The sequence below is a fragment of the Chrysemys picta genome, chromosome 18, assembly GCF_011386835.1.
Source record: "Chrysemys picta bellii isolate R12L10 chromosome 18, ASM1138683v2, whole genome shotgun sequence".
Taxonomy (NCBI): domain Eukaryota; kingdom Metazoa; phylum Chordata; order Testudines; family Emydidae; genus Chrysemys; species Chrysemys picta.
Window position 1 is genome coordinate 5,855,312 of NC_088808.1, and position 142,865 is coordinate 5,998,176.

The 142,865-nt window shown below is 51.2% G+C and overlaps 1 protein-coding gene and 4 long non-coding RNA genes across 6 annotated transcripts; 3 read left to right on the forward strand and 2 right to left on the reverse strand.

The window, feature by feature from the left end:
- Nucleotides 1-14,181: 14,181 nt before the first annotated feature.
- On the reverse strand, nucleotides 14,182-77,250 carry LOC135976453 (uncharacterized). Of its 2 annotated transcripts, none has more exons than XR_010593564.1 (3): nucleotides 76,906-77,250; nucleotides 26,012-26,099; nucleotides 14,182-16,628 (listed from the first exon to the last, which is right to left on the reverse strand). It is a non-coding gene; the product is annotated as an uncharacterized LOC135976453 (long non-coding RNA). The 2 variants fall into 2 exon arrangements; XR_010593565.1 differs by lacking the exon at nucleotides 76,906-77,250 and adding an exon at nucleotides 33,748-37,060.
- Nucleotides 31,135-47,399, forward strand: LOC135976451 (uncharacterized). The gene is made up of 2 exons (XR_010593562.1): nucleotides 31,135-33,500; nucleotides 46,455-47,399. It is a non-coding gene; the product is annotated as an uncharacterized LOC135976451 (long non-coding RNA).
- Nucleotides 39,489-40,277, forward strand: LOC135976452 (uncharacterized). Its single transcript, XR_010593563.1, has 2 exons — nucleotides 39,489-39,626; nucleotides 39,783-40,277. It is a non-coding gene; the product is annotated as an uncharacterized LOC135976452 (long non-coding RNA).
- LOC135976523 (mediator of RNA polymerase II transcription subunit 15-like) lies at nucleotides 50,652-52,684 on the forward strand. Its single transcript, XM_065572631.1, has 2 exons — nucleotides 50,652-51,446; nucleotides 52,039-52,684. Exons 1-2 carry the CDS (start codon nucleotides 50,906-50,908, stop codon nucleotides 52,539-52,541), a joined length of 1,044 nt encoding a protein of 347 aa, XP_065428703.1. The 5' UTR covers nucleotides 50,652-50,905; the 3' UTR covers nucleotides 52,542-52,684.
- Nucleotides 77,251-85,876: 8,626 nt separating the features above from the next.
- Nucleotides 85,877-90,171, reverse strand: LOC135976482 (uncharacterized). Its single transcript, XR_010593610.1, has 4 exons — nucleotides 90,032-90,171; nucleotides 88,590-88,651; nucleotides 86,813-86,886; nucleotides 85,877-86,288 (listed from the first exon to the last, which is right to left on the reverse strand). It is a non-coding gene; the product is annotated as an uncharacterized LOC135976482 (long non-coding RNA).
- Between the last annotated feature and the right edge of the window lie 52,694 nt (nucleotides 90,172-142,865).

Below are 142,865 nucleotides of genomic sequence, written 5' to 3' on the forward strand. Positions count from 1 at the left end.
CTGTCATGACAACTGTCCCCCCTGCATATCAGAGACTAAAGACAGGGAGGCGGGAGGAAATAGGGATTTAGTGATCCCTAGAAATCAAGTCGGAGAGGGAGAGGAGCCCTGCGAAAGGCCCCAATCCTGGTCAACTGAAGATTGGCCGTTGCCTTGACTGGGCCCAAAGAAGGGAGATTACTCGCTGAGCCAGGGAGTGGGTGTTTCCGTTTCCTGTTTAAACAAGGGGCCCAGTTCACCCCAAACAGGAGATCAGTTGCTGCCAGTGAAATCGAGGGGTTTACTCATTTCCTCTGGCAGACGGGAGAATCTGGGTTCTGCAAGGCTGTGACCTAGCGATCTGACTGTGGCGCTGCGGGCCGGTCCCTCTAAAACTAAGTAACGCAAAGGATGAAAACAAAGCGAGTCTGAAGGGAAAGGGGCTGCTGTGTTTACAGAGATGGAAATTTCATGACTGAGGAAGCTCAAAGCATCAAAAGCAACCTCAAAGCATGAACTCTTTCAATGGGAGAATTGAACAGAGAGAGCGAGAGCAAAGGGTCCGTCTGAATGGATGAGTCAGGCTTTCTTTGCAAAGGAGAATAGAGCGGAGCGGATGGGTTCTTAGCTGACGTGGAAAACACAGAGCAGAGTTCTGCTTGCCAAATGAGAACAGGAAAGAAATGGAGTTTGACCCAGCAGTGTAGGGCTGCGTTTGCTGACACAGATTTAGCCCCTGCAGTGAAATCATTTCTTGTAAAACAGAAGTGACTTGTGATATACAAACAGCAGAACAGGAGGGCAGACTGGCAAAGGCAGCCGATCAGCCATTCTCCACTTTGCAGCCATAGAGCTGAAAGCACGTCACAGAGGGCAGCAAATACCATTATCCCCATAACGTGCAGAGAGGGAGCAGCAGAGATGAGACCAGCCCCCTACCCACTGGACCACTCTGACAGTAAAAGCTTTTCAATGGTGCTTATCTCCCAAGAGCCCTTGCGGGCTCCCTACACTCCTGCACCCTGCTGCTGGGTGGTCATATAGGGGCCATATAGTGAATGTCAAAGATTTTCGGAACGATTGGAGCAAGAGCTCCCGGTCTCCTGTGACCATCCCGCTCTTCTCAGCAACCATCTCAGCGTGCTGCAGAAAAGAAACCTCTGACCCTAGAAACACTCCACATTCCCAGCCCCAGGCCCTGACGGGGCAGCGGAAATGCCCCCACTGGCAGGAGCTGGAAGGGGGATACCAAAGCACGAAGGAGAGGAGGAGCAGGGGAGCTGAACCCCACACAGCACGGCACAGTGTCCCGACAGCTGACGAAGGAGAAAAGCTAATCCCCTGCCCCCCCGCACTCAGCCAGGCCTGGGAAACGGGCCCTAGGTGGGAAACACCTGGGTTCCAAGCTGAATTTCCACTCAAATAACAAGAGCTCTCCTGCCACACTGAGCCTGACCCGGGAGTTAGCACGGCCCTCCCATGGGTCCGTCTCCCCAGCAGCTTGCACAGCTGTACCTTCGCTGCAGTGAACCTCACGCGGGACCTGAGTCTGCTCCACCTACACTACCGTCACTCCATCACCTTCCCGGGAGGTCAGCGGTAGCCCCTCACTTATCACAGAGCGGTGGCTTATTTAGTAACGTAAAGGGCCTGACACGAGCGCAGCTGAGAGCAAAATCAAGCCCGGGGCGTTTTATTTGGCTAATACCAAACCATCTAGCGGGATGAATTCTGTGCTTCTGTAATTAACCCCGTGTTTGCTGAGGCTGCCATTCCCTTCCCGGGGCTGATACAATCCATGAAATGCTATTTCGAGAGATGATTTCTTGCAACGCAATTGTAACGCCGACAGACCCCGGTGGTCGGCGGGCGGGATCGAACCGGGGACCTTGGGAGCTTAGTGCATGGAGCCTCTACTGCATGAGCCAAAAGCCACCTGGCTGCTAGCTAAAGCTGTAGATTCATCTCTCTGAGTGGTCTGGGTGCCACTAGGTGGGACAGACACCACACCCAGGAGGTGTGTGGGTTACACAGTGCCTGGAGGTGGGCGTGACATCGCTGGTTTACTCTTGATTTCCTGGGGCCTTACAGGGCACCCGTGCAAGTAGACTCTAGTTATGATTATTATTAGCTGTGTTGCAGTAACAGCTAGAGGCCAGGGCCCCCGTGGCGGGTGCTGTACAAGCATAGAATGAAGAGACAGGCCCTTCCCCAAAGGGCTTGCAAGGCAAGTGTCACCAGGCAGCAGCCTCCCGAGCGCCCCTTGTGACCTGAGGTGGCTGTGTACTGAGTGCCAATGCTCTGCCTCAGTTTCTCCACACCAGCATTTTCCGTCTCGCTCAGGGATTCCCATGGCTCGGCCCTCTGGCTGGGTCACTTTCAGAGCTCAGTCCCCTTTCTGGGTAATAAAAGTCCACACAAACAAGAGTTCTGCTCTACTGGGGCTATTCTTCAACCCACTCCTAGGCCTGGAGGCTTTCCTGTTTTGGCAGGCCACTCCCACCCCACCTGGCTGGAGCCTTTTCCTCCCCCACGTCTAAGGGTCTCCTGCAGGAGTCTCCTGCTACAGGCCACAAAAGCCTGCAACTCTCTGCAGCCTCCTCACGCTTTCGGTCAAGCAGCAACTCCCAGGGCCTCCCACCTGGAGTCATAAATAAGAACGGCCATACTGGCTCAGACCAGTATCCTGTCTACCGACAGTGGCCAATGCCAGGTGCCCCAGAGGGAATGAACAGAACAGGGAATCATCAAGTGATCCGTCTCCTGTCACCCATTCCCAGCTTCTGGCAAACAGAGGCTAGGGACACCATCCCTGCCCATCCTGGCTAATAGCGAAGGCAACGATTTTGTCATGGTTATTTTTAGTAAAAATCACAGACAGGTCACGGGCAATAAACAAAAATTCAGGGCGCCCTTGACCTATCCATGACTTTACTAAAAATAACCCGGGGGCAGGGCTAAATAGGGGGGAGGAATGGAGTCCCATGGAGGGGGGGGAATAGGCCAAGACCCCCGCCATGGCAAGGGACACAACCCCGGCTCCAGCGGCCACAGTGGAGGATGCAGCCATGGGGGGCGCACAGCCCCCACCTCCGAAGATGGCTGTAGCTGTGGGACAGGATGTGAGGCCCCAGCTGCAGCCCCCACCTCACCACCCCAAGCCTCAGCCAGGAGGGGGTGCCCGCCTTGGGACGCCGCGGGGCGCACAGTCCCCGCTGCAGCTCCCACCACGGGGCTGGGGCATGCAACCCCAACTGTAGCCCCTGGCAGAAGCCGCGGGCTGGGGCGCAGCGGGGGTGTGCAGCCCAGCTCTGGAGCTGGCCACAGCTGGGTAGGGGCACACGGTCCTGGGACCCCACAGGGTAGAGGTGTGCGGGGTTGGGGCGCGTGGCCCTGGTTGCAGCCCCCGACGGAATCCACAGGGCTGGGGCGCAGCAGGGGGCGCAGCCATGGGGGTGCACAGCCCCCGCTCCGGAGCTGGCCACAGCTGAGGGACAGGGGCACATAGGGTCCTGATTCCAGCCATCCAGCCCCAGTTGCAGGAGGCCGGGGGCGCACAGTGCTGCCTCTAGCCCCACTTCAGCTGCTGACAGTCACGGAGGTCCAGTAAAGTCACGGGATCCGTGACTGCCTTGACCTCCGTGACTAAATTGTAGCTTTACTGATAGCATTGATGAACCTATCCTCCATTATCTTATCTAGCTCTTTTTTGAACCCTGTTATAGTTTTGGTCTTCACAACATCCTCTGGCAAAGAGTTCCATAGACTGACTGTGTGTTGTGTGAAGAAACACTTCCTTTTGTTTGTTTTAAACGGGCTGCCCATTCATTTCCTTTGGTGATCCCTAGTTCTTGTGTTATGAGAAGGAGTAAATAACATTTCCTTATTTACTTTCTCCACACCAGTCATGATTTTATAGACCTCTATCATATCCCCCCTTAGTCGTCTCTTTACCAAGCTGAAAAGTCCCAGTCTTATTAATCTCTCTTCATATGGCAGCTGTTCCAGACCCCTAATCATGTTTGTTGCCCGTTTCTGAACCTTTTCCAATTCCAATAGATCTTTTTTGAGACTGACTCTATCCCTGCCCCCTCTGCTCTCCCAAAAGGGCTCCGGCAGACACAATATCTGCTCCCGGCTCAGCCCTCACTCCCATCCAGGGGAAACTGAAGGGCTCCAGAGGGCAGCCAAGGGCCAAGACACCCGGCAGGTCTCCCCTCGGGCACCCTTCCAAGGGAGATCAAAGTCCAGGCTCAAACAAAGTCTAACCACAAGCAGAGCCCAAAAAGTCTGAATAGCGTTTGGCTTTGCCCCCCCCGGCCGGTTGACAATCCAGGGGAGCCTCAGGCAGCCCACAAGGGATAACGGTCGCCCCAAATCCAAGCAGCATGACTGTGGGGGGTTGTCAGCAGCTGACTGGGCGGCCTGACAATAAAGCCCAGGTCCTCTCCAGTTCTTTCACACAAACAGTTCCAGCCCAGCCCCTCGGCTCAGAATTCCCACCAGCTCCACCACAGTGAGCCGGCTGCCCTCCGAGGAGGACGTGTAAGGCCCATCCAGCATCGGCCCCTAGAGCTGGAGTGGTGGAGTCCGTCCCCCTAAATGGGAGAAAGCGTTTTGTGTTGAAATGCCAGGGGGGCTGGGAGAAAGTGGATCTTGGAGATGGGGCAAAATTTGGCAGGTGCCACACCCCCAGTAGCCTTAATCGGCTCCTGTCAGCTGGGCCCCATTGAACTCGGGGGCCAGAGTCATTCCATAGCTGATGTCCTTCGGGTGGGGCCTGGGGTAGCTGAAACACACACACACACACACACACACACACACACACACACACACACACACACACACACACACACACACACACACACACACACACACACACACACACTTTCTGCCTTGGCATCAGCTAAAGAAACGGCTAATTATGGCAATTCCCTTCATTTCTCATTTTGATTCAATGAGCTCTGACCCCCTCCCCCTCCCCCCGCCATGGACCCAGCCCAGATTCCCCGAATGCTGCGTAAACAGAAAGAATTCACATCCAAGCCCAGTGCTGTTCTGTGCAGGGTCTCTCTGGGCTGGCTCTTTAATTGCATTGGCTTCATGAAAGCGATCGGGCTGCTTCAGATGCCCATTGTTCAGGGAGACAATGGCTCTCAATGTTTAGTGCTCGGAACAACCGCACACTCGCACAGAGACACGCCCAGGCAAACCCAGACCCGCTGGCTGTCTAGGACAGCTTGGCCTCCAGCCCGATGGCGGCGTGCCCCATGGAGACTGAGTGTGACTTGTCCAGAGAGCCCGTTGTATTTGGAACGTCGATGACAGAGGGACATTCATGTAAATCTCAGCTGTTCCCCCACCCCAGGCCACCCTGCACCGCTGGGGTTAAATTCAGACCCCTGGTCAGGGAATGTGGCCCCACGGGAGACAGGGGAGGTGCAGCAACTTACAACAACTCTGAATTGGGCCCTTCCCGTTTACAGGTTTGTTCGGACCCCGGTGAAGAGCAGGAGTCATTCCACTCACTATATTGACGTGACTCTGGGTTTCCACCGGTGTCGCTGAGATTAGAATCTGAGCCTGGCAAAGAAGGGCTGGGATTTGAACCCAGGACCGCTCACTGCCTGAGCGAAAATTATACCCCTTCAACCAGCACATTTCTCTGCCTGCTTGATACTGGATCGTTTCTATATTGTATCCCCTAGGACTGTGTTTTTCCCTGTTCAGACATTATATGGTCCCACATACGGTGCAAGGTGACTACGGAAGAACCTTGGCGGGGTCACTAACATTTTTCTGTACCTTGCAGCGGAAGGGTTTCTCTTGCTGCAGGCCGGGGAGAGAAACGGAGCTAACTCCAGACCGAGCGGGAGAAGACGGACACTTTACAGCGTGTTCTGCAGAATCAAAACGGCTCTGGGGAAAGCCATTCTACTGCCATTTGGGCAGGGGGACAACGCAGGCAGGTTTGGAGGCAGGGAATGACCTGACCCTGCAGGCTCTCTCACACACGGATACTCATGCAGACATACGCCTACATGCACACAGGAATGAGCAGATGCGCAAAGAAGCAAGTCGAACCCACCGGCCTTAGCTCAAGCTGCAGATCTGGAGTGGCTGATCCAAAACCCAGCTGTCAGTTATCACACATGGCATGGGGGGGTCAGCTGAGTCAGGGAGAGGAAGGCTAGTCCAGCCTGAGCATTGGGAAACCAGAGTTCAAGTCAATGTTCTGCCAGAAACAAGAAGTAGTGGGCTGGATCTGCAGCCAGGATGGTTTAGGTTGGATATTAGCCGAGAAACTTTCTAACTCCAAGGATCGTTAAGCTCTGGACTAGGCTTCCAAGGGAGGTTGTGGAACCCCCATCATGGGAGGTGTTAAAGAGCAGGTTGGACAAACACCTGTCAGGGATGGTCTAGCTTTACTTGGCCCTGCCTCAGCGCAGGGGGCTGGACTCAATGATCTCTCAAGGTCCCTTCCAGCCTGACATTTCTCTAAAACTTTCCCGTACCTTTGGGCATGTCACTTAGCCTCTCTGTGCCTGTTCTCCATCTGTGCAATGGGGATAGCACCGCCCTACCTCATGGGAGTGGAGTGGGGGCAAATACATGAGGACTGTGAAGTGCTTTGAGATCTACTGATGAGAAAGTACAGGAATCTATAAGAGACAGATGTGGGCCTCGGGGGTGAGGTATGTAACCCAGTCAGGGTGTGGCCCAGGGTCTCTTCTGTGCCCGAGCTCTGTTACACTTCCCAGTGAGCGCCCGAGCTGAGACTCAACCCCCCATGTTGGCTAAGATGCCTGAGGTCACACAGGCGCTGAGCTTAGCACACAAACACACTGTATTGCTCTTGTGGGCTGTGAATTCCACTGGCCAACACAGCGCACTAATCCCGCTCCATTCCTCACTGTGGGCCACATTTTACCCTCACTTACGCTGGAGTCAATCAGGAGTAACTGAAGTCACTGCATTTACACCACTGTAACTGAGGGCAGAACTCGGGTGGCTGCTGTTGCTTGATCCTGGAGTGGGGAGGAGGGTTGCTAAATAAATCACAGCTGTCCTCCCGTGCACGCACACACCCAAACACACACACCCCGTACATGCTACAGAGTCACATGTGCCAGGAGAGGCGGCCGAGGGAGCCCTGGTATTCAGCAGCCAGGGCAGTGACGCAAGGCAAGTACCAGATGCCCTGACAGGGGTGAGGCAAGCATGGAACGTGCACCCCCAGCCCTGCCCAAGAAACACCAGTCTCTGAAAAGAACACTCCCGGGCAGCGCTTGGGGGACAAGTACGGGGGGGAGGGGGGGCTAGGAAATATCTCAGAGCAGGAGCCAGCAATCTACAGTGGCTCAGACATGTGTGAATGAAAACTAAAGTGAGTTTAGGTTCCTGTTGAAGGCACCCCTTGATCTGGCCATTGGGCGCATTCAGCTCATATTTTTTGTCTTGGCATTTTTTGTTTTCTCTTAACAGTGCCAGGTCTCAGTTTAAAGGGGCGGGTGTGCTGTTGTTCAAATTAATCTAGTCTGAATTTCTGTAATATTCATGTTCTTGCCGGCATGCCTGTGTACATTTCCATCCCTTCAACAGTAAAATCAAATCGACTGGTTTGAATTGCAGAGGGAGGAGGAGTCAGAGACCAGCTCCTGTTACTCTCTGCATTTATCAAACCTGACTCGTAAGTAATTGCTAACTTTCTTCTATGTCATCTCTCTGCTTTTCTAAACGGGTCTAACTCCTTTTCCCCCAATCCAGCAGACCCTGCTTTGTTCCATTCTACAGTTTTCCAAACGTTTAAGGTCACAATCCAAACTGTTATGAGTTTCCAGTGCTGATGGACATCCTGGGCCAGATTTTCAAAGGAGCTCAGAACCAGCAGGTCTCAGTGGAGCGCTGGCCACGTCATGTAGGAGTTTATCATTTTGAAAATCTGACCCACTGTGATCTAAATTCTGCCCTCATTCACACCCCCGTGACCCCTGAATAATGAGTTCCATGTTACGGTTCCCGAGCCCACGTCTGAACACTCTTACCCGCGTATTCCCACTGGCTTCAGTGGTGAGACGTGGGCAAGCAAGGACGACTTACATCAGGATCAGGCCTCTCTGAGCCACTGATTTAACTCCAACCCTAACCTCCCATTCTTGCACTGACGCCCTAACTCCATAAGAGCAAAATGGCTGGCTGGATGTACTGAGGGGGCTCTCTGGGATTGGAGTCACGGCTGCCCTGTTCCAGACACTAGGGTTGCCAACTTTCTACTCACACAAAACCGAACACCCTTGCCCCACCCCCTTCCCAGCCCCTCCTCCAAGGCCCTGCCCATTCTCTGAGGCCCCGCCCCCACTCACTCCATCCCCCCTCCCTCTATCACTTGGTCTCCACACCCTCACTCACTTGGTCATTTTCACTGGGCGGGCTCAGGGGGTTGGGGTGCAGGAGGGGGTGTGGGCTCCGGCTGGGGATGCGGGCTCGGGGTGGTGCCAGAAATGAAGGGTTCAGGGTTCGGGAGGGGGCTCTGGGCTGAGCAGTGGGTTGGGATGCAGGAGGGGATGAGGGCTTTGGCTGGGGATGCAGGCGGGGGCTCCAGGCTGGGGCTGAGGGTTCATAGTGCAGAAGGGGACTGGTGCAGGGGGTTGGGGTGTGGAGAGGTGTGAGGGCTCCGGCTTGGGATGTGGGCTCTGGGGTGGGGCTGGGGATGAGGGGTTTGGGGTGCAGGAGGGTGCTCTGGGATGAGACTAAGGCGTTTGGAAGGCGGGAGGGGGCTCAGGGCTGTGGCAGGGGTTTGGGGTGGGGGTCGGGGTGCAGGCTCTGGGAGGCGCTTACCTCAGGCCACTCCTGGAAGCAGCAGCATGTCCCTCCTCCAGCTCCTACGCAGAGGCACTGCCAGGTGGCTCTGCACTTTGCCCTGTCCACAGGCGCCATCACCGCAGCTCCCATTGGCCGCAATTCCCAGCCAATGGGAGCTGCGGAGCCGGCGCTTGGGGCGGGGGCAGTGTGCAGAGTACCCGGCTGTGCCTACACATAGGAGCCAGACAGGGGACATGCCACTGCTTCCGGGAGCCCCACGGTACCATGGCAGGCAGGGAGCCTGCCTTAGCCCCGCTCCGCCGCTGACCAGACTTTTTATGGCCCAGTCAGCGGTGCTGACTGGAGCCGCCAGGGTCCCTACTCCCCAGATAGGCCAAGCCTAGGAGGAATGAGCCCATAGATGGGGTTGGACCCCCACAGGATGACAGGGCTGCATCCAAGGGGGCCAAATGCTTCCACCACTGGGAAGTCAGGTGTCAGGGATGTGCGAGGGTAAGTGAAAGCCAGCCCCACCTGAGTCTCTGGCCAAGCCCTGGAGTGCCCACCCTGGGACTGGAGGAAGCCGTGAGCGGAACCGTGTGTGATGTGCACAGTAACCGGAAGATTGTCGTGTGGCCACATGTGTTATAGGGAATGTCGGTGAGATGTAAGGGGCCAAAACGCAGCCCTCCCGGCACCTCCGAACAAGCCAAAAGCGAGGAAGCCGAGGCAGACGCATGCTCTGGGACACCTGTGCAGACAGTCAAGGCTGCAGCATCCCTGGCTGCAATTGGACTTTCCTGGCCTAGCCCCTCTCAGGAGTCTGGTCAGCCCCCACCTTCGCCCCCCATACAAGAGTAGCTATAATCCAGTACTGGGTTCCCTGGGCCCCCAGTGAGCTGACCCCTCCAGAGGAAATGCTGCCTCCCCCACCCCCACGCCCCTGGGGCCCAGGTCACTGGGGGTACACTCTGCCGGCTGGAGCCTTCACAGGGGCTTTTGTTTTTCCTCAGTGCATTCCTTTGTCCTTTGCAGAAGCAGCCAAGGGCTTGCATCCCATTGTGTCTGTCTTTGGAGCCTCATGCCTGCTGGCTCTGCACAGAGGCCCTGTTCCAAGTGGCTCTGGCCCAGTTTAGTTTTCGGGGGTTATTCTCTTTTAGGACTTTCTCCCTCAAAATCCTTTTCCTGTCACTAATTGAAATCGGCTTGTTGTGGGTGGGAAGAAAATCAGCTCTTTTCCCCCAAACCCGTTACCAGGTTCTGCAGCTTTGACCACACGGCTCCCATTCTGCCCTGCACTGCAGTGCGGGTGGGGGGAGGACCCCAGGAATTGTGTGTAGGGAGCGTAGGGCCCTGGGGAAGAGGCTGTCTATCTGGCTGGGAGAACAGCAGAAAGTAACCATAGTTGCAGGACTTCTTGGCTGTTTCAGCTGACTGGATCCAAGTAAATCCAATTAATCGCCTGGGGTCAGAGCACTGACCCACTGCCAGACTGCAATAATTCCCTTGGCTGCCTCTTGTAAACTGGTCTCACATGGTGTGTCCAGAGAGGAGGGGAGGATCCAATCGGAACAAACCGAATCCAAGGACTGAAAGCACCTCAGGCCAGCCCCTCAGCTGGTGTCTGGAGCGCTATTGACTTCACTGGCGGAGGAGCTGTCCCAGTCCACCAGCTGCATCGTCAGAGCCCAGCCCGTTGTCATCAATTAACAAATCATCACTTACGAACCATCGGAACACACACAAGCTGGTGGGCCAGCGGCTGCGATGTGCAGCGCTCCTCCTTGGGGCAGAAGTGTCCTGGAGCTGGAGGCCTTGTTTGGCTTGGGAGAAGAAAAAGGCAATTGTTGATCGTTTTCCTTAAAACTGGCCCAAGTCCCACGCAGGATCCCCAGTCATTTGTCTCCCTGATCAGGTTTCCTCTTACAAGATACATCCAGGATGACCCCCAGTGACAGTCCAAACCCCAGGATACACTTTTTCGCCAACATCAATATTGTTCATAGGAGTGTTCTGTAGGATGCAGAAGACAAGCAATATACCAGATTCTTGGCGGTATTGAGCTGCTTGGCGCAGTGTGCCAGTCATTTCACAACCTTCATGCCAGTGTGCCCAACTCCTCGCACATCCATGCCACTCGGGAAAAGTCTGGTTCCGAGCGCTCATAGGTTTTGCACAGCTGTTTTTCTGTTTATTCCTTACAAATGATATCATCTGCATTTGGCAACATAAACCTTCCACATCCGAATCACAGCTGAGATGCATTATTGTCTCTTGTCCTTCCATAAGTTTCAGAGCATTCCTTGTTCATTACGGCTTCTCCTTAGCTCCATTTCCATATGGCCAAATCCTCAATCCTGGCTCTGGTTTTACTTCGGCGAATCTCCCATGAGCTTTCACTCCTGAGTCAGGATATCCTGATCCGACCCACTGGTGTAAGTGGGATTTGCAGGTGCTCAGTACCTTACAGGGTCTGGGCCCTTATATTTTAGTACTGCCTATAAGACACTTTGGCTGAGTTCTTGGGTCCATCTGAGCTGTGCCTTGGAGGGGGAGGGAGAATGGTGGCTTGAAGCCGTCTTAGTGTCTGTCTAGCCCTAGGGCTGGTTCTAAGTTACACCCAAGAGGCCATTCCAGCAGCCAGGGAAAGCTGGAGGGCATAAACTCTCTGCCTGCAGCCCCTTTCCCCCAGCCCTCCCCCCCACCCCATGCTTGGGAATTCCTGGGTAGCTGATTAAGCCACATTTCCCACCTCTTTGTACTACCACTGTGGAGCAAAGGGGCAATCTCATAACAGAGAATTAGGCCATTGAGATAGTCCCCTGTTGTCATGATGAGAACTGGCAACGAATTCTTACTCTTTGTTTACGTGCCTCCAGTTTTCATCCAGACCACATCACACGATCCACTGTCTACAGCCAAGCTCTAAGATACAACCACATTTGCTCCAACCCGTCAGACAGAGACAAACACCTACAAGATCTCTATCAAGCGTTCTTAAAACTACAATACCCACTGCTGAAGTGAAGAAACAGACTGACAGAGCCAGAAGAATACCCAGAAGTCACCTACTCCTGGACAGGCCCAACAAAGAAAGTAACAGAATGCGACTAGCCGTCACCTTCCGCCCCCAACTAAAATCTCTCCAGTGCTTCATCAAGGATCTACAACCTATCCTGAAGGACAATCCCTCTCTCACAGATCTTGGGAGACAGGCCAGTCCTCACTTACAAACAGCCCCCCAACCTGAAGCAAATACTCACCAGCAACCACAGCCCGTTGCCAACTCTGTCCACATATTTATTCAAGGGACACCATCATAGGACCTAATCACATCAGCTACACCTTCAGGGGCTTGTTCACCTGCACATCTACCAATGTGATATATGCCACCATGAGCCAGCAATGCCCCTCTGCCATGTACATTGGCCAAACCAGACAGTCTCTATGCAAAAGAATAAATGGACACAGATCAGACGTCAAGAATTATAACATTCAAAAAACCAGTCGGAGAACACTTCAATCTCCCTGGACACTCAATTACAGACCTAAAAGTCGCAATTCTTCAACAAAAAAACTTCAAAAAACAGACTCCAACGAGAAACTGCTGAATTGGAATTAATTTGCAAACTGGACGCCATTAAATTAGGCTTGAATAAAGACACGGAGTGGATGGGTCATTACACAAACTAAAAACTATTTCCCCATGCTAATTTTTTCCCCCTACTGTTACTCACCCCTTCTTGTCAACTGTTGGAAATGGGCCATCCTGATTATCACTACAAAAGTTTTTTTTCTCCTGCTGATAATAGCCGACCTTAATTGATTACTCTCGTTATAGCTGGTATGACAACACCCATTTTTTCATGTTCTCTGTGTATATCTATCTTCCTACTGTATTTTCCACTGCATGCATCTGATGAAGTGGGTTTTAGCCCACGAAAGCTTATGCCCAAATAAATTTGTTAGTCTCTAAGGTGCCACAAGTACTCCTTGTTCTTTTTGCTGATACAGACTAACATGACTACCACTCTGAAATCTTTGTTTTCTAATACTTTTAACCAGTTTCTGACCCCTGACAGTGTTTTCTTTCTCACCCCATGGCTACGGCAAGTGCTGCTCCACCGGAGCTGAAGGTATAACTTCTGGCTTGGGTAGACATACCTGCGCTAGCTCTGATAGAGCTGGTGTGCTAAAAATAGGAGTGTAGCCACAGCGCCATGAGTGGCTGGAGGTGCAAGTCACCCTACAATCCCATCTGAAACCCTAGGTACGTACTCGCCTTCCTGCTGCTCGCCCCACCGTGGCTACGCTCCTGTTTTTAGAAGAGCTAGTAAAGGTATGTCTACCCGAGCTGGGAATTATACCTCCAGCTCTGTGTCGACATACCCTTAGTTTCCTTAACAGCATCCTGTGAGGGATTTCTATTAGTTGCTTCTCCTTTATTGTTGTTTTCTTGACCTGCCCAGAGCATTCTAGCGGATGGAAAGGCACAATGTTCCTTTGTGGAAGCCCTGCTGGTTTGTCCCCATCCTATCTTCACCTCGGAGATTTACAAATTCTCTCTTTAGTTATTGCCACCTGTACCGTGGCAACGCTCGCTGCTCTGTGATTTCCAGGATCGTCTTTAAAAAAAGCTACTGAGGAGAAGTGCAACATTTGCTGCTGTCCAGGTCTCTGCCGCAGCCACCGATTTCAATGAGATGGAAGGAGACGGTAGCAACTCAGCCACTTCATTCAGTTCTTTCTTGGATCCTGCCAGCTGGGCCTGGGGACTCTCTGCTGTTTAATGTATCAGTTTGTTCCAGCCCCTCCTCTTGTAACACCTCAGCCCATGGCAGGACCTCAGCTTTATTACCTAAAAAAACAGACCTGGGGAAGTACTTCCTCAAAACCTCTGGGGGGAAGACTGATGCCCGGGAATCATTTAGATTCCCTGCAATGCCCTTATCCCCTGGGACTGCTTCCTTTACTTCCTGTTCGCTCAGCAGACCCTCAGATTGTCTCCCAGTCTTCCTGCTTCTGATACACCGTAAAATGCCCCTCAAGTCTAGTGTCCAGTCCTGGGGACAGGGCCGGCTCTAGGATTTTTGCCGCCCAAAGCAAAAACAATTTTGGCCGCCCCCATGTTCTTTAATTACCCCACCCCCCGGCCCCGCCTCAACTCCGCTCATTCCCCAAATCCCCAGCCCTGCCTCCTCCCCCCAGGCTCTCAAGCCTAGGAGGGAGGGAGGGAGGGAGGGGGAGAAGCGGCGCCCGCGCCGTGGCCACTCAGAGTCTCCCCCCTCCCAGGTTTGAGAGCCTGGGAGGGGGGAGACTCCGAGTGGCCACAGCGCGGGCGCCGCTTCTCCCCCTCCCTCCCTGGCTCCCAAGCCTGGGAGGGAGGGGGAGCAGCGGCGCGCGAATCAGCTGTTTCGCGCGCCGTGGCAGCAGCAGCGGAGGTGAGCTAGGGCGGCCGGGGCACATTTTCAGGGGCAGCATTCTGGCGCCGGCCATGCCGCCCCTAAAAATGTGCCGCCCCAAGCACCAGCTTGTTTTGCTGGTGCCTAGAGCCGGCCCTGCCTGGGGAACAGTAATGTAGCCTAACTGGTCACTCGAAGTGCATTCCTTTGGCCTCCCAAGGGGACCTTGGTGCTGTCACCCGGTCTCCCATCACTAGATTCAGGAGACGGGCAGGCTCGTCTCATTGCCCAGGGAATGCTAGGTGGGCTGTGTTAGCCAGCAAAGCCTGCACAAGCGACACAGGGAGAGAATTGCTTTGATTTGTTAATTCACGTGGAAGAATTCCCAGGTAAACACTTAACGCCCGAAGGGATCCCAGCTAGAATACAGACTATAAAGCTCCCTGGTACTGAACTTTCATACAAGTGGGAGAAATAACCCCTGAAAACCCTCACGGGGCCACACCGGCTAGTCCAGTGCAGCCCGGTGTGATGGAGCTGTTCTGCCCCGGTCACAGCCAATGCTGGTAGGCGTGGCAGAGGGTTCTGCAGGTAGGGTGACCACATGTCCTGATATTATTGGGACCGTCCTGATATTAGGGGCTTTGTCTTATATAGGCAACTACACCCCCCCGCAACCCACCCCGAAAAAAACGGTGTCCCGATTTTTCGCACTTGCTATCTGGTCACCCTATCTGCAGGGAACATCTGTGCTGCAGCCTCCATAGGGTGGATCTGTATATAGACAGGCCGACCCTTCCTGTCAGCTGCAATGGCGTTCAGAAGTGTGGACAGATTTAAGTACATGAGCTGAAGATCCTGCCTAACGTAATCTTTCCAAGCTCTCACCACAGCCTTGTGGTTTCTCACCCTGACTCTGGAGTTTCCGCTCATTGCATTTGTTTGTTATCTCTGTGTAAAGGGCCAGTGGAGAAACGCGATCTGCTAAGAGCACATATTTCAATCAACGCCGTCCCTCACCCCCCAAAACTCTGGAGCTCCCGCTCTTGTGATGCCACCCTGGCTGAGAATGCCATTCTTGTGCCCTGTGGTGTTGGTGACAGAGACAAGCTTTCGAGCTGCACAGGAACTCTTCCTCCGGTCACAGAGCTCAGTGTAACTCCAACACTGGCCTCTCACCAGCAGAAGTTGGCCCAATAAAAGCTATATCACCTCACCCACCTTGTCTCGCTAATATCCTGGGAACGACACGGCTACTTCAACACTGCAGACAGGTATTGTGCTGGCCGGTTAGAATTCCCAGGATGTCTGATCATTGGTCAAGGTGTCAGATTTGACGTTGGTGCCCCCAAAGTTACACTCCACCCGCCCCGTCCCATGGATGAACTGTGCTGTGAGTAGCCAAATTCCTGACCTGCCCTCCAGCTTCGGAATCCATCGCCCTCCGATTATCCAGTTTGGCTGATTTGAGCTTGGCCCAAGTACAGGGGGCAAAGAGGGCTTTAAGCCACCCTCCCCAGTCCTGAGGCACTGGTCTAGCTGACGGCACAAGACAGAGCAAAGCCCATGAGGACATATTCTAAGAGCTGCTGTAAGGGAAATGGCGAGTGTAATCTGTGTTTGTAGTGCATGGGTTGAGAACGCCTCTTTCGAGCCAGACATATCCCACGTTGGAGATCAGATGGGGGCAACTGGGTACAGACAGAAGCTATCCGGAGGAGCTGCCTTCCTAGGAGAAGCTTAGGTTCTGCTGTTTATCTCTTGGGGGAAACCATGCCTGTTTTAAATCATGACGTTCTCTATTCCTTCAAGCCGGAACTCGGATCCTTCGCCTGCTGCTGCCTTTTGCTACTGCTGCCTTTGGCCCCCAGGCTGAGCTCAGCAAGTTCATTCCTGACTCTGGATGTACTGGGATTCCATCCAAAAGAACAAAGGCAACAAACAACTGGTGGGCGTAGCATTTTCCAACAAGCCCCCAGGGGAGGCAGCTTCAGCATTGCGCACGGGAAATCCTACTCTGCTTCACTCTGTTGACTGACTGGCATTGTGCGGTGTTGCTTTCATGTATTTAAACAGGGACTCTGAAAGACGCCAAAGAGCAATCGCACCCTCAGATGATGCCTTTGGAGCTGGAGGCTTCTCTGAGCTCCATTGTGTCTGTGCATTAACTGGCGGAGTCTTGTCCCCATTGGTGTAAAATCCCACTGCTGACACCAATGCACTTTTGCTACTAACCCAACCACAATAAAGAGCCCCATGAGTCACCTGCAGCTCTTTAGTGGGATCAATGGAACAAAATAATGTCTCTTTCAATCCCCAGCAAACAAAAGTAGTGTTAGAGGGTGAACTCTGTGCTTTGTAAATGCATAGGTAAATCAACGGCACAGTACAAATGGTCATTGATAATGTATTTCCTTCTGCTATCTTGCTTCCCACAGGTGGACCCTGCCAAGGGATAAAGGAGAAATGAGGTTATTGAGTGAATGCCTAGTTAATCCTTCATTCCAACTTTTGCTTTGGACTAACCGAGCCTTTTAAGATGTATTTCTACTTTGTAACTGAGACAGCAGAAACAAAGAGGCCAAGTTCATTCGTGGGAGAATGGAGAGGGATTGTTCCCTGGTAAGAATGTTCACAAGGTGTCACTCCTAGTAACTGGCACAGAGTTACTGCAGGTGTAAACAGGTACAATTCTACTGCCCCTGATTGCACCTCCAAGGAACTCGACCTATTGTGCATATTGCAGGTTGGGGTGAATGGTTCTGATAGCTACTGAATCTTCATTCAGTTTTGCAATTCTGTGGTGATGGAGACTTTCCTTATTTCCTTCCTTGGGGAATCTACTGTTCATTAATCACAGCTCCCCGTGTGCTACGGGTGTTCAGTCACAGCGCTTACCCCACGCCCCACTGCAAACTTTCTGTGCACCCCCTGTAGCTGCCAGGGCAGCGCGGCAAGCAGTGCCCATAGGGGAACTGGAAGTGCTGAGAAGAAAGGCTCCCAGAGCTCAGATCAAAATAGAGACAGGAAGATCAAGGAAAGGGAAGTGGGACCTGAGTAAATTCGCTGTTGTCCATCGTGGGAGAGCCTGCAAAATGCTCTTTCGTTTTGCATCTAAATGTCAAGCCGGGTGCAGAGAGACAGGGAGTGGGGGAGTTATACTGCACGGGCGTCTCTGCTCCCCCTCCAGCTGTGCTTTCCCCTCCCTCCCTAGCCTGGCGGGCACTGTGCCCAACTCGAAAGCATTTTCTTTCTCCCTATGTTTATCCCCTTCTAAAATAATACCGTAGCGCAGCCCTTCAAGCTGCTGCCTGGTCCGGCTGTACGTCCAAAAGCTGAGCATTTCTCTACCGTGTAGCGCTGGCTCAGGAACGCTGCTTTCTGCCAGGGCGGGGACGGCTAGCGGGTCTCAGGGATTTGTTCTGAGCAGGGCTCTGCAGGGGGAGGAGATCAGGATTGAGGGGGGAAGGAAGTTCCTTCCTGAATTGGCCATCAGGAGAATCTCATGTCCTGACGTAACCCCTGCTGACCTCACTGACACCAATGGAGACGGCCTGGATGGAACTGGGGGCAGGATTTGACCCACAATGCATTGCAAATTTCTTCAGCTATTGTTCCCGGGCAGAAAGGAATAGGAGGAGCCTCAGGGTTCGCAGAAATCTATTTGAACCAATTTTGCCTGACCCTTGCTCTGTACCTGCCCCCCGTGGCTGCCTGCCCAGCATAAGGCTTTACCTAGGAGATGGACCGGAGCAGCAAAGGTCATGTCCGGATTTGGATTTGAATCTTCCTGATGCGCAGGAGGGCTGGGGGTGGTTCTGCCTCTTACAGGGAGAGGCTTGAAGTGGGATCCCATCCTCTTTGCAGCAGCTAAGGTCTCGGCCCCGGAGCTCTGATTCTGGGTCCCTAGGGACCAGGAGGGATCTGAGCCACTGTTCTGTTCCACACCCATCTTGTTTGCAGTGTTGTTGTAGCCGTGCTGGGCCCAGGATATAGGGAGACAAGCTGGGTGAGGTCCTATCTTTGGTTGGACCAACTTCTATTGGGGAGAGAGACACGCGTTCGAGCAGCACAGAGCTGTTCCTCAGGCCAGAAGAAGAAAAGCTCCACAAGTTCAAAAGCTCGTCTCTCTCCCCAACAGAAGTTGGTCCAACAAAAGATCTGACCTCTGTCTCTCTGCACCAGGGCCGGCTCTAGGCACCAGCAAAACAAGCTGGTGCTTGGGGCGGCACATTTTTAGGGGCGGCATTCTGGCGCGGGCCATGCCACCCCTAAAAATGTGCCCTGGCCACCCTAACTCACCTCCGCTGCTGCCGCTCGCGCGCCCTGCTCGCCCTCCCTCCCAGGCTCTCAAACCCGGAAGGAGGGGGAGATTCCGAGCGGCCGCGGCGCGCGAAACAGCTGATTCGCTCGCCGCGGCTGCTTGGGATCTCCCCCTCCCTCCCGGGTTTGAGAGCCTGGGAGGGAGGGCGAGCAGCGGCGCGCGAATCAGCTGTTTTGCGCGCCGCGGCCGCTCGGGATCTCCCCCTCCCTCCCGGGTTTGAGAGCCTGGGAGGGAGGGGGAGACCCTGAGTGGCCGCAGCACACACGCTGCTTCTCCCTCTCCCTTCCTCCCTCCTAGGCTTGAGAGCCTGGGGGGAGGAGGCAGGGCTGGGGATCTGGGGAAGGGGCGGAATTGAGGCGGGGCCGGGGGGGGTAAGAAAAAAACGGGGGGGGGGGGGCAGCCAAAATTGTTTTCGCTTGGGGCGGCAAAAATCCTAGAGCCGGCTCTGCTCTGCACCCATCTTGCCATTTAGACGCAAAAAGAAAGAGCATTTTGCAAGCCCTCGCCCTACCGACAGCATCTCTTATTTATTCACACCCCAGTTCCCTTTCCTTGATCTTCCACCTCTATTTCAATCTGACCTCTGGAAGCCTTTCTACTCGGCACTTCCAGTTCCCCTATGGGCACTGCTTGCCTCGCTGCCCTGGCAGCTCCAGAGGGTGCACAGAAAGTTTAACACAAACACCCAGGGAGCACTGTGCTGCGCCAAACAAAGACAGGTTCAGTTTGAGATGGAGACCTCAGCAGCCCATCCCATCAGCAGCTTTCTGTGCCTAGCGGGCATCCCTATAAAATCATGTTCCAGCTAGAACGCTGGGTACATTCTTGGGGCAGGGGGAAGGAAATTAGTCACCTTACTGCTGGTTACTGCACCAGAAACGGTGCAAAACCTACCTGCAGCGCTGTCCTGCGTTAGCTACGTCACACCGTCCTATGGTCATTTCGGGAGGAATGTCAGAAAATCACGGCAACACAGGCTGGACTGGCAGTGAGGGGGTTAATGATAAAGGCAACATCCTCAGTCTTGGGTCTTTAAAGTTAGTCACCCAAATAAGTAGCTAATTTTCAAATGGGCCATGCAACCAGAGTTGCTATTGAAGTATATGGGAGCTCTACGCAAATCTCACCTCTGAAAATTCAGTCACTGATCTAGATGCCTAAATATTGTTCAAACACCCAAGTGTGAGCTTCTTCCAAAGCTTTGTTTGTTCAATTTCTTTAAAAATTCAACATTATCCAGGACTGGATGGCTCCATGGAGTCTGAATGGGGGAGGGGAGCTGTCACCAGTTCTGATCGAGCCCAGCTTTGCAGTGACTGACGAACGAGATGGCTACCATCTCCCTAGGCATTTCTACGATGCCCACCACGGTGGCACCTTGTAGCCTGACCCAGTTAGTAAAGTGGACACGCAAAGCTAATGGCAGGTTAGTGACCAACATGGAATGAGCTGGTGGCTCCACTCCACTTCCTCCTGGGCCCACACAAGTGGCCCCTTCAGTGGCAGCCCCCACACAGAAGCCACGGACTGAAGGAGAGTGAGTCTGAACCACCCTCTTAGCCTGGAATGGCGCCCCAAGGCCAGGTTGAGGCTCCTTGGTAGGAAAAGCATATGTGACCGCCGCCATTTTGGCCAACGCACTGGGCATTGAACCAGGACCGCCGGAGCTAAAAGCACGAGCAGCTCACTTGAGCTAAAAAGCAGCTGGAATTATAACAGATTTATACCACCAGGGCTTGAGTGCCGAGCACCCGGCCTCGATCCAGCGAAGCACTTCAGCGCGTGCTGCCCTGTAAACACGCGAGTGGAGCCATTGCCGGCGACAGCCCTGCGTTTGGCGTGAAGCCCATCCCCAAGTACACTTAGTCCAGGACCGGAGCGCTCAGCACGCTGCAGGATTGAGCCCTTCGATAGACATTTACCGAATGGGCTCCAGGAATGGGCTCATTTCCCATACGGGAAGCACCTCCCCAACGCATTCTCTGTCTCTCGTTATCACTCACACACTCCAGCACAGAACCGTACCCCAGTGCAGGACTGGAGATGGCGCCCAGGGGCCTGTGTTGGTTTTCTAATGCGCGACATTGCAGGATCCTGCCGGTGCTACGAATCGGGAGCTGTTCCTGCAAATGCTCACTGCTAAGCACAGCACCTACGAGCTCAAGTGATTTCATTTCTGTCGACGGGGCTACTCACAGAACGCACTACAGGTGAAATCCTGCCCCTATTGAAGCCAAGGGGAGTTTTGCTACCAGGGCCAAGATTTCACCCTATGGCTCAGTAATAAGATCAGAGCTTCAAAAGGTATTTAGGCACCTAACTCCTATTGACTTCAATGGGATTAAGGAACCTAAATATAGGATCTGGGCCTAAATGTTCACAGGATCGTGCCCCCAAGTTAACACCGCCTGGATTCTCTCCCCAGCGGTGTTTTACCCAGTATATTTAAAAATAAAATTTAGCCTTGATGGGATCAAGGTAATTTTATAACATGGATCATCTTCCCAGACTCCTGTGTTTCTTTCCCTCTCATTGGAGATGACGGACATGTCTGCATGGCTCCACTCCTCTTTCCTTTCTAATCCGGATTCATTCCAGGATCTCACAGCTCAGCCTGTGTGAGCGTTTTCCAGGGGAAGGGGACGGGGGCAGTGTGGTGATGTTACATGCGTTGGACTGGACAGTTGTAGAAAGCGGATTATATGGATACTGCAAGTGTGTAGAGGTGTGCAGGGTGCCGCACAGACGTGTGACAGAAAAGCTAATAAAAAACAATTCTAATAAAACTTGGCGGGACTCAGGCCGAGGAAGGTTATGGGACCAAGAGGGATCATGCCATAAAAGGGCAAAGCGTTTCAGAGTTTGCTTAAAAGTGGGGAAGGAACAGCTGTCAAGGGGGAACGAGTCCTCACCACAGAGTCATCACAGCAAAGACCTGTTACCTGCTGACCTGGGGATCCCTGAGAGGCAGGTGGGTGGTGCACACAAATACCACTTAGCACATGGCTCGAGCAGCAGAGCTCCAATGAACCCCCCTAGGGTTGCCAACCCTCCAGGATTGGCCTGAAGTCTCCAGGAATTAAAGATTAATCTTCAATTAAAGATTATGTTGTGATGAAACCTCCAGGAATACGTCCAACCAAAATTGTCACCCTACATACACCACGCCCCCGGCAGAGCTGCTCAGGGCTTTAAAAAGCAGCGGAGCAGTTAGGGTGACCAGACAGCAAGTGTGAAAAATCGGGATGGGGTGGGGGATAATAGGATCCTATATAAGAAAAAGACCCCAAAATTGGGACTGTCCCTATAAAATCGGGACATCTGGTGACCCTAAGAGCAGTGTCACAATTCTACTTCCTGACAGCTGCCCCTGCTGCCTGGGCACTGCCCAACCTGTAGGGTTGAAACAGGCATCGCTGAGCCCAACAGTCGGATGGTGTTTGAAGTGGGTGGGGCTCCTGGATCCCACGCCCCCAGTCCTTTCCGTAGATTTCCCTGACTCCCTAATCCCGGGAGGGGTTGGGGATTGCAGGGCCAACCTCCCATCTCTCCTTCCCCCCTTTCACCCTGCTGTGTGCAGCTGTGAAGCATAAATAAAGACGTGCTCCTTAGCTTCAAGCAGCTCTTGGAACGGCCAGGGTCACTCCCAAGTGATGAGGGAGCACGTGAACCGAGGCTGGGGACTGCTCTCAGAAATACATCGGTGTCCTTACTGACCTTTCCAACCAGCTATTCTGCAGCTGCAGAGTTCTTTAATCGGGGAGGGGGGGGGTACACGCATGCATGTATGACTGTGCCCAGGCACTTGCATGTGTGTCTGTGCATGCCTTTGCCTAGGTACCCGCATGTGTCTGTATGTTCCTGTGTACGCGCCCGTGTTGATGTGCATGTGTGCCCATGCTGGGAGTGCTTGCATTCACATGTGCATGTGTTCAGGTGTTTGTGTGCTTGTGGGCACTCATGTACCGATGTTTGTGCGTAGGTGTTCCTGTGTTCACATATATGTACAGATGAGTGCGCACGTACAGTCTTGCATGTCTATGCGCTTGTGTATCCATGTGTGAACATGTGTTCCTCACTGTGTTTGTGCTGGTGTGTATGCCTGCACAACTGGTTGAGTGGGTGTCCTGTGTGCGCGCACAACTGTTTGTGTATGTGTGGCTGGACTCGTGTGAGCATGTTTCCGTGTGTGCCCCTGCGTTCGCGCAGGTCTGTTCACTGATTGCACGTGTGCATGTGTCTATCCGTGTCTGTTTGTGCACATGCCCACAATTCCCGCTTTCCAGAGCCTTCGAGAAAATGGCCAACTGGACAGAATGCCTCCTCACCGAGCAGGCCCGCGGCGTTGTCCTAGTAACTAACTGCAGGGTCAGTGTTGCCTTGGAGAGTAGAGGGAACAACACAAAGCAAACCCAGGCATCGGAGCTTCTGGGCTGTAGCCAGGGCCGTTGGATTCCTGCAGTACAGCACTCCGAGCTCGTCCTCTGCAATGTGCCTTGTCTGAGAGCAGGCAAATGCCCCCTGAAAGCAGGAGGAGGCGGGGGATGAGCTCACTGCTTGGGAAGAGAATCTGCCTGAAAAAAGACGGCTCTCTGAGGCACATGCCCAGTCCCCAGGCCTATAGTATCTGAACCCCTCACAATATTTGTAATGCATTTACCCTCACACCCCCCTGTGTGGCAGGGCAATACAGCTGAGAAACTGAGGCACAGAGAGGCTAACTGACCTGTCCAAAGCCACGCAGGGCAGCTGTGGTGGGAGCAGGGAATTAAACCCAGGCCTGCCAACTCCCAGGTGCTCTAACCACTGGGCCATTCTTCCAGCCAGAGCAACCAGCTGTGTCTGAAGGTGTGAAAACCCCACCCCCATCTAAACTGGGATAATTTTATGTCTCCCAAATATTGTCTCTTCCACTCCCTTTAGGTTCTGCCCCGGCAGAGGTGCAGGGGAGCAAGGTAGGAGGTCCCAGATCCACCCATTCCACCAGCTCCCAACCCAGGGCCCTAGAGGGCCATTAGCCAGACCACTCGCTGATCCACCCCAAATTATACTGCCCCGGGTCACTTCCTACCATGCTGTGGCTCCTCTGTAATTAGAAAGTTGGCAACCCTACAATCGCAAAACATCAAACACCCCTGCCCCACCCCCATCCCTTCTCCAATGCCCCACCCCCGCTTGCTCCATCCCCCCTCCCTCCGTCGCTCGCTCTCCCCCACCCTCACTCACTTTCACTGGGCTGGGGCAGGGCGTTGGGGTGTGGGAGGGTGCAGGGTGCAGGCTCCAGGAGGGAGTTTGGATGTGGGAGGGGACTTCGGGCTGGGGGTGTGGGCTCTGAGGTGGGGCCAGAAATGAGGGGTTCAGGGTGTGGGAGGTGGCTCTGAGCTGCGGTAGGAGGTTGGGGTGCGGGAGGTGGGTGAGGTCCAAATCCAATCCAGTCCAAACTCTAAGAAAATATACTCAGTGATACCATACAGAGAGCAGAGTCTTTAATGTTGCTTGCAGTCACTTAGTTTGTTACAACTCAGACCCACCAAAACGACCCTGACTCTGCCCCTGCAGTGGTGCCAGCCTGCAGCCTCCACCCTTTGATCCTGTCTAGCCTATAGCCTTGTTTTAAACACCTTTATGTACACAATTAATTTTTCACTCATGGAAAAATGAAAAAAGAAAAAAAAAGGCTGAAGGGTTTTTGATCAAATTTTACTAACAGGTAAAACAAGACAATCCCCAATAACTGAGGATGGGAATGGAAAATGTCAACCCCAGAAGAGCCTATCATGTGCCTTGGGCAAATCATAAATATTGACATAATCTAATTAATGCAAAGTTACCTAAAATACATGAATAGCTACTCCTGCAGGAGGGCATTAAGCCCAGTGGAATTATGGAGGTATTTAAATGACTTAAAAATGGTAAATCCCCAGACCTGGCTGGGTTTCTACCAAGTTGTCAGAGCCCAGCTGGTACAGCCACTGTCAGGTCTTTAATGATCTTTGGAAGAGAAAGAGGCCCCTGATGCCTAGAGAGAAGCACAGACTGCTTCCCCAAACCTGCTAAAGACGTATCCAACTTCACATCATACAGGCCCATCTCTTTGCTAAATCTAGGGTTACCATACGTCCTCTTTTTCCCGGACATGTCCGGCTTTTCGGCAGTCAAACCCCCGTCCGGAGGGAATTGCCAAAAAGCCGAACATGTCCGGGAAAATGGCGGCTCTGCTCCTCCCCGACTCTTCGGCTCTGTTTAAGAGCCGGGCTGCCCGAGCGCTACCGGCTTCGGGCAGCCCCCGTGCCTCCGGACCCTGCGCCGCCGGAGCCCGGGAGGGGAAGTGCCCGGCCGGGGGCGCAGGGTCCGGAGGAATAGGGGCTGCCAAAAGCCCGAGCGCTACCGGCTTCACGGTTTGCCGGGCAGCCTCCAGACCCTGCACCCCCGGCTGGGCGCTTCCCCTCCCGGGCTCCAGCTGCGCTGGGGAAGCGCCGGTTGGGGGTGCAGGGTCTGGGGGCTGCCCGGCAAACCCTGAAGCCGGTAGCACTGGGGCAGCCCTTTCCCCCAGGCTGGGAGTGGGAGGGAGGAGGGGGCGGAGTTAGGGTGGGAAGGGGCGGAGTTGGGGCGGGGCCAGGGGTGGGGAAATGGGCGGGGCCAGGGCCCGTGGAGGGTCCTCTTTTTTTATTTATGAGATATGGTAACCCTAGCTAAATCAAAATGCTAAAATCTGTGCTTCAGTAAATACACTGAGGGGAAAAACACTGCCAAGACACATTGACAGAGATCAGACGGGTGTGTGTCAGAAAGGGTGTTCACAGACAGTGTTCCCAGAGTTCGTGATTGGATTGATTTTTAGCTAAAAACGAACAAACCCCCACCCATTGTTATCATTAGACATTTCTTAGCATGAACTGGCAGTTTTTAAAGGGCACCCCTAGACGCATTTGGCTTAGGCCCCCCATTTCAAAATTGGATATTCATTCTACACTCAAATCTAAATGCCACAAGAATTGGCACCTAGCTGAATGATTCCCCTTTTTTAGGAATACATCTCAAGCAGGCCTCCTATTACCACATCTCCTTGCTAGAGTAATGGAGCAGTTTGCACAGATGATCAGAAATAACCCAAATATACATGGAATAAAAGTCAGAAACAAGGCTCACAAACTAACTTTATAAGCCGATGATATCATGGTGTTTGTCCCAAAGCCGCCAGGCACTACTACGGAAATCTTGCAATTTGGTAAAGTTTCAAGTTTTAAAATAAACTATGATAAATCTGAACATCTGGGTGTTGGCATGGAATCTGACCCTCAAACAAACAAAAAGCCCAAGCCAGATCAAAATGGGGGCCCATAGTACTAAAATCTCTGGAAGTACATCTATTTAAAATGACAGAATCTTTATCATAGTAATTCCATTCCTCTGGTCAAGAAAATTAAAACAGATTTAGAAAGTTGGCCAAACTATGAAATATCACGGCTTGGTCAAATTGTGTTAGTCAAAACTAATATCTTACCTCAGATCAATTTTCCCTTTCAAATGCTACTGATCATCATCCCCTGGAAAATTCCGGAACGTTGGCAACCCATGATAAACCAATTAATCTGGGGACATAAGAAGTCAAGAGTCAAACTGACCACTTTGGAAAAGGGAGGGACGGGCTTTACCAAACAATAAAAATGTATTACCAGGCAAGCCAAATCAGAAATGTGCTACACTAGATCACTACAAGCCATAATAAGCACTGAATAGAGCCAGAACAGGCACATTGTGTAACAATCAAATTCCACAGGATTCCCTGGATAAAGGAAACTTCTAGGCCAAGAACAATATATCACCCCACACACACACACACCCCACCTCTAACGCCCACGATTGAGAACACCAAATTCAACCCTAATAAAACTCTGGGAAGGTTTAAGGCCTGGGAGTACATTAGTATCATGAGATTTAGTCAATTATTCAGAGAAGCCACGTTTGGATGTTTGACATGGTTCAATAGCTTGCAAAAGTTCCACTGTACCAGAACCTGCAACTGAGAAATGTTTCAACCCACCCTCTTAGAAAGACAAACCTCACCAGAACATTGACAGACTTTGAAAAAACTACGCATCACACTGCTGTGAAACACAAGGGTCAGCTTGCCACCTTCGATCAAGTTACTTTAAGTTATTACTCAGAGGAATTGAGCATGTTCATGATAAGGTGGAGGAATGCAGACCTGGGTATGGAAATTAAGTATCTGGAGCATTGCTCCCTGTCCCTCAATATGCATAGTCAGAAAATAAAACTATGTCACAATGGGAATTCGCTACCAATGGTATCTAATCCCCTTACAATTAAACACATCTATTGTGCTGGGCAAATATATGTTGCAGGGAGTGTGAGGAAATGGGCAGATCTCTTCACTTATGGTGAGCTGCCCAAAAGTTAGGGATATTTTGCTGGAAGGTTGGGGACTCCATTAAAGAGGAGATGGGTTGCAAGCTGTCAGATAACCCATTGGGGGGAGGGAGTTATTGAATTTTCCTCCAAAATTCTGTACTGTATAAAAGCCACAAAGAACTAATTACCACCCAGTAGCTGCATTAAGATTCACAGTCGCAAGATGGTGGAAAAGAGGTCACTCCCCTAAATTAATTCTCTGGTTCCAAAAAGTATGGAAAATATTAGAAAACCTGACCCATCCAGTCTGAGTGCTGCAGGGAAGTATTAATCAGGATGGGCAGGAATGGTGTCCCTAGCCTGTTTGCCAGAAGCTGGGAATGGGTGACAGGGGATAGATCACTTGATAATTACCTGTTCTGTTCATTCGCTCTGGGGCATCTGGCATTGGCCGCTGCCAGAAGACAGGATACTGGGCTAGATGGACCTTTGGTCTGACCCAGTATGGCTGTTCTTATGTTCATAAGTAGGAAAACAAGATGCTTACCTAGAAAACTGGTGGGCTTTCCTTGAAAGGAATCATATCCTAGCATGAAACCTGACAGACTGGGGGATTTCTTTGAATATGAAGGATGGGAGAAAGGGTTAAACTGCTAGCTTACTAGTTGGCCACCATCCTAGCATTACAGATTTCTGAAAGCCAGTTTATGTATCAGAACATGTATGTACATGTGACCAAAGGCACCCCTGTATTCACACCCTACACTCTATTGTAATAATCTTTGTACAAAATATGGCTTGTGAGGAATCATTTGAAAACTAATAACTCACTAGTCAATAATATCATGGTGAAATGTACGTAGCAATATTATATGTATAGTTATGAAATCCCCCCTGTATAATGTTCTTAGCACATGTTCAAAACCTCACAGCCCTGGGTATCCGGAAGAAAGAAATTTGTGTTTACCTCAATTTACATATAAGTAGTAAAAGGGGTCCTCACTAAAGTAGGAGAAGAGACAGCAGGAGACAAAGCAAATTTGCATGCAGCAAACATGGGTGAGAAGGAAGAACATGGAGCCTCCTTCACCACCAGACTCCATGTCACCTTGTTTACTGTTTGAAAAAACTTGCTTTGAGGGGTTCCTCAGAGGAATCCACTTCAAAGGTCAACTGGACTATAAAAAAAGAGGAGCAGAAAACCCCAAAGAATCTCTCTCTCTCTCTCTCTTTCTCTCTCATTCACCTAAGAAGACAAAGGAACTTTGTGGGAGAACCTGACCTGAGAATTTGGTCAGCCAAGTTGCTGGGAACCTGCGGTAAGGATTTTACCTAGAACCAAATCTAGCTTGTTGAGTTTTAGCTACTAGGAAGTGTTTTATCTTTATTTCTCTTGTAACCATTTCTGACTTTAATACTTTATCATAGAATCATAGAATCATAGAATATCAGAGTTGGAAGGGACCTCAAGAGGTCATCTAGTCCAACCCCCTGCTCAAAGCAGGACCAATTCCCAGCTAAATCATCCCAGCCAGGGCTTTGTCAAGCCGGGCCTTAAAAACCTCCAAGGAAGGAGACTCCACCACCTCCCTAGGTAACGCATTCCAGTGTTTCACCACCCTCCTAGTGAAATAGTTTTTCCTGATATCCAACCTGGACCTCCCCCACTGCAACTTGAGACCATTGCTCCTTGTTCTGTCATCTGCCACCACTGAGAACAGCCGAGCTCCATCCTCTTTGGAACCCCCCTTCAGGTAGTTGAAGGCTGCTATCAAATCCCCCCTCATTCTTCTCTTCTGGAGACTAAACAATCCCAGTTCCCTCAGCCTCTCCTCATAAGTCATGTGCTCCAGACCCCTAATCATTTTTGTTGCCCTCCGCTGGACTCTTTCCAATTTTTCCACATCCTTCTTGTAGTGTGGGGCCCAAAACTGGACACAGTATTCCAGATGAGGCCTCACCAATATCGAATAAAGGGGAACGATCACGTCCCTCGATCTGCTGGCAATGCCCCTACTTATACAGCCCAAAATGCCGTTAGCCTTCTTGGCAACAAGAGCACACTGTTGACTCATATCCAGCTTCTCGTCCACTGTGACCCCTAGGTCCTTTTCTGCAGAACTGCTACCTAGCCATTCGGTCCCTAGTCTGTAGCAGTGCATGGGATTCTTCCGTCCTAAGTGCAGGACTCTGCACTTGTCCTTGTTGAACCTCATCAGGTTTTTTTCGGCCCAATCTTCTAATTTGTCTTCTAATTTTTATACTCACTTAAAACCTCTCTCTTTGTAGTTAAATAAACTTTTTTTAATCTAAACTATTTCAGTGCAGTGTTTAAAATGAATGGTTTGGTAACTCCAGTTAAAGTAGCCAACTGTTCAATATTGACTCTTTACAAAGGCAAGAGACATTTAATATCTGAACTGTCCAAGAGAGGGCTGGCCAGTGCAGAACACACATTTTGGGGAAATTTGGGAGGGTGTTGGGGTGACCCTTCCAGGGGTGCTAGAACTAAGGGTGGTGGGGTGCTGCAGCACCCCGTGGTTTCCATCATATACAGGGTTTACAGTTTGGTTCAATGGTTTCAGTGGTTTCAGCACGCCAACTATACACATTGTTCCAACACCCCTGCACCCTGCAAGTAATAACCCAAACTGGTGGAAGCCAGAGTGTGGCCCGTGTGTTGCTGACGGGCTGCTGGGGACAGAGTTGCTGGACCAGGACTGCAGCCACACACAGACCCTCAGGGTATGACTGTTTGTGAGCTATGCGCGGCACCCAAGGTTACAGGGCACTGGTGACAACCCCTCACTGCTCTGGATTGCGCCCCGGAATGTGACAGTACATCACACCTCTTCACTGTGGAATTGTAAAGTTCATATTAGAACCAGGTTCCTGGGGAATCTCAATTTTGTACAAAGCCATAATTTACAGAAGGGTTTTACACTAAAAAAAAATGTTAAAAGCTACATCATAGCTTCCTGGAGTGTTAAAGGACAGAGACAAAAATAAGGGCCTGTCAATTGATGAAACCTCATTTAGAAACAGTATATCAATATTTGATTGACAATAAAAAATAAAAGCTATACAACCTGTGGTTTTTAATTGCTTAAAAGGACAAAGATTAAATAAGGGATCGTCAATATATAAACTACTCACCCACGGAGAAGTTTTGCAATAAAAAATAAAAGTTTAAAAAGACAAACTATACTTTTTGACTGCATGAAAGTGAGAGATAACGGCTTGCAGCCGCTGACGCTATTATCTGAAGAAACAAGCCCCTTAGCCTCCTTTTTTCCTAAGACCGCCATCTCTTGCAGAATCTTCAGTGAAAGAATTTTTAATTGTAGGATTAAAATTAAATAAAGTGAGAATTGTAACTAACTGTATAAAAACTTTACTATTCCAGGCTCTTAAAAACAACAGAAGCATCATTTTACATTGGATCTATACATTACCCTACAGACACCAGGGCCGCCCAGGGGGAGAGGTGGGCAAGTGGGGCAATTTGCCCCAGGCCCCAGGCCCAGCAGGGGCCCCCACGAGAATGTTGGAGGCTCCCCCCACCCGCCTCCGCCTTTCCCCATCACCCGGCGCCTCAGCACGCCACGCCCAGGAGTGGCCCCAGACAGTGCTGCAGCCGCGTGGTCTGAGCTCCTCCCGCTCAGAGCCGCGTGGTAAGGGGGCAGGGCTCCGAGCTCTGGGCCGAGCAGCGGGAGCTCAGGTCCCGTGGAGCCACGCCGCTGCAGCGCTGTCCAGGGCCGCTCCTGGACGCGGCGCGCTGAGGCTCCGGAAGAGGGGGGAGGCGAGAGTAAGCAGCATGGTAAGCCCCTCTGAGCTGGAAACCCCCCTGACTCCCCCCACAGCCCTGACCCCCAGCTCCGAGTCCAGACCCTCTGAGCCGGACACCCCCCTGATCCCCCCCACAGCCCTGACCCCCAGCTCTGAGCCCAGCCCCTTTGAGCCGGGCACCCTCCTGACCCCCCCCCCCACAGCCCTGAATCCCAGCTCTGAGCCCAGCCCCTTTGAGCCGGACCCCCACCCCTGACCCCCCCACAGCCCTGACCCCCAGCTCTGCGCCCAGCCCCTCTGAGCCGACACCCCCCAACCCCATCCCCCCACAGCCCATCCCCCCAGCTCTGAGCCCAGCCCCTCTGATCCAGACACCCCCCTGACACCATCCCCCCACAGCCCTGACCCCCAGCTCTGCGCCCAGCTCCTCTGAGCCAACACCCCCCAACCCCATCCCCCCACAGCCCATCCCCCCAGCTCTGAGCCCAGCCCCTCTGATCCAGACACCCCCCTGACCCCATCCCCCCACAGCTCTGACCCCGAGCTCCGAGCCCAGCCTCTGTGAGCCGGGCACCCCCCAACCCAGAGCCCAGCTCCCCACCTGGGCAACAGCAGCGACAGCCCATTGGCACCAACCATCACCCAGCAACAGCCCATTATGTAATTGCAAATGTAGACATACCATTAAAGCATTTAATGTTTTCAAATGCTGGATTTAGTGTATTTTCAAATGATTAAAAATTAATTTTTGAATGTATCTCACTGGTTATTTTTTACATTTCCAAATACATGTTACTATAGTATTGCAATTTTTTTTTTATGGAAGTGTTGGTGTCATTAGGCCTAACCCTAGGTAACTCGGGAGAGTGGAAGGCCACTAAGTGTCAATGAAGCCTTCCTGCACTAGGCCTAAGTGAACCAAACTTCTTCCATGTTTAAACTCTAACCAGCCTCAAAAGCCAGGTGCAATTGGAATATGTAAGCAACCAGTTATCTGTGTGCAACCCCCTGCTCAAGCAGTAATAATGAGGCCTGCATGTTTCTGGCTGAAGGGAAAAAGGACAAGAGAACAGTTTAAAGAAGTTACTAACAAGCTAGGCTTATAGCTGACAAGAATGACTTAACTGCTTAAATGTAATCGTTATTTGCTTAGTAACTGTTACCAGGGAAGGGAGGGGTAGAAGGGGAGGAAGGGAGGGGAAGGGGGGGGGTGAGGCTTAACTGCAAAATGTATAAAAGCAGAAAAACTGTTCCTGTTAGTGTGCTTGATTTGAGACTTGCCAGTCTCCTTGCACCGCTTTGGGATCCCAAATAAACTTTGTTTGCTTCTTCACCCCTGGTGTGTTTATGGTGCGAAGCACACCGGCAACGAACCCCGCTGTTGCTGTCCTCGGGCCCTCTGTGCCAGCAACAGAAGGGGCCCCCGAAATTGCTTTGCCCCAGGCCTCCTGAATCCTCCGGGTGGCCCTGACAGAGACTAAGCACAGGCAATTGCTAAGTTGACATCTTTTCCATAATTAAATAATTATCATTTTGCAGTGAGACAGGTGCTTGTTACACTTCCAGTTTAGCAAAGGTTTGCCTAAATGAATTGCCTAGCATGCAAAAACACCCCAAGCAAACAAAAACACTGGAAATAGAGTTCACATGTATATCATTTGTGAAGTGTGGACAAAATTTTAGATTCCTGGTGACAGTATACAATCCCTACCATTTACAGAGGGGCTTTACAATAATAAAATATTAAGATTTTTTGGCTGTTTAAAGGACAGAGAAGAGAATGCTTGCATATTCCTCCCACCCTCCTAGACTTTTCCCCCCTGGTGTTTTAGCTTTTATCTGAAGAAGCAGGACCCACCCTTCAAAAGGAGCATGTATGTAGCTTTCCTCATTTACCAAACCTAGTTACTCAAAGGGCAGGTCTTCACTACGGGGGGGGGGAGGGGGGTCGATTTAAGATACGCAAATTCAGCTACGTGAATAGCGTATGTAGGGATATAAAAGAAGGTACTAACAGTGATTCCCCCAAGTGACAGTGACCCCCTCATAATTTGTCCCCCACACTTTAAAATCCAACAGTTTCACCAAGTACAAAAATCTCTTGGGTCTTCTGTTAAAACTTGTAAGCTACTGTCTGTAGAAACCATTGATTATATCTGTCCTGTGAAAGATACTTTACTACTATGTAAAACTTACAAACAAGTTCACTGACTTTGTTCTTGAAGTAATTGATACAAGGTAAACAAACACTATAAGCCGTTAAGTAACTTTCACTTCATTCAAAGGCTCCTAGGACAGACCCCCACCCTCTGTAATTAAAGGGCCGGGAGTCTCAAATGAATTAGCACACACTCTGAAAGTGGTGGAGACAGTAAATTAAAATATGGTTAAGGTATGGAATGTATGCTGATGAATGCTTGATATACATGGATGGTTAGGGAGGTGCCAGCCTAGAAAGGGAGTATCCATCGGCCGAAGAATGTGTCAAGTGGATAACCAGAAAACCCCCCGGAGGGTAAACTGGGATCCACCCCATCACCTGGAAGGATGAGAAACACAAACTTTGGACCGTGTGGAGCCACCAGGAATGTGCCACTTTGGACAGGAATGTGCCATCTGCTGATTGAGTCAGCAACAGCAGGATGAAACAGCTCCCATAGACTAACATAGGAACTAATCCCTATAAGAATGGACTCTAAAGACTGATGACTTTGAGTCTCTGGTTCTGCTGCCAACCTCCAGGAGCATCAGGTGCACCTGACACGGACTCGGCTCCATCCTCATGACCAAGATACCTGGCCAGTAACTTGGCATGAGCAACTTCTAAGCTGGTAACTATAACACCTATACAGAACTTGAATGAATAATTGTGTGAATGAATATCTCTCTCTCTCTCTCTCTCTGTGTGTGTATAAGAAATAAGTAGTCAAACAACGTTGTTTACTTTTATCTTTTGCTTTATCAATATATTTACAATAAATGTGGCATCTTTGCCTTATCCCTCTTAATAAGATCCTGCTGGTTTTTATTCTATTGGTATAACACGTAGCTGAATTCGACCTATCGGAGCCGACTTACCCCGCTGTGAGGACGGTGGCAAAATCGACCTCCGTGGCTCCCCGTCGACAGCGCTTACTCCCACCTCCGCTGGTGGAGTAAGAGCGTCGATTCGGGGATCGATTGTCGCGTCCCGACGAGACGCGATAATTCGATCCCCAAGAGATCGATTTCTACCCGCCGATTCAGGCGGGTAGTGTAGACCTAGCCAAAGACATGTATTTCTTCACAGCCTTTTCTGTTTATTGCTAATTATCACCGATTATCTTAAGTTGCTCTTACATTTTGTAAAGTTTTTGAAGGACAAATACATTTTAAAAAATGTAAAGCACAGGATGCACAGAGACGCAGCACCACTCACCCCTATCCTTGACCCTACTTCCCAAAACAATTACACATATATTGAAGCCAACTTGTACGCACGTTTATAGATAAACCACTGTAGGCGTACATTTAAATTAGTTTTATATTATTTTGTAGATAAGTCACCTGCTCTCACACTCACACATCCATACTTGTTTATTCAGCATTAATCTACACAAACTACACACACCCTAACTTAAAGGAAATCTAATGGTGTAACTTTGTTTAATACGCCCACGTATGAGACAAAATGCAGGACTAGTTTAAACTATTCTACGTACAAACAGTGGATAACACTTTCTACTACTACTTTTTCCACAAACTATCCCCTTTTCGTGAAGGTAAAGCTGTATCTTTCAGTGCTTAAGGTATGCGATGTAGCATAATTACATTGATTAAACAAGGATTTAATAAATAAAATAAAAGCAGGAATGGAGTGTTAGGGAAAACTATATTTTAGTATTTGAGAGGCAGTAGATGCAAATAAAATGGTCTTAAAATACAAAGTACTGTATTTTCTGGCGTATAAGACTACTTTTTAACCCAGGAAAATCTTCTCAAAAGTCGGGGGTCGTCTTATACGCCGGGTGTCGTCTTATAGGGCGGGTGCTGAAACTTCCGAGCCGGACTGGAGAATCTGCGGTCGCCGCATATGGTGGGGGGAGCTCAAAAACGGCCGCGGCCACATCCCCGCCCGATGACGAGGTGAGGGGGCGCCTCACCGGGAAGGTGTAAGTGAAGGGCGGAGCAAGCTGCAGGCGTCCGGGACGCCCGGGGTATGGAAAAAAGAGAGAGAGCGGCGCTGTGCCCAGAAAAACACGCCTCTTTCACCCGGCTGGCCCGCCCTTGTATCCTATTACCGTACCTCCTTCTCTGCCTCTCAGATCTCGCTCCTGAGGACTGCAGTGAAGCGGCGCAGGCGCGCATGTGCGAGATCTGAGAGGCAGAGAAGGAGGTAATAGGATACAAGGGCGGGCCAGACGGGTGAAAGAGGCGTGTTTGCGCTACCGCTCTGATAGTCTTGGAGACAGGGAGGGCTGGGCAGACAGGGAGAGCTGACCAATCCAAGCAGGCTTTGTATACAACAACCAGCCAATCGCCGGTAAGGTACATCGCTTGCCGTGATTGGCTGGTTGTTGTATACTGGGTACCACATACAGTACAGCACCAGTATCTGTACCTGTTCATACAGTATAGCACCAGTACATACAGTACAGTATACAAATGTCCAACAGTCAAAACCCCATCATGGCTCCACCAGCAAGAAGAAAGAAATATGAAGCCAGTTTCAAACTTAAAGTTGTAAACTTTGCCATGGAACATAATAACTGCGCTGCTGCAAGACAATATGGAGTAACAGAAAAGATGGTTCAGGACTGGAAAGCAAATGAAAAAGCATTAAAGAGTATGCCAAGGGGTAAGTGTGCATTAAGAAGAGGCACTCCACATTGGCCAGAACTCGAAAAACATGTAGCAGACATGGTGAATGAGCATCGCCAAAACGGTTATGTAGTGACACGAAATAAAATACATTTGTTTGCACTTCAGTGGGCCAAATCTAACCCAGATCACAGCAACAGATTTAAGGCCACTGTATCCTGGTGTACTAGATTCATGGGAAGGCATAATATGGTACTGAGGCAAAAGATGAAAATTGCTCCAAAATTACCTGCAGATCTTGATAGCAAAGTAAATAGTTTCCATCGATACGTAATACAACAGCGCACTAAACATGGCTATGCGTTAAGTAGTATTGGAAATATGGATGAAACTCCAATGAATTTTGATATGGTTGGAAATAAAACTGTCCATCAAAAAGGTGAAAAAACAATTTTAATTAAAACAACAGGACATGAGAAGTCCAGTTTTACAGTGGTACTAGGATGCACAGCTGATGGCGCCAAACTGAGACCAATGATTATTTTTAAAAGAAAAACAATGCCGAAATTCAAGTTCCCTGTTGGTTGTTTTGTACATGTGAATGAAAAAGGCTGGAGGGATGAAGAAGGGGTAAAGCTATGGCTTGATAATGTATGGAGCAGGCGACCAGGTGGACTTATTCAAAAATGTAGTCTACTGGTGTGGGATATGTTCAGGGCTCATTTAACTCCCAGCACCAAGCAAATGCTTGCAAGACTAAACACAGATGCGGCAGTTATTCCTGCAGGATTGACATCGTTGGTACAGCCACTGGATGTGTGCCTAAACAAGCCATTTAAAGATCGCATTCAAGAACAGTGGAATGAATGGATGGTTAGCGGTGAAAAGTCATTCACAAAAGGAGGAAACATGCGTGCTCCACAGTTGGATGTTTTGTGCAAGTTTGTCATAAAAGCCTGGAATGATATTGATGCAGAAACAGTAATCAAGTCTTTCAAGAAGTGTGGCATATCAAATTCATTAGATGGTATGGAGGACGACTACTTGTGGCAAGATGAAGAGGAAGCCGAAGCTGAGACCACACCATCTGATATGGAATTCGATCCATACGATGACTGCCTTACAAATGTATCACAAGATGTCATTGATGTACTTATGATATCAGATGACGAACAGGAGGATTTTGAAGGCTTTTAAAGGGAAACTGTCACGCCAGCAAAACCTGTAAAAATACCGTAGCTTGCAGTTATGATGGGCGTTGCTAACTCGCCAGGGACTTGCCCGGCACTTGCTCTCTCTCTCTTGTTTGTTATCTTCCTCCTATCATCATCAGTTCCAGTTTGGTTGACAGCTTAGAAAACAAACAGCATGGCAGCTCCCATGGGTTTATTGTCTTATCCTTCCTTTAGCTTTAGAGTGAATTAGGAAAAGTTTAATCCACTTGCACTGTTTTATGTTTACATGTTTGATGACAAACAGCCTTATGTTTATAAGTGACAGTTTTCCTGCTAAGTACCTGCATGTCATAAGCATTTGAATTAAAATTACCATATTGAAATCAAATCTGATGTTTTTTTTTTATTTTTTTTTTTGGTGTGCGTTGGAAGAGGGGTAGTCTTATACGGCGAGTATATCCCAAACTCTATATTTTAACTGGAAAAGTTGGGGGTCGTCTTATACGCCCAGTCGTCTTATACGCCGGAAAATACGGTATCTTAAATGCTTTAGCAATAAATATTTTGTATTATTAACATATTTGGCATATTTAGCAAAATAAAATAAAGAAGTTAAAAATCATGAAACACTTTCATTCATTCACACACACAGAATGACCCACACTTGTAAAGGTAACATGACAAAACAGAGCATGAGAATACGAGTTGGTCTGGATTTTTAGGGACATTTTAACAAATGTTTCAAATCTTTTTTAGCGAAACAGTTTTGTATTTGTTCTTTGTTAGCTGTCATGCATGGGCAGGAGTAAATGTGTGTCCTACAGAAAATCTCCCCAAACTCCTGAAGCACTAGGTTACTCCTTTTTCCAATTTTTCTAATCACTCTTTACAGGGAGGTCAGAAATAGCATATAAGATTGGCAAAGGGGTTAGGAGGAGAAGTAGTATATGTACAGGGAAAAGCCACAAGACAGTTCATTTCTGACTGAGATGACAAGCACTGTAACAATCAAAATCCTTGTTTTTACAGCCTTTAGTGAGATATTGTAGAATTGCCGCAAAAGCAACGAGAACTTTTCTTTGTTAGACTACCCAAGACATCCACTGGACCTTAAATTAAGAGCTGAGACTAAACATGAAATTTAAAAAGAATGATGGGGGGAGGGGGCAGGGAGAATGCAAGTCACGGGCTATCCTGCACAGCCACACTGGTGCAAAAGTTCAAGCCCAAACTTTTTTTTTTTAAAACAATAAAAATCCCTGTGATATAATCAAAATGCTTCACCATTTTGTAGCAATATTTTATAGAGCTACCTGCAAAACATTTTCCCCGTTTTATTTACCATCACATTGACGAGGCCCGAATGAATTAATTTTCCTGCCCTTATACAAATCTCTGCTTTGTAGAGTGCCTTTAAAACTGTAAACTTTGTCTCCACTTCTCACACACATTTTGGTTTTGTCTTAACCAAAGAGGAAGAGGTCTAGTGAAATAACACTTACAATACAACATTTAAAAGGTTACAAAGATGGCACACAGGTCTCTTCAGAGGTTCAGCATTTGTAAATTGTGCAGAAAGTGCTCTCAGTTGAGGATTTTACAATAATAAATAAATACAATGTAAAAGGCAAACGTCATAGCTTGGTGACTGCGTGAAGTCAGAAATAAGGTTGTAGCCTCTGATACTGTTATCAGAAGAAACAACCCCAAGCCTACGTGCTCCTCCCTTGACTTGTTTTTAAGTCTAAAACTGCCATATTCTTCTCCTAAACAGGCTGGTTTTCAATCACATTAAATAAACTCTCCACGTTTTTAGAGGAGCGTTCATAACTGACTGAAATCTTTTTTTAGTGAAACAGTTTTTTATCTAGTCTTGGTTCATTGTTACTGGTGAGCATGGACAAGTGTTTGTCATACTGAAACTCTCCCCAGCTTCAGGAGACATTGTCTCGCTTATCACGTTTTGAATGGGTTATCGGAACTAGTAAATAAATGACAGTAACAAAACCAGTGGGTAGATTGCGTGCATGGTGATATCTTGGAACAGCAATTGCAAATTTTTGTTGTTGATCATCACATTCCAGGGGCCCTAAAGAATTATTTGTTCTGTTCTTATGACATTTTACTTTTACACAAGCAGTAACCCCAGATACTTTACAGTGTTAAATAATACAAGAGGGTAGAGGAGAGACCTGAGAAATGACTGAAAACAGAGGCATTATGATGACTAAATGCCTTAATGCAGAGGGACCAGGGGGAAATTAAAAGGCACAGCTGAAGCGGAAGAGGGTATGATTTAAGAGGAGATTTGAAGAAAAGAGAGTTAAATGGTTCAGGGGAACTTTGCAATGGCCCAAATACTCTACCACCATATCAATACCACACACACAAGCACATGGGGCCCTTGTCAAAGGAACAGGCCCTATGCCATTTGTTTTTGACAAACTGTAACATACCAACATAAAAATAATACAAATCTAAGTGTGCAGTCCTACCTCCTTCCCTTTTGATAACTGTCCCAAGTCTACTATGACCCAGAAAGGGGTTCTTCTTTATGTAAGGAGGGAAACCAATGCACTTTTGAAGCATTGTCCTGAAACTATTGGCAGAAACAGTAATGCACAATTGTTGAATAATAGAGGATGCATCATTTGAACAGGCTTATTGGTTAAAGATGCGAGCACCTAAAAGTCCCTTGAACCAGACCTCAGCACCACCCACTATCAAGATGCTCATGAAGAGATGTTATATGGGCAATGTGGGAATGGAAGAAACAACTCAGCCACTGACACAGCATTTGAGATAGAGGAACCGTGTCATGGGACAACAGGGATAACAGCTGATGAATGTGATCACAAGGATCACAGTGCGGAGGGCGAGAACAAGGCCAAACCGCTGACCCGAGTTTTGTTTGAAACTCCAGCCCCTGACGAGGACACCCCAAGAGGTTCACATGGAAGGTTGTACAGAAACAAATCACAGGTACGTTGTATGTAAGAATGTAGGCTTAAAAAAACCAAAACAAACAAACCATGAGCTGAAGAGACTTCTTGACACACATAGTAAAAAGGTTTTAAAAGCACATTATAAAAAAGTATGATGATGTCTTATGTATATTTCTTATTTTAAATTATTCAGTAACTGAGTGATGGCTCTTCAGATATCTAGGAGAACCTGGACACCAACAGCCTAAAGGAAAAAATGAAGTGGGCCCAATTTGCTTTTCCCAGACCCAAAACCAGATGCCCAACAGGCTGCTGGAAGAGAAAGGAACATGTACCATCTAACCTGGAGCAAGCAATTTGGTATTGAGCTGGTGCTAGTCCATAACCCCAAATCCGGTGTGCACTCAACTGTACAAGCTGCCATGCACGGAATCACCAACTGCTGTGTGAGAGAGAAGCAATCGCCCAGGTTATGTCATGGATGCCCTTGGCCAGAGCAGCCATGGGTGTGTGAACTGGACTGTAGAAGCTGCAAACTCATAAAATCAAACAGATCTGTATTAATTTATGCACAGAGAGTGTTTTAAATGTTATCACACTGCAGTGCCTGTTTCTCCCAGGAACATTTAGCTTAGGAGAAAGATGTGGAGAAGGTGGCAGCTTTAGATTAAAAAAAAAAAACACATCAGGAAAGGAGGAGGAGGTGGTGTGGGCTGGGGGCTGTTTCTTCCAATAAGCGTCAGAGGCCACAGCCTTATCTCTGACCTTCACGCAGTCACAAAGCTATGGTTTGTGTCTTAAAATTTTCTTTATTTTTTGTTTAAAACTCTCAATTGAAGGGCTTTATACTGTATCCTGGAATCGAAAGGTTTCTGTACAATTTACAAGTGATGAACCTATTAAGAGGTCTATGTCCCATCTTGGTAAACTTTAGAGAAGTTTTTGTATGTGGCAGTCTAAAAAGTGAACAGACGGTTGGGAATCATTAGGAAAAGGATAGATAATAAGACAGAAAATATATTGCCTCTATATGAATTCATGGTACGCCCACATCTTGAATACTATGTGCAGACCTGGTTGCTTCATCTCAAAAAAAGATATATTGGAAAAGGTACAGAAAAGGGCAACAAAAAATGATGAAGGGTGTGGAACAGCTTCTGTGTGAGGAGAGATTAATGAGACTGGGACTTTAAGGCTTGGAAAAGAGACAACTAAGAGGGGATAGAATAGAAGTCTATAAAATCATGACTGGTGTGGAGAAAGTGAATCATTATCATCATCATGATGTTCCCGTTACGCCTCTGGCGTTTAGGGGCGTGACGAAGCTCCTCCACTCCTGTGTGTTTCTGGCAAGTTTTTAAATGGTTCCCCAGCTGTGCCCCAGGTTTTTCAGCTCGGGTTCCACAGCTCTTCGCCATGTTGCTTTCGGGCAGCCTTGTTTTCACTTGCCTTCAGGTGTCCATCTTAGTGCTACTCTGGTGATTGAATCAGTTTCCATCCGAAGCACATGACTGATCCATCTCCAACGCCTCCTGGCAACAATGGCTCTCAGATCCTCTTGGCTGCACCGTGTCAACAGATCTTGGTTTGAGATTGTTCTGGGCCAAAAAGATACGGAGTATTTTTCTGAGACAGGTTGTATGGAATGAAGACAGTTTGGACATGTCAGTCTTTCTCATTCCCCAGCATTCTGCGCTATAAAGTAGTGTTGAAAGTACGCAGCTCTGATAAATCTAGAGTTTGGTTTTGGTGTTGTGAAAGCGAATAAAGAAGTGTTATTTAAACTCCTTCGCAAGACACAAGAATTAGGGGTCACCAAATGAAATTAATAGGCAGCAGGTTTAAAACAAACAAAAGGAAGTATTTCTTCAAACTCAACCTGTGGAACTCCTTGCCAGAGGATGTTGAGAAGACCAAGACAATAACATGGTTAAAAAAAGAACTAGATAAGTTAATGGAGGATAGGTCTATCAATGGTTATTAGCCAGGATGGGCAGGGATGCAAAACCAAAACCATTTCGGCAAAACTTTAAAAACAAGCTAACATTTTTTAAAAAAAAGATTGGGCTAGCAGATCTTGTAAGCATCTCAATGTAATTTTTTATTTCATTAGCCCTCTTCTCTTTGGTAAAGACAAAACAAAAATGTTTGTGAGAGGTGAAGACAGAGGTTACAGTTTTGAAGGCACTCAACAATGTTGAGTTTTAAATAAGGGCAGAAAAAATAGTTTATTGGGGCTTCGTCGACGTGATGATAAATAGAATGGGGAAAGGTATTTGTTTTGCAGATAGCAATACTTTATAGAGCTACAGAAGTAAAGCTGGTGATGCATTTTGATTATATCACAGGGATTGTAATCATAGAACAAAAATTGGGCTTGAAGTTTTGCACCAGTGTGGCTGCACAGGATAGCCAGTGGCTTTGCACCCCTCCCCCCTTATTCTTTTTAAGTGTCATGTTTAGTCTCTGCTATTCTCTTAAGGGCCAATGGGTGTGTGGGGGGGCGGGTCCTAACAAACACGAGTTAGTGTTGCTTTTGAGGTAATTCTGCAAAATCCCACTAAGGCTGCAAAAACTAGGATTTTGGTTACATTACAGTGCTTGTCATCTCCATCAGATGTGACCCGCCTTGTTGTTTTTTTCCTGTATGTATACTCCTTCCGCCTAACCCCTTTGTCAGTGTTATGTGCTGTTTCTGAACCCTGGTGAAAAGCGTTTAAAAAATTTGGGAAAAGAGGTAACAATGGCTCAGGAGTTCGGGGAGAGTTTCTGCAGGACACACATTTAACTCCTGCTCAACCATGACAATTAACAAAGCACGGATACAAAACTGTTCCAATACAAAAAGATTTCAAACATTTGTTAAAATGTCCCTAAAAATCCAGACCAACTTTTATTCCCATGCTCTGTTTTGTCATGTTACCTTTAAAAGTCTGGGTTATTCTGTGTCTGCGTCTCTTAAGTGTTTCATGATTTTTAATTTTGGTATTTTGATAGACTGAGCAAAATTAAGTTAGTAGGGCAAAATATTTACTGCCAAAGCATTTAAGATACAAACAAAATGTTCTTAAAATACAATGTATCGCCTGCCTCTCAAATACTAAAATAAAGTTTCCCTAATACTCCATTCCTGCGTTCATATTATTTATTAAATCCATGTTCAATCAATTTAATCACTTTACATTCCAGACCTTAAACACTGAAAGAATTACAGCTTTTCCTTAGCAAAAAGAGGGACAAGTAGTAAAAACTGTTATCCACTCTTCATACAAAAAATAGTTTAAACTGTTCCTGCAGTTTGTCTCATACATGGGCATATTAGTCAATGTTACATCATTAGATTTCTTTTAAATTAGGCTGTGTGTATTTTGTATACATTTATGCTGAAAAAACATGTGTGAATGTGTGTGTGAGTGGGTGGTGTGTGAGAGAGAGTGATTGGTCTATAAAATTTGAATGTATGCTTAAGGTAGTTTATAAAAATAGAAAACAATTGGGTTTGAATGCGTGCTCAATTGTTATGGGAAAGAGGAAGGAGGAGGTGATTGATGGTGCTGTATGTTTGGTGTGGGGGAGAAATATCATTCTTATCTCTGGTAAAAAGCAAAAATCAACTCTTACATAAAATAGTTTAAACTTGGCTTACATTTTGTCTACATGGGGTGTATTAGCCAATTTTACACCATTAGCTTTTTTTTGTTAGGCTATGTATTTTATATAAAACAATGGTAAAAATATAAAATATGAATGTGCATGTGATTGAGCAAGTAGGTTATCTATAAAATAACATAAGACTAGTTTGAATGTCTGTGTACAGTGGTTTTTCTATAAGCTATATACAAGTTGGCTTCAATGTATGCTTAATTGTTTTGGAAAGGAGGGCCAGGAAGGGGGTGAGTGGTGCTGTGTCTGTTTGTTTTGTGGTTTTCCTTGTTTTTAAAATGTATCCGTCCTTCAAAAACTTTACAAAATGTAAGAGGCCCCAATACAACTTAAGGCAATTTGGAATAAATAGTAAAGGCTATGAAGAAATACACGTCTTTGAGTAAATAGGTTTTGTAAATAAAGAAATCTACATGCATGCTCCTTTGGAAAGGTGGGTCCTGCTTCTTCAGATAAGAACTAAAAAAGGAGAAAAAAGGATGTGGGGGGTGACTATGCAAGCATTCTTCTCTGTCAGACAACCTTAGCTTGTCCTTTAACATTTTATTTTTTATTGCAAAGCCTCTCTGTAAATGCTGGAGGTTTTATACTGTCACCAGGAATCTTAAACTTTGTTCAAACTTTACATGGACTATAGTTCCAGTTTTTTGTTTGCTTGGTTTGGTTTTGTTTTCCTGCATGTTGGGCAATTCATTTAGGCAAATCTTTGCTAAACTTGAGGTGCAACAAAGGCCTGTCTCTCTGTTGCAGAATGATGATTATTCAGGGCATGGCTACACTTGCCGGTGTCGAGCGCTGGGAGTTAAACCCGCCTTTGGAGACCACAGCAGGGAAAGTGCTGCAGTCTGTCCACACTGACAACTGACAGCGCACTGGTGTGGCCACATTTGCGGCACTTGCAGCAGCATTGGGAGCAGTGCATTATGGGCAGCTATCCCAGCATGCAAGTGGCTGCAACGTGCTTTTCAAATGGGGCGATGGGGTGGAGTGTGAGAGGGAGTGTGTTGTGTGTATGTGGGGGGAGAGAGAGTGGGTTTTGGGGGGGCTGAGAGCATGTCAGCATTCTGTCTTGTGAGTTCAGACAGCAGCAGACCCCCCTCTCCCCCCCGCCCGCCTCTCTCTCACAGACAGCATTCACAGTAACGGCTTGCATGCCGGCTGTCAGAAACGGAGCTTTGAAAGGGCATTTCTGCATTCCTACAGGAGTTCAAAACAATGACAAGTGGCCACTTGACTTAAGGGGATTATGGGACGTTTCCGGAGGCCGATCAGTGCGCATTCATCCACACTGACGCCTGGGCGTTGTAGCCAAGGCGCAGAAAACGTTATTCCTCTCGCCGAGGTGGAGAACCAGCATCGCTGTAGCCGCGGAGTCAGAGCGCTCTACATGCCATTCCAGTGCGGACGGGGAGTGAGCTAGTGCGCCCGGGGCTGCTTTAATGCGCTGAACTTGCAAGTGTAGCCAAGCCCTTAATATTAGACCCAACAAATCCTGCCTCTTGGCAGGGGGTTAGACTAGATGACCCTTGCGGCCCTTTCTAACCCTGTGGTTCTATAGTTTTCATTATGGAAATGAAAAACGGAGCAATTTCCTGTTCTTGGTCACTGTAGGCATTGAGGAGTTCTTTAGGTCCCAGGCGTGATACACCGCTCACTTCTCCCTGGCTTTTTTCCTTTCTTGCTGTTTTAAAGAACATTCTTGGTCATCTCCGAAAGGGGTCTGCCCCCTGTAGTATGTAACTAGCTCTGTTATAATGTCTCTCTCTATCAGACCCTGGTGCAATAGTACAATTCCAAAGTTGTTGATTAAGTGCATTAGAATTCATGCTCTCTAAAAATGCATGTTAACACGCCACTTTAGTCCATTGTTACTAAGATTTTGTAAATTATTTAATGACATTTAAATATTCAGTAAATGCATGAGACCATATTTTCTCTACAAATGCATATTCTATATATTAACACTTCTTTATTCCTCTAACCTCGAGGCTTTATTTAAAATGGACTAACTGCATATAAAATATTTTCCTAAAAATGCCTGGTAATTTATATATAAAATAAAACACAGATTTTTTCAATTTAGTGACTTTATTTAGAAATGTACTAACTGTGTTAAAATTATCTGAGGAAAAAATGCCTGTTAACACCTGTTTACTAGACTTTATTTAGAATTGCATTAAATGCAAAAGCATGTGTTTTCCTGTAAAAAGGGAGGAAAGTCAAGAAAGCTATATTTATTCATTTAGTTCTAAGGCACCCAATAATGGTAAGTTAAATAAAAACTTTAAAATAAGGACATTTTTTTTCAAAAAGACTGTCACCAAAAATGCATGTGTCCAAAACTGAGACGTAGGGGCAGGTCATAAGGCAAAAAGGTTCATGGAAACCTGTGATAACATATATGATGAGAAAAAGTATGGCTTTTTTCCTACTCAGGGTCCCTGAAAGCTTAAGACCCAGAAGACAAATTGAGAAAAACCCCAGCTGTATTATTTTTTAAATTGAGCTCATGATTTCTGAGCATCTGGGGCTGGTGACACTGCCATAAACCCAATTGTTACAGAAAAGTGTCATGAGTTTGGACTAAAAAGGCAAAATATGGCATTTGTAGAAGCAAAGACAAGACTGCGTAGTTCCAGTGTGCTGGTGCAGGGCACCACAACACAGCAGCTTAAACTAGGAAGTGGAGAAGGCTCCCTCCTGGGGAATTTACGTAGGCAACATGGGCCTGATCCTAAATCGATTGAAATCAATGGAATGATTCCCATTGACTTTGGAGAGAGCTCTATAATTACAGGTATATATGCCCAGCCCTCTAGAAGCAGCACCTCAACTCTTCTGAATGCAGCTTGGCATCTTGAAAAACTACAGGCCTGACCCCTTGTGGGGGGTTATTAATCTCACCCCCCAAAATCCCACTGCCTGACCCCACGCTGGGGCATCAGCTCAGTGCTGACTGGGGAAAGAGCATTCTCTGCTGAAGCTCACCACCCCTTCCCACAGCTTCCCTGGGGTTTTCTTTGAGGTCTCCCATTTCCGTCCCAGTGCTCATCTAAGATCTCCCACCCACTGCAGGTGCATGCGTATATAACACAGCCCATCAAAGCCAGCTGTAACCGCTCAGACGTTTCTTATTTATAGTAAGAATGCATAAAAATAATATAAATGTAAGTGACTTCATTGTATTTCATCTTCCTCACAGGTTACTGCCTGCTGCAGGCTCTGCCTGGACTGTGTTTCCCTGCAGATCCAAACAGGTCTCTGCACGCAGAGAAAACCTGCCACTTATCTCACCCACAATCCAGCTGTGGGCACTTTCTGGTCCCTGTGTCTCTGGAATCTCAAGGGAATCCCCATGAGTCATGGATGGGAGGAGGGTCTGTGTGTGCCAGCTGTGATGTTTCACTCCATATCTTTATGAAAATATGCTTATGATATGAATAGGACATAACTGAGATGTACTTTATGCAAGATGAGTCTTGCAAGATATCGTTGGAAAGGTTATAATTTACTGAATGTGTTTATCCAAATTGTACGCCTGTCTCATTTTTGTATCTGAAGCTGGGAATATTGACCATGCCTCTGTATTTCAAATGTGCTACGTTGGATGAGGCCAAACAACGTTAGTGGCTTGCAGGAGAAATGCTCACAAGCATAAGGATCACCCCAGGAACTGTGTGCAATAGAGACCTCTCAGCGATAGCATGACACAGTGGGAACTGTTTGACCCAGGCCACCAAGAAAACCTTTCCAGCAAGCGGGGGGAAGATATAAAAGAGGGACAATGATAACGGGGGGCGGGGGGTCCTCACTCTCCCTACAACAACACACCTGAAGACCCCTGAGGAAAAAAGACTGAACTGTGAGAAGTGATGGTCCCAGACTAAAATCTTTAGCCTGTGTAAGAAAACCTGGGAAAGCCAAAGCAACTTGTGCTGTAAGAATCTGCCAGCCTGTTTATCATTCAGAGTGAGAATTGGTTAATTTGTGTTGTACCTTTCTAGTGTGTTAAGCTCAGTCTGCGGCTTTTGTTTATTTACTAAGGTAATCTGCTTTTTCTGTTTGCTCTCTCTTTAACCACTTAACATTCACCTTTTATAGTTAACAAACTTATTTCTTGTTTATAATGAAACCCAGTTTATGCACATTGAGGAAGAGGGTGAATTTTATGAGCTTGCTGTACAGATATTTCTATACAGTGCAAGACAGTATTATTTTGGGTTTGTCTCCCAAAGGGGTGGGCACGTGAGTGCTTGGTGAGTCCTCTCACACAGAGCTGACTTCAGTCTGTGTCTGCAGCGGGGTGTGGCCCGACCTGTGTGTGTGCTGCAAGATGCCAGAGAGCCTAGTTCAGCAAAGCAGGGAGAGGGAACCCAGGCTGGTGGAGCAGGAGAGGCTCAGTTAAACCCCAGCACATCAGTGGCCTCCCGGACTGGGGGTCCAACCTGTCACACCAGCATCTTTTTGGAAAAAGGTGCCAGGATTGTTCTGCTTGATGCACTAAGGAACAATCCGAGCATCAGGAAGACCAGTCACCTGGCTACCCCAGATGCTTCTAAATAGTTGCTAGATCAAGTCCGCTGGGGGCCTATTGGGTTCCAGGGAGGTGGGCAGGCATCTCGACTGGCTTCAGGGGAGGAGCCGTAAACTGCTTAACACCCACATAGTTCTGACTTCACATGGTCAGCATTCACCCCGCTCTCGCAGCAGCTGGGTCGGAGGCGAGGTCACCTGAAGTGGCTGAGGGCGAGAGGGGAGGCTCAGGGACTGGTTATTACTTAGCTTAGACCCCAGAGAGCACGTCAGCTCAACACACACATGTGCACTCATCATCATATGTTCTCCCTAAAGCAGCCGCCAGGCCTAGGTGATGCTGCCAGCGCACACGGCAGGTGGCAGAGCTGACCAGGGGATGCAACTCCTCAGGTTCCTAAATATGCTTCCATTCCACATTGGAACCTTTCAAACATTTTCACAAAAGCTGAATCGTGGGTGTGTGCTGGTGGTCAAGGTCCTGGCCTGTGGGACCTGGTCCCAGTCCCTGCTCTGCCTGACAGAGCAGAGCGTTTCACCCCAGAGCACGCTGAATCAGGCAACATGGCGATTGGAAGCCAGGGCTCCCAAGTCAGGGTCTTAATCACCAGGACACAGAATCCTGCATTTGTGAAAGGCTTCCGAGGATTCCACTGCAGAACGCAAACAAACTCTGAAACCATCAAGCGGAATTGTCATCCCCCAGTTCTGCCCGGCTCTAGTAACCGGGGACTCCTCCTCCATAAGTAGCACTGGTTGTCCAACACGGTCCTCGCAGCATCCATTTCCCCATCAGCCCTACTTCTGTAACATGCAGAGACAGGGCTGAGTGGCAGAGTTTGGATCTCCACCTGATCTCCAAAGTTCGGGTTCAACCCATTATGGTGCCAGCCATGAAATTCAACAGCAGATCCAGATCTGAATTTCTCCCCAGCTCAAGGGAGGTTGATTCAGACCCAGCTCCAACAACGTACAGTGGCAGGGCTTGCAACAGAGCAGAAAAGCTCAGAAGGGCCCAGAGCTAGACAGGGAGGTCCAAGCCTAGAAGATGTGCTAGGGTGGTTGTGATATGACTGTTATTACCCTTACTCCATCGCAGATCCACCACTTTCCCTGAATGGCAGTAAGATGTTAGCTCGGCCCACTCAGATTGTCCCCAGTTGGGCTGTAATGGGAACCTTTCACTCGTAGGCTACAATCCAGGTCAGGCATGGTTTAAAGCTGTTACTACCAGATAGCCGTTTGGTGGCCTGCCTGAAATAATTTGATGGGTCCCCATGGACAAAAAGCATATAACCATGCTGGGATTAGCACTAATTTGCCCTGTTGTTGGCAAGCTCAGCAGAAAGTCAGAAGACTGAAGCTTCTTATGCCTAGAGGTTGGTCCCCCTAAGTTGGCGTGGGAGAAGGTTGTACCACGGCTGCCCATTTTGTACCTGTGCTGTGAATAAACGGAGGACTTCACTCTCCAGAGCTGTCACCTTGTGCAGGGCACATGCCTTCCCTGTACACCATTTGGGACCAGGTGTGGTGCTGCAGGGGTGTGCTGCCTTCATTTCCCCAATCCGGTTGGGAAATTCACCAAGGCTCTTACGTAAGAAGCAGTGCCCCACCCCCTTTTAGGAGCCTTCTTAACCTTCACCCAGGCTTCTTAGCAGGGATGCAAACTCCATTGCAGACTAGCAGTCCCCTGTCCAGCCCTTTGACCCGCAAGGTGCTCTCAACCTGGATTCTGTCCCCAGAGCCCATGGCCTTCCTGCAGCTCTTCTCCAGGCATGACGCGGCTCCTCACAGGCTGGGCCTCCTGCAGCTATCTAGGAACTCGGCTCCTTAGGGGCCTCTGCTTTCCAGGAGCAGTTTCCCTTGCCTCAGCTCGGAGAGTCGTTTGTCTGGTCCAGGTGCTCGTTAGCCAATTAGCTGCCAACCAGCCACCTAGGCAGTTCATTCCTTACAGGCAGGCAGAGATGGGCTCATTCACCCTAAAGAAAGCTGTCATGGGTAGACTGGACCCTGACTCCCCTTAACGGGGCCTGCCACCCTGTGACACACCCAGTCCCTGTTAGTTCACCTTTAATCCCCTGGACTCCGCTGGTGGCGGAGTTCTGTGGCCCCTGCCCACCAACCCCAGCACGTTTCACACAAGTTACTCCCGAGGGCATTCTGCACCAAAAAATTAAATATTCTGCACACAATATTTTAAAATTCTGCAAATGTTATTTGTCAAATAAATGTGGAGGCTCCAGCCTGGCATTGGGGAGCACAGGCCACTGGCTGCACAGAGGTGGGAGATCACTGTGCATCTCCCTCTCCTAGATATGGACTCAGCAGTGAGGCTGCACCCAACCCTGACACAGCACAAGGACAGGGCCTGCCCCAAAAACACCCCAGGGTCCAGCCACTCCATGCCAGGTGCGCCAGGTGTGGGCAGGCAAGCTCAGCAAGGCAGGATCCAAGTGTGGAAGGGCTCGGGGGGGGGGGGGGAGGATCCAGGCGGGGTTAAGAGGGTTCTGTGGTGGGCAATCTGGGTGTGGGTGGCTCAGTGGGAGATCCAGGTGGGGTGGGGGATCTGGATGCACAGGGACTGGGGGGTTCTGGGTGCAACGGTAATGGGACTCTGCAGAGGGGTCCAGATGAAGGTGGTTGGGGCCCAGCGAGGGGTGTGTGTCTGCATGTGGGGGGGATAGAGCTGAGCAGGGGGGTCTGGGTTTGGGGGGCTCGGAAGGAGTCCAAATCCTGGGGGAGTAGGGCTCAGTGGGGTGGGGATCCAGGTGCAGCTCATTGGGGGTCAGTAGGATGGGGATCCAGGTGTAGGTTGCTCATCCAGATGACTTAAAGGGTCCTTTAAACCGGTTTCTTTACACCACCTCTGATGAGGGGATTAGCGATAAAACCGGTCTTTGCGGGTCGGAATTGGGGTAGTGTGGACAGAATTTGACGTTATTGGCCTCCGGGAGCTATCCCACAGTGCTTCATTGTGACCGCTCTGGACAGCACTCTCAACTCAGATGCACTGACCAGGTAGACAGGAAAAGACCCGCGAAGGTTTGAATTTCATTTCCTGTTTGCCCAGCGTGGAGAGCACAGGTGACCCCGCAGAGCTCATCAGCACAGGTAACCGTGATGGAGTCCTCCCAGGATCGCAAAAGTGCTCCAGCATGGACCGAACGGGAGGTACGAGATCTGCTCGCCATATGGGGAGATGAAGCAGTGATAGCTGAACTCCGTAGCAGTAAAAGAAATGGAAAAGTATTAGAAAAGATCTCCAAGGCCATGAAGGACCGAGGCCATAACAGGGACACACAGCAGTGCCGCGTGAAAATTAAGGAGCTACGGCAAGCTTACCACAAAGCCAGAGAAGCAAACAGAAGGTCCGGGGCAGAGCCGCAAACTTGCCGCTACTACGCGGAGCTGCATGCGATCCTAGGGGGTGCAGCCACCACTACCCCAACCGTGTGCTATGACTCTCTCACTGGAGAAACACACAGGGAAGACGGTTCGGGGAACGAGGAAGATGACGATGGAGGTACTGTAGGTAGCTCACAGCAGCAAGGAAGCGGAGAAACCGGTTTCCCCAACAGCCAGGATATGTTTGTGACCCTGGACCTGGAACCAGTAACCCCCGAACTCACCCAAGACCCTCAGGGCACACAGGAGACCTCTGGTGAGTGTAACTTTGTAACTATTTGTAAACATTACAAAAAAAAAGCAAGTGTGTTTAATGATTACTTTGCCCTGGCAATCGCAGCCAGTACATCTACTGGAAAAGTCTGTTAACGTGTATGGGGATGGAGCGGAAATCCTCCAGTGACATCTCCAGAAAGCTCTCCTGGTTGAAATGGGGTGATTTTATTAAGGGCACATTCAGAGGCGCCCGTTCCTGCTCTTCTGACCAGAAATGTTCCCCGCTGTTAACCACGCGGTGGGGGGAGGGGTGAAGTGATCATCCCAGAGAATCGTGTGTGTGTGTGTGGGGGGTTTACTTGTGTTTGTGCCGCATGTTAACCGGGAAACCGCAGCCCCCTCCTTTTACATTGAAACCCCATTTTAAATGGACAACCCAATTCATCCTTGATATGGGAAATGCGCTGCTGTTTGCAACCTTTCCCGCATGTTAAGAAGGTTAAAAAAGCCAAAACACTGTGGCCTACGATGGCTGCCTGCAAGCCGAAATATGCGACCTTGTAATGAAAGAGTGTACCCATTGTTCTCTAAAATGTGTCTTTTTTAACCACCTCTCCCTTCTCCTCCGCCAGCTGCAAATGTTTCTCCTTCGCAGAGGCTCGTGAACATTAGAAAGAGAAAACGTAGGACGAGGGACGAGATGTTCACGGAGCTGCAGATGTCCGCCCAGGCTGATAGAGCACAGCAGAATGCGTGGAGGCAGTCAATGTCGGAGATGAGAAAAGCCCAATATGAACGAGAGGAGAGGTGGCAGGCTGAATCGCGGGAAGAACAGAGCAAGTGGCGGGCTGAAGACGATAGGTGGCGTCAGCTTGCAGACAGACGGCAAGAGGCAATGCTCCGTCTGCTGGAGCATCAAACTGATATGCTCGAGCGTATGGTTGAGTTGCAGGAAAGGCAGCAGGAGCAGAGACCGCCGCTACAGCCCCTGTGTAACCAACAGCCCTCCTCCCCAAGTTCCATAGCCTCCTCACCCAGACGCCCAAGAACACGGTGGGGGGGCCTCTGTCCACCCAGTCACTCCACCCCAGATGATCGCCCAAGCATCAGAAGGCTGGCCTTCAATAAGACTTAAAGTTTTAAAATGCAGTGTGTCCTTTTCCATCCCTCCTCCCCCACCCATCCCAGGCTACCTTGGCAATTATCCCCCTACCTCTGTAAGGAACTAATAAAGAATGCATGAATGTTAAAAAAAAATGACTTTATTGCCTCTGCAAGCGGGAGGGGAGGGTGGGGTGGGGTGGTTGGTTTACAGGGAAGTAGAGTGAACCAGGTCGGGGGGGGGGTTTGGAGGGTTCATCAAGGAGAAACAAACAGAAGTTTCACACAGTAGCCTGGCCAGTCACAAAACTCATTTTCAAAGCTTCTCTGATGCGCACCGCGCCCTGCTGTGCTCCTCTAACCGCCCTGGTGTCTGGCTGCGCGTAATCAGTGGCCAGGCGAGTTGCCTCAACCTCCCACCCCGCCATAAAGGTCTCCCCCTTACTCTCACAGATATTGTGGAGCGCACAGCAAGTAGCAATAACAATGGGGATATTCTTTTCGCTGAGGTCTGAGCGAGTCAGTAAGCTGCGCCAGCGCGCTTTTAAACGTCCAAATGCACATTCCACCACCATTCGGCACTTGCTCAGCCTTTAGTTGAACAGGTCCTGACTCCTGTCCAGGCTGCCTGTGTACGGCTTCATGAGCCATGGCATTAAGGGGTAGGCTGGGTCCCCAAGGATCACGATAGGCATTTCAACATCCCCAATGGTCACTTTCTGGTCCGGGAAGAAAGTCCCTTCCTCCAGCTTTCGAAACAGAGCAGAGTTCCTGAAGACGCGAGCATCATGTACCTTTCCCGGCCATCCCACGTTGATGTTGGTGAAACGTCCCTTGTGATCCACCAGGGCTTGCAGCAGCATTGAAAAGTACCCCTTGCGGTTTACGTAGTCGGTGGCTTGGTGCTCCGGTGACAAGATAGGGATATGGGTTCCGTCTATGGCCCCACCACAGTTTGGGAATCCCATTTCAGCAAAACCATCCACTATTGACTGCACGTTGCCCAGAGTCACTACCCTTGCTATCACCAGGTCTTTCATTGCCCTGGCAAATTGGATCACAGCAGCCCCCACCGTAGATTTGCCCACTCCAAATTGATTCCTGACTGACCGGTAGCTGTCTGGCGTTGCAAGCTTCCACAGGGCTATCGCCACTCGCTTCTCAACTGTGAGGGCTGCTCTCATCTTGGTATCCTGGCATTTCAGGGCAGGGGAAAGCAAGTCACAAAGTTCCATGAAAGTGCCCTTACGCATGCGAAAGTTTCGCAGCCACTGGGAATCGTCCCATACCTGCAGCACGATGCGGTCCCACCAGTCTGTGCTTGTTTCCCGGGCCCAGAATCGGCGTTCCACGGCATCAACATGCCCCAGTGACACCATGATTTCCACATTGCTGGGGCCTGTGCCTTGTGAGAGGTCTATGTCCATGTCAATTTCCTCATCACTCTCGTCGCCGCGCTGCAATCGCCTCCTCGCCTGGTCCGGGTTTCGCCTTGGCATGTCCTGGCTCTGCATATACTCCAGGACAATGCGCGTGGTGTTCATAGTGCTCATAATTGCCGCGGTGATCTGAGCGGGCTCCATGATCCCAGTGCTAGCTATGGCGCCTGGTCAGAAAAAAGGCGCGAAAGTAGTATCTGATGGACCAGGAGAAGGAGGGAGGGCGGGCGGGAGGGAGGGAGGGCCGAGTGACGACATGGCGTACAGGTACAGGAACAGGGAGAAACACAAACAACTGTCACACAGAATGGTCCCCCCAAAGATTAAACTGGAAACCCTGGGCTTAGCAGGCCATTGATTTCACGGAGGAAGGGGAAGCAAATGAATACAGAACAAATCTATTTTTTACATCTTAAGGTGGCAGCCGACGGTGCAGCATGAATGATAGCCTCTCCAGTACGACGATGACGGATACCAGTCATAAAATACCATCATCTGCAAAAAGGCAAGGGGCTGCTGCTGTGTAGCAATGCAGCCCCACGTCTGCCAGCCCCACGTCCGCCAGCACCCAGCATCGCCCTCGGCCTCTTCTGGGTGCTTAGCAGACAATACTGGGCAATTGGCAGAAAATAGTATATTACGACTGGTAGCCATCATCATCGAAACAGTAGCATGTCTGCCCAGGTGGCCATGATTGACAGCCACACCAATACGATGACGACGGGTACCAGTCATAATATACCATCGCCTGGCAAGGGGCTGGTGCAATGCAGCCCTACGGCTGCCAGCCCCATGGCTATCACTCATGCTACACCGTCTACCGCCAAAAGGCAGTTAGCAGCTGCTGCTGTGTAGCAATGCAGTCCCACGTCTGCCAGCACCCAGCGGACATATGGGGACGGTGAGCTCAGCTGAGCTGAGCGGGCTCCATGCTTGCCGTGGTATGTTGTCTGCACAGGTAACCCAGGTAAAAAGGCGCGAATCTATTGTCTGCGTTGCTGTGACGAGGGGGGAGGGGCCTGACGACATGTACCCAGAACCGCCCGCGACACTGTTTTGCATCATCCGGGCATTGGAATCTCAACCCAGAATTCAAAGAAAAGGCGCGAACCGCTTCTCGGCTCTCTGAGCTGTGGCGCAAACGTAGTATCTGACGGACTAGGGGAAGGAGGGAGGGCGGGCTGAGTGACGACATGGCGTACAGGCACAGGGAATTAAAATCAAGAACGGTGGCTGTGCATCAGGGAGAAACACAAACAACTGTCACACAGAATGTTCCCCCCAAAGATTAAACTGAAAACCCTGGGCTTAGCAGGCCGTTGATTTGACGGAGGGAGGGGGAAGCAAATGAATACAGAGCAAATCTATTTTTTTACATCTTAAGACGACAGTGCAGCGTGACTGATAGCCCTCGGCATCTTTCTGGGTGCTTGGCAGCAAATACGGGGCGGCGTATGACGATGGTCTTCAGGCCTATTGCACAATCGGCTGCTCGGGGAAGACTCTGCTAACGTGCGATGACCCGACTTGTAATAGGACGGCTAATAGTCGTAATACACCATTTACTGCCAAAAGGCAAGCCCCACGGCTGCCAGCACCCAGATCGCCGATGAAGGCTACCAGTCTACTGCACCGTCTACCGCCAAAAGGCAGTTAGCAGCTGCTGCTGTGTAGCAATGCAGTCCCACGTCTGCCGGCACCCAGAGGACATATGGTGACGGTGAGCTGAGCTGAGCGGGCTCCATGTTGTCTGCACAGGTAACTCAGGTAACCCAGGTAAAGAGGCGCGAATCTATTGTCTGCCGTTGCTGTGACGGGGGAGGGAGGGGCCTGACGACATGTACCCAGAACCGCCCGCGACACTGTTTTGCATCATCCGGGCATTGGGATCTCAACCCAGAATTCCAAGGGGCGGCGGAGACTGCGGGAACTGTGGGATAGCTGTGGGATAGCTACCCATAGTGCAATGCTCTGGAAGTCGACGCTAGCCTTGTACTGTGGACGCGGTCCGCCAACTAGAGCACCTAGAGCATTTTATTGTGTGGACACACACAATCGGCTGTATACAACCGATTTCAATAAAACCGGCTTCTATAAATTCGAACTAATTTCGTAGTGTAGACGTACCCTGAGGCTCCCAGCCACAGCCGGTGCCCCAGGGCCTTTAAATCTTGAGAGGCCCCATCTCTTCCAGTTGAGGCCACGCCTCTTCCAGCTGAGGCCCCGCCCCCTCAGGACTCCGGCAGTACCAGTAAGTCCTGTAAATTACTTTCACCCCTGTCCATTACTCATGCTACATCCCTCTCCAACTTTCCCAGCTCTCTCCATGGCCTCACTCCAACCTATTTCCTCTGATCTGTCACCTACCCCCTCCCTGCACTACCCACTCATTCCATTCCTCCGTCATGGTCTCCTCTGTCTGCTCCCCAGAACTCTCCAGTTTGGAGGCGGGATTTGTATTGCCCTATCTAACTCCCCACTTCCCTCTTAGCCTCTCAGTGAGTCACTTCCTTTCATACCTTTCTATACTAGATCAGCTCTTCTATCGCACTCATCAGCACCATCATATCTGAACACGTCCCAGCAGTGCATTAAACAACATAACTAATATCCGTCAGGTTCTCTCAACCTCTCCCCAAGAGGAGAAGCATCTGCAATGGAATCTCTTGTTTGGGTAGGGTTGTTTTCTTTTTTTAACCCCACCCCGCTAAAACCCTATACACGTTGCTATGTATTTGTATTAGAGAAGGCACAGCTTGTTTTAATCTTCCCTTTGACGTCATCTCATCAGGGACTTTCCCTCTGTTAAATATTTTGGTGATGTTTAGCATGACGGACCCTAGATAAAAATAAGGAGTACCATGTGTGAATTTATATATATAAGATTCATCTCATGGAATTAGGGAATGGTCTTTGCATGATGAGACATTTGTGGGTTGGTCTCTTCCAGCATAGTAACCCAAGTTCCTGACTTGCTACTTCCTGTCCACCTCTCTGGGGCAGAGCTCCTGGAGGATGGTTTTGTGATAAGGAGGAATGCTCATGAAGGACAAGACTGACACCCAGCAAGCTCATTTCACTTGTGACACTCTCAGTTTGAACCCAGACTTGAAAGCTAAGGGGCAGAAACTCAGCTGCTGTAAGCTGTTGTCAATAGAGCTATGACAATGCATCCGAGCTAGGAATCTTCCCTGTAGAGCGTTCATCCATACGCCACCGTAATCACCCCTGGAGTGAGTTGTGTTGTAATAAAATAACCTAGATTTTATCCGAAGAAGTGAGGTTTTTACTCACGAAAGCTTATGCCCAAATAAATCTGTTAGTCTTTAAGGTGCCACCAGACTCCTTGTTGTTTTTCTAGATTTTATGTTCACAGAATTCACACAGAGACGTTAGATTAAAAAAATACTCTTACTGGAAGATTGCAACATAACACGTGACAAACCAGGCTGCTCTCCAAGACAGAGAGGCACAACTCACCTCACATTAATCGAGGCCAGCTTTTGCTATGTTGGCTTTCTTCAGACTGACTGCTGATAGGCCCAGGTCACACGCTTCCCTACAGAGCCCCCTTGCCTGCAAGCAGGATCAGGAACACCCCTTACCCTGAAAGTGATAGCTTACAATTTAAAACAGTTTTCAATACGCACATGAGAGGCTCCATGGACTTTCCTATATATGATCTAGCTGGGAAAGTGGAGAGAAATCATTTTTCCCCCAACTAAGATTTGCCAATTTTTTGGCAGTGGAATGTAGGAGAAGTTGGTGCTTCAGGAAGTTCTAAGTAGTCAAACAGCACCGCTCTCCTCAGGTGTTTGTGGCACTCCCAGATGTGAGTACATGCCCCATCGCACGCTAAAGCTCATGCCAGACATTTGGCCCCTCAAACCTTTTCCCCTCCCACTCTGCATTAGAGGAGTGGACTTCAGAACTCAGCCCCACCCATACCACAGCCAAAATCCAGCCTGCATCTTTCCACGCCCATCATCCCAGGAGAAGTTTGAAAATGTCCCCCACCCCCTCTCTGCATGGCACTCTGTCCCCTCTAGTGACAGGGCCACATACAGAGATTCATGAGCCTGCTACCGGGTGGGTTGCAGAGCTGGGTCTCTTAGCTCTGGCAGTAGAAGGTCATGGTTTTAGATTCTGAGGTCCCAGGCTCAATTTCCCCCACTGTCGACAACCCCCCCAGGGTCGTGTCATTACAAACATGCTGCTGTAGTTCTGTCTACTTCAGGCTTTTCAGCTGTGTTTGGCAAAGGATGGGTCCCTCCCATCAGCTCCCCTTGTGAATGTCCCAGGGGACATTGCTCCAGGTGCTGCCTCTCTGCTAAGAGGATCAAGGCGCCGCTGACCACAAGTCCCCAAATACATTTCAGAGGTGGTCTCACATGCAATATCATAGAATCATAGAATATCAGAGTTGGAAGGGACCTTAAGAGGTCATCTAGTCCAACCCCCTGCTCAAAGCAGGACCAATTCCCAGCTAAATCATCCCAGCCAGGGCTTTGTCAAGCCGGGCCTTAAAAACCTCCAAGGAAGGAGACTCCACCACCTCCCTAGGTAACGCATTCCAGTGTTTCACCACCCTCCTAGTGAAATAGTTTTTCCTGATATCCAACCTGGACCTCCCCCACTGCAACTTGAGACCATTGCTCCTTGTTCTGTCGTCTGCCACCACTGAGAACAGCCAAGCTCCATCCTCTTTGGAACCCCCCTTCAGGTAGTTGAAGGCTGCTATCAAATCCCCCCTCATTCTTCTCTTCTGGAGACTAAACAATCCCAGTTCCCTCAGCCTCTCCTCATAAGTCATGTGCTCCAGACCCCTAATCATTTTTGTTGCCCTCCGCTGGACTCTTTCCAATTTTTCCACATCCTTCTTGTAGTGTGGGGCCCAAAACTGGACACAGTATTCCAGATGAGGCCTCACCAATGTCGAATAAAGGGGAACGATCACGTCCCTCGATCTGCTGGCAATGCCCCTTCTTATACAGCCCAAAATGCTGTTAGCCTTCTTGGCAACAAGAGCACACTGTTGACTCATATCCAGCTTCTCGTCCACTGTGACCCCTAGGTCCTTTTCTGCAGAACTGCTACCTAGCCATTCGGTCCCTAGTCTGTAGCAGTGCATGGGATTCTTCCGTCCTAAGTGCAGGACTCTGCACTTGTCCTTGTTGAACCTCATCAGGTTTTTTTCGGCCCAATCTTCTAATTTGTCTAGGTCCCTCTGTATCCGATCCCTACCCTCTAGTGTATCTACCACGCCTCCTAGTTTAGTGTCATCTGCAAACTTGCTGAGAGTGCAGTCCACACCATCCTCCAGATCATTAATAAAGATATTAAACAAAACCGGCCCCAGGACCGACCCTTGGGGCACTCCGCTTGAAACAGGCTGCCAACTAGACATGGAGCCATTGATCACTACCCGTTGAGCCCGACGATCTAGCCAGCTTTCTATCCACCTTACAGTCCATTCATCCAGCCCATACTTCTTTAACTTGGTGGCAAGAATACTGTGGGAGACCGTATCAAAAGCTTTGCTAAAGTCAAGGAATAACACATCCACTGTTCTTATATTGCTAGGGTTGCCCACCCACCTGGTTTCACCGGGAGTCTCCCGGAATCGGGCCCTATCTCCCAGAGGCTACTGAAGCCAAAATGGGAGATTTTAGGCTTACTGCACTGACCGACTTTTGGCGGCCTAATTCAGGCTCCCTACTTGCTCTGGCCCCATGCTGCTTCTGGGTGTGGCCGGCAGCATGTCTGGCAGTGGCTCCTGGGAGGGGTGCAGAGGGCTCCGTGCACTGCCCCTGCCCCAACTCTGCAGCTCCCATTGGCTGGGAACTGCGGCCAATGGGAGCAGTGGGGGTGGTGCCTGCAGGCAGGGGCAGCACATGGAGCCCCCTGCTCCCCCCAGGGGCTGCAGAGACGTGCCGGCCGCTTCCGGGAGCCGTGTGGAGCCAGGCAGGCAGAGAACCTGCCTTAGCCCTGCTGCACCGCCGACCGAGATAAGTGCCACCTGGCTTGAGACCGCACCTCTCACTCCCTCCCATACCCCAACCCCCTGTCCCAGCCCTGATCCCCCTCCTAGATCCAGCACCCCAACCCCCATCCCAGAGCCCTGTCCAGCACCTAAACTCCCTCCCAGAACTTGTACCCAGGGATGCCCAGAGGATTCAGGGGGCCTGGGGCAAAGCAGTTTTGGGGGCCCCTTCCATAAAAAAAGTTGCAATACTATAGAATACTATATTCTCGTGGGGGGCCCTGTGGCCCCGGGGCAAATTGCCCCACTTGCCCCCCACCCCTCCCCGGGCGGCCCTGGGAAAAACAAACATTTAAAAAGCTTTCGCATCTCGGCACAAACCCAGTTTTGAGAAAACTTCTTTTCAAGTCACCTTTACAAGGTATCCCTGGTTCTCAGCATCAGCTAGTGCTAAAAGGCACTAAAGCTCATTAAAAGGGTTGGACAAATATTTTCCGTCAAAACTTTTTTTGGATCGAAAACTAGGGGTTTTTAAAAAGCAGAAAAGAATCACGGACAATGTCTGCTTTCCTTCAAAATGTGTTTTGTTTTTTATAATTGAAAAGCTGAAATTAGTCTGCCAAAACCCGAACATGGTTTGGGGTTTCAGAAGTGTGTGGCCAAATTTTTGCTGCTTGCGGTGTTTGATTGTTTAAAGAAACAATAAAAAAATCCAGTTTAAAAAAAATCCAAAACTTTTGAAGCACCTCAGCTTGTGACCGAACGCCTGAGCCCGTCCAGTCAGAGATTTTTCCAGGTTTCTGATATTCTGCTGGCTTCCTTGACTCATATCTGTCTCCACAACTTTGGGTTCATTTAGGTTAGAACATAAGAACGGCCGTACCGGGTCAGACCAATGGTCCATCCAGCCCAGTATCCGGTCTACTGACAGTGGCCAATGCCAGGTGCCCCAGAGGGAGTGAACCTAACAGGTAATCATCAAGTGATCTCTCTCCTGCCATCCATCTCCATCCTCTGTCAGACAGAGGCTAGGGACACCATTCCTTACCCAGCCTTCCTAATAGCCATTAATGGACTTAACCTCCATGAATGTATCTGTTTCCTACAGACTGGCTTCATGGGGTCCCTCACAAACTGGAGACGGTTACTGTGGGTTTGTCTTTAGTATAGACTATGTACATACTCCACAAACTGAGCATTTGAGCTTGTTCCAGAATCTGGGATGAGCCTATGTTGTGAAAACTGATATGCCCAAAGTAGCACATGCATGTGAATGGACACAGGGTGCTAAAATTAAATTAAGCCAGGGGGTCTCAAACTGGGGGTCAGGACCCTTCAGGGGGTCAGAGGTTATGACTGGGGATCGCGAGCTGTCAGCCTCCACCTCAAACCCCGCTTTGCCTCCAGCATTTATAATAGTGTTAAATAGATATAAAAGTTTTTAATTTATAAGGGGGGGGTCGCACTCAGAGGTTTGCCATGTGAAAGGGGTCACCAGTACAAAGGTTTGAGAACCACTGAATTAACCCATGTGGAGCCTCAGGGAATGCAGGGGAGGGGTGCCTCCCTTGGTAGGGTTGGGAAGGAGGTAGGTGGTGTAGGATATTGTTCTTCTCACGTGATCCCTCCCCCGTCGCTCTCTTGGCTCTATCACTGTTAATCTAAAGTGGCTAATTTTAAATTAATCTCCCTATGGCACTGAAATTAAATGTGGACTATAATTTGGCATTTAAGTGAAAGGGATGGTAGCCCTAAGGGGAAAGAGAACAGCTTGGCTCCTTGTGTTAACTAGCTGTCTGCAAGCCTCAAACTGCGGAATGAGCTTTAGGGTAGGGAAGGCTGTGCCTCCCCCAGGGCTGGCTCTGGCAAAAAACAAACCAACAAACCTGCGGGGCAGCCAGAAAAAAAAATACAGAAGACCTGAGGCGCTCCTCTGGGAGATGAAGTCCTAGACAGTGAGTCATATGCACAACTGCTTAATCCAAAGAGACCCTATAGAAAACAATCCAGATCTAGTGATTTTCTTTTCATGAGAAAAATGGACAAGAAATACAGTGAAAATGTTTGTAATGGCCATCAAAGGACTTCTCTGGCCATGATGAAAACTGGTGTATAAGTCACCCAATTAACATGGAGGAAAGGGGACTGAGACGTGACTGGCACGTAGGAATTCTCCTTAATCCAATAAGCTGCAGGCTGTGCCGTGGAAGCGGATGAATCTGGGTTCTACCCCTGACGTTGGTATAAAACGCCACATGGCCACGTGCAGCAGAGTGACCACCATCAAGTCCTGGTTGGCTGTGGATTTGTTGCAAACTGTCTAGGGTGTGGAAAGCTTTCGTTCTCTGTTCCCTGCAGCTAACATGGAGCTGGAATACCTGAAGAGACGCGCTCAGTCTATGCTTGGAGCTAGGGGTGGGATTCCCGCCGCTTCCCCCCTCTCTCGGAGCCTCAGCTTGCCGTGTCCAGGAGCTGCCCCGGCCCCTGGACGGCGCTGCAGCGGCGTGGTTCTGGTGGCACTGGAGCTCACAGCCCCACCCCCTTACCACGCGGCTCTGACTCAGTGGGAGAAGCTCAGGCCCCGCTGGAGCTACGCCGCTGCAGCGCTGAGGTGATGGGGGAAGGTGGAGGCGGGGTCGGAGGCCCTAGGGCAAATTGCCCCATTTCCCCCCCCCTCTGGGCGGCCCTTCTTGTACCTCAAACCCCCACCTGCACCCCAACCCCCTGCCCCAGGCTCAGCCCGGAGCCCCCTCCCACGTTCCGAACCCCTCGGCCCCAGCCCAGAGCCCACACCTCCTCCTGCACCCCAACGCCCTGCCCCAACCTGGTGATTGTGAGTGAGCGCGAGCAACCAAGGGAGGGGGAATGGGGTGAACAGGGCAGGGCCTGGGGGAAGGGACGGGGCAGGGACAGGGTGTTTGGGTTTGTGTGATTAGACAGTTGGCAACCCTATAGATCGCCCTCTCACATCATTAGGGCAGCCTTTGTTCAAGGAAAAAAACAAACCATCACTTCCAAATCCAGCCCTGAGGGATCAGCTATCACCAGCTCCACCCGCCCACCCAGAACCTTCCAGCTGCAGTCACTGCGTGGCGGCCAAGTGAGGCCAGGAAGAGCTGTGAGCCTCACAGCAGTTCTCACCCTCACACATGCTGATTTTGGCTCTGCCGCATGATAGCAACACAGAGCTCTGCTTGTGTCCCCTGAAGAGCGGTTGGCCCAATGCGATTCAAGGCAAGGGCGTGGACCTGGGACAATTTATGGGGGCGCCGGGAGCCATTGAACCGAACTAAACCCTGGGTATGATGGAAACCACGTCTAGCCAGGGCATGCGGCAGCGCCCCAGCATCTCTAGCTCCAGCACCTCTGAGGAAGCTCTTCCCCATCCCGCGGATAAAGTGAGCCCTGCCCTTTGCATGTGGCATTGTATACAGACCGCACTCAGGCGGTGGCCGGGTGGAGAAAAAGGCTATTCCTGTCACTGGACAGCTATGGGGGGGGAAAACGTAGCTGGGCTAAAAGGTAGGCTCTAGTTCGAGTACACGTTGTTGGGCTAGATGTGGGAATCAGTGGGTGAAAGCGGGGTGGGCATGTGGGGTCACGTGCCCTCCCAGATTTGCTACTCAGCTTGTACTGAGCATGTGTAATGCTGACAGACCCTGGTTGTCGGCAGGCGGGATCGAACCGGGAATCTCTGGAGCTTAGTGCATGAGCCTCTATCGCATGAGCTAAAAGCCAACTGGCTAATAGCTAAGGCTGTAGCACAGACTCATTTTATCTCTCGCTTTAAGTGGTCTTGGTGGCACTAGAGGGGACCGAGCACCACGCCCAGGAGGTGTGTGGGTTACACATGCTCAGGAACACTGCTGAAGCCAGCTGCCCTCACTCTGACCCCCACACTGTGGGCAGGTCTGGGTGGGCTCTGGCCTGTGTTATCTGGATCTATGGCCGGATGAGCACAGAGGCCTTTCCTAGCTGACTGCAAGTCTCAGATATTTTAGGGCTCAGGCCTGCAGCCTGGCAAAGCCACCATTAGAGTCAGTGGGAGTTTTGCCTGAGCAAGGACTGCAGGATCCTTAGGGCAGAGCAAACTGGAACAATAAGATGGAAGAGGATGATTGGGTGAGGCTACTCTCTTGTTGAACTCTGACCTGTCCTGGGATCAGGCACCTTTTGTTCAGCTCCTCTTGTTTTGGCCTTTGCTGAATGAGTCCTGTAGGCTGGGAGCAAAGAGACCCATGTCCCCCAAGGAACAATTGTTACTTTTGGTTGGAGTTTCTGTGCAGGGAATGTTCAGCTGTTTAATCTGGTGCTGAAAAGAGCCAAAGGAGATGTTTTTAAAAGGACTACGACCGTACTCTTCTGGACAATTTGCTAGCCACAAAAAACACAGGCAGCCAGTCCATGACCAACAACGCAAAGACATCACCATTCCATGCTACAAGCCAGTGTGTGGAGCAGCTGCTATTACAGCAGTATTATGTTCATGGAATATACGTGGAGGCATTAGATAAAACCAAATACTCTTGCTGGAAGGTTGCAACATAACATGACTTTATTTCTTAGAATTCAGCACAATACACAAGAACCCAAAAACAGAGAAAGAAAAACAGGCTGCTCTCTAAAACAGAGGCCCACTAGGCTGCCTCCGTATAGAGTGATGGCGTACATGAACACTTCCCTACAGAGCTTCTGAGCATGCAAGCTGGACCATAATCCCCCCCCACACACACACACACAAAGCAATAGCCTGCAATTCCAACACAGTCCCCAATAACACCCCAATAAGGATGTGGGGTGAGGTGCAAGATCAGCCTCCATTTTGGGAAGATGGAGCCTAGGACAGTAGGCTGAGCAGCAGCCCGAAGTGAACTGCAAGCGTGTTCCAGTTGTGTAATCATTCATTTAGTTGTTCAGTACAAGCTCTTGTTGCTTTAATGCAAAGAACATGACCAGGGCAGCTCACTTGGGTCTCTGCTAATGGGGCAGCTGGGTATCTGCTGGGCAATTATAAAAATATCTGCAGATCCCAAAAGCGTCACAAGTTTTTGCGCAAATATGTATTAATCAAACAATTGTACCCAAAAGCTACAATTTGTATTCTCCCACTTTAAAGTGGTTCAATCATCCACTCAAACAATGCCATGCAAATAGGCGTGTGTGAGAACAGTCAAGAGCAAATGCCATAATCAAAGCAAACAGGGTCTGAACAACCTCAGTTCGGAAAAGGATTCCTTGAAACTACTTGGCAAAAGCACAAAGGGAAAAGGAGTCACAGAAACGGGGCTCTGTTAGGCTAATTTTGGAACCGTGGGCTGGTTAAAAGAAGGGACCATCTTTGAGAATTTTGTTTTTAATTTCTCCCTGGGTTTTTGAGGTTTGAAAATTCAAAATTTTGCAAATTGCAAAATTCAAAACATTTCACCCAATTGGCTGAGAAGCCAGGAGAAACGTTAACCAGACTGTTTCCTGGTTATATTTTTGATTTTCAACATTTCATGGAAATGTCAAACTAATTTTTTTGACCAGCCTCATTTGTAAAGAATCTCCCCTCTGGGTCTAACCTTTATTTACCACTGCAAAGAGAATGGGAGTGCACCGTTGCATGTCAGTTTCACCTGCCTCCTTTCAGATGCACCATATTCCAGGGATTCTCTTCTCTTTTCAGTTCTATCAATTATATTAAATTAGCAGCACCCTTTGCTATACACTGGTACCAATAAGCCATGAAGAATAAAAAGCATTATTCAGAACCTATGTTGCTTTGTTTTACAATGTTAATATGCCCTCCCTCCAGCGTCTTAATTAACAATAACCCCGGGTCTTATTCCAGATTCCCTCCTCATCCTGCATGACAGATGGAGTTCACACGCAGTTGCGAAATAATTCCGAGCTAGCCTGTTTCTGCTATGGAAACGATCCTGTTTGGAAACTTTAAAGATTCTGGCCCATCAAAGTTGAAGTTTCCTTCCTGCTCCCTCCTCATAATTTTTCTATCAGGAATTTGGAGACAATGGGTGTTGCCTATGCTGACAAACCTTGTTAAGGAGGATCTGCAGGGAGTTTGCAGTGCAAGGGACTCTTCCTTTCTTCTACCTGCCCCACCTGTGACATGTTGCTGGGTGGGTCATCTTAAACTTCAGATATCACCCTTTCCAATACTGTGCCCCTGAGTGAGGTCTTCACTGTGGGACCCAAACAGGGACCTGCTGGCTCTTAAAGCACGAACCTCTGCTGCCTGAGCTAATGGACTCAGCTGTTAGCCAACACCATAGCAGGCTCAACCTCTACAGGTGGCCCAGCCAGCCTGCACGAGGAAGGAGCACCACACTGCACATGTTGACCCAAGCACAGGGACCCAAGCAGCTGCAGGGCTCCCTTAGACCAACTGCGCCTGGGCCAAGCTCAGAGATGAGGCTATGGGAGCACTGTTGCTGCACTCGTTACCTCTCTTAGCATAGGAAGTGGGAGATGGATGCCTGAGCAGGTCACCAGAACCTACCACAACTTCACCTGAGACTTCACCTAGCTCAGCCACGGGATGCAGAGGGGGGAAGATCCCAGAGCTCCAGGAAGGGTTGAGAGCACTGGAACCTGAGAGACCATCTTCCACAGATAGGTAGTCCCATTGCTGGTTGGGAGGTGAGGTGGGCGTACATCCCACTCTGGGAGCTTTGCATGGTGTTAGTGATGGGAGGAGGACATGAACCTCGCTGTAAGGTGACCAGATGTCCTGATTGTATAGGGACTAGGGTGACCAGACAGCAAATGTGAAAAATCAGGATGGAGGGGGGGGGGTAATAGGAGCCTATTTAAGAAAAAGACCCAAAAATTGGGACTGTCCCTATTAGGGTGACCAGATGTCCCAATTTTATAGGGACAGTCCCAATTTTGGGGTCTTCTTCTTATATAGGCTCCTATTACCCCCCACCTCCATCCTGATTTTTCACATTTGCTGTCTGGTCACCCTACCTCACTGCAGAAGATCTCCAGAGAGGAAGGCGGGGGGATAAGAGGCTGTTGCCCAAGTTGGTCAAGAAGTTGGAAGGAAGATGGATTTTTCAACTCAATGATTTGTTTGCATGAAGGGTGCCTGCTTTCCACAGATTTTTCATTGAAAAAAACAAACATCTGAAAACCCAAATATGTTGATTTGACTATCGCCCTGCAGTGTCTCATAGGAGTTGTACTCTAGTTACCTTGTGATCCCATTCTCTTCTATGGGCCAGGCTCCTCAACCAGACTACATCTCCCATGATGCATCATGCCCAGGGGCTCCCAAGGTGCAACCCTCTCCCCTCACCAGGAGGTCTCTGCTCAGGTGGAGGGAGCAGAGCATGTGAAGACATCCCTGGTCACATATAGCATTTTCTTTAGGTGGTAGTGGGTTCTTAAGGAGCAGAGACCAGGGTGCAGGGCAGGTGAGCACCTGAGACAGGTGACAGACCTACTCACTTTGCCCATGAGTAGGAAGGTCCTGCTCAGGGGAAGAAGCGGTTTTACCACATCTGAGACAGTAAAACTCACTGGACCATGTAGGGACCATCTTCCCTACTGCTCCCTCTTTCTGGAGACCTCCCTGTTCTCACCCCACTTGGGGGAGTGTGATCTGCTGCCCCAGACTGCTTCCTCTCCTTCCTGGCAGTTTTCACTGTGGGCAGGATAAGTCCGGAGCAGTAGGGAAGATGGTCCGTACATGGTCCAGGGGGAGCAGGGTGGAAATGTGCGTCCTCACAGATGTGCCATGGGCTGCTCATGGCAATCCTGGCCCAGTTCTGATCCAACACTAGTTTTACTCCGTGTAGCTCTATCAACCGTAGTGGAGTTACTCCCAATTCTGACCAGGGTGAAATCAGAGTCAGGCCCAGTCTCACAAGCCTCAGGACAGCAGAGAGGCATCATGGCCGGCTCTCAAGAATGGACCCTGGGGAAGCCGCCCTGGAGCGTGTCTGAGGTTGGCTCGGGACACCGGAAAGTTAGAAGGCTCAAGGATTCCCCAAGGGGCAGTTTACGAAGCAGCCAAGTTTAAAATGTTCCCTTATATGTTGTTTGCATTGCCCCGGGCTTGTTACATACAGCTCCAGGTGCAATGCAGAAGGAATCTCAGCTGATTGCAAGCATATGGCTTAGAACAAACAAAATCACCCCTCTGTTGGACACACGCAAAACACCTCCCTGCCCCCTGGGCTGGGAAGAGGCCCCCTTTGCTTCCTAGAGAGGGTGAGCAACACACAAAACAAACAACGCTAACAATCCAGAGGGATTTAGGCAATGCATTGCCTGACCCCTAGGCATCCTGCCATCCAGTGCAGGCCTGAGCTCCAAGTGAGGCCCCCAGTTTCCCCATACGATGCCTGGGCACCTCACACGGGCTAGGTCTGCACTGGAATCAGGGGGTGTGACAGCAGCACACGCAGACCTATCTGAGCTCGCTGGGGGAACTGGGGCAGCTTCAGCCCAGGCTACGTGAGCCAGCCTGGGACCCTGGGTTATTACTGGGGCTGCTGGCCTGCCCTGAAGCACGTACTGCTGTGGCCAGTGCCCGGGTAGCTAGATTAAAGCTAGCTTGGGTCAATGCGTGCTGCTGTGCCCTGGCAAACTGCCTGTGGAGACTTAGCGGCATGAGTGCCAACCTCAGGGCAGACTGCTCCAAACCAGGGCACAAACCCCAAACTGGCACTCAGTTCTGTACTTTGATTTCACCAAGTGTGAACTCCCCAGGCACCATCACAGCCTTCATTTGGAGTCACAGACTGTCCCCTTGGGCATTCCAGCTATCTTGCCACCCACGTAAGCCTGCCTTTGTGATAGACGGTCCCTTACACCTGAAATCAACGCTATGTTCAGGTTATTCCCAGTCCCAAGGAGCAGTCACTTACCCCAGGTCAATTGTCCCTTAAATCCTACAAAGAGAATGGTGGTAGCCAATCCTATAGTTAAGAAATCTTTAGTTAATTTAGTAAGATAAAGACATAAGAGTTACTTAAACATTACCTTTTGAAACCTCAGAATGTAATAGAAGCTGTTGTAATGTGCAAATTCTATGTTCTCTAGGGCTAACCCAGGCCAAGCACTGGGGATCCCTTCCTTATGCTTAGAAATCTTGCCCTCTCCAAGCAGCATAGAGACCCAGTTTCTTCCTGTCAGGGATTTTTATTTCTTGAGTTCAGGCTGATGGGATGAGTCCTTATGCAGGTCTCCTCTTCATGGGTGTGGAGGGAGCAATCACCAAAGTCTTTGTTTCACAATGGCTCAGTTTCAATGGGCCTTCTTGGTGGGCAGGCCCTAACTCCTGCCATAGGAAGCCGCCTTTACATTAATTATTTCCTGTTTGGTGAGCTATATAGTTACAGAACTTTACACTGCAAACACTGAATATAACCTTATACCACGGGGTACAGAAAGTGAGATTAAGGGCAAATCTCTGCTACAAAATTAAATTACATTGACGTACAGTCACCGCAGTAATTAAATCAGTTTTGCACGTCCACACGACATTCCTTGTGTTGGCAGTGCACAGCCTCACCAGCAGTGTTTGCACCAATTTAACTGTGAGGCATTGTGAGGCGCAGTCAGCCCCGGGTGGTGGGGCCCCAGCTGTCGGCCACCAGGAGCGGACAGCTGGAACAGTCTGAGGTAAGTAACAGTGTCTACACTGACACTGTGTTGACCTAACTACATTGACCTAAGCGGCATGCCTCGTGTGGAGGTGGAGTTACATCCACAGGAGCAACGTTGTAGTGTAGACGCTAACAGAGTTAGGGCGACATCAGCTGTCTTACGTTGACCTAACTTTGCAGTGTAGAGCAGGCCTAATACATGCAGCATCCTACCAGCATTTCATAAACACTAAACACGTTTTTATAAATCGAATGTATGTGTTGTAGTGGAAAAAGAGCCTGAGACAGAAGCCCTTGTATCAGAGGCCTTGTATGAGGCAGGCCCTGCTCACAGAATCTGGCAAGAACAGGGCTGATATTGCAGAAATCCACATTCCTAGGCACAAAGTGCTCATGCAAACACATCCCGATATCAAGTGGTACCAGAACTTCCCAATATCAAGGATGGTACAAAAACATCCCCTAAGGATAACAGAAACACACTGACCCCTCCTAAAAGATAAGGTCAGGATGACAATACGTAATAGAGATGTTTTAAATCGAACCAACATGTACAAGGTGATGGGTAATAACTAGCCACATCAGGGGGCAGTAACTAACTGTCAGAGGGGCAGTACTAACCTGTTTGTATAGGGGTATAAAAATGTAACTCAGAGGGAGTATCTTTGTCTGGCCTAGGGAGGAACAGAAAGTCCTGCCAATCACTGAGCTGGTCCATTGTAATGGGCATACAAGTATTAGTGGTCCGGTAGAATCTGCAGGATACTAGTACCATGCTTCATCAACAATAAACCTGGCTGGGTGCCTTTGTCCCTTAACGGATCTTGTGGTCATTGGGCAGTTTGCTCGAGGTCTGCCATGCCAGGGGTGGGGTGGAAAAAAAAGAGAACACAGCGCCAAACATCTGTCAACATCTTACCACATGTGCCAGTGTTCACCTGGTATGCCAGCGTCACATACCCCACCCCTCCACTGCAGTGTAGACATACTCAGAGGGATCTTCAGAAGCCAGGAAGTTGAGTAGGAAGCTGCTTAAGCTAGGCAGGAGTGAAATGCAGAGGAAAGGGGCGGGGCTTAAGGACAAGATTCACAAAGTATAGCCAATAGCCCAGCGATTAGGGCACTTACTTGGGATACGGGAGCCATGTTTCAAATCCACACCCTGCCTGATATGGAGCAGGAACCTGACCTCAAGGTCTCTCTCCTCCTAGGCAAGTGCCCTACCACCAGCCTATTGGCTATTCCAGGTGGGGCTGTCTCAAACTCTCCTGTTAGAGCTGCTCCACTTCGTTCATTGGAGCAGGGACATGAACTTGGGTCTACCACATCCCAGGTGAGTGCCCCGAGAATAGGGGCACAAACTCACCTGCCTGTGCCTGAACAGTTCCCAATTTAGCCCCCTAACCACTAGGCTGTCCTTCCCCAGACATTCCCCTGGGAATCCCCCTGCCCTCTCACGGTGTTCATCTTTCAAAGTAATGGCAGAGGAAAGGCCCAGCCACAGTTCAGTTCCTGAGAGCTGCTCCCTCTGGAGGCAGGGTGGGGAGGAGTCAAGAACAGCTGGATTTTTAGGGAATGGGAGAGCAAAAGGTGACTGTCCCCTTGGCAGCCAGCTGCAGAATGACTCAGGCATTCCAATACTCCCTCACGCCACATCATTCCAGGTCTCCCTCGTGGAAGCAGCATCTGGTTTCAATATTCTGTACAGTGCGTAAGGTTAATTCAGCAAGGCAGCAGCTAGATGCATACCGGGCTGGGATTTATGGCATCGACACGAGTAAGTGAGGTTGTATCGAGGTCTAGAAAGGGCCTGAGCAACCCCAGCAGAGAGCCAGAGCTCTGCCCAGCCTCATTTGCAACGGGCACTTTAATACCATGGTGATGGGCACCTTTGGACACACCTAGGATGGATACATTAGACAGGGCCAGACGCTATGCTGTTGACTCACATCCTGCGTGAGCCTGCTCCGTGGGTGTGTCAGGGCTGGAGCACCCACTGGGGGGGGGGGGAAGGTGGGTGCTTAGCACCCACCGACAGCCCCCATATCCGTGCTTCCTCCTACCCCCCAGCAGTTCCGCCGGGGCAGAACAGGGTGGGAGGAGGTGGACTGGGGCCTTGGAGGAAGGTGTGGAGTGGGGGGAACATGCCCCGGCACATTAGGAAGTCAGTGCCTATGTCGCTGCCTTCAGTGGGGGCAGGGGGGAGAGGGTAGCCAGCACCGGATTCAGCCCTTAGAGTAGGCAGCCGGACTCTGATCTCACTCACACCAGTGTGGATCCATAACTTTCCTGGAGCCACCCCTGATTTACACCAGTGCAAATCACATCCACACAACGTAGGCTGCAGGCAGGACTTCGGTGGGTTGAGTCCTGCGTGGACCAGAGCTCGGGTGAGGATTTAGGGGTCATAGCTGACAAATGACTGACCGTGAGCTCCTAGGGCAACGCCGCGGCACAGAGGGTTTGCAGCACAACGGCCAGGCTGCCCGGCCAGATCAGCAGGACCCAGAGAAGTTCAGCCCCCAAAGTACCAACATTCATTTTAAACAAATAGCGATGATCGAAGAACAGCGAAGACTGGCTTGTCAGAACATCAGCCTCTGTATCTGTCCAACGTACTCCCTGCTCCTCCAGGAACCTTCCCCTCTCATCCTGTAACTCGTATGCAATAACTTTTGCTTTGTCTTTCTTTTTGCTCTTTTCTATGGGGAAACAGACTTGACTGACTAGTCCATAGCTGCCACCAATTATAATTCTTAATACTTAGCAGTTTATATTCTCTCGTTCTGCCCTGTGTCTGTTGGGTAACGTAACAAGGCCTCTTTAACAATGCCCCATTTCCTCTGATGTTTTTACTAAAAAAACAAGGTGACAACAATCCCATTAAGATGTTTGAATTCCTTAGAAAGCTCTTCCCTTTCTTTAGCAAAGCCCTTACATACCCATAAAGGGTGACGGGTTGTTTCTGCCACCTTACAGAGCATATATAATCCAGCTTTGTGTCTGTTTATTTGAAAAAGATTTTTGTTTAAGTCACAATGGCCAGTTAATACACTGAAGAAAGGCACTTCATTAATCCCATCCAGGCCCTGAAGTATGTCATTACCTTCAACTCTAGGGCACAATTCAAACAATTTTCATTAATCCAAATTTTTTGCCTTTCTTCTTTTAATTTTTTCTGTACGAGGCTTTTCAATTTCTGTTTACTCGAGGATATTCTAGGTCAGTCGTTCCGTTTCTTACATTGCTTTGTCCACCATTTCATTCCCTGGTTTCCCAGGATACACTGGGTTCCAAGCTAATGCTACAGATGTCCCCATCTGTACTCTGTTATTAGAGCGATCACTTCATTGATTAAATCGCTTCTATGAACTGAGACACCCTTTTTTATTGCCATAAGGCCTGAGAGTGAATCTGAAAAAAAGTGACCACGGCTGCTAGGCGGACATCCCAGATCCAATGTCATGCTCGCATTATTGCTGTACTGACAACTATGTAACAGGATATTCTTTTAGATGTACTAAGCCCCCATTTTGGTATACAATGAATATGCCATCCTGACGTTCTGGTTTTTCTATTTTAGACCCATCTGTGTATATTTGACAAAACCGACTCCACTTTTAATCTCTATACTGGTACACTTCATTTGGAATACCCACCGTCTCTTTTTTACACTTACGGTTCTAAAATAAATCTAATTCCATGTTTGGACATGTGACTTTCCATCCATAGCTAATTTTCCCACGACTACAAGTTCTGACTTCATTCGGCTTTTCCTTGTCTTTCAACCCTGGCCTCCACACTAAGCCGATGGCATGTGGAGTTCACCTGTCGAGTTCCCAACAATCCCCATATTTGTTCCATACTTTCATCACTGCAGTTCCCAGTAACTTTGGCCCAGTTAGCTCCAGTAGTTTCATTTGCAGGGTGTCTGTAGTGTGCCTAGAGGGGTTGTAAGGCAATTCACAGTGCCTGGGCTTGTGTTAAATCGAATGTTTTTAAGTGCTGATTTTGACGCTGACCCAAAAGCTAGGCGGCCATAGTCAATAAATTGGTTGATTAAGGCTCCGTGTACCATCAGCAATGTTTTCTTATCCCCCCCCCCCCCATCCCCATTAGTCTCAGCAAGACTTTTAAGGTACGTCTACACTGCAATAAAATACCCGCAGCTGCCCCGTGTCAGCTGATTCGGGCTCAGGTGAGTAGGGAGGGTCCCAGAGCCCAGGCTCCAGACCAAGCCTGAACATCTACATTTTAATTTTATAGCCCAGCAGCCCAAGTCAGCTGACCTGGGCCAGCTGCAGGCATTTTACTGAAGTGTAGACATACCTTTTAGCAGGTCGATCCTGTCTGCACATCTCTCTTTAACATTGTGTATGGGAGCTTTCCAGCGTCATTTAGTGCCTAAGGATTTGAATCTTTTAATTGTGTCTGTGCAGAGAACAAAGTTTACATTCCTTTGTAACTTTCCTTTTTGTAAAGATCAACTCTGTTGCTAAAACCAAAGGGAACTTGAAACCCCAATGCATTTCCTCAGGCAGCGCTCACCCACACCACTTCCTTGATTCTCTTTGCTGCCACCTCAGTACTCCTGCTCCTAATGCATATACCACCAGCATCTGTGATTAGAGCGACACCTACACTGGCACTTAGATGTTTTGGGAGATTGTTTGTCATAATATTGAATAAGGCTGGGCTGATAACACATCCCGGTGATGCACCAATATTAGCATTATATATATATTCAACATAACTTTCCCGCCTCCCACCTGCATTGTCCTTTCACTTAAAAATTCTCTAATCCTCCCATACATTCTTCCCTTTATCCCTAGTGCACCAGCTTTGTACAAGCCTTCCCTCCGTAGCGTGTCATACGCCCCTTCGATATCTAGAAACACAGCTATCATGAAACCTTTATGCCTCATTCTTTATGGTATTTCGGTGTCTAACGTAACAAGGTGATCAATGGTGCATCTTGGTCTCCTAAAACCACTCTGCACTTCATCTAGAATGCCATTGTATCTTTCATTCACCATTCTCGCCACAATTTTACCCAGACAGGACGTCAGGGCAATTGGTCTATAGGCATCCATTTTTGTGGACAGTTTGCCTGATTTTTGAAGTGGAATTCTAACCTACCAGGATCACTCCTTTTTCCCATTCAATGTTAGATAATTCCAAGGGAACCCCCAGATTGCTTTCAGAGAGCTATTTAAACATTATGTAACATATACTGTATTATCTTTACCTGGAGATGTATTCTTGTGATATCAATAGCTTTCTCAAGTTCCCACATACAAAACCTATTCATTCAGTATAGTATCTTTGTGTTCACCCCAACTACAGAACAGATTAGGACTCTCCTCAATCGTCTTTTGATCTGGTGGAAAACTTCACTTTGGTTTTCATTATTACTCACCCCTCAGAAAGTTTCTCCTAAAACTTCTGCTTTCTCGTTATCAGAGCTTCTAACTGAGCCGTCAGTCCCAACAAGACCTGGGATGTGGCTACGCTTAGTCTGAATTCCATTCATTCTTCTAATTTGCCTGTATATTTCTGATGTCTTGGTGTCTTTATTCATCTGCCTGCAGTACTTCCTCCAACTCATTTTCTTTGATTTTTTTAAAATAAATTCTTTGTGCTATTGCCTTATGTCTTATATATGTCATTAGATCTTCACACTCTAGTTTGCTTTGTTATAGGCTTTGTTCCTTTCTTTGTCTGCCATTTTCCACACCTCATTCCACCATGGAAGTGAGTTTTTAGTTGTGTGGTACTTCAATATCTTAGGTACAGCTACAGTAGCTGCTTCTATTAATCCCTTTATTACCTAGTCATTGAAATTCTCTATGCCATCACCCATATAATCATTATTCACAAAATCAGTACAAAAAGAACAGGAGTACGTGTGGCACCTTAGAGACTAACAAATTTATTAGAGCATAAGCTTTCGTGGGCTACAGCCCACTTCTTTGGATGCATATAGAATGGAACATATATTGAGGAGATATATATACACACATACAGAGAGCATGAACAGGTGGGAGTTGTCTTACCAACTCTGAGAGGCCAATTAAGTAAGTGAAAAAAAACTTTTGAAGTGATAATCAAGATATCAACCTGTCTGTACTGGGCTAAGTGTGAGAATACTTACAAGGGGAGATAGATTCAATGTTTGTAATGGCTCAGCCATTCCCAGTCCTTAGTCAAGCCTAAGTTGATTGTATCTAGTTTGCATATCAATTCCAGCTCAGCAGTTTCTGGTTGGAGTCTGTTTTTGAAGTTTTTCTGTTGTAATATAGCCACCCGCAGGTCTGTCATTGAATGACCAGACAGGTTAAAGTGTTCTCCCACTGGTTTTTGAGTATTAGGATTCCTGATGTCAGATTTGTGTCCATTAATTCTTTTGCGTAGAGACTGTCCGGTTTGGCCAATGTACATGGCAGAGGGGCATCGCTGGCACATGATGACTCAAATAAATTTGTTAGTCTCTAAGGTGCCACAAGTACTCCTGCTCTTTTTGCGGATACAGACTAACACGGCTGCTACTCTAAAATCAGTACACTTACTTGTAAATAGCTCCCAGTTAGCATTCTTAAAATTCCAGGTGGGTAAATTTTCTATTACCTTCAACCTTACCTTGCCCTTGAAAAGTAAAAATGGTAGGGAAATGAGCATTCCCTATTCTTTCTTCCTTATATATTTTTCTAGTTGTATCTATTTGCAATATCTGCTATTATAATTCCCGGGTCTAAGCAAGAAAAACTATCATCTGTTGCATTAAATATATAAAATCATGATTGGTGTGGAGAAAGTAAATAAGGAAGTGTTATTTACTCCTTCTCATAACACAAGAACTAGGGTCACCAAAGGAAATAAATAGGCAGCAGGTTTAAAACAAACAAAAGGAAGTATTTCTTCACACAATGCACAGTCAATCTGTGGAACTCTTTTTGAGAGGATGTTGTGAATGCCAAGACTATAACAGGGTCCAAAAAAAGCTAGATAAATTCATTAATGGCTATTAGCCAGGATGGGCAGGGATAGCCTCTGTTTGCCAGAAGCTGGGAATGGGTGACAGGAGACGGATCACTTGATGGTTTCCTGTTCTGTTCATTCCCTCTGGGGCACCTGGCATTGGCCACTGTCAGAAGACAGGATACTGGGCTAAATGGACCTTTGGTCTGACCTAGTATGGCCATTCTTATGTTCTTAGCTGGGGTGCCATCATTTAAATTGTTGTCATCAAACTTTTCTGAGCATGTACCATGTTTACCAGTTATCTTACTTTTTTATGACTATTTAGGTCACCACATATAACATATGGTCTGTCACAGGGCCCACTCACTCACTCACTCTCCTCCTGCTGGCCATCCCGGGGATTAGCTCTGCCAGTTGGTGTGTCCTCATCAGGTGGTGCTGATCCCATTGTCCTCTCACCTTGCAGACCTGCCTCACTCCAGGAACTACACCATCATCTTCATGACTTAGCCCTCCAGCTGGGTCGCTCAGTGTTCCCCCCTTCTGGGGTAGCAAAGTCCCTTCTCCTTAGCAGTCCCAAGGAGCAACTGCAGACTTCTCTGCAGTCTCCAAACACTCCTACCACTTGCCCAGGAGTAACTGCCCTTTCCCAGCCACCCAGCTCCTGGGCTTTCTAGGCTACACCTCTTCCTGCCCAGCTGAGCCTCATTTACTCAACTCCCTGCTCTTGGCTCCTCCCCCAGGTGCAGCCTGGGCAGTTAATTGGCCTACCTGGCCACTTTAACCCCTTTCCTCTTTCATGCTGAAAGACAAAAAGGAGTTTCTGAAAGAGAGGAAAGGGCTCGTAGGGGGTGTGTGAGGAGAGGGTTCACCAGATGCAACAAGAAACTGCCAGACTTAAGCTCCAAGTCAAAAAAGCAATGGAAGAACAGCAGAAACGGTATCCTCTTGAGAGTCCAGTTTATAACAATGTTGGTCTGTTGTATGACTCTGAACAGTTGTCTGTGTTTAACCAGTTTTGCTATGGCCAGGGAGAGGGGGACTCTAACCTGGGAAAGGTGGCAAAGAGCTGTTTGTCTGTGAGTGAAGTTTATGAATGTTTGTCGAATGTCTCAGAAGTGAATCTGGAATTAGATCAAGCACAGAAAGAATTCATTAGGAAAAAGTTCCTTAGGAGCAGATTAAAGTGGATGGTTGGGTGAAAGCCCTAGCGGAGGGAGGAAAGGGGAGATTTTTGATGGGTGATGGATTGTTGGCTAATACAGCTTAAAAAAGGAAACCTGAAAAAGGTGACTGTGGTTTGCTGGAAGTAGCTCAGTGTAGTGCGGAGAACAGCAGTTTACCTGGTAAAGAAGCTGCCCCACTCTCCTGGTATTTGTCTGTAACCAGCCCTGTGTGCTGGGACAAGGGATAGGAGGATGAGGAAGGCAGGGAAAGTTTGCATGAGCCCATGCAGCCTTGTGAGCTGATGACTTTGTCTAGTCAGCAGTTTGGGAAGGCCAGGAGAGTGGAAGATGAGTGTCCATATACCTTACCTGTTATCTGTGTGGAGAACTGTGACAGTGAAGGAAATGTGCCTGTGTCTGTTAAGGGTATTGACTTGCCTATGGAGGGAGTTACCCCAATCTCCAAGCAGTTGTCTGTGAACAGCCCTGTGTGCTGGGACAAGGGAAATGAGATCCCAAGCTGTGGGTCTGTTAAAGGGGAATGTTTCTCCAGCTCCTCTTTGTTTATGAAGCAGACAGAAAGTGCTTCTCAGTTTATGCTACTTGACAATTTATCAGTGGTCCCAGAATTGGTTCTGGATACAGCTAAAGCCCAGAAAGGGAATGATTCTAAGTTTGTGTCTGCTAGGGAGAATGGCACTGTAACTAGGTGGCATCCACTTAGTGTCCTAGCAAATTCTGGTGCTTGTATCTTGCCTGTTGCTAATGTGTCGCTGGGAAAGGGTGTAGCAACTCTGTCTGATCAGGGTGATACCCTATGTGGGGCACAAGGAAAGCACAAAGATGATTTGATTCTGTTACCTACTGGCAGTTGAAAAACTTGTAGCAAGAAGGAAAAGATTCCTGAACTTGTGTGTGGCAAAGGGAAGGAGAATGCTTCTGACTTTTGACTATGAAATATAGCAGTTTGCCTGAAAGGGGATTAGGTAGGAATCCGCTGGATGGGCCAAAAGTGATTCTGGATGTAACTGAAACTCCGGAGCAATGCTTCTGTGGAGCAAGGTAAAGGTGAATTGGTGCTTAGAAAGATTCCTGAAGAGAAAAATTTTCAAGGTAGTCTTTGCAAGCAGTTTGCTGCAACTGAAGGGTGTGGAAGTGATTTGATCAAGGAAGTTTCAGTTCCTAACAGCCAGAATTTTTGTGTTGTGAATGGATCCGCTGACTTTCCTTTGGAAAGATCCAGTGTGGATCTCAGATGAAGTAAAAGCCGTTAGAGAGTTGGACAGCCCCATAACCAAGTGGCAGAGCTTGACCAGTTTGTTGGAAAGACAAGGTTGTTGAGAGAGGAATGTCTCCATGCTAATTCTGTGAGTGAACAGTCTGTGTCTCAGGTTCAGAGGGAAGACTGGGTAGCTGAGTCTGCACAGCAGAACAGCTGTGTCATTAATCTCTCGAGAATGCAGGGGATGGCAGGTGTACTCTCAGCTCTAGACATTTGGGATATGATTTGTAGTCTCTCAGTGGACTTAACATCTGATTCCATATGGAAGCAGAGGTTGGTAATGAAAGGACAACAGAACTTTGCATCTAACATGCTAGTAAAAATGGATGGTGTCTCTTTAAGACAGAGTCCAGCCTTAGAATTGGTAACAGTTAAGGATCTGAAAACTGGTAAAGGGCTCCTGTCTATCTGGATGCAAATTAACTGGCTGACAGGGAGAAGAAAGACTTGCTCCTAGCTGCTAGCAAAGAGAGCACACCCAATCAGCCAGTGGATTCTGTTTAAGCAAGAGAAATCAGGGTTTGATCCTTCAGGACAAGGAGGAAAGCGAGAACTTAATTTTGCAAAGGGACGTCACAGGGTAACCCTAAAAGGCCCAAACCCCAGTGGTATTGAACCAAAGGTGTGACATGACAAAAATGATTGTAGATGGACACTTGCAATGGATTTGTTGTTATTGCTAGTGGTGATTTTTGTAGCTAATGTGTTGCTATTACCAGAAACGGTAAAAATGTACAATGTGCCTAATCTTTTGGGAAAACCCGTAACATGTTAAGAGTGATACATAAGAACACACTTTATGTTAAAAGACCTTGTGATACAGATGTTTCTCAGTTAGTGCCTGTAAACAGTCTCAAAACTTTTCTCAGGAGAAAAGACATTCCACCAGACCTGATGTGCGGTATGAAAAGGGAAACTGAGGCACACTACCATATTGCTTTCACGGCTAATTGCCAAGATTCCTATACTATGGACAACATTCATATCTACATTGTCTTGATATTAATTGGGTTCCAAACATTTGCCAGAACTTGTATGGATAAAGTAGCTATTTTCATTAGCTCTTGGCAAGATCACATCAGACATACAGGACCCATGCTGCAAGAGCAGATCCAATCCACTATTGTTCTAACCAAGTTTTACCTTGAGTTTGTAAAAAGTTTCAATCATGTTATTGAACATGACTTTGACAAACCATTTCTATTATACACTGATACGGCTTCTAATCCCATACTGTAGTAAGACAGAACCAAGGATGGGAGCTCTTGGGATGCAGTCAGCGATGTTTGTGTCATCCCTTCCTGCATCAGTTTTTTGTTGGGGGTGTGATGTTATTGACATGAACTGTGATCGTATAGATCATTGTTGCAACCAAGGTCCTATAGTTGCACCAAATCTTGTACAAAGGAGGTTAAGTGAGGTGTCTATGAAAAGGTTTTAATTTGCTGGTTATGATTATGCTGTCTGTATGTGTGTATCATTTTTGTATTTGAAGTTATAAGTATTGGCTATGTACCTGTATCTCAATGCGTTTGATTCTAAGTAGCATTAGTGAAGCATTTGGTCAGCTTCGTGAGAAAGGAATTTTCAGATTAAGTGCCCAATCAAGAAACACTGAACTGACAATGGACCTTGGGAGACTCCAATCCACAGATGAGAAGCCTTCTTGGGAACGTTCAAGGTAGCATGTGAGCGATGGCTGCTCTACCTGTAAAGAACTGAGTCATGCATGGACACGTGACTCCAAACTCCACCTTGCTACTGTGACTTTCCACAGTAAGAACAAAGGGGTCCTTCCACATGACAGAGGATATAAAAGGCCCTGGAAACCCCTCCATTTTGTCTTCAATCCTGCTTCTTACCTCTGAAGGAACTTTGCTACAAACTGAAGCTCTGAACAATGGACTGAATGACCCATCCAAATCTGTGGATGTACTCCAAAGTCTTGATTTGTGCCTGCAGTTTATTCCATCACTGCTACAAGCCTGAACCAAGAACTTTGCCATTGCTGTATGAAATTGATTCCTTTAATAATTTTAACTCCTCTATATTTCTTTGTATTTATGAATAAACCTTTAGATTTTAGATTCTAAAGGATTGGCAACAGCGTGATTTGTGGGTAAGATCTGATTTGTATAGTGACCTGGGTCTGGTGATTGGTCCTTGGGGATGGGGAGAACCTTTTTCTTTTACTGGGGTATTGATTTTCATAACTATCCATCCCCATAAGGAGTGGTGCTGGTGGTGATACAAGGGAACTGGAGTATCTGAGGGAATTGCTTGTATGACTTTGGGTTAGCCAGTGGGGTAAAACGTAACTCCTCTCTGTTTGGCTGGTGTGGCGTTCCTTAAGGACACCCAGCCTTGGGCTGTGACTGCCCTGCTCCAAGCAATTTGTCCTGAATTGATACTCTCAGTAGTGCCCTGCCAGAGGCTGCATCGTTACAGGGGTCCTCCAGGATGTCAGCTGGCAAGTCTGACACTCAGGACGCGCTACCTCAGCTAGGGGAAGTATGTAACGCACACACCTTCTGGGTGTGGTGGTCTGTCCCAGCTAGTGGCACTGAGACCACTTAGAGAGAGAGATCAAATGAGTCTGCTCTACGGCCTTAGCTAACAGCCAGTTGGCTTTTAGCTCATGCTGTAGAAGCTCATGCACTAAACTCCAGAGGTTCCTGGTTCGATCCCGCCCACCGACGACCGGGGTCTGCAGCATTACAGAGGCAGCTGCCACCCCAAAAGGGAGAGAGCTGCCATGCCACGCCCGGCCGTGAAGAGGTGCCAAGCAATGAGTTGACACCCTTCAGAGCCTCCTGTGATTGACTGCAAACTTTGGACAATAGCAGGGTGGTAGGAAGTGTCACACCCTCGTGTTGCCCTCAGAGTGTCCGGAGTCAGAGTCCAGTGGGAGGCCCTGGGCTCCCCCACCATCCACTGCGCCCTTCTCCCCCTCACATGTCAAAGGGCCAAAACCCTGACCACAAGGCAACATCCCCACGAGCGAAGGCCATCATGAGGCGTCCCTCTCTGAAAGTTTGCAGAGGACACGGGGGCAGAAAGGGGAGAGAGGATGAGGGTGGTTCTTGGGGAGAGGGAGAGCGGGAGCCTTATAGAAATCTCTTGTTTACCGCCATCTACCCAATGATCAGACCATTGATGCCTAGAACGTTCCCTGACATCTTGCACTTGATTGGATCTAGATTTTAAAACTGTTACCACGTTTACAGATGCAGAAATGTCAGTGAGTTGAATAGAAAGCCATTGCAAGCTCAGCTATTTATGCAATGTGGCTCCAGCCCAATTTTCATTCACATTGTTCTGTTTAGTGTTTTTCTCCAAAACACTTTCACTAATCATTTTGGTCAGCTTTGGAAAGTCAGCCCTTTCAGTGCACCAAGTATCAGTATTGCTGGTTGGGACTGCCCTCTATTGGTCATAAGAACCGCCATACTGGATCAGACCAATGGTCCAGCCAGCCCAGAATCCTATCCTCCCACAGTGGCCAATGCCAGGTGTCCCAGAGGAAATCAACAGAACAGGTAATCATCAAGTGATCCATCCCCTGTCACCCATTCCCAGCTTCTGGCAAACAGAGGCTAGGGACACTTCAAGAGCATTGTTTCGTATCCCTACCCATCCTGGCTAATAGCCAATGATGGACCTATCCTCCATGAACTTATCTAGTTCTTTGTTGAACCCTGTTATAGTCTTGGCCTTCACAACATTTTTGGGCAAAGAGTTTCCCCAGGTTGACTATGTGTTGTTCGAAGAAATACTTCCTTTTAAACCTGCTACCTATTCATTTCATTTGGTGACCCCTACTTCGTGTGTTATGAGAAGGAGTAAATAACACTTCCTTATTCACTTTCTCCACACCCATCATCATTTTATAGACCTCTATCCTATCCCCCCTTAGTCATCTCTTTTCCAAGCTGAAAACTCCCCCCAGTCTTATTAATCTCACCTCATATGGAAGCTGTTCCATACTCCTAATCATTTTGGTTGCCCTTTCCTGTACCTTTTCCAATTCCCATATATCTTTTTGAGATGGGGGGACCAGCTCCAGTATTCAAGATGTGGGCATACCATGGATTTATAGAGAGGCAGTATTACATTTCTGTCTTATTATCTATCCCTTTCCTAATGCTTTCCCAACATTTGGTTTGTTTTTTTGACTGGCGATGCATATTGAGTGGATGTTTTCAGAGAACTCTCCATGATGACTCCAAGATCTCTTAAGTTGTAAGAGCTAATTTAGACCCCATCATTTTAGATGTAGAGTTGGGATCATGTTTTTCAATGTGCATTATTTTGCATTTATCAACATTGAATTTCATTTGCCATTTTGTTGCCCAATCACCCCATTTGGTGAGTTCCCTTTGTCGCACTTTGCAGTCTCTTTTGGACTTAACTAACTTGAGTTGGTTTGTATCATCTGCAAATATTGTCACTTCATTGTTTACCCCTTTTTCCATATCACTTAGGAGTATGTTGAACAGGACTGGTCCCAGTACTGTTCAACTCTCTCCATTCTGAAAAGTGAACATTTAGTCAGACCCTTTCTTTCTTGCCTTTTAACCAGTTACCTATCCCAGAGACGACCTTCTATCTTATCCCATTTTGCTTCAGAGCTTTTGGTGAGGGACCATGTCAAAGGCTTTTTGAAAATTTAAGTACACTAGATCCACTGCATCACCTTTATCCACATGCTTCTTGACTCCCTCAAAGAATTCTAGTAGATTTGTGAGGCATGATTTCCCTTTACAAAAACCATGTTCACTCTTCCCTTACAAATTGTGTTTATCTATGTGTCTAATAATTCTGCTCTTTACTATAATTTCACCCAATTTGCCTGGTACTCAAGTTAGTATTAGTGGCCTGTAATTGCCGGGAGCGTCTCTGGAGCCTTTTTTAAACATTGGTGTCATATTAGCTATCCTCCAGTCATCTGGTACGGAAGCTGATTAAAGGACAGGTTACATACCACAGTTAGTTAGTAGTACTGGAATTTCACATGTGAGTTTTTTCAGAACTCTTGGGGGAATGCCATCTGATTCTGGTGACTTATTCCTGTTTAATTTATCAATTTGTTCCAAAGCCTCCTTACCGGTCCTTACTCAATACAGTCAAGTCAGGATCAGTGGCCCCAGAGCAACCACGAACATCCAGTCCAGTGATCAGTTCATCTTTATCCACCACAAGGAAGCCCACAATAGAGTCACTGTACAAAACCTGGTATTAGAAAAGTATCTATATTTTTAAAAAATCTCCAAGGATGATTTACTCCTGGCTATGTGAGAGCTCCCCCGTCTGTCTCCCAATAGGAAGTCCCCCGGGCTAACCTCATTTCTTCCCACAAGTCACAGACAGGTGCAAAAGGAGAAATGTTTCCTGCTCTCTGGTTTGGATTCAGTGAACTGTACCAGTACCCCACTGGTTCCCCTGCTCCACTGAGTTAGTTAGTTAGCAGATTGATCCCTGTCCATTCGAGGTCCCAGGGTTCTCAATGAGCAAGAACGTCAAACAGGTTATGATGTGTCTAATGCAGGGGTCCTCAAACTTCATTGCACTCCGACCCCCTTCTGACAACAAAAATTACTGCATGACCCCAGGAGCGGGGACCGAAGCCTGAGCCCTCCAGAGCCCCACCACTCCAGGTGTGTGGGGGGAAGCCAAAGCCCGAGCCCCCCCACCTTGCACGGGGAGGCCAAAATCAAAGCCCAAGGGCTTCAGCCCCAGATAAGGTGCCTGCAACCTGCCCAGGGCTGAAGCCTTCAGGCTTTGGCTTTGGCCTCAGGCAGTGGGGCTCGGGCTTCAGCTTTGGCCCCAGGCCCCAGCAAGTCTAAGCCAGCCCTGGTGACCCCATTACAATGGGGTTGCAACCCACTTTGGGGTCCTGACCCACAGTTTGAGAACCGCTGGTCTAATGTGAAGTGTCACCCTGCCCAGCGACACTAACATTCCAGTCACACACATTGTCCCACTGGGTTTCCCCATTTCCCTTCCCCAGGGAGAATTTCTGACTCCTCTTCCGTATTGCCCAGATTCCAGTGCCAAGAGTAGTGCTGCTTCCCTTCACGAGTGATGTCTTGCAGGGCCCATACACCGCAGCAAAGCATTCCCCTGAGTCCACACTTGGGTTAACCCATCCTGCAGTATCTATAAGCCAGGGAGAGACTCCACCTCGTGTGTCCCTTTCTTCCCTCCCTGGGAAGGTGCCGGGGGAGAAAGAGAACGTGTGCCCAGGGCAGAGGCAGCATGGGATTGCTGGCGTTGTAGCATGCTCTCCAGGAACCCTCAAGCCTTCCCGATCAACTCTGCAGCATCAGAACAGCAGCGCCTGGATTGGAGCAAGGGAAAGGCCTGTTTGCCACAGAATCCTTCCCTGCGGCCCGGGGCATTTAGAGCAGAAACCCCTGTGGGAGTTCATGTTGCTCTAAAAAGAGCTGCCAAGGGGTGTGCAGCTTTTTGACAACACCACGCAAAGTGATCTGTTTGTAGAGATGCCTAAAGCCCTGCACTGACATGTGGCTCCTACCTAGTCCAAAGTAACCTGCCGTACTCCCGCACAAGAGCCATATGCACAGGCAACACTGCAAGTGACTCCGAGGCCTCTCTATTTTCATGACCACATGTATCGTGTCCTTTTTCTGGTGGCTAGTCCAGAAAAAGAGGACAAGAGCCCACTACTGTGACCACCTCAGGGATTTGTTGGGTTGAGATCAGCTGGTAGAAGCATGCACTAGTGACAGGATCTGGGACTTCAAGCCCCTAGAGTGACCTCTTACCTTCATAGACCTGCCCTTTCATCAGACACCACTATTGTAAAGTTTAGTGTGATAGTAAAGAGACCCCGTTTCAACCCTTCACCACACAAGACAAAGCCGGCAGTGTTCATCATCCATTCTTTATTTCGACTCTCCTGGCTCCCAAAGGCTTTTCCTCCCTACTGCTGCCAGCCACCTTCGAGTTCTCCCTCTTCTCGCCCCGGCTCTGCTCACTTGATTGCAGCTGCTCAGAGGATGGTCCAGCTTTGCTCTTTCACTTCCGTTCTTCTTCACTTCTGTGCATGGCACATTTGCCATTGAGCAGCCGGATGGAAATACCGGAGTCCTCTGTCTAGGCACGCAGGCCCAGCAGCTAAAGCCAAGCCCCACTGAGAGCAGTGGGAGATTAGCCTGGAGTGTCAGGAGTGGAGGCTTGGCCCATGGGCACCCCAGGCACCGCAGCTGCTGCCACCTACAGGGTGAATCCTCCAACCCATCGCCAAAGGGCTCTTCCACATTCTGCAAACTGGCCTCACGGGCTGACTGTCTAGGAGAACAGAAACCCACGGCTCCCAGAGGGTCACAGTCAAACACCTGCAAGTCTCTTGGAGGCTCTCAAGGAGTTCCCTGCTCAGTCACTTGGCCCCCACTAGCAGTGGTCGCTGGCAGTGGCATTGCACAGGGGAGCTCAGCAGATGGTCCCTTCTATGGCTTCCTGAGTAGGAGGGAGATTGGTCTTCTCATTTAAGGCCTAGCTGTCAGAGTCAGGGCTCCTGGGTTCTCTGGCTTTGGAAGTGGGTGGGGTCTAGTGGTTGGAGCTGGACTGGTATCAGTACCATGCTTCCTTCCTGCCTCTGGCAGTGACATTGCGGGTGACCTTGCAGCCAGTTGCTTTCCATCCCTGTGCGCCAGCTAAGAGAGCTAATACTGTGCCCCCTCAGAGGGGCTGGCAGGGTCACTACCGTAATGACTCAAGCTGGAGTGAGTTGTGCTCTTGGCAGCAAAGGGCTCAGATTCAGTCCCCATGGATGCCCAAGGTGTCTGTATGTGGCCATGGTTTGACTCACCTAGTATTACAGGCTGTTTAGCCCGGTCCTGGCCATGCGTGGTGCATCTGCTCCTGGCCCTCTCTGGCACACAGCTCCATCACACACAAGAACCTGGCCCACCACGGACAATCTATCAGCTCCCATCTGGGGTTCAGCTCTAAGATCGATGGGGAGACCTAGCCGGACCATAGAAAGACAGGGGGGTGTTCTTTGATGGAAACGGCTAGAGCTTCAGCCTCTGCTCCCACCTCCACCTCCACAATCACGCTAAGGACTTCAAAAATGGTCCCTGGCCCCAGGTAAACAAAGTAGCTGAGCTGAGGCCAGGGTGGGTGGAATTACTGCCGGGACTGATCCTAAGAGAAGAGCAGATTTCTCCTCTGCTCTAGGGATATTCCCATAGGAAAAGCAGCTGGGGTGGGGGTGGGGTCAGGGGCAATACAAGCACTACCCCATAGCCCTTGAAGAGCAGCAGCTAGGACTTTGGGAGCCAAGGGACTGGTGTATCTTGCTGGAGAGCAGAAAAGGGCTTTGGAGAAATTGTACAAAAGTCAATGTCACGGCTGGGTCAAGGGCAGCCAGACCTACTGGTCAGAGCCAGAGTCCACACTCACATGACAGGAGTCGAGAGTCAGCTGGGTCAGGATACTGGAACATCAGAAGCAAAAGACAAACTTGCGATCACCACCACAACTTAGATGCCAGGAAATCAAGCCAGGGGAGCGGCAGCAGAACCAGGCAGCCCATGGTCCAGAACCGGGAGCAGCCCTGGTGTTCAGTCAGTTTCCTGTTCCTGCTGCTGTCTTAAGCAGGGCCTGGGGCCAATTAGCTTCTCTGGGACTCCTCCAATAGGACCTCAGGAGTGGAGCCTCAAACCAGGGCTGAACTTCATGGGTCCTAGGTAAGCAATTTTCAGCAGGCTGCCAGGTGGAGGGTGGCTGCTCCCATGAATCCTGCAGACCTGGGTTGAAGACCCCTGGGTCGTGACAGTGAGTGATCTCTTCCCTGCTCAAACCTCCTGCAGAAAACATTCTCCAGGATCCTGGACACATCCTCTGAGAATAAAATGAGGCTATCATGCTGAGAAATAGGTCTCTGTACCAGGGCTGGGATCCGGGGACAGGGAAAGCTCCCAACCAGGATATGTAGCAGGAGCCCCCTGTTTGTTGCAAGAGCCCCAAGTGGCAGGACGAGTGACCGGTTCTTACCTCCAGGAGGTGCATGGGATCTTCTGTCTGAGCCTCAATGAGACCCATGCTGCTTGGTTTGACAGGATGAGATCACCTGTCCCACTGCTCCCTGAGCTGGGCTGACGGCAGGATATATCTGTGTGAGAGGCTGGCACAGAGCCTGAAAGACAGATGTGACAATCCGAGATCTCTCAGCCCAGGGGGAGAACAAAGGGTTTGAAACCCAAAGAATAAGCAATTGAATCAACGGATTCAATGCAGAATTATTGTGCCATACAGGTACATCATAAGGTCCTCTCATGGATTGGTAACAGGTTAAAAGACAGGAAACAAAGGGTAGGACTAAATGGTCAGTTTTCAGGATGACAGCTGGCTCTGTAGTCCTTGCCCAGAGCAGCTCTCTGCAGAGGGGCTGGTGCACAGCAGTGTAGGGAACAGCCAAGCTGCTAGGGATAGGAGCTGGGCTTCCTGGCAGAGTCCAGGACCCAAAGCCCAGCATCTGCAAGGAAGGGATTCCCCACCGAGGGACAACATCATCTCCCACACACAGGGAGTCTCCCCCTGACACTTGATTCATTCTATGGCCTGTTCCCATCTCTGCCCACCGCACCCCCAACTCAGCAGCTCCAGCTACCGAAGGGAGCAAGAACCGGAGGCCTTCCTGCTCCTGGGACAGAGGAGTAGGTTGATGATCTACCTGGATGTGAGCGTTGGCCTTCCCCATGCCCAGGGTCTAGACTCCATTCAAGGCAGCGCACAGGAACTGCGATTCCTATTCTGGATCTAGGGACGATTTCAGTTTGCTGGCAGGAGACTGTATATGAGGCCTTGCAGTTGGGGGGTGACACAGGCACTAACATGGGCATGGGAGTTTGAGGAACAGGGCAGAGGCCTGTGTGGGGCAAGGAGGGCAGGGATTTGGGAAGCAAGAGCAGAGGATCAAACCCTTTCTTAATGTGGGTCGGGATGATCCCCATTTCACAGATGGAGAAAGTGAGGCACCAGGTGGGAGAGTGACCTGGCCAGGATCACGTTACCGATCGGTGGCAGGGCTGCAGACAACCCGTTCCCTGTTCTCCTCACTGGACCCTGCTGCCCCTCCTGTATGACGCTCCTGCCATCCTCTCCCACAGGCCACCCCCACCACTCTCCAATACCAGGCTGTTTCCGTAATGGAAGCAGGCTTGTAACAGACTTCACTCATCGATAGGGAATCTTGTCTTTTCTAGTGACCTCCAGTGCCAACACCCATCCTTGTATGGGGAGCTCCTGCCACCTCCCCCTCAGTGCCCCTGACAGCTGTTCCACCTCCAATCCACAGCTCAAGTTCTCAGACCCCTCTCCTCCACCCCCACCCAGGTTGGGCAGGGAGCGGGCTCTAGCGGGGGGGGGCAGGAGGGATTCTGGCAGCAGTGAAGTGGGATGTGGGGAGGTTGAGACCTTTCCCCAAGTCACCTCAGCCACTAATGCTGAAGCCACAGGATGGCAGCCCTGGTGAATGGGGCGGATCGGCAGCCCCGGCTGACTGAATCCTCCCGTTCTCTCCAGAGCGGGTCCAGCCCTGCCAGCAGCAGGACAAGCTTCCCCCACCCATGTGCCTCAGCCCTGCCTGGTCAGTCACCATCACCCTTCAGTCCTTGGCCTCCCAGGCTCCCAGTGATGGGAGCAACTCTGGGTGGTGGCTCGGGTGACACTAGGCCACTGGGAACTGGGTGTGGCTCTGTGGGACAGGAGAGGCTCGCAGAGGGCACTTGGGGGACTCTCCTGCCTTTCCCAAGAGCGACAGCACCGTGTCCTAAGAACATAAGTCCGTGCTGAGGCAATGCTTGTCATTAATTAGCCTGGCTAAACAGCTGGGTTGGAGCTGCTCCGGGCACAAGCTGGCTCCCTCCTGCTCGTGGAGGTGAATTCATCTCCCTTCCCAGGAGCACCTGCTCTCCCTCTCATTGCCCACCAGCCTCCTTGCTGCCAGGCCAGCGAATGGCCACAGGATGGGGATGGGGCCTGGGCCCTACCCCAATCTCCTGAGTCTAATGCAGCTGCTCACCTTGTCCCCCATCAGCTGCTGGGCTTCCCTCAGGAGGGAGTAGGTGAGGAGCAGCCCAGCCTGGCTGACCTGCGGCAGGGACTCGTGGATGGCCAGCACTGCCGTGCGGAAGAAGAACCTTCTCTGCCCCTCTGAGAAGAACTTGCCGAACACCTAAAACCAACAGGACGTTACGCATTACCAGATTGCCCAGAGCCAGGCTCCACGTCCTGGGGATAGAACAGCATCTCCGTCTAGTGGCCCCAGCAGGCAGCCACTGCAGGGGAGCCAGCCACCCCCACTCCTTGAGCTGTCTCATGCCCTGGCAGAGTGTCCTTACCTCCCCCACCCTGGCTGTGTTCCTGTAGCCCAGGAGCCTGCTGTCCTGGTGCCAGTCCCAGCAACATAGGTCTTCAGCCTCATGGATGGTCAGCCCTGGGAGAGAGGCACACACACATTTGTCATTCTAGTTGCAGGGCTTGTGTCCTTCCAATCCCATTGGTGGCTGCACAGTGGGCAGAGTCCTCGCTGCGTGCCTGGCCCAACAGAATTGCACGGGGTGGTGTAGAACACAGAAAGCGATCGAGACTCGTCTTCCAGCCGGGGTCAGTCTGAGAGAAATTGGCTGGGGTCCCAGTCTCACTCTTCTAGCAGGTGCCATTTCCCAGCTGGGTTCCTTACCCCTCTGGTGCAGCAGCAGCTGGTAGAGCCGGTAAACCCCCTCCCTGGCCTGCTGGCTGATGTCCTTGGCTGGGTCACCGACGAACAGAGCCAGCTGTGTCACGTGGTGACCCATCCTGGGGAATTCAGCTCAGTTCTAATGGACAGGAGAGGGAGAGGGGACTCCATCAGCATGTTCCTGTCAGCTCCCAGTCCCCCCCAGGCCAGGACTCTCCTTCCCCTCAGCCCCTCTGCAGGAGATGCTAGAGGATAGGAACTAGAGCCAGACCCCTAATTTCCTCTACCCCCCAGGGAGCCTGGAGCACAGGGATGTGGGTAGGGCCCTCCATGAGGACTTGTTTCCCCAGCTGCTCCAGGATGACAGGAAGGCATGAACCTGGAGCACGGTCCCCTTAAAAGCCCAGAGTCACCACTTAACTAGGACAAGAAGAACTTGACTCAAGCCAGGCTCACTCTCTGCTCTGCCTCTGCCTCGCCAAGAGGAACATTCCTAACCCACAGCCCCTGCAGCAGCAGATCCTACAGCCCGTCGGAGCCAGCCCACCTACCCCTGGAGTCAGGAAGCTGGGGTCAGAGGTCACTTACGTCAAACTCAGGGAGGGTGATGGTGGATCTGAGCAGGGCCGTGTTGCTCCTAACGGCCCTGACTCTCTCTTGCGACACCCTGGACACGATCCAGTAGTTAATGTGCTGTGGGGAAAGGAGGCAGATCAGGATCAATGGGCAGGTGCAGGTGTTGTGGAAATGAGACACACACCCCATCCCCAGGGGGCTGAGACATTGTGCGCAGGGTGGAATATCTGATTCATTGATTGCAGAGCTTTGGAAGGGGATTGTTGCCCGCAGGACGATTCTTGAATCCTGCAGGTCACATTTTGTCATTGTCTCTCTAGATTGGGACAATGTTCAGTGTCGGGGCTGGTCCCATCCTCCCTGCACTCCTGATACCTGAGCAATCCCCCCAGAAATCTCAGGGCCCGTTGGAGAGAAGGGCTGATTCTCTGGGGTTCTCCTGTTTCTCTAGGAAGGAGCCTGTGACTCTTCTCTGAGGACCATCTTCTGGATCTCCCAGGAGGGGTTCAGACTCTCACTCCCCAAGCCAGCCAGAGTCCCTGTGGTTAGTGCTCAACACAAGCAGGAAGAGCTCTGGCTTGAAGTCCCAGCTCCTTCCTCTGACCTTCAAGGAGGAAGGGCCTGACACTGCACTGCACTGACTGCCCTGACCAAGGACGGCCCACTGGGGGCCCAGCTAGGAGGATAGACTCGAAAATGGATCTAAGAGTGAAGGTAAAATTGCCCTCACCCCTCTCATCGGGCTCACCTCCAAGATGTAGTGGAGCCTGTCTGTGTCTGGGGACTCTGCCAGCAGGTTCCCCAGCATGGCGTCCAGGAGGTCTGGCAAGACCCTGTGCAGATCCTGCAAAGCAAGGGAGAGCCATGGGTCAGAGTTAGGGAAACTGGGGCTACACCTGCCACAGGATGGGAAGAGGGGTCTCTGGGAAGCACTGCTGAGACCCCCAAACACATATCCTGGCCTCTCTCATTCACATCCCACTGCAGGCAATTATCAAGGATTCATGGCAGGATGACAGCTGGCTCTTCAATCCATGACTTTAGCATGATCTACCTGGACTTGGGTGGTGTCCTTCTCAGTGTCTTGGGTGAAGACGGCACGCAGGGCAGCTCGGAGGAGGTGGGTCTCCAGCTCTGGCTCTAGGGCAGGTGTCATGGTGCTGCAAGAGACAGGAGACGGTATTAGACTGTGCAGTGCGGGGATGGGACTGGCACCAACACGCAGGTGAAACTGCAGGGAAATAGGCACAGACTGGCGAGAATGGAAACTGAGGCACTGAGCCAGGGAATGGCAACGCCAAGGTTTCCCAGACAGACAGTGGCAGGGCAGGAATAGCCCCTGTTCCCTGGACCCTGCTGCCCCTCCTGTATCTGATCCTGGGAGTGAGCCTCTCCCCAAAGCCGTTGCAATGGTACTGGAGTGAAAAGAACAGCCCAGCCAGGAGAGAGTGAACCTTCCCCCCACCTCTGCCAGAGGAGCCACCCTTGGGCGGTGACCTGGGAGTGGGAGGGGCAGTGACTCCCAGCCCTGGGCTGAGCAGCACTGGGGTTAGGGGAACCGGGCCGGAGGGTCTCGGTACCTGAGGTTGCCCACAGCAATCAGGGAGTTAGCGAGGACGGCGCCGGGTGGAGAGTTATCAGGCAGCTCCTCAATGAGCTCCTGTGAGACCCAAAGGAGACAAAGGAGCGTGAGAGATTCGGGCCACACTGACACTTCTCACACGCTCCTTTGTGAGATTACACAGCCAGGGCCCCACACAGCCAGCAGGATCCCCCCACCTGCCCCCCGCTCCTCCGATTCCTGCCCATTAGTGACCAATCTCCGAATTTCTCCCGTCTCTTCTCCCCAGACTTCAGCCCCAGCAATTCTTGCCCTCAGTTGCCCCGCCAGCACCAGCCATCCCCCATCCATTGGCCCGGGGAGACCGCTGCCCCTCCCATGTCTCTGTCCTCTCTCCAGCTGCTGGGCACCGTGTCTTGCTCACCACAATTCTCTCCGCCACAGCCGCCTTGCAGCAGTGCGGCTCCAATGTGTCCTGCCCTCTCTGCTGTGCAGTGACATGCGGGGTGGATGGCGTGCAGGAACACGAGCTGCTGGGCCTCCTCCTGCACCCACCAGGAGTGGGGTATGGGGAGATAAAGCCAGTTAGCCAGGGACCTCTCTGCCCCCACACAGCAGCTGCAAGACGGAGGCCTGAATGGGGGATAGTGGGGACCCACCCATTGTCCAAATCACCCACCACTCTTACACAAGCAGGGTCAGGAACTGGGACAGTGTCTGTGGGGGGAAGATACCCCGGCTGGTGTGTGACAAACACCCCCACCTCTGGGGTCCCAGATCATGGAGGAGAAAGGTCCCCATTAGGGCTGGTGGATCATCAGGGACAAGACCCTCTGCAGGGGGTCAGGGTGCTGGGAAGGGGCAGGACAATCTCGGTTCCAGCACAGCTGGGGAACATTTGTACCTTTTCTCCGCCCTGGAGCTGCTCTTGGATGTTATTGAGAGCAGCCTCCTCTGTGGCCACATCCACCCATTCCTCCTCCTCGTCCTCTGAGTCCCTGGCAGTCCCTGCATCAGGGAGAGAAGGGGACAGGGTGATGCTTGCTGCCACTGAGGGGAAGGACAGGGGCATGGTGGGGCAATGTGCCCCCTTCCCACCTCCGGGACCCAGGGCAGATCGGGCCCCACACTCCCCACTCTCAGTGATGCCTTCAGCCCCCAACTCCTTCAGGAGCCCATAGCAAAGAGATCCCCCCACACTGTCCTGGACTCCCTGGGAGGTGCCTCCCCCCACCACCACAACTGGAGTACCAAGAACCAAAGTGGCAGCATCTAGTGTCAGTGGGGTTCATGTGGCTCAGGCCAGACCCCAGGCCGGGGCCCCGCCCCCATAACACTGGTCGAGGGCCTGGGCCCAGGGTGTTCACAGCCCCCTCCTCACCCCTCCCTAAGCCCAGCCTGGCTCCTCACCTGCAGCAAAGCAGCGGCGTCCATCGGCCTCGCTGCTGCCCGAGTCCCAGGCACTGCTGCTGTCCCATGGGGAGCGGGCCGAGTTGCTGGTGGTGGGACAGGGATCCTCCACCTCCTGCCCTGGGGAGGCTGGAAGGTCCTCAGTGACCGGGCAGGGTGATACGTCCTGCTGGGAATCAGGGCTGGGCTTCTGGGGCCGCTGCTGCCCACACAACAAGCCCCAGAGTCACCCTGCCCGGCTCCGCTCCTGCGCTGGGTCCTGCCTGGTCAGCCGCATCCTGGCCCAGCTCCATTTTGGCCTGGCCTCTCCCACCTCGGCGCCTGCGCTGGGAGCAGGTTTTCTCCACCAGAAGGCTGGGCACTTCCACGTCCTGGCCTGGCCAGGAGCTCCTTCCCCACCAGCGGGGACGGAGGAGCCGCTCTGCTCCTGGGGAAGATGGCAGCTGCTTCCCTCAGGCTCTGGGGCCACCTGCAGAGCCTTCTTCCTGAACCTCCTCAGGAGCCTGGCCATCCTGGAACCGAGCGGGGAGCGGGCGTGAGTCTGGGGTCAAGGCAGCCTCTCACTAACCAGCCTGTTTGGTCCCTCCCCATCCCTGCCCCAGCCAAAGCAGCTCCTCCTCCCCCCACAGCGGTGCACGTAATGCAATCTACACGCACTGGCAGGAGTTCATTGCATGATCTGCTCCCAACGTTCCCCCTCGTCATCACTGGGGCTGCAATGCCCGGGGAGTCTCCTCCTTTTCGAGCACTGGGCTCAGGGTCACACCAAGTGTCAGAGCCAGGGATTGGACCCAGCAGTCCTTATTTCCAGGCCCCTTCACTAACCCCTGCTGCACACTCCCTCCCACAGCTGGCAGTTACAACCAGGCCCTCATGTCCGGTCCCCCTGCCTCTAAGAGGGAGTGTGCTCTGCTGTAGTGACTGGAGCAGGTGATTTGGGGTCAGGACTCCTGGATTCCATTGCTGGTTTTCCTATTGACCTGTGGGTCTTGGGGTAAGTTGCTCCCCCCTCTAGGTTCTGTCCCCAGCAGTCAAATGGGGATTTCATACTTTCCTCCAGCAAAAGCTGCTCTGACAGTGCTAAGCAGCATCTGACCATTGGAGGTCGGAGCGCACTGCCCAGGAGGAGGAGTGTTTGGCTCTGGGCTTTCACTTCTGCCCAGTCTATAGAGAGAGGCCCAGCCATGGAGTTTGACCAAGTCTCCAATTTGTTAAGGGTGTTTTGAATTCCAATCCTGTGCTCCAAAGTCCTTGGTGTCATCTGCAAATTAAAGAAGCCCTCTCCACTCCATTTTCCAAATCCTTGATGAAAATATTGAATAGTACCAGACCCCGGACTGATCCCTGCCGGACCCACTAGGTACACCCTCTCCGTTGGACAGCCAGACATGGAGAAGGACTCTTGGAGTACGGGCTTTCAACCAGCTGTGCACACACATTCTACTAATTGCATATAGGCTACATCTCCCTAGTTCGTTTGTGAGAATGTCCTATGGGACTGTGTCAAAAGCCTTATTAACACCAAGATAGATCACATCTCCTGTTTACCACCTCCACTAGGCCCGTAACCCTGCCAAAGAAGGAGCTAGGATTGGTTTGGAATGATTTGTTCTTGACAAATCCATGCTCACTAGTCCTAAGAACCAAATTGTCTTGTAGGTGCTGACAAACTGATTGTTTAATAATGTGTTCCAGTATCTTTCCAGGTATGGAAGTGAGGCTGGCTAGTCTGTAAGTCCCAAGGTTCTCTTTGGTCCCCTTTTAAAGATTGGCCCTGTCTTCTTAATGGATGGGAAGAGGTTCTTTTTCGGGGATCTCACACGAGAACTGGGGCACAGCACCTGGTTTGTTAAGGCCACAAAAATAGAGGGAGACACCACTTCTCTCCTCCTGGCAAAGAACCCCAGGTACCTAAAAGAGTGGGACTCACATCCCTTAATGGGCTTTAAAAAAGACAATGGTTAAAATTTGGCCCCGACCACTTCTGATTTCCGCAGACTAGACATTTTAGCAAAGTTTAGAATAACTTGGTGCTCAACACCGTGAAACTCCCATTTCTCATTCACAAAGGGCTTTAACGCCCCTTACCTCACCCAGGCTCTCAACTGCCCAGAGTTCGAGAATTGTCCCTGTACCCATTGCACAGATAGGCAGCCTGAGGTACAGGGAAGGGAAGTGACCTACCCAAGGGCATAAACAGCAAGGCGGTGGCAGAGCCAGAAAGAGAAGCCACCAGTTCTGACTCCTATTCTAACAGACAGCAAACCCCCCTGAGGCCGGGATAGAGCCCAGGAATCGAGATGGTGGGGAAATTTCATTGAAACCGTTTCTGTCCGAAAATCCCATTCAGACTAAACCAGTTTCTTGAAATCATAACAAGTCAGATGAAAATTCTTTGCAAAAATATTTTGTTGCGAAACAAAAGCATCTCCTGTTTGTCATGGTGTGTTAAATTGTCTCGTCGCACACAAAGAGGAGATACTTAGATCTCAAAAATTAGATAAGATTTTTCAGTCTGAGCTAAGTAGTTGCTGCTCTTAACAATTGCAAAATAATAAAATACAAATAAAATAGACTATTTCAGCTATTCTATTATGTCATAATCTGATCTGAATAAACATGATAGGACACCTCATCTTATGCACTGCTCCTAGTGACACTCTCCAATGGATCCCCATCCTCCACCCACCGTGAGGTAGGTAGGAGCGGGTTGTTATCCCTACTTGAATGAGAGAGAAGCTAAGGCTGAGAAAGGAGAATTGACTTGTCTTAGGACACACAGCCACTCAATGGCAGAGCTGGGAATAGGACCCAAGAGCCCTGATTTTCAAACTAACCCTCGAATCTTGAATTTCATACATTGAATGACCTGAATAAAGTGCTCTCAGATGAGCGCCAGATGGATCAGACTGAACAGGTTCCAAACCTCTCGGAGGCTCTTACCTTCTAAACAGGGACGTCTGTTTTCTGCGCCGCCGGAGCCCGGGAGGGGAAGTGCCCGGCCGGCGGCTGGGGTCCAGAGGCAAGGGGGCTGCCTGAAGCCCATAGAGCTTGGGCAGCCCGGCTGTTAAACAGAGTCGAAGAGTCAGGGGAGGAGCAGAGCCGCCGCGGGAGGGGAAGTGCCCGGCCCGCATTTTCCCGGACATGTTCGGCTTTTTGGCAATTCCCCCCGGACGGGGGTTTGATTGCCGAAAAGCCGGACATGTCTGGGAAAAACCGGATGTATGGTAACCCTAGGGGAGTGGCTCCTCCCCCTCTGGGTCTGTGGGCGGCCAATCTGCCCCACTACGTCTCCGGGGCCGCCTGACATGGGGAATAAGCGGGGTGATGGGAGACGTGAGCTCGGGCCTGTGATCAGAGCTGAACAACAAATAGTTACGGAGCCCCGGCCCCTGGTTGGGCTGGGGCAGCAAAGAGTCTCTGGCTCAGGCCTGCACTCAGGCTAGGCAGCAAACAGTCGGGCCTCCTAGCTCTGGTGGGGGGCCGACAAGCACAGGCATCTTGCCTAAGGGAGGGGGAGGCTGCCACCCATGGCTTGGGGTGGCGGGGGGACGCAGGCGCACCCACTCCACTGTGTCCCGGCCCAGGGCCCTAGCAGTGGCACAGCAGTCTGCCTGTGGGTCAGCAGGGATCCTGATCGCAACGTGCTGACTCACTCGCTGGCAGTGTTGCAGCCAGACAGGGGTTGGCTACCCCTGGGCCACTTCCCAGGTCCCCCTCAGGGTGTACCTGGCTCTGGAGAGGGTCGTCCTGGTCATTGGGGAAGAAGGCCTCTGTCAGCGCTTGCAGCTCCTCCCTGCTTGGGTCTGTAAATGGCCCTGGCCAGTCCTCGGCTCCCTCAGGGTCTGCAGCAGCCTCCAAGCTCGGAGCTCACAGGAGGCGTCTGGCTCCTCCGGCGCCTGGCTCCCAGCTGAGTTCTCCAGCCCGCCTTTTGTACGTCCGCTCTCCTGTATGTGCCAGCTACAGGGGCTTGCTGCCCACCAAAGGCCTGGCAAGGAGGGGACGCTCTGGATGGGGTAGTCCAGAGCACTCAGCGTCTGCCTAACTCTGCTCCCGTGGCGGGCGGGAGGGAAGGCACCGTTCTGTTGCCCTGAGTGGGAGCAGAAGGAGGCCAGTGCTGAGCACATCTGCATAGGCCACCCAGTGTCTGAGAAATGCCACGAGCCCCCCAGGACTCGTGGCCTGTACCCGTAGTGCTGGGCAGCTCGCCAGCCCTGGAGACTGGAATTCCAGGTACCCGGTCCAGACCACACCCCCCACCGACGTGCCTCATGCAAAGGTGAAAATCCTGGAACAGCCCCAGCTGAAAGCACAATGCTGCTTAATCATGGGAATAAGGGGCAGCCTTGTAATGTACAATCAAAGGGGAAACACATTCCCCTAAACTATATATGCTGCACCCCTTCTGCGGGGCAGTAACTCGTTGCACACCCTCTGGCGTACCCCTGCTATTGTTTGTAACTGGGGCCGTTAGCCTCTTAGAAGAAATGTGGAGTCATATTGGTTTCTTGTCTTCAAAATCTGCCTCCTAGTGATTGCATGTGATTGTGCTTTCAGGGGGCAACACAGGCGAAAGGACAGCACAAATCAAGAGGTTCTTTTGGGTGAGGTTACCATGTAAGTTGGGAAGACAGGGAACAAATGCCTCCATGCAGGGGCAGTGAGTGACAGTAACTGTGACACTGGGAGAGTTTAACTGTGTCTGTCTATTGTGGGAAGCAGGTACCAGGGCAGGACAGCGAGCGCACAGGAGACCAATTCACTCCCAAGAGTCTCCTCAGCATTGGCACCAGTGCCGGGGGGAGGCTGTAGCTTAGTAACTCAGGGAGAAATGCAGAGAGGAGCCCAAGGTGGATGTAACCTCTCCCCGACCTCCTCTCTCTCCATCCCCCTTTCTGGCCCTGAAACCATCCAAGACTTGACAGGCCATTGGCTGCCTTCACCTACCCCCTGCACAAGAAGGGGGTTGAATTCAGGGAGCGGCTCCAGGCCCTGGCCTTCCTTGGCAGGGACAGTTCAGTGCAGGTAGCCTTCAGGGCTTTTGCACCAATGGCGCCTCCTGCAGAACGATGGTGAAACTAACCAGTGGGGAGATGATGATGTAAGTTACAAGTCTGAGCTGCCTCCCTGGAAGGGCTGTGGGCACTGCATGTACCCCTAGCGTGGCACTCAGGGGCCCTGTTCCCTTACCTGCTGTCTGTGCAGCCCCTGCTCATGCAGAGCTCTCCTGTGTGGCTGGGCGCAGGGAAATCCGCCCTAACGGACACTGGAGACAATTGAGCTCAGTTGCTGCAGCCCTGTTCCTGCGTAATTCGCGCTACTTTGTCTCTGCCAGGCTCTTTTCTCCCCCACGACCACCCTGGTCCTTTCCCAGCCGTACGGGCCGTGCAGCTCCGTTCGCAGCACTGGCTGTGGTATCCTCCTGGAGTTGGGACTCACTCTGCCCCATCTGCTACCATGTGCGCTGCAGGGGCAGGGCTGATTACGTCTAGCACCCCACGGCTCACCCCTTTCAGACCCCCCATTAGCTGTTAGCACCGTAGAGCCAGAGTGCTAGCCCCGTTCCCACTAATCACTGGTGACAGGGCACAGTGTCCACTTCAGAAGCCGACTCCTTTAGCCCCCAAAGCCTTGGGGGAAGCCTGTGGTTCCGAGCGGTCCCATCCCTAGTGCTCCTCAGGACACAGTAGTAACCCCCCTGCTGAGGGCCCTGTTCTGCAGCCCTTATGTTGGGCAGGCCGGGCGCCTGCAGCAGGAGACTTTGCTTGGCAGTGCACCCCAGCGTAAGGGTTACAGACCTGGGGCCGCACTACTTGGAAGGTGGAGTCTTATGAGCAACGGGGTGTCCCAGCACTGACTCTCTCCCAGGACCCTGTTTCCTTCCTGGTCCTTTACACTCAGCCCTTCCACCTCCCGCTGACCCCCATTTCAGGTACCATCCCCCAAAGAGCACAAGGGTCAGATTTTTCTCTGAGCTGACAGCGTCTCCCATCCCACCACCCCCTTCAGCCCTAACAACAAAGTCACTTGCTTTAAGATTCCAAGGCAAAGTTTCTCTCCGGGGAGAGCTGGGTTGCGGGACCCAGGGGAGTAGGACAAATGGCCTTCATCGGTGGCCTCTTCAAAGGCAGTGGGCCAATGGCACTGGGACTGACCCAGAGCGGGGCTCGTTCCACCCCTCCCTGCCATACCCCAAAGTTCCACCCGGCGATTCTTCTGGTGCCCAGCCCTGCAACTCTTAGCTGAATTGTCCCATGCTTCACCCTGTTCGTCCAGAGGCACCTCCACCTTCCACTACAGCCCTGCTTTACCCTGGGACAATGCCCAGCCTGGGGTGTAGTCTGTCTGCATGATCCCCACCAGGCACTGGCAGGAGCACTGCTTTACATTAAGGTTCTTTTGGTGATGGGCTAACCTTACCCCGTCCTGCATTTCCAGTGTGAACAGCTGTAGATGGAAACCCAGACAGTAGAGATGGAGCAGGACTAATCGTGGTCACTTGGTCTGGCCCTCACCCTGTGTCTATACTGTACAAATGTTGCAAAGAGCAGGTGCATTTTCCTGCCCTGATATGATTTTGGAGATGTTAACGCTTGCTACGGCTTTCTCGCTGTATGGGTTGTGGGATCCATTGGAGCGGTCTGTGTTCTGGGTACAGGACAAGATGTGTAGCTCTTTTATACCTTGTCACGGAGTATTGGGGGACTCAGGGCCCTGCACCCCCGGCTTCCTGCGATTAACCATGACTCTCAGCCAGCCAGTAAAGCAGAAGGTTTATTTGGATGACAGGAATACAGTCCAAGACAGGTCTTGCAGGCATAGACAACAGGACCCCCCTCAGTTAGGTCCATCTTGGGGTCCAGGGCATCCCAGCCCCCCTTGGGAGGTCAGAGCCATCTCTGCCTCCCAGCCATCTCACCAGCCAGCTTCCCAAGCTCTGTCTTCAGCGACCCCTCCCACAGCCTCCAACCCCTTCCTGGGTTCTCATGTTACATGCTCAGGTATTCTCCTTCAGGCAGTCTCCCATCCCCCAATGCAGACTATCCTAGCCCCACTCCCCTGTCAGCATTCACAGACCACAGTAAGAACAGTCCCAGTTCGTCACATACCTCGATGTATTACTGTAATTACAATTATTTAATCAATAAAATGAATAAAAGCATTAAAGTACATCAAAAAACATCAAAATGAAACAGAGGATTGCTATGTACAGGGTGGGGGATTGCATGTGAGTGATGTTCGTCCATCGTTATCGATGAAGACCTCAACAACTCATTCTTTCGATGACCGGGCTCTGTACGTCCGAAGATGACTGATCAGTCCGATTCGGGCGTGGAACGTCCTGTCACACGTCGGGCAGACATGTAACGGCACTGTCGATGATGTACAAGCAGCTCTGGACTTGCGCAGCTCACGCTTTTTTTCAGCCTCAGCAATACGCCTCGCCTCAGAGGTATTACTGCCTGTGTGAATGAGGCTGCGCCATGCTGGACGGTTCAGTGTGAAGGTTTCCCATGTGGCGGTGTTGATCTCCAAGGACTTCAAAGAGGTCTTCAGCGTGTCCTTGAACCGCTTCTTTTGTCCTCCATGGGAGCGCTTTCCCTGAGTGAGTTCTCCGTAGAAGAGCTGTTTAGGAATGCGTTCGTCTGACATTCTCACGACATGTCCGGCCCACCTGGTCTGGGCTCTCATCAGCAATGTGTGAGCTGACGGCAGACTGGCTCTAGTAAGGACATCAGTATCAGGCACTTTGTCCTGCCATCTGATTTTTAGAAGCTTTCGCAGACAGGAAATGTGGAAGTGATTGAGCCTTCGTGCATGACTCCGATAGACAGTCCCCGTCTCGCAGGCGTACAGCAGAGTTGGAAGCACCACTGCTCGGTAGACCTTCAGCTTCGTTGGTAGGCTGATCCCTCGACGTTCCCAAACATTGGAGCGCAATCGGCCAAATGCAGAGCTGGCTTTAGCAATTCTGCAGTTTACTTCATCATCGATTGACACTGCTCGGGAAAGGGTACTGCTCAGGTACGTGAAGTGGTCCACTGTCTGAAGTCTCTGTCCATTTACAGTGATGGACGGTTCTGAGTACGGCGCGTGGGGAGCTGGCTGGTGCAATACCTCAGTCTTCTTGATGTTAATGGTGAGACCGAAGTTGTTGCATGCAGTTGAAAACTTGTCCATATTGGCTTGCATTTCTGGCTCTGTACTAGCATTCAGAGCACAATCATCGGCAAAGAGAACGTCTCCAAGTACAGTTTCCTTCACCTTGGTGATGTCATGCAGTCGCCTCAGATTGAATAGTTTCCCGTCAGCTCTATACTTCATGCCTACTCCTTCAGAGCAGTGTTGAAAGGCATCAGTCAGAGTGGCAGAGAATATCATGCTGAACAAAGTGGGCGCTAAAACACACCCTTGCTTGACGCCGTTGGTGACTGGGAAGGCCTCAGATGTTTCACCGTCATCCAGGACACGAGCCATCATACCGTGATGAAATTGACGTACCATTCGTATAAATCTGTCTGGACAGCCAAATTTCGACATGATCCTCCACAGGCCCTGGCGACTGACAGAGTCAAATGCTTTCGTGAGGTCCACAAAAGTTGTGTAGAGTTCACGATTCTGCTCTTGACATTTCTCCTGTAGCTGACGCACAGCGAAGATCATGTCAATAGTCCCACGTCCCTTGTAGAAGCCACACTGTGATTCTGGCAGTAAGCCCTTCTCCAGGTGAGTGATCAATCGGTTCAACAGAACCCGTGCAAGAACTTTCCCCGCTGTAGAAAGCAGCGAGATTCCACGGTGATTGTCGCATACCTGGCGATTGCCCTTCCTCTTAGAGAGGTGCAAGATGGATGCGTCTCTAAATTCTTGTGGAATGGTTCCCTGCTTCCAGAAGGACTGAAATAGCTCAGTGAGTTTCCGCAGCAGCACGGGTCCACCAACTTTGTACACCTCTGCTGGTATGGCATCTGACCGTGGGGCTTTGCCACTTGACAGCTGATTGATAGCTTTCTTCACTTCGTCCTCTTCTGGTGAAGCATCCATTGACTGCAACCTGGGGCATCTTGTCAATGGCCTCATCACTGATGACTGAGGGGCGATTCAGAATTGCTTCAAAGTGTTCAGCCCATCTCTGGAGAATCTGCGTCTTCTCTGTAAGGAGCACAGTACCATCAGAGTTCAGGAGGGGAAAGCTCCCAGAAGACGGTGGACCATAGAGTGTGTTGAGGGCTTCATAAAACTGCTTATAGTCGTTCCTGTCCGCATATGCCTGTATTTCATCTGCTTTGACGCTCAGCCACAAGTCCCGCATTTTGCGCAGTTGGTTCTGTACTGTTCTGCGAGCGTTGATAAAGGCGGTCTTCTTTGCCACTGAGGATGGATCGTTTTGATATGCATGATGCAGGCAGTGCTTCTCAGCAAGTAAGGCCTGGATTTCTGCATCATTTTCGTCAAACCAGTCTTGCTGCCTGCATGTGGAGGGCTCCAATATCTTCGATGCAGCTGTATGGACAGTGTTGCGGAATCGCTCCCAGTCTCTCTCAGCATCATCCTCAATACGAAGATCAGCAAGCTCATTCTCTAGGTCTGTCTGCCATGATGTTGTCCAGTAATGTGTGCACATTCCATGTGCCAATAGTGATCGGTGTCACTCTACGTTTTGTTTTTGTTAGACCGCTTTTGTGGGATCCCCGCCAGCCGCGGTATGCTGGCCAGGGTAAGGTGAAGCAGGCAATGTTTAGGGCCCCTTTTCTAGCCCCCTCCTCATTCTACGGAGGTGAGCAGTGCAATCCTGAATAAGGCTGCTCAGGCGCTCAAGAAGATGCCGAGCTCCACTGCTGCTTCGGTCAGAAGTCGAGACGGCTGGAGATAGGGCAGGGCGCTGTGGATAACCAGGACGCCTACGTGTCTTGTCGTGCTCTTAAGCATTCCACAATGCTTGCTGTCATTGCCTTCCTGACCATTGAACGAGGTTGAACCAGGTTGCCTCAGTCAGCCGGATCCAGCCTTCGCATGCAATGGGTAGACAGGCCCTAACTCACCGAGAGTCTCATACTCATCGGCTACCCTCACCTGGTTTAGCCCGCCAGTCGAGACGGTCTCCGGGGTGTGGCCGCTGTCGCATGCTGACAGCTACTTGGAGCCACAGGTGAGAGCTGGGTATTGTCAAGTGGGGACCAAAGTGGATGAGCTACTCCTAGGAGTACGACTGCTCCCCCATCAGAGGTACTACCCCTCCCTGACAACCCCATGTGAGTAGGTAACCGCTCGATAGCTTTCATCACCCTATAGTTTTTGACAGGTTTCCACACCCCGTCCCCATTGCCGGCGCCATCCCCATTTTTCTGTGTTTGCCCGGGGGAAGGTTGCGTGCTTGTGTTTTGACATATTTAGAGAAAAAGTATGAAAGACTAGAAAGAGAGGCTGTAAGGGCTTTGAAGCTCCCTCCCCGTCCGTCTGGGCGGGAGACAACGCCCCTCGCTATGATACTTTTGGGATACCTTGGTTCAGGGGAAAATTAGCTCAGTGTTAATAGTTCAGGCCTGCAGTCAGACCGAGCAAAGATAGAGAGTCTGTGTCGCAGGGCAACGATTCACCGGTGAGGGATTATCTCTTCCGGCCTCTACGTGCCCTCTACAGGCCGGTGTCTCGCCTGCCGCTGGTCCAGGTGTACTTCCCAGACTCCGGTGCCCCTCTACGTCAGGGTCCTGCCCCCGGCAGTAACCCACTATCTGGGTGTCCAGGGGCGCAGGGGAACCCCCAACCCTCTAACCACACCTTGCCTCAGTGGCTACTGCCAGTCACTGTCTAGCCCCGCTCACTAGGGCGGACTGCAGTATATAAACCACGCATCATCGGCAACGGGGGTTGGACCAGCTGCCTCTGCCTATCTCTGGGCTGCCCCTCTGCAGCCCGAGTACCTTTTGTAGGTGTAAGAGTATCCGGACTCACCCCTGCGGCGCCTCCTGCTGGTCGTCCAGGGAATTAGCTCTCCAGCCTCTGGAGCGCCCTCTGCAGGCCAGTGATCCGCCTGTCCTCTGCACTCAGGCTCCCGTGTCCCTCCCAGGACCCCGGTGCCCCTTGCTCTGGGTGCTACCCCCTGGCAGTACCCACACACGCTAGGTCTCCCCTCCCAGGGGAACCCCCACCCACTAACCCCACCTCACCTCAGGATAAGGCCACTGCCAGTCACCAGCTAGCCCCCACTCTCTGGGGCAGACTGCAGTATAGGCCATTCATCATCGGCAAGGTTGGGTTCGGACCTGCTGCCTTGGCCTCGCCCTGGGCTGCCCTCTGCAACCCCCAGTACCCCTTGGCCTATTACCAGGCCACAGCCTGGGGCTATCCTAGGGTGACCAGATGTCCCGATTTTATAGGGACAGTCCAGATATTCGGGGCTTTTTCTTATATGGGCACCTATTACCCCCCACACTCTGTCCTGATTTTTCATACTTGCTGTCTGGTCACCCTAGGCTATCCAGGCTGGAGCTCCCCAGCTCCTCAGCCTTTCCCCAGCCCTGCTCCACTCAGTACCCTGTCTACCTCCCTGCAGCCAGGCCCTTCTCTCTCTGCACTCAGAGAGAGACTCTTGAGCTCCTGGCTCCCAGCCTCTTATACAGGCCAGCTGGGGCCTGATTGGGGCATGGCCCAGCTGTGGCTACTTCCCCAATCAGCCCAGTAGCTTTTCCCTTTGCCCCAGCCCTCTGCCAGGGCTGTTTTAAACCCCTCAGGCGGGAGCGGGGTAGCCACCCTGCTACAGTAGGCCTTTATCTAGGCCTGCAGCCTGGGGTTTTGCCCAGAGCCCTCAATCAGGGCGGGGCGGCAATCGAGAAGGGGCTGTGGCCTACAGGCAGGCAGGCAGAGCAACAGAAGGTCCATTTGCCTGGCCACTGATCAGGGTGGGGCAGCAAGCAAGTAGGGGGGCTCTGGCCTACAGTCCAGCAGAGCTGTGGCAGTCTGAGGGAGGTTAGCTCTCTGGTGGGAGAGTCAGCACAACTGTCTGTCGTCTGGATTCAGGTGGGAGCCAGACCAATGCAGGCCTCCTGACAACCAGGTGGGGAGGCTACCACTCCTAATGTTGGGTTGCCGGGGGTAGGGGAACCCAGGCCCTCCCACTCACCTACGTCCCATCCCAGGGCCCTAATAGAAGCGGAGTGGCCTGCCACACCCCCTCTATCTATCCCCATACACCCCATTTATCTACATACACCCCACTATTTATCTATATACTCCCCCTCTATCTATCCCCATACACCCCCATCTATCTATCTACATACTCCCCCTCTATCTATCTAGCTATCTATCCCCAGACATAATCCCTCTATCTACCCCCATATACCCCCACATCTATCTATCCCCATACACCCCCTCTATCTATTTATCTATCTACATACACCCCCTCTATCTATCCCCATACACCGCATCTATCTCTCTATCCCCATACACCCCCTCTATCTATATACTCCCCCTCTATCTATCCCCATACACCCCATCTATCTACATACACCCCCCCATTTATCTATATACTCCCCCTCTATCTATCCCCATACACCCCCTATCTATCTACATACTTCCCCTCTATCTATCCATCCCCATACACCACATCTACCTATCCCCATACACAACCCCTCTCTATCTATCCCCATACACCCCCTCTCTCTATCTATCTATCTCCATACTACAAGCTGGCCAGCATGTTGCGGTTGGACTTTTGCCGCTGACCCAGTGGCGGACAACTCCACCGCAGTTAGGGCCCTGGGCTGGAACGCAGTGGAGTGGGAGGGCCTGGGTTCCTCTACCCTCACCAACCCAACGTCAGGAGTGGTAGCCTCCCCACCTGGTTGTCAGGAGGCCTGCATTGGTCTGGCACCCGCCTGAATCCAGACGACAGACAGTTGTGCTGACTCTCCCACCAGAGAGCTAACCTCCCCTAGACTGCGACAGCTCTGCCGGACTGTAGGCCAGAGCCCCCCTACTTGCTTGCTGCCCCGCCCTGATCAAGGGCCAGGCAAATGGACCTTCTGGTGCTCTACCTGCCTGACCATAGGCCAGAGCCCCTACTCAATTGCTGCCCTGCCCTGATTGAGGGCCCTGAGCAAACAGACTCTCTACCATTACTTGGCCTGACTGCAGGCTAGAACCATTAACACTGAGCTAATTTTCCCCTGAACCAAGGTATCCCAAAAGTATCATAGCAAAGGGCGTGGTCTCCCCTTACAGTCTCTCTTTCTACTCATTCATACTTTTTCTCTAAATATGTCAAAACATAGGCACACAACTTTCCCCCGGCCAAACAGAAAAATAATACAAAATAAATTTAAAAATGGCCAACGGCGCCAAAAACATACACGACCGGAAACGGGGACGGAGGGCGGGACGTAAATGCTACACAGCAAGTAAGGCCTGGATTTCTGCATCATTTTCATCAAACCAGTCTTGCTGCCTGCATGTTGAGGGCTCCAATATCTTCGATGCAGCTGTATGGACAGTGTTGCGGAATCGCTCCCAGTCTCTCTCAGCATCATCCTCAATACGAAGATCAGCAAGCTCATTCTCTAGGTCTGTCTGCCGTGATGTTGTCCAGTAACGTGTGCACGTTCCATGTGCCAATAGTGATCGGTGTCACTCTAAGTTTTGTTTTTGTTCGACCGCTTTTGTGGGATCCCCGCCAGCCGCGGTATGCTGGCCAGGGTAAGGTGAAGCAGGCAATGTTTAGGGCCCCTTTTCTAGCCCCCTCCTCATTCTACGGAGGTGAGCAGTGCAATCCTGAATAGGGCTGCTCAGTCGCTCAAGAAGATGCCGAGCTCCACTGCTGCTTCGGTCAGTGAGGAACGACCATTATGCCTGAGCCGCCTATGTGCAAGTCCGCGGCTACAGCTCCCAGTGTATCCACACCTGCTGCTTCGTCGCTCGCCCATCGCCACAGGACTTGATATGATGTAATATGAGATGATATTATGTCGAGACTTGCGCGTGAATTGGATTAAAGTGAGGGAGAGTTGCGCGACGTCAGCCTCACTCTCTCTTCCCAGTTCCTATCTGTATCCAGTGGCAGGACAGAAGTCGAGACGGCTGGAGATAGGGCAGGGCGCAGTGGATGACCAGGATGCCTACGTGTCTTGTCGTGCTCTTAAGCGTTCCACAACGCTTGCTGTCATCGCCTTCCTGACCATTGAACCAGGTTGCCTCAGTCAGCCGGATCCAGCCTTCGCATGCAATGGGTAGACAGGCCCTAACTCACCGAGAGTCTCATACTCATCGGCTACCCTCACCTGGTTTAGCCCGCCAGTCGAGACGGTCTCTGGGGTGTGGCCGCTGTCGCATGCTGACAGCTACTTGGAGCCACAGGTGAGAGCTGGGTGTTGTCAAGTGGGGACCAAAGTGGATGAGCTACTCCTAGGAGTACGACTGCTCCCCCATCAGAGGTACTACCCCTCCCTGACAACCCCATGTGAGTAGGTAACCGCTCGATAGCTTTCATCACCATATAGTTTTTGACAGGTTTCCACACCCCGTCCCCATTGCCGGCGCCGTCCCCATTTTTCTGTGTTTGGCCGGGGGAAGGTTGCGTGCTTGTGTTTTGACATATTTAGAGAAAAAGTATGAAAGACTAGAAAGAGAGGCTGTAAGGAGTTTGCAGCTCCCTCCCCGTCCGTCTGGGCGGGAGACAACGCCCCTCGCTATGATACTTCTGGGATACCTTGGTTCAGGGGAAAATTAGCTCGGTGTTAATAGTTCAGGCCTGCAGTCAGACCGAGCAAAGATAGAGAGTCTGTGTCGCAGGGCAACGATTCACCGGTGAGGGATGATCTCTTCCGGCCTCTAAGTGCCCTCTACAGGCCAGGGTCTCGCCTGCCGCTGGTCCCGGTGTACTTCCCAGACCCCGGTGCCCCTCTACCTCAGGGTCCTGCCCCCGGCAGTAACCCACTATCTGGGTGTCCAGGGGAACCCCCAACCCTCTAACCACACCTTGCCTCAGTGGCTACTGCCAGTCCCTGTCTAGCCCCCGCTCACTGGGGCGGACTGCAGTATATAAACCTCGCATCATCGGCAAGGGGGGTTGGACCAGCTGTCTCTGCCTATCTCTGGGCTGCCCCTCTGCAGCCCGAGTACCTTTTGTAGGTGTAAGAGTATCCGGACTCACCCTTGCGGCGCCTCCTGCTGGTCGTCCAGGGAATTAGCTCTCCAGCCTCTGGAGCGCCCTCTGCAGGCCAGTGATCTGCCTGTCCTCTGCACTCAGGCTCCCGTGTCCCTCCCAGGACCCCGGTGCCCCTTGCTCTGGGTGCTGCCCCCTGGCAGTACCCACACACGCTAGGTCTCCCCTCCCAGGGGAACCCCCATCCACTAACCCCACCTCACCTCAGGATAAGGCCACTGCCAGTCACCAGCTAGCCCCCACTCTCTAGGGCAGACTGCAGTATAGGCCATTCATCATCGGCAAGGTTGGGTTCGGACCTGCTGCCTTGGCCTCGCCCTGGGCTGCCCTCTGCAACCCCCAGTACTCCTTGGCCTATTACCAGGCCACAGCCTGGGGCTATCCAGGCTGGAGCTCCCCAGCTCCTCAGCCTTTCCCCAGCCCTGCTCCACTCAGTACCCTGTCTAGCTCCCTGCAGCCAGGCCCTTCTCTCTCTTCACTCAGCGAGAGACTCTTGAGCTCCTGGCTCCCAGCCTCTTATACAGGCCAGCTGGGGCCTGATTGGGGCATGGCCCAGCTGTGGCTACTTCCCCAATCAGCCCAGTAGCTTTTCCCTTTGCCCCAGCCCTCTGCCAGGGCTGTTTTAAACCCCTCAGGCGGGAGCGGGGTAGCCACCCTGCTACAGTAGGCCTTTATCTAGGCCTGCAGCCTGGGGTTCTGCCCAGAGCCCTCAATCAGGGCGGGGCGGCAATCGAGAAGGGGCTGTGGCCTACAGGCAGACAGGCAGAGCAACAGAAGGTCCATTTGCCTGGCCCTTGATCAGGGTGGGGCAGCAAGCAAGTAGGGGGGCTCTGGCCTACAGTCCAGCAGAGCTATGGCAGTCTGAGGGAGGTTACCTCTCTGGTGGGAGAGTCGGCACAACCGTCTGGCGTCCGGATTCAGGTGGGAGCCAGACCAATGCAGGCCTCCTGACAACCAGGTGGGGAGGCTACCACTCCTGATGTTGGGTTGCCGGGGGTAGGGGAACCCAGGCCCTCCCACTCACCTACGTCCCATCCCAGGGCCCTAATAGAAGCGGAGTGGCCTGCCACTGGGTCAGCGGGGAAAATCCGACTGCAACACACTGGCCAGCTTGTAGTCAATGACACAGCTGAATCTGATTTGGCTTCCCTGGGCTCCTTCCTACAAGACCATTCTGTGTGTACATGGGTTCCAGGGTTGTTGTTTGCTTTGGACCACGAAAATGTTCAAGGAGCTGAGATTACAGAAAAGTCCCATAAAATGTAAAAGGGCTTAAAGCCAATGGGGTTCTCTCTCTCCCTCTTTCTCTCTTCACATACACCACATCTATCTATCTATCCCCATACACAACCCCTCTCTCTATCTACCCCCATACACACCCACATCTATCTATCCCCATACACCACATCTATCTATCTATCTCCATACACCACATCTATCTATTTATCTATCTATCCCCAAACACCCCCTCTATCTATCTACATACACCCCCCTATTTATCTATCTACATACTCCCCCTCTATCTATCCCCATACACCCGCTCTATCTATCCCCATACACCCCCTCTATCTACATACTCCCCCTCTATCTATCTATCCCCATATACCCCCTCTATCTAGCTACATACTCCCCCTCTATCTATCTATCCCCATACACCCCCTCTATCTATCTATCATCTATCTACTCCCCCTCTATCTAGCTACATACTCCCCCTCTATCTATCTATCCCCATACACCCCATCTATCTATCCCCGTACACCCCATCTATCTATCTATCCCCATACACAATCCCTCTATCTACCCCCATACACCCCCTCTATCTATCTATCTATCTATCCCCATACACCCCCCATCTATCTATCTCTCTATCCCCATACACCCCCATCTATCTCTCTATGCCCATACACCCCCTCTGTCTATCTATCTATCTATCTATCTATGCCCATACACCCCCTCTATCTATCTATCTATGCCCATATACCCCTATCTATCTATCTATCTATCTATCTATCAATCTATCATGTAGAAATTTGCTAGCGATGCAAGAATGGGGGAGCAGAGTTTGTGGCGGAAGCTGTGCTGCTAGGTTCACGATGGCCGAACAACGGCGGGAAATGGTTGCCTTCTGTAGCTTCCACTGGAGCCCAGCACCGACAACATGGAGACATTTGCTAGCGATGCAAGAATGGGAGAGCAGAGTTTGCGGCGGAAGCTGTGCTACTCAGTTCACGATGGCCAAACAACAGCGGGAAATGGTAAGGTAGGGTTACCATATTTCCACAAACAAAAAAGAGGACACTGGGCGGGGGGGGGAAGCCCCGCCCTAGCCCCGCCCCGCCCCATCCACTCCCTCCCACTTCCCACCCCCTGACTGCTCCCCTCAGAACCCCAACCCCCCCTGCTTCTTGTCCCCTGACTGTCCCCTGCTGAGAACCCCTACCCTAACTGCCCCCCCCCCCAGGACCCTACCTGTCCCCTGACTGCCCTGACCCTTATCCACTCGCATGGGTGGCAGGGTTGTAGAAATTTTGGTGGTGCCCAGAACCCCCCACCCCACCTGCCTAAGGCTCTGGGAGGGGGGTTGGGTGGGGGGAGGAGGTCTGGGGTGCAGGTCCTGGGCTGGGGATTAGGGTGCAGGAGGGGTGCAGGTTCTGGGATAGAGTTTGGGTGCTGGGTGCAGGCTCCGGGCTGGGGCAGGGGGTGGGTGTGCAGGAGGGGGTGAGGGGTGCAGGCTCTGGGATGGAGTTTGGGGGTGAGAGGCGGTGCAAAGGGAGGGGGTGCAGGCTTTAGGAGGAAGTTTGAGGGCAGGAGGGGGTGTGTGGGAAGAGGGAGGGGGATTGGGAGGGAGTTTGGGGATAGGAGGGGATGCAGGGGTGAGGGCTGTGGGTCTGGGGATGAGGGGTTCATGATGCAGGAGGGGGCTCAGGGATGGAGCAGAGGATTAGGGTGTGTGGGGATGAAGGCTTGGGGGTTTGGGGTGTTGGAGAGGCTCAGGGCTAGGGTGGAAGGGCAGGGTAAGGGCAGCCTGTCCTCCCAATAGTGGAAGGGGGCACTAGGACCCGGGGGCAGCAGACAGCAGTTGTCTGCGTGTACTGCCAGAGCCAGCACAGCAGACAAGGGAGAGGCAGACAGAGATGGGGGACCCACGGAGGGGGGGATGCACGGAGGGGGGGTGGCAGGTGGAGGCTGGGGACCCATCCAACAATCCCCCACTCCCTGACTGCCCCCCCCCCCCACTCCTCTTACCATTCTGGCTCCACGTGGGTCGGTTTGTGTGTTACACAGGACTACAGAGAAAGGGAGGGGGGAGCAAGGGAGGGCTCTGGCTGCTGGAGGCCAATGGGAGTGGGTCAATCGGCCTAGCCGCCCAATCAGCAGCCACACTCTGCATGGAAGGGAGGGAGGGAGGCGAGGGAGAAAAAAACCCCGGACATTTTAACCTTGTTACCAATTCCTCCCGGATGGCTATTTAGAGACGCAAAAGCCGGACATGTCCGGGGAAATACGGACGGATGGTAACCCTAGGTAAGGAATTTTCTCTCTTTTGCACAGCTCTGTTTTCTGCTTACTAACAAAAAAGGATCTCGCTATCTCTTGCTGTTTTCTGTACTTTATACAGCCCTGTGTCACTGACACAGGATATCTTGCTAATTTTTCTGCCATGTGATTTCTTTCACTCAACCTTCTCAACTTTCCTTTATATTTCCCTCTTTTATTTAATTAGCCTTCACTTTTTAAAATTTATTTCAATTTTTTTACTCTTATTCTTTTTTAGTCCCAACAAAAATAACCTTTTACCACATTCTTACTATTCTATAAAACAAACTCCTCTCTCTTGTTGCTTTCTCTAGTTTCCCCTCTTTCTTCTATTTAAAATAACCTTTCTTTCCTTTTTTCCTCTAAGCCTAACCAATCTTTCTTTTTCTAAAACTCCTTTCCTTTAAGGCCTCTGTAGCGAGGGGGCGTGGTCTCCCGCCCTGACAGACAGGGAGAGAGCCATGAACACCCCCTGTTGGGCAGAACCGGGACTTCCGCGGCCACCCCACCGGAAACAGAAGGGCGGGACAGGAAGCGGAACTATAAAAGGCTGGTCCTCCAGCTCAATCGGGCGAGAGCTGCCAGAGGAGCAGGACGTCTCTTCCCCGCTGCGTGACCCCAGACCTAACGGAGACCACTATCCTGACAGAGACCCAGAGGCGCTGACAGAGCTGCAAGACGCCGGGGTCTCCGACGAGCTGGTGGGGCTGCCACTAGCCGTCTACCCCAGCGAAGCAAACAACAACCCTGGAACCCATGTACACATGGAATCGAGTGTAGGAAGGAGCCCAGGGAAGCCAAATCGGATTCAGCTGTGTTATTGACTACAAGCCGGCCAGCATGTTGCGGTTGGACTTTTGCCGCTGACCCAGTGGCGGACAACTCCACCGCAGTTAGGGCCCTGGGTTGGAACGCAGTGGAGCGGGAGGGCCTGGGTTCCTCTACCCCCACCAACCCAACGTCAGGAGTGGTAGCCTCCCCACCTGGTTGTCAGGAGGCCTGCATTGGTCTGGCCCCCACCTGAATCCAGACGACAGACAGTTCTGCTGACTCTCCCACCAGAGAGCTAACCTCCCCTAGACTGTGACAGCTCTGCCGGACTGTAGGCCAGAGCCCCCCTACTTGCTTGCTGCCCCGCCCTGATCAAGGGCCAGGCAAATGGACCTTCTGGTGCTCTACCTGCCTGACCGTAGGCCAGAGCCCCTACTCAATTGCTGCCCTGCCCTGATTGAGAGCCCCGGGCAAACAGACTCTCTACCACTACTTGGCCTAACTGCAGGCTAGAACCATTAACACTGAGCTAAGTTTCCCCTGAGGGAAATTCCCTGCACTGTGTAGCATTTACGTCCCGCCCTCCGTCCCCGTTTCCGGTCGTGTATGTTTTTGGCGCCGTCGGCCATTTTGAAATTTATTTTGTATTATTTTTCTGTGTTTGGCCAGGGGAAAGTTGTGTGCCTGTGTGTAGTGAGTCGGTGTGGCTCCCCTCCTGCCCAGAAGAGGGAGCCCACGTGCAGGCACCAGAGTGGGTGGGACCACCACCGCCTGTCCCCGCCCCCCGGAAGTCAAGGGGCGGGACAGGAAGTATAAAGGCCGGCCGCCAGAGCTCCGTCGGCGGCCAGCCACTGCAGGGAGCAGACGTGTGGCTGGGAGCTCCCGGCCAGGAGACCGCCGAAGACCGAGGCCTGGACCCTAGCTGGCCCGAGCTACCCCGGGCACGCTACGAGGAGGAGCCGCCGGAGCCCGTCCGCTCCCGTCACTGGGAGAATCCCTGGGAACCCCACCCCACCAACCCTGAGGGTGAGACTGTACCCGAACCCCTCCGCCCCTGCTGTTACCCAGAGGAGCCGCCTGAGGACCGTTGGCCTGACTTCCCGGCAGAGCTACCGGACCTGCCACCGAGCCCTGGCAGAGAGGAGCCCATGCAGATGGACTGGCCCGAGCCTGGCGCGACGAAGGAGGTAGGCTTTGAGGGGGATTGTGGAAGTAGCCTTGGGCTAGCCGACCCCGGTCCGGCTGCAAACGAGTGTGAGCCTATGTCAGTGTGTTGTGGTCTGGATACCCCACTGACCCGCAGCGGCAGTAACTGCTGCTAGGGCCCCGGGCTGGAACGCAGTGGAGTGGGTGGGCCTGCGTTCCCCCCTGCCACCCCCGCTCACGGGTGGCAGGTTTCCCCCTCACCCAACGCTCGGCTACAGAAAGCCTAGGCGTGCCTTACCTGTGTTTGCCCCGCCCTGATCCAGGGCCTGGGCTTCTGAACTGTTTGCTCGCTCAGCCCCCTGCAAACAAGGGCCTGAGCTTAACTGTGTTTGCCCCACCCTGATCCAGGGCCTGGGCTTCTGAACTGCTTGCTCGCTCAGCCCCTGCCAAGAAGGGCCTGAGCTTACCTGTGTTTGCCCCGCCCTGATCCAGGGCCTGGGCTCTGAACTGTTCGCTCGCGCAGCCCCTACAGTCAAGGGCCTGAGCTTTAACTGTGGTTGCTCCGGCCCTGCACCAAAGAGCCGGAGCTTCGGGACTAACTGACTGCTTGTTCCCACAGTAGTGAGTCGGTGTGGCTCCCCTCCTGCACGGAAGGGTCGAGCCCCGGCTAAGACCTACTACACTGTGTTTTGACATATTTAGAGAAAAAGTATGAATGAGTAGAAAGAGAGACTGTAAGGGGTTCATGGCTCCCTCAGGTCATTCACTGCACAGCCCTCGCTGGTAGGAGCGGGGGAATCGATGGATACCTGTCAAAAAGTACATGGTGATGAAAGCTATCGAGCAGTTAACTACTCACATGGCTGCGCAGGGCAGGCGGCCAATGGGGAAGAAGCCATGGTCTGGCACGAAGCTCCCAGGGAAGGGAGGCTGGCTTTTCCCAGAGCTAGGGCAGCTGGGCAGCTTCAATGACCAGGCTCTCCTTAGTGCACATTCTTGTTATCCTATGAAAGACTGTCCGTAGGCTGCAGCGGGCTGGAGGGTAGTTCTTGAACTCCTCCAGGATGAGGATGGTCTGAGAAGCCAGGCTTTGGACCGAGGAGTTGCTGTCCTGCTGCAAGCCTTTGAGGTCTAAGATTGAAAGGAAGGAAATGGAGGTCAGAGCCACAGCGCTCTGAAGAACCCCAGCAGACCAAGCCAGCACTGTACCTCTCGGCCTGTGACAAGCAGGCTGGGAGGCGGGAGGCAGGGGACTAGCAGGAACAACCAGCAACCCTCACTAAACATCCCTGCTGCCCTCCACAAATGGGGGAGCCTCCAGACACAGGCAAGAAGTCCCAATGAACCCCATTCACTCACTATTTCTAGGACTGCCCCGTTGCTGCAGTATCTGAGCACCTCATCCCTGCCTGTATTTACCCTCCACCTTCCCCCTAATGCACAGATGGGCACTTAGGTCCAGAGAGGAGGAGAGTCACAAAGGGGGCTTGGACATTGTTAGGCTATGCCGAACTTTAGGTGCCCTGCTGCCCTCCAGGAAATGCCGAGGAGGGAGCTCAGCCATTCTTGTATGTAAGAGAGGAGTATGACTGCTCAGAGCTCCGGTATGAAACTGCAGAAAAACCTGAGAGTCTCTGGATAAAGTTGAGAAGTGTGAGCAACAAGGGTGATGTCGTGGTCGGAGTCTGCTATAGACCACCAGACCAGGGGGATGAGGTGGACGAGGCTTTCTTCTGGCAACTAGCAGAAGTTGCTAGATCGCAGGCCCTGGTTCTCATGGGAGACTTTAATCACCCTGATATCTACTGGGAGAGCAATACAGCGGTGCACAGACAATCCAGGAAGTTTTTGGAAAGTGTAGGGGAAAATTTCCTGGTGCAAGTGCTGGAGGAACCAACTAGGGACAGAGCTTTTCTTGACCTGCTGCTCACAAACAGGGAAGAATTAGTAGGGGAAGCAAAAGTGGATGGGAAGCTGGGAGGCAGTGACCATGAGATGGTCAAGTTCAGGATCCTGACACAAGGAAGAAAGAAGAGCAGCAGAATACGGACCCTGGACTTCAGAAAAGCAGACTTTGACTCCCTCAGGGAACAGATGGGCAGGATCCTCTGGGAGAATAACATGAAGGGCAAAGGGGTCCAGGAGAGCTGGCTGTATTTTAAAGAAACCTTATTGTGGTTGCAGGAACAAACCAACCCGATGTGAAGAAAGAATAGTAAATATGGCAGGCGACCAGCTTGGCTAAACAGTGAAATCCTTGCTGATCTTAAACGCAAAAAAGAAGCTTACAAGAAGTGGAAGATTGGACAAATGACCAGGGAGAAGTATAAAAATATTGCTCAGGCATGCAGGAGTGAAATCAGGAAGGCCAAATCACACTTGGAGTTGCAGCTAGCAAGAGATGTTAAGAGTAACAAGAAGGATTTCTTCAGCTATGTTAGCAACAAGAAGAAAGTCAAGGAAAGTTTGGGTCCCTTACTGAATGAGGGAGGCAACCTAGTGACCGAGGATGTGGAAAAAGCGAATGTACTCAATGCTTTTTTTGCCTCTGTCTTCACGAACAAGGTCAGCTCCCAGACTGCTGCACTGGGCAGCACAATATGGGGAGAAGGTGACCAGCCCTCTGTGGAGAAAGAAGTGGTTCGGGACTATTTAGAAAAACTGGACGTGCACAAGTCCATGGGGCCGGATGCGCTGCATCTGAGGGTGCTAAAGGAGTTGGCGAATGAGATTGCAGAGCCATTAGCCATTATTTTTGAAAACTCATGGCGATCGGGGGAGGTCCCGGATGACTGGAAAAAGGCTAATGTAGTGCCCATCTTTAAAAAAGGGAAGAAGGAGGATCCGGGGAACTACAGGCCAGTCAGCCTCACCTCAGTCCCTGGAAAAATCATGGAGCAGGTCCTCAAGGAATCAATTCTGAAACACTTAGAGGAGAGGAAAGTGATCAGGAACAGTCAGCATGGATTCACCAAGGGGAAGTCGTGCCTGACTAACCTAATTGCCTTCTATGATGAGATAACTGGCTCTGTGGATGAGGGGAAAGCAGTGGATGTGCTATTCCTTGACTTTAGTAAAGCTTTTGATACGGTCTCCCACAGTATTCTTGCCGCCAAGTTAAAGAAGTATGGGCTGGATGAATGGACTGTAAGGTTGATAGAAAGCTGGCTAGATCGTCGGGCTCAACGGGTAGTGATCAACGGCTCCATGTCTAGTTGGCAGCCGGTTTCCAGCGGAGTGCCCCAAGGGTCGGTCCTGGGGCCGGTTTTTCTTTAATATCTTCATTAATGATCTGGAGGATGATGTGGACTGCACTCTCAGCAAGTTTGCAGATGACACTAAACTAGGAGGCGTGGTAGATACACTAGAGGGTAGGGATAGGATACAGAGGGACCTAGACAAATTAGAGGATTGGGCCAAAAAAAACCTGATGAGGTTCAACAAGGACAAGTACAGAGTCCTGCACTTAGGATGGAAGAATCCCATGCACTGCTACAGACTAGGGACCGAATGGCTAGGCAGCAGTTCTGCAGAAAAGGACCTAGGGGTCACAGTGGACGAGAAGCTGGATATGAGTCAACAGTGTGCCCTTGTTGCCAAGAAGGCATTTTGGGCTGTATAAGTAGGGGCATTGCAAGCAGATCGAGGAACGTGATCGTTCCCCTTTATTCGACATTGGTGAGGCCTCATCTAGAATACTGTGTCCAGTTTTGGGCCCCACACTACAAGAAGGATGTGGAAAAATTGGAAAGAGTCCAGCGGAGGGCCACAAAAATGATTAGGAGTCTGGAGCACATGACTTATGAGGAGAGGCTGAGGGAACTGGGATTGTTTAGTCTCCAGAAGAGAAGAATGAGGGGGGATTTGATAGCAGCCTTCAACTACCTGAAGGGGGGTTCCAAAGAGGATGGAGCTCGGCTGTTCTCAGTGGTGGCAGATGACAGAACAAGGAGCAATGGTCTCAAGTTGCAGTGGGGGAGGTCCAGGTTGTATATTAGGAAACACTATTTCACTAGGAGGGTGGTGAAGCACTGGAATGCATTACCTAGGGAGGTGGTGGAGTCTCCTTCCTTGGAGATTTTTAAGGCCCGGCTTGACAAAGCCCTGGCTGGGATGATTTAGTTGGGAATTGGTCCTGCTTTGAGCAGGGGGTTGGACTAGATGACCTCTTGAGGTCCCTTCCAACCCTGATATTCTATGATTCTGTGATTCTCTAGCTCTGGTCGGGAGGCCCAGCTGTGAACCTGCTCTGGGAGTGAGAAGCCTGAGCTATATCACTCCCCGCCCGTCCCCCCCGTCCCCCGATTCGCCAACAAATGTGGAGATGCTGCTCTGCCCTGCGCTGCCCAGGGGTCTGGGCACGCAACAAGGAGGTAGGTGACCGGACATCACCTCGGCCTCATTTGGAGCAGTGGCTTGACCCCAGGCACCCCACGTGGAGGTGACTGCTCCAAACTCTGGGCTAGTGAATGCAAGGGAGAGGTAGCACCCCACCTCGGCTGTGTTTGGGGCGGGGTAATCATCTGTGAAGGCCAGCCAGCTCAGGCCCAGTGTGGGGATCTGCCAGGCCGCAGCTCTGAGGTCAGGGCTAAGTGCCTGGGCACATGCCAACCAGCAGACACGACAGGGTGAGCGGGCAGCTGATCAGGGGTTTGGGGATCTACATTTTGCATCCCTTTGTGGCTCTCGCCCGAGATCATGTTGCTGGTGTCGGAGACTGAACCCAGCCATGGCCCTGGGCCGTTCATCCCCCTAGCGCTCAGTGCTCAAAGCAGGTACCACTCACCGTTGCAGATGGCATCCAGCTTGTCCTGGAGCCTCTGGTCCAGCTGCCGGGCAGCGAGCCCTACACATACAAACAGCTCGTCACATCCCCGCATCCCCAGCGAGGGTGTCAAATGTCACCCTCCAAGCAACCCCTCGCTGGCCAGGACGCGCTCCCGAGTCCCCAGGGGAAAGGGCGAGTCCCCAGGGATGGTTACAGGGCTGTTTGCCAAAGGAGAGCACAGCACCTTGAGGGTCCACTACCAAGAGCCCATGGTGGGGTATGGGGGGGGAATGGGGAGCAGTGAGGTTAGATGGGCCCATCAGCCGATCAGGGCAGTTTGGGGTGAGCTTGCTCCTGCGGACTTCTGACACCCTTGATCCTTCATTAGACAATCAAGAGCCCAAGGGTTACTTCTCGCTGCTGGCAGGGACTGTGGAGAGCCTGGGACCGGATCCAGCCCCCCTGCTAAAGGGACCCCTGCTCTGTGGTTACCTATGATGGCCGCTTCTTTAATTGGAGCCTGTGGGTTCTCCAGAAAGGCCTTGGTCTGGCACAGAAAGTTGTTGGCTCTCCCCTTGTAGCGCGTCACCTAGGACCAGAACAAGGGAGCACAAGGTTATTAAAGGCCTTTCTGTCCCGCAGGCCGGGTTCCAGGTGTGTGGAGCGCACGTCCTGTTTTCACCCCTCCTTCCTGTGCCGGGGTGATCACGCAGAGGGACTACACCCAGGGCCAGGAGTGGTCCCGGGGCTGGGGCTCAGTGTGGGCACAGAGCCGGGCAATGGGGGGTGCCCTATCCACCGATTCCCCCGCTCCTGCCAGCGAGGGCTGTGCAGTGAATGACCTGAGGGCTCCCTCACCAGACAGTCATAGCTTTGCCAGGTTTCCTTGCGCTGGATGAAGCCACCGAGCTTTGGCTCCCAAGTGATGGTGGCCATGAGCGCTAGCATGTGCACAGACACCAGATTCAAAGAGCGAGGGGGGGGTGTAGTTTGTCCTCCCGCTTTGCGGGCCCAGCTCACACTGCTGTTGACCCACAGCGGCCCTCTAGCCAGGCCAAGGGGACCAGGCGTGGGGGGCAAATTCCTACACTGGTGTTTGTTCGAGCCACGCACAGGGGCCTGGGGTGGATTTAACCAGGGCCAAGGGGTGGTAAATGTGCAGGAGCTCCCAGATAGGGGGCCTTGGAAGCCATGACTGGAAGCCACCCAGCCTCCAGGGGCTCGGGGTTGGGTGAGGGTTGCCCCACTCCTGTGCATGGGTTTCTTGTTAACTCGGAGCCGGCCTCGCTTGGTCACATGGTGCTGCTGGGCCCCCTACCTGCATGGCTGCTGGCAGAGCTGAACCAGTCCAGTGACCAGGGAGGCTGGGCGAGCTGTGCCAAGCAGGGAGAACCAGGAGCAATAGCTGGATGCTGTAGGGAGGGGCCACTGCTTTCTGGGAGGTGAGGCTGAGGGGGCAGCCTGGGGACGGGGTGACTTGAGCTGTTCTGGGAGTGGCTGAACCTTTAAACGGTGACCCCCCAATCAGCAGTTACATGTCGCCTCTGGGCACCAGGTTCTAGACCAGGCAGTTCTCTGCGTGATGTCTGTTGTAAAAGTGTTCATAAGTTCTTTCAGCCTGTTTATCTGCTTTGGCTGCGCTCTTCCTGTCTGGCCACTTTGTAGTAGGTTCTTGGAACAGTAGTTCTGAGTTGTCTTTCCATGAGGAGTTGTGCTGGACTAGATGCAGGAGCTGCTGTTGGTGTTGATCTGTAATTCAGAGGAGCAAGGAATGGATCTTCCTGCTGTCAGATGTTTTTGGCTGTCTGCGCAGCTCTCTCAGCCTCTCCATTCGCTTGTGAGTAAGGTGGGCTGCCAGTCATATGAGCAAAATCATATTTCATTCAGACTGACTTAAATTCTGCTGCAGTGAATTGTGGGACATTGTCCATCACTAGTTGTTCTGGATACAGAAATGAGCAAACATACACTTCAATTTCTCAATAACACTGCAACATGTTATGTCTTTCAAGTACATTATTTCCATATAGCTGGAAAAATAGTCCACAATGACCTGGCAATGATGTCCTCTGAATTCACAAAAATCTGCAGCTAGTCTTTCCCAGTTCTCTCTCTTGTAGAGGTGGTTGTTCACTGGTTCAGCATTGCCTCTTACGTTGATTTGGACTAGATCACCTTTCAAAAGCCCAATAGCATCAGATCCTCAAGTTCTTCCATCTTTCTCACTAGGCCCATCATGGCCGCTACACTGCAGCTGAGAAGGTTGTTGGTCTTTGATCCCATACACACTGAACACAAAGCTTTTGTCTTTGTAAATTGGTTCGGTGATGAACTGGACCATGCAGTTCAAAATCCCTTCAGGGAGGGTCAGAGCTGTGTGACATCAGCTCTCGAGTCAATTTTAAAGTCAATAGTCTGTCTTTGAATATTCAATGTCACTCTCCAGGTGGGCGCCATGTCATCACAAGTGATAGATCCCAGAATCAATGGGTCTTGATTGTCTTCAATATGAGTCAACTCCCTGACTGCTTCAGTGCAACGAACAGCTGCAAAATGTCCATATTTCAGGCATTTATTACAGCATGCGCCTCTGGCTGGACATGTATCATCCCTTGGGATATGACTTTTCCACACCTTGTGCATGTAGACTGGCATTTGTCCCTCTTAGCCTGGGAATTCTCTCTCCTCACCTCAGGGATTTTATGAGAAAGACTTTTAACACTTAAGTGTCTGTTTGTAGCTTTTAAGCTAGTTGCAGGTTTTTCAATTTGCTTTTGCCTGTTGTTTGACTAATTCTGACTCTTGCTAGCTGTATAGCTGTGGGTAGAGTTACATCTCTCTTCGGCGGTAGCTGCTGTGAAAGGTTTTTTGCAGTGTTGTTGTAGCTGTGACAGTCCCAGGATATTAGAGGTAGGTGAGGGAATATCGTTTAGACCTCACCTGGCTTGTCTCTATGAAAGGTTTTTATCTTTTAACCCAATAACCAGCCTGTTTCTGAAATTTTCATGTTTTACATTCCCCAAATCAGTTTTCAGCCAGGGGATGCAGAGGTCTTATAAAACTTTCAATATTTTCCCCTGGTTCTTGAATTCTTTGCTGAAAACAGGCTCTTTACTAAACCACATTTCCCTCGGTTATAAAGTGTGCATCAATCCTAACCACAACCCTTGCATAGTTGTCTTTGTGATGGTCTTCAGTAAAGTCAAAGGAGGGAAAGATATGCTCTGCGTGCTTCTCCATAGCCTAAATTAAAGTCAATACCTGTATAGCCCCAGTTCCTTTGTGCAGCTTGTTTGCAATGCAAAATCGTGCAAAACATTGTTTTGATGAGGTCCTGCAAACTTTGTTGCTGTTCCTTCCGTCTGCAACCTGTGTTGCTGTTTTCCTTCGGTTTTTAGAATCATCACTGATGCATCAAGCCCTGGCACAAGTTGAGCACTGCAGATGGGTTCATCATAAGAACCGTTAATGCTCTGCTGGATACAGCTGAGGTTCATTTAAATAAGGTATTTTACAGAGCGTCACCTAGTGGTCGAACAGTATCATACAGGGTAACATGCCATTACACAGGTAGCCTGGCTTGTTTGCTAGACTCCATCCCATGTTAATCTTACTAGCCAGCTGCTCCTGCCCCCGGTGTCAGCTCAGAGCAGCCGGGCAGGCTCTGCACAAAACTTATGGGAGCGGTCTGGGAGCATCAGAGCTGCACTGCAGTGGGCATAGGCAGATGTTGAATTGGCACCTCGCTGGTCTTCCCTCCAGTTGTTGAGGCCTATTTGCCTTTCCCTGGTGATGGGCGTTGTGTTCATTAACGCTATTTGGATTTAACACCCCCCCCCATAAAGAGCCTGTTCTGTTCCCCCCGGGCCCGAGAGGGGTTTGGTTGAAAGGGCTCACCCCAGGGTGAGATCCTGCAGCTGGGGTCCAGAAGACCCTGGGAACAGCTTGAGCCGGGCCTGTGCCACTACTAAATAAAGAGCGGCAGGGTCCCAGCAGAGTTCGGCAGGGCTGAGGGTAGTATTTAGTGTTGTGAAAGCTGGGGAGGTGGGTGGACGCTCCAGGAGCCCCCACTGGGGGGTTACCCCTAGAAGGCAGTAATGGATGGGCCCCTTTCTCCTGCCCGCTTGCTGGATCTCACCATCCAGTCGGGGACTGGACATCAGTCTGGTGAACGTGCCGGCGGGGGCTAGTTTGTGGTTATGAAAGGCCTGGGGAGAACTAGGCCCTCCTTTGACGCTGTGCTGCCATGAGAACGAAAGGGAGAGGAAAGGGTGGTAGCTGCAGAACCTACAAACGGAGCCGTTTCCTTATGGAGTTCCCAGGCCAGCTGTGGGATTCCTGCACCCCCACCGTCTGCCCCAGCCTGGAGCCTGCACCCAGCACCCAAACTCCATCCCAGAGCCTGCACCGCAGGCCCCTTCCCCCACCCAAACTCCCTCCCAGGGCCCAATCTCTCACCCCTCCTGCACCCCAATCCCCTACCCCAGCCCCGTGCCTATACCCCAGACCTCCTCCCCCCGCCCAAACTCCCTCCCAGAGACTTAGGCAGGTGGGGGGCAGGGTTTGGGGGAGCAGAGTTTGGAGGGGCGGGCTCTGCTGGTCACCACCAAAATTTCTACAAACCTAACGCCCCTGGCCATAGGTCAGCCCCATGCCACAGTCACTGCTGGGCTAGGGCTGTTCTCATGACCCTCACCCACCAGTGAGGCTCACCTGAATGAAGAACGCCATGGCCGGGACGTACCGCCTATCATCCCTGCAGTTGAGGATGGCCATCAGCTCGTGGAAAATTCAGCAAAGCTCCTGGAAACTGACCGAAACCAGGGCCCTGGCATGGGAAACACAAACACCACATCATCAAGGTGGGCAAGGACTGGTTCTCCATTTACAAATCTAACCAGACCAGTGCCACAGGACAGGGGATCCCGGGTGACTAGTCACATGCAGCTGGCACGGACTAGTTCCTGCTGGCTTAAAATGCCCAGCGGCCGAACTGCTAGAGACCCAGACCCTTAATCACTCTACAGGGAGCCCTTCCACGAGGCCAGCTCCGAGCACGCAGCGCTGGGGCTGTGTGACGAAGTGGGACCGTTCTTAATGTTTCCTCTGAATACTGTGTGGGTGCCTCAGTTTCCCCTATGCATTTCTTAAGTCTCCAGTGTGCATAAATGGCTGACAATCTGTCTCCTAGCAACAAATGGCCAGGGCCCTTCCCCCCTTGCAAGAGGATAGCTAAAGGGGAACAAAGAGATCAGGTGACCTCCTGGCCCAGGAAAGAGACAAAGGCCAGAAAGGAGGGGCTGGAGGGGGGTTTCAGTTGGGAGCTGGCTGGGGACGGGAAGTGAGTGCAGACGGAGTTGTCTGCCTCGCTGGGCCCCAGAATGGAGCCGGCTGAGGGGTCCCGTTTGCTGTACCTACAAGCTCTGTTTTAGACTGTGTTCCTGTCATCTAATAAACCTCTGTTTTACTGGCTGGCTAAGAGTCACGTCTGACTGCGAAGTGGGGGGGTGTGCAAGATCCTCTGGCTTCCTCAGGACCCCGCCTGGGTGGACTCGCTGTGGGAAGCGCACGGAGGGGCATATGCTGAATGCTCCAAGGAGAGACCCAGGAAGGTGAAGCCGTGTGAGCTTCTTGCCCTGAAGACAGTCTGCTCCGAGGGAGAGGAGGCTCCCCAAAGTCCTGACTGGCTTTGTGGGGAACAGTTCCAGAGCATTGCCCAGGGACTCCGTGACAGGCTGCAGGAGAACTGCAGACAAAGAAGGGCGTCGGTGGGCTCGGTGGCCTTTCTCATGTGCCCAGATATTGGGTGATGGGAGACAGAAGGTGGGTTAGGGAATATCTTAGATTGGTCTAAGACAAGTGTTGGAGCTTTCTGTGTTAGCTTCTCTCTCTCACACACAGATGCTGGGCCAGCCAAAGACATTCCCTCCCCCACCTTGTCTCTCTCATGTGCTGGGCCTGACAGGGCTACACCAATGCTGCAGACAGTCATGACGGAGGCTGTCTTTGCCCAGCCACGCCTGCCAGAGCCAGGCAGGAAGCGGTTTACGCCAGGCAGCGCAGGGTGGAGAAGTAGCCGACTGACCCCTCGGCCAACAGCACAGAGGCTGTGGCCTGCTCCACGCAGGCGATTGGGAGCCGCGTCTCACCCAGCGGGGAAGGCGATGTGGCCGTGTCCTGGGCCCAGGGACGGGAGATGCTGCTGCGGTCAGTTCTGGGCAGCAGCCCCAGGGACAAGACACTCACCGGGCAAGCAGCAAGATGCCTTTGTGGTGCATGTCGGCGTTCATGAGCATGCCCCAGCCACCCTGCTTCTGGATGAACGTGACCTGGTCCCTGTAGCCAGCACATTGGAGCAAGGCTTGCACGGAATTCACCACACACCTGCATGCAGAGCGAGCCTCTTGTTACTGAGCGAGCCCAGGCCAGGCCCTGCCGCGTGCCTGCGGGGACGGTTCAGAACCGAGGCGGGGTGTCGGGCTGGCGGTACCTGACGGGGCTGAGGGGTGCGGGCGTGTCCTCCTGGTTATGCGCCCTCTGGTTATGCATGGACGGCTCCACCGTGTATGTGATCTGGAATAGCAGGGCGATGGAGAGCTGAGGAAAGAGCTCCTTCACCTTCTGCCTGCAGGCCTGCTCCTTGAAGATCTTGTACAGGGCTCTGGTGGCCTGCAGCCAAGAACAGGAGACAGATGTCACTGCAGGGCCTTCGTCCTTCCCACGCTCCCCCAAGGCACCTAGAGAGGAGGGGTGGGCTGGGGGCTAAGGCTTGGGATGCTGGGTTCAATTCCTAGCCTGTGTGACCTTGGCTAGAACCACAGAAGGGACTTCGGCTCAGCGTTGCCATGCCTAGCTTCACGTGCCCTGCTGCCCAGTGGACTCACAGCCCTGAGTTAAGTGCCCAGGCTCCATATACGCTCCAGAGGGAGAGTCAGTTGGGCCAATTGTTAAAGAGGGTAAACGGGATGGCCTGGGTAATTTCAGGCCTGTCAGCCTGACATCGATCCCAGGCAAGATAATGGAACGGCTGGTACAAGATTAAATTAATAAAGAATTAAAGAAGATAATTTAATTAATGCAAATCAACATGGGTGTATGGGAAATATTTCCCGCCAAGATCATTGGGATCTGTTTTTCGATGAGATTACAAGGTTGGTAGAGAAAGGAAATAGCATTGGCATAATGTATGTATTGGCGCCGCACTCCAGTTTGATCGGAATCCTAGAAGGATACAAAAGTAACGTGGCACACATGAATTGGTTATAAACTGGCTGACGGGTCTCAAAATGTAATTGGAAACTGGGAATCAGCATTGCACTGGTGTGTTTCCAGTGTGGTCCCCGCAGGGATCGGGTCTTGGCCCTACGCGATTTAACATTTTTATCAATGACCTGGAAGAAAACATAAAATCGTCACTGATTTTGTAACTCAAGATGGGACTTTTTAAAATGCTGTAGTTTAAACAGGAATTATTTGGGGGCAGGTCCCTGGCCTGTGTTATACAGGAGGTCACAGTGGTTCCGTCTGGCCTTAGAAGCCATGCATCATCTGGAGAAGGGCAGATGTGCATGTGGACAGGGCACTAGCTGACAGGTCAGAGGAGGTCTCTTGGTACCTGTTCATTGCCCTTCAGAAAGGCGTCTATGCAGTCCAGGGCCTCTTTCTCCTTCCAGTCTGGCCCCTTAAAGCAGGAGGTGCTACATGGGCATGGTGAATCTGATCAAAGACAGAGCAGTGGTAATACCTGGGTCTGCCAAGCTGCAGTCTGGGTGACAGAGATCTTAGAGAAAACCCTTGCCCCCACTCCCACCCCAGCAGGGGAGCAGCCCTGATGCACGGCAGGGTCTGGCACAGCAATCCCTGGCTTCCCCACCTCTTTGCTGCCCAGCCCAGCAAAGACCCAGTCGGAGCCGTGGTTCCCAGCGGCCACCCCACTCTAACTAGCCAAGGCAGCCAGCAGGGAAACAAGGGAAGGGATGTGCTCAAAGTCACCCAGGATTAGAACCCAGGTCTCTGAACTCCCAGGCCAGCAGCCCATCCCACAGGCCAAACGGCCTCCTCTGGGTCACTCCCACCTCTCCTTCTCCTGGTTCACAAGCTGCACAGCAGACAGGCTGGATCCAACCACTCAGGATTCTTCCTGCCCCATGGAATGACCCTGATCCCTTCCCCCAGGAATATTGGGGCCGTGGCAGTTCGCAGGTGGGCGAGGCCAGCGGGGTGGCTCAGCTTTCCCAGCGGCACGTGCCAGCTCTCGCTCTGCCAGAGCCAAGCCTGGCAGCGAGGGGATGAGGCTGTGCCAGCCAGCAGGGGGCATGTCACAATGGGCAGGCGAGTCACAAGCCAGCCAATGTGTGACTGCCCAGCCCTGGGATGCCCCAGCCCAGACTAGTTCTGGCCTCGCCGGGGCTTTGGAGCCTGTCCTTCCCCACCGGGGTCATGGGAGGGACCTTCCGCTCCCCACAGTCACAGACTTTAGGCCGGAAGGGACCGCTGGGCTCATCTAGTCCCAGCTCCTGCAGACCCCAAGGCCAGAGCCCCTCCCCGCGTCCATACAGCTGGAGCCGGGGGGGGGGGTCTCCGGATCCCCGAATGGGAGAATCAGTTCCATCCCGGTTCCTCCTCCTTGTGACAGCGCAGAACGGGGGTTCCCGAACACTCCCCTCCCCCAGCTCCCAGCCCACGCGGGTGACTCTTTGCGCCTGCCCAAGCTGCTCTGCTGAGTGCCTTGGCCGTAGGATGTAAAATGGCCCCTTCTCTGCTTCCCGTCCCACCGCGGCAACAACACAGAAACTGCTTTCATAGCACCACCCTACCCGCCCCCCCTCCCCAGCCCGCCCAACTGAGTCTCAGGCCTTGCTAGCCACTCAGTGCCATCGCAGCCCCAGGACACAATTCTGCTGGAGTATCGGCCCAGGGGGAGGCAGTGACTCCTAGAAGCAGGGAGAGCAGCAGCACCAGAGATCAGGGAGGTCTGGCAATGCCAGTGGCTGGCTGGGGTCTGACAGCCCAGGCACCCAGAGCAGATTGTCAAAGGCCAAACCCCTCTCACCACCAGCTGTGTAGCTCCCCCTTCCTTTTGGTCTGTCTTAGGCACCATCCTGGCCCTCATCCCCGTGGCATCAGAGCACTGTCCAACCTCGATTGCATTTATTCTAACCGCCCCCTGCAGGGCACGGCCTGGCTGCTACCTCCACTGAACAGACAGGGAACCGCAGCACAGAAGGAATAAGGGATTTGCCCGAGGCCACGCAGAGCATCTGTGGCAGAGCTGGGAAATGACCATGGGTCTCCTGGGTCCCAGGCTGGCACCTTCTCTTCCAACCTCCTGCCCCCTTTGTCCCTGGTTCAGTGGGAGCTGTGAGAGCTCTCTGGGGCACAGGAGCTGGCTGGTGCCCAGATGGAACTACATTGCCTATTGCACATATCTCGCTTTTCCCAAACATTGAGTCTGCTGCTACAACCATACCAGGGCTAGCCAGGATCCTTGCAGCTGGTCAGTGCTAAGCTGTGAACTGTGCTAGGTAGGGAAGACAAAATAGATCTTCCATCGCTAGCGCAGCTCTGTGTTACTGGGGACTCACTGCTGGCTCAACCCAACCAGCCCTCCTCACACGGAGCCTGTAAATCCTCCAGCCCTGCTGTTCTCCTTTGTATTTCGCCAGTGCCCAGAGGGCTCAGACCCGGATCAGGGCCCCGCGGTGCTAGACATTGTACACACACAGCCCGATTCCCCCCACGCTGGGTCTCCTGAATGGCTCCTGCCCGAAGGCGGGACGGCTCTATTCCTCACCCAATGTCTCCTGCTGGCAGAGATGCTCTGAGAGACGTCTACGCTCTGGGTCTCTGGGCTTCCCGGGCTGGGAGGCAAGCGTGGCTGTCTCCGGGCGGTTCTGCTGACTCTCCAGCAGCTGCACTTCAGGTGTCCTAATGCAGCCCTAGTCCTCTCCAGCGCTCAGGGGCACTGTCCTGGCATCGGACTGTCCTGGTAAATAGAACAATGGCTCCTGGCAACCTGAGAATGCCTGTTCCCACGGCAACCTCAGTGCCATTCCCTATGGAAGTGATGGTGTCAGCAAAGGTGATGGAGGTGGTCAGGCCTAGTGGTTGGAGCTGGACTCAGGGGGCGGGGCAGGGCATGGGTGGAGCAAGGCTGGAGCGAGACCAGGGCTGGAGTAGGACTAGGAACAGGGCTGGAGTAGCTCAGCCTGTTGCCTGTGTCAGGCAGGAGCGAGTTCCTGGCCCAGGAGTGATGTGGAGCAGACTGAGCTGCTGCTGTGAGACTGATCTACCTGCTCTGGGAGACACAAGGCCAGTTCCTGGCTTGTGGATTAGCTGGAGCCCAGCACAGGAGGGAATCAGCACCTTACAGATGGCTCCTGGGACGCTTGGCTCCCGGCCACGCTGGGTATTGACATGTCAGGTGCAGGGGTCGAGGTGCAGCGCCAGGGAGGAGATTGGGGAGGCAGGAGCACTCAGGTGGGGCTGAGGGGGCAGGTGCTGAGGAGCTGTGGCCGGCTGGCCAGCAGAGAGGAGGAGCAGCAGCTCGGCTCTGGAGGGCCCAGCTGCAGCTCCACACAGGGCGCTGTCAGAGGCTGGCAGGCGGCTGGCTGAAGTGGCACTTTGTGATCTGGCACGGGCGGGAGCCAGCTCCCCACAGCTGAACGCTCCGCAGCGCCGGTGGATTCAGATCCAAACCAGGATCTGGCTCCAAATTCACAGCTGGCCCCTTCCCCCGATCTGGAGCAGCCCGCATCGTGTGGGGGTGGTTGATTTCACAAGAGAGGGGGCTTCCCACAGACTCTCCAACTCCCTCACTGTGACCAAGTGGGACTGTTCTTAATCTTTCCTCTGAATACTGGAGGGGTGCCTCAGTTTCCCCTATGCATTTCTTAAGTCTCTAGGTGGGGGGATAAAGGCCAGTGTGCATAAATGGCCGACACTCTGTCTCCTGGCAAGTAATGGCCGGGGCCCTTCCCCCCTGCAAGGGGATAGCTAAAGGTGTTGGAGAACAAAGAGATCAGGTGACCTCCTGGCCCAGGAAAGAGACAAAGGCCAGAGAGAAGGGGCTGGAGAGTTTCAGTTTGGAGCTGGCTGGGGACGAGGAGTGAAGTGCAGATGTGGGTGTCTGGCTTACTGCCCCCCAACTCCCTCACTGTGACCAAGTGGGACTGTTCTTAATGTTTTCTCTGAATACTGTAGGGGTGCCTCAGTTTCTCCTATGCATTTCTTAAGTCTCTAGGTGGGGGGATAAAGGGGCACTTGGTAGACATGCGCCGCCCAGCCAGGAGCCCGGGGAAGGCTCGGTGTGGCTGGCGATGCAATGGAAAAGCAGAGGCGGGCAATAGAAGATTCTCCTACCTGGAATCAGGGGTGGGCAGAAGCCAGCGTGTATATGGGCCACCCACTTTCTGCTACCAGTGGCGGAGCTGAAACGGCCGGATCAGCTTTCCCAACGGCACGTGCCAGCTCTCGCTCTGCCAGAACCAAGCCTGGCAGTGAGGGGATGAGGCTGTGCCAGCCAGCAGGGGGCATGTCACAATGGGCAGGCGAGTCACAAGCCAGCCAATGTGTGACTGCCCAGCCCTGGGATGCCCCAGCCCAGATTAGTTTTGGCCTGGCCGGGGCTTTAGAGCCTGTCCTTCCCCACGGGGTCATGGGAGGGACCTTCCGCTCCCCACAGTCACAGACTTTAGGCCGGAAGGGACCGCTGGGCTCATCTAGTCCCAGCTCCTGCAAACCCACCTGATGTGCCAAGACTACCTCTGCTCCTGTTTTCCCTGCCAGTTCAGGGCTCCAGCACCCTGTGTTGCTGAGCCAGACACTCCCGTCTGCTCCAACAAAGACCCAGGGTCTGAATTACTTGCCCCAAAGCTGCAGGTTTACCTGAAAGCAGCTCACAGAAGTGTGCTTGTCTTTAGCACTCAGATGCCCAACTCCCAATGGGGTCTAAACCCAAATAAATCCGTTTTACCCTGTATAAAGCATATGCAGGGTGAACTCATCAATTGTTCGCCCTCTATAACACTGATAGAGAGATATGCACAGTTGTTTGCTCCCCCAGGTATTAATACATACTCTGAGTTAATTAATAAGTAAAAAGTGATTTTATTAAATACAGAAAATAGGATTTAAGTGGTTCCAAGTAGTAACAGACAGTAGTGGTTCCAAGTAGTAACAGTAAGTCACCAAGCAAAATAAAATAAAATGCACAAATCTATGTCTAATCAAACACTGAATACAGATGAGATCCTCACCAGTTCTAGAATGCTCCCTTTTACAGACTAATTTCCTTTTAGCCTGGGTCCAGCAATCACTCACACCACTTTGTTCCAGTTTCTTCCAAGTATCCTGGGAGGTGGGGAGGCTCCCTCTTTATCCAGCTGAAGACAAAATGGAGGGGTCTCCCACGGGTTTAAATAGACTTGCTCTTGTGGGTGGAGACCCCCCTCCTCACTCCTATGCAAAGTCCAGCTCCAAGATGGAGTTCTGAAGTCACCTGGGCAAGTCACATGTCCATGCATGACTCACAGTCTTTACAGGCTGAAGCCATTGTCCACATGATATCTTGTATGTCTCCAGGAAGACTTCTTATGTGGATTGGAGCATTCCAAGATGCATTGTTCCCCAAGTGCTTCCTGATCGGGTCTTTAACCTTGCGAATTCCTTCCTAAAGAAGCTGACCAAATGCTTCACAAAGCTTACTTAGAAATCAAGCAAGTATACGGCCAATATTCTTAACCTCAAGTACAAACTGATATATGTGTACAAATAGGATGAATAGATCTAGTAGACCATAACCTTTATAGAGATATGTTACGTGGCACAGGCTGCACAAACCCTATTCCAGTTATGTCATATTTCCATAAAGCCTTATGGGAGGCTCAGGATCAGCGTCTTGTTAAACCAGTGTAACTCTAAGTATAGGCAAGGCCTAAATTACAGCTTGACCAGAACCGGAGCTTGCATAGATTGATCCACAAAATCAGACAGCTGTGTCTGGGCCCCAGCATTCTCCTAGTTTGGACCAAGCAGACTTTAGTGCAAGAGAGACAACAGCCCATCAGCGGTTCTCAAACTTCATTGCACCATGACCCCCTTCTGACAACAAAAATTACTACATGACCCTGGGCGGGGGGCAGAGCACTCAGGCTTCGGCTTCAGTCCTGGGTCCCGGCGAGTCTAATGCTGGCCCCGGCCACACCATTAAAATGGGCTTGCAACTCACTTTGGGGTCCTCCCGACCACAGTTTGAGAACAACTGGCCCAGATTATTCCACTCTCGTGAAAATACCAGAGTATGCAGGCTTGAAATTGACTTTCTATGAGCTGCCAGGATAATAAGGCTTGATTGCTTGAATCTTTCAAAATAAATTGCTAATAATTTCAGAATACATTCAACCAAACTGGGTATTAATGCAAAGACTCTTGTATTGCAAAATACAAAACATACAAAGAGCGATCAAGAGCCTAGATATCGGAAAGGAAACAATGCCAACCAAACCCCCTTGTTGTACAATAAAATAATGACTACCCAGAAAATTGTTGTTATTAAAGAACAGTATCAGAACGCAGCTCCCAGCAGGACTTTGTCTGGGGGGCTAAGGTAAGTGCCTATTGCAGGGTTCTTTCCTCTGAAGGGGTTGATTTTGGACACAGCTGGAGACAGCATCTCGTACCAGAAGGAGCTTTGATTTGATCCAGTCTGGTGGTATGTTCCTTTATGATATTGGGTTACAGGCGAGTAGAAACTGCAGAACAGCCTTTGTTTATTTCCCCTTTACATAAAATGGCTTAAGGCATTTGAGGCAGTGAAGCCTAGCAGATGAGCTCAGGTGACCTGAGACCTCCCCTCCCCGTGCCTCAGTTTCCCCATCTGTAAAATGGGGGCAATGATACTTCTCTCCTTTGTAAAGTGCTTCGAGATCTACTGAAGAAGAGCGCTAGATGAGAGCTGGGGGTTGTTATACATAAAGAGCTCTATGGCAGCCATCACCTTTCACCAGAGCCTGCTGAAGTCCGTGGGAATCTCTCCATTCACTTCAGTGGGCTCTGGCTCAGCCTTTCATTTCAGTCAGTTACAGCATCTCCTTTTGGCAGTCCCACCTCCAGCAAGCCAGCAGTACCTTTGCAGGGAAACAACCAGCGTCACGTTGCAATGGTAACAGTAGGGGGCGCCACTGACAATTGGACAGTGTCTGGGCAAGAGCTGCCTCCTCTTGCTCTCCAAAGTAGGGTTACCATATTTCCACAAGCAAAAAAGAGGACACTGCGGAGGGGGGAGGAGCCCCGCTCTAGCCCCGCCCCTGCCCCGCCCCCATCCACTCCCTCCCACTTCCCACCCCCTGATTGCCCCCCTCAGAACCTCCAAACCCCACCCACTCCTTGTCCCCTGACTGCCCCCTCCTGGGACCCCTGCCACTAACTGCCCCCTAGGAGCCCACCCCCTATCTAAGCCGCCCTGCTTCTTGTCCCCTGACTGCCCCCTCCTGAGAATGCCCTACAACCCTACCTGTCCCCTGACTGCCCCGACCCTTATCCACACCCCTACCCCATATTCACACCCCCGCCCCCAGACAGACCCCCAGGGACTCCCATGCCCTATCCAACTGCTCCACGGCCCCTGACAGGACCCCCAGAACTCCTGACCCATCCAACCCCCTCTGCTACCTGCCTGCCTTGACCCCTCTCCACACCCCTGCCCCCTGACAGCCCCCCCAGAACCCCAGACCCATCTAACCCCCTCTGCTCCCTGTCCCTGACTGTCCCAACCCCTCTCCACCCCCCTGCCCCCCTGACAGCCCCCCCAGAACCCCAGACCCATCTAACCCCCCCTGCTCCCTGTCCCTGACTGTCCCAACCCCTCTCCACACCCCTGCCCCCCTGACAGCCCCCCCCCCCAAACTCCCGACCCATCCAACCCCCCCTCCCTGTCCCCTGATTAGGGCCGGCTTTAAAGAGCCCAGGAATCGGGCTGCACTCCAGCTGGAGCTCCGGCCGGGGTTGCGCGGCTTGGGGCCGGGCCGGAGGTGCTCGGCCGGTTCCGGGCTGGCACGCTCAGCCGGAATCGGGGTCGCCGCACTGGGGCCGGAACCGGGGCCAGAGCCGCTGGGGCTCGAGCTGGGGCAGAGCCGCTGGGGCCGCCGGGCGCCCCTCGGCCTGGGCCGCGCCTCCCCGGAGCTCTCCTCCTCGCGCCCCCCCCCGCCCCAGCTTACCTGCTGCTGCCTCCCGCCTGCCCCTGCTTCTTTTCATACTTCCCGCGAAGATCTGATTGGCGGGAAGCAGGGGAGGGGGAGGAGCAGGGGGCGGAGCATTCAGGGGAGGGGAGGAGGGGGAAGACAGCTGCGGGGCCGGACAGCATGTTAAGGCTGCAGGGGATTGGGGGAGCCGGGAAGAGGCTTTGGGTACCCAGCGGCGCTTGGCCGCCGGTTTTCTGTCTATAAATAGCCGACCGGGGGGAAATCCCGGACATTTTTAGATTTTTAAAAATCCCCCCCGGACAGCTATTTATAGACCGAAAAGCCAGACCTGTCCGGGGAAATCCGGACATATGGTAGCCCTACTCCAAAGGAGCCTTGGAAATGAAACTGGAGAATCTGCTTGACTGATCAGTACCAAGGCTGCCCCAGCCTAAGGGGGAAAGTGACAGCATGAGCAGACGATTGCCCTCCCCCCAGCCCCCGGAATGGGTGATGGTTTGGGTTTGAAACTGGCCTCTGGACCTGCCTGTCTCTTGACTCCTACCAAACCCCTCTCCACTTGAGTCCTCCTGCGCTCAGCTAATCCCAAGTCCTGCCACATCCCCTGCCCGCCTCCCATGCGACTGAGGGGCCGAGTTCTTCAAAGAACTTCACTCCGTCTCCCCACCACCATCATCCCCACCTTCCCACCCAGCTGCAGAGCTCAGCCTGTTCTCCTTTATTCCCGGTAACCGCTCTGCGCCCTAGATCACAGAGTGCGCTCCCCCTTTAACAGCGGGCCTCGCGGTTAGCACGTCTCTCTTCCAAGTTCTGGCCCTTTAAAGAGATGTTGTTCCCAGGGGGGTTCTGGGAATTGTAGGCTGCTGCAAGGCATGCTGGGAAGGAATGCCAGGCTATATAAATAGCAATCCTCCCTCAGGGTATCTCTACACTACAAGTGCTACAGTGGCACAGCCGTAGTGTAAACGCAGGATAGTGACAGAGGTGGTTTTTCCTTCACTGTAGTAAATCCACCTCAGCGAGAGGCAGTCGCTAGACCGACAGAAGAATTCTTTCATCGTCCTAATGGTGTCTATGCTGGCTTAACTACATAGCTCAGGGGGTGTGAATTTTTCACACCCTTGAATGACATAGCTTGGTTGATCCAAGTTTTAGGTGTAGCCCAGGTCTCAGACAAAAGAGGTGACAGAGAAGCTAGGCTTTTTGTGGGGTTTCCCCTGTAGGAAAGGGAGGCTAGCTTCGGTGGGGGGGATTCTGCCAAACAGAGCTAGAGGAGTACCCAGCCCAGGCAGCACTGCTGAACAGGCTGTGAAGAGGCTTCGCTGGACCCTGGGAAGTGATGACAGAAAAGACTAGGGATCGTAGAATACTTCTGTGGGCTGGAGGTCCAGTGTATCCACCTGTCTCTGGTCAGGTGTCCCAGACTATGGCTTCCAGAGATGGTGGGAGGAAACTCCCCTGTTTCAAGGGGAAAGAGTAGGGCAGATCCTGGGAGAAAGGCTATTGACCTTGGGGAGGGATGTTTGTATGGACTGTCCTGCCCCTGCAAGATGAGAATGCTCACTGATTTGACTGCAGGGCCAAATCACCCTACCAGCCTGGGGAAACTGAGGCAGTGGCTCCACCTCCATGCTGGAGAGGTATGATGGTTGTTATATGGGTACTCCCTCTACTTTATTTATTGCACAGGCAGATGGTCCTATCTGCATCTTCTGTAAGGTGATGAGAGACGTGTGTTACTGTGTTTTAGTCTATAAAAAAAGCCAAGCGACACAGTGGTATGGCATCCTATGGAAGTTCCTGCCCCTAGAACCAGCCCTGACTGTGGCAGAACCAGTGGCTCCCTGGGTGTGGCCTGAGTGGATGACTAGACATGTCAGCACAAGCCTGTTGTGCCTCTGAGCAGGACAGCAGGATTCAATATTAGTCTATCATGGGGCCAGGGGTCAGCAGCATGACCCTAGCCCTCAGCCCAGGGGAGACCATCCATCAGGGCCAGTAGCCCTCTTTTTGGTGATTTGTTCCTCAAAAACATTTCTTATACCCTGTAACTTCCTTCTTGTACTTTCTCCTCCTCTCTACGGTTTCACTCTGGCTGGATTTCCGCTTGCTGAACGACACCCACTGTGCCCAACAATCTCTTGAAGCTCAACTTCAAGGCAGTCTGACTTGTTTCCTAAGAACGGCCATAATGGGTCAGACCAATGGTCCATCTAGCCCAGTAGCCTGTTTCCAGCCCATGTCAGATGCTTCAGAGGGAATGCACAGAACAGGGCAATTCCTGCTTCACTTTCTCTATAGGGGCATGCATGGACTCTCTTCTGGTCGCCCTCTTCTGTTGTAAGGCCTTCTCTAAACACAGAAGTTGCATCGGTTTGAAAAACTGATTTAGTTAATCCAGTGCAAATGCCTGTGTGGACAAAATATATTTATTTAAAACTAGTTAGATTGACTTAACTTGCATCCGTAAACCTACCAGCACAAGTTAACCTGATGTAGGTTTAAACACAAACCTACATTAAAAGGACATTAAGGTTTCAAAAGCAAGCACTCAGAAGTTAGGCAATGCTAGAATTAAGGGTGCCTATGCAACCTTAATTTGGTCTGTTGTGCATGTGCATACACGCTACAATACAATTTTTAATGACATGATCACATACTTTTTTCCCCCACAGAACCCGGCCTCATTCAATGCACACGCTGAGCCTGCTCTGGGAATGAATCAGGCCTGTGTAGCTAAGCAGGCCATCTTGACCACTTTGATGTTCTTTTAACATAGTTTTGTATGTGTAACTTCCTAGCTGGTTTTAAAAGCAAATTGACAAACTATATTCCATCATATGGACAGGTATGTGGTTCATCAGCAGGGCTGGCACCTTCAAATCTACTGCACAGACCTCTCCCACTTGAGGTAAGGGAGTATCTGAAAGCAGTAGTAGGTGTTTCTCCTCTATTTGAGAGGCAGAAAACATTGCAAACAAGATGCAAGAACTAAAGTTTGTATTCATGTTGACCATGTGGAACGAAATGTTACAACGCTTTTACCACACAAGTCAAGCTCTCCAAGAAAAAGAATTGGATTTGTGCAGACCTCTGTCAATCATTAGCAGACCACTTACACACTTTGAGGAATGATTTTGAAAGATTTGAAGACATATCAAAAGATATCTTGCCTGATACTAATTACAAAGAAGCCCAGTCCCACAAGCCAATCAGGAAAAAACAAGCAAATGATAGCAGTGCAACAGAAACAGCATTGGATCCTAGAGTCAAATGTCGTGTATCTACTTACTACGCTATAATTGATACACTTGAAGCTCATATGAAGAGGAGAGGTGAAGTGTACAAAGAAGTATCAAGTAGATTTTCTTTTCTAAACGATATGGACTTATCTGACAAACAATATTCACAAGGTTCCCAAAAGCTAGTTGACTCAGACCCTGTTGACTTGAACATGAATCTCTGTGGAGAAGTACGGCAGTTCCACTGTTATATGCGCGCAAAGTTTAATGAAACAGGAAAAATGAAATTCAGTCACATTGATCTTCATGACACAATACTGAAAGACAGAATACAATGTGTATTTCCAAATGGAGAGATCGCACTACCTATTTTTCTAACATTGATGATTACTAACTGCTCCGCAGAATGCTCTTTTTCTCAGCTGAAAAGAATAAAAAACCCTCAGAGAACAGCAATGTGTCAGGACAGACTTGATTCACTTTCTCTATTGTGTATGGAAGTGGACATGTTTTGTCGAATCAGCTTCGATGAACTTATCCCGAATTTTGCAATCAGAAAATCTAGAAAGAAGCTATTTTAATTTCAGCATACATGTAAGTTTTGTGTCCTTTACGGTATAGTATTGTTTTTATTTTGAATTACATATTGCGGGGCACCATAATCTTTTCAGTGCTTAGGGCCTCTAAAAGTCTTAATCCGGCCCTGCTAGTGCCCGAACCATTGGGGGTGGAGGGAACGTGCCGCTTCTGTGTTGTGAATCTAGCCCTTCATTTCCTTTGCTTTAAAGGTCTGAAACAAATTTTTTCTGACTTTTCCAATTTGCCAAAAATTCTGAAAAGTTTTGGTTTGGGTTGAACCAATTTTTTTTTTCTTCTTCCCCAATTTTTTGGAACTGCCAACAAACCAAAGAAAGCTCATGTTTCTTCTCCACAGAAGTTGGTCCAATAGAAGATACTACCTCCCCCACCTTGTCTTTCTAGCAAACCAAAACATCAGGCATTTGCCCAGCTCCAGTGAGGGTTCCTTTGAAGTGTGAGGGGGCTTTTCTTTTATCCAGCATGCAAGAGGGGATTGGAGAGCTGATCAGGCGAGGAGCTCTGTGTCTCGATCAGAATCTGGCCCAGGTCCGCAGTGACCAAAGTTTATTGTCCTCTGCAAGGGCTTGGTCGATTACACGACACCATGACCTAGAGGAGTCAGCACAATAATTGGAATCAGCATGTCCCGAGTCCTAATCTTGGCTTGGTCACTGATTTGCTGTGTGACTTGGGAAAATCCCCTTACTTCTCTACTTCCACTTCCCTCTCTGCTCCATGAGAATAAACAGCAACCTGACTGGTGGATCTTAATTTATTAATATTCCTGCCTTTCCCCCTATCTAATGTAACCATGAATCTTCTGCTGATGGCTACTAAACTGGGGGCTCTATCACACCTTGTCACTGTGGGTAAGGCACAGTGGCTGTTGGGGCACGGGGCTAATCTGGGAGGGCAGTTAAGGGAACATATTATGGACCTACAAAATGGTTCACTCTGAGCTGGATAGTTGGCCAGGTGAATCGTTTATCCAAACTAGCTTGCCCACACCTACTGAGTATCCCAACACTGCTAGCCCAAATCTGTTGTAGGTTACCAATGAAATGAGTTTGCTGGTCTCAGTTGAGCTCCTAGTGGTTCTTTGTGAATGCTGACGGATATGCAGAGGCCCAAGACTAACAGCAGGAGGTGCTATGGGTTAAAGATGAGGAACATTTGCAGAGCTGGAATAACAAGGGGGGCTGCAGGTTGGATTTGAGGGGTCTCAGCGGAGCTGGGGGGGAGCCCTGCACTGGAGTAGGATCGCGGGGTATCAGCAGAGCTGGGAGGGGAGCCCCAGGCTGGAATAGCGGGGGGCTGAGGGCAGCATTGCGGGGTATCAGCAGAGCTGGGAGGGGAGCCCCGCCTGGAATAGCGGGGGGCTGAGGGCAGGATTGAGGGGTATCAGCAGAGCTGGGAGGGGAGCCCCAGGCTGGAATAGTGGGGGCCGAGGTCAGGATTGCGGGGTATCAGCAGAGCTGGGAGGGGAGTCCTGCCTGGAATAGCGGGGGGCTGCGGGTCCGGTTTCTGGGGTATCACTGAACACATTTTGTAGAGCTCCTGCCACCTGAGCTAGCACAGCCCCGGCCCGGACAAGGCACCTGCTGCTGTTCCCGCTAACTGGCTGGGCGCTCCAGAGTGCAGGGGAGCCGGGCACCAGGGAGCCCTGGCCAGGCTGCTCCCCCATTCCCCGGGGGAGGTGGCACCCTGGCCCGCGCCCCTTCACGGGCGCCTTTCCCAGCCTGTGCCGGGCTCCTGCGCGGGCGGGTCCCCGGGGGCCGCTCCCCTGCCCCTCGCCAGGAGCTTGGGTGGGCAGTGGGGCCTCTTTCTTCCGGAGCCGTGACATCAGCCCCTCGGGGCGGAGTGCAAAGAGCCCGGCTTCCCGGGCCTGCGGGGGCGTGTGTGTGTGTGTGTGCCTCGGGACACGCCTTCTCCCGGGGACAACAAAACCCAGCCCCCAGCGGAGCCCAGCCGGGGAGCGCAGCACCAAGGAGAGTCCAGCCCAGCAGCAGGTACGTGCCTTCGGGGCAGCTGCTCCCACGGCCGGGACCCGGACTCTGCCCCAGGCCGGCCAGATCCTCTATGTGCTCCTGCTGCAGGGTCACGCGTGGGCTCCCCCAGGCCCACGCAGCGCATCGTGACTGGGGCTCCCTGTCCGGCGAGACCCAGACCCGCTCTGCCCCGGGGCTTCCCTCCCGGCCCCACCCTGGCCCCGGAGCGCGCGTCAAAGGAGCCGCACTCGGACCATATTAGTATGAAAGCCAAGTGCCTGAGTCAGAAAGGATCTGGCCGGTTTCCTCTTGCTCTGGGCAGTTGGGGGAGGGGGACAGATGGCGGCGGGGGGAGCCCTGGCCCTGGCTCTGTCATTACGCGGGGGCTGTGCGCACTGGGAAGCTGGTGCCCAGGGATGCGTCTGGCAGCAGGTCTGGTTTAGCTCGGAGTCCCTGTGCTCTCTTGGTCCCCAGTCATCAAACGGGGCTGTTCTCCAAAGCAGGGCAACTGTGAACTGCTCCCAGCTACAGAGCCAGCCGCACCCCTGGCACTGAATTCGGAGCCACTGCAAATAAAGCTGGCTCGGAGGAGCCGAATTCAGAGCAGGGTTTCAGGGTTGCTCCCTTCTGCCTCCCCACTCCCCAAAACCTTTAGGGGAGTCATCCCAGTGCAGGGCTCTGCTGCTGCGGAACCAGCCCTGGGATGAGCTGGGGCTGTAGACACCTCCCACCAACCACAGCTGGGGTGTTTGGAATAGAGGTTCAGAGCTGGGGACCAGCTAAGAGTGTCTCCTCTGGGTTCAGGTTGCAAATCCGAAGGCTGACTGGGCTAGGGCTTTGTTTCAGGTCCAGGTTTTTGAAGGTCCCTTTGGATTGTAACCTGTGCTATCAAATATCAGCCCTGTCCCAGCTACACAGAGCTGCCTCAGAAGCTCTGCTAGCCAATTGTATTTCAGGGCTGTGAAGTTGTACATCCCCAATCTCCTCCCCAGATCTCCCTGTTCCTGGCTCTGGCAGGCAGGTAGGATCTTGCCACTGTTAAGAGGAGTTGTTCAGTCATGTAATGTAAAGCCGCATGCGTCTCAGCCATAACATCAGCTTGTTACAATGGAATCCCATCACCAGCCGGCGTGTGCAAAGACTCCCCCACACCTGGGGGGGCAGCATGTTAGTCCTGTGCACTGATTTCCATAGCAGGAGAGGGGCTGGCCCATGCCACAGCAAGTGACAGGCAACGCCCTGGGCTGTGTTTAGGTTTGACGGTTGCAATCTACCTCTCTGAGCTTCCAGGCTGCCTCCATTGCACCCATGGCATGCATGATGGCAGGAACCCTCTGAACAGAGTGGTAGTGCTGTGACACTGAGAGACGCTTGGATGAGGATGGAGTAGCCATCATACTATACTTCTTGGTGAACGTAGTACCCTTGGAAGGGTTCGTGCTGCTGGCTGGAGCTGCACATGGTGGGGTCTTGTCCGGTGCAGGCTTCATCTGCAGGCATATAGCGCGATGAATGCTCCTCAGTTCGAGCACCTCCTGCTGTTTCTGTCTTGCATCCCTGTTAGCTCTGCCAGTGGCCCTCAAGCCTGACCTGCAATGGCAGTAGTCCTACATCTTCCTGCAGCCCTGTCTGTGCCCCACAATGCTGACCCCCCCCCCCACTCTCTTCCCCCAAATCACCTGTTCTTCCAGACATGGGATATATCATGTGATGGGGTTTTGATGCAGAGTCCACAGTGAATGTTTACTGAGACCTCCCCAACTCGTTTCACCTGTGATCAAAGTCTGGAAATGAGCTTGGTCTTCACACCACCTCTTGCCAGTGCTTAGACCCTTTGCGTCTTTGAGCATGAGCGGCGCCCACTCTGGTGGATAAAGGCGTGGGCCCAAGTTCTGATCTCTGTGACTGTGGGGAATCCTACAGCCGCGTTTTCTGAAATATTTGGGTGAAAATGTGTGAGGCCTGGGGGAAAATAAGACTGAACACAAAGTGTACATTTTTAACGGTGAGAGTCTTGGAACACGTTACCCAGAGTTGTGATGGATTCTCCATCACAGACAATTTTTTAATCAAGGCTGGATGTTTTTCTAAAAGATCAGCTCTAGGAATTACTGTGGGGCAGTTCTCCGGCCTATGTTATCCAGGAGGTCAGATGAGATGATCACAATGGTCCCTTCTGGCCTAGGAACCTAGGAATCTCTGAACATTTAAACAAGAAAAGCAGGCTGACATCATCCTACTC

What these genes read in the sequence shown, in the direction of transcription:
- LOC135976523 (XM_065572631.1), top strand. Translation starts at nt 50,906, where the DNA reads ATGGAGTCCTCCCAGGATCGCAAAAGTGCTCCAGCATGGACCGAACGG. An exon ending in GGGCACACAGGAGACCTCTG is followed by an intron (nt 51,447 to 52,038) that starts GTGAGTGTAACT and finishes CTCCTCCGCCAG; the next exon opens with CTGCAAATGTTTCTCCTTCG.